This window comes from Plectrocnemia conspersa, unplaced genomic scaffold (genome assembly GCF_051122295.1).
Source record: "Plectrocnemia conspersa isolate PC_06_02 unplaced genomic scaffold, ASM5112229v1 ptg000011l, whole genome shotgun sequence".
NCBI lineage: Eukaryota > Metazoa > Arthropoda > Insecta > Trichoptera > Polycentropodidae > Plectrocnemia > Plectrocnemia conspersa.
In genome coordinates this window covers 10,192,146-10,299,164 of record NW_028277175.1, presented here as the reverse complement: position 1 = coordinate 10,299,164, position 107,019 = coordinate 10,192,146, and the positions used below count along the sequence as shown (strand labels likewise).

The window sequence follows — 107,019 nt, the reverse complement described above, 5'->3', positions numbered from 1 at the left end:
TTATCTAATTTATCCTTATTGATAAATAATCACTTTTGGTCAGAGTAATTACGCAAGTTTCAAGAATAAAATCCCCCACAAACGATAGCCATGTGTATGGTCCCCCAAATATTAAATTAAAGTTTCAGTGTACAAAGTGCGTAATATCAAATTTTTAGTGCAAAGTGAAAATTTTAGTAAATATATAAGTCTATCATAAAAAACCTAATTCTCAGTAACATTCCCTAAATAAGGCAAAAGAAGTAAAATACATATTTATTTATCAGGCGTGTATGGTGAGATACATTCCCTTTCGTTCGCTCGTGTGTTAAGTGACGAGAGTGAGTGAAAAGAAGTGGGCTTGCGGAACGCATATAATGCACGCCCTTATCTCTCACTCACTCTCGGCACTTAACATGTGAGCGAGCGAAAGGGAATATATCTCACCGTACGCGTCTGGTATATATGAATAATATTTTGTGAAATTTATTCATTGGATTTTCATTATCACCTTTTTTACCACAATTTTCTAATGACATAAGATTATTATTTTTAAAATTTAAGGAATTAATCTTTACTTTTTCAAACAGTTTTTAGTGGAGCGTATCTACCATGTAAAAAAATAATTAGGTGTACTTATAACTTTTATTTGAAAGACTAAATTTATGTAATTTATATTATTAAAAAATATACATTTTTACTGTAATTATTTTATTTTATTTTAATAAAATAAATAACGTATATTAATAGTATTTCTTATTGGAAATAAAAAATCTAGCATTCAGTATTACTATAGTCGAAATCGATCATGAGCCAAATGTGCTTACATATACAAAGGATACTAAATCGTATATAAATACTTAGTAGGTCAATCGAATAAGTAATTTATTTCTGCACTTAAAAATAACCATATAAAATATAAATTTTACGAAAAACCATCAATGAAGTTCGATATGAAATTGAAATTGCTACTGACGTAAAAAATCAAGGACCTTTAGTTAGGAAATGCAAGGGTATAATTTGAACGAATGAATTCACACAATAAACGTTTCCCCTTCTCTCATAAAAACACTTTTACTCTTGCTATATAAGCGCTCGCTCCCGTTCGGTAAATCAGAAGCAGTTTTCAGTTCAGAAAAGGCTTTGCATTAATCAACCATGAAATTCTTAGTGAGTTTTAAATAGTGATACTTTATTATAGCATTATAGTGATTTATTAACTTATGTGTGATTTATACAGGTTGCTTTCCTTTGCCTCGTTGGCTTCGTAGCTGCCCATGACGATGGTCAATGGCGCGGTGAGGGACTCCTCGAATCTCAAGATCATGGTCAATACGACGGACACTATGCTGGACACCATGGATTAGTCGCCGCTCCATTGGCTTATGCTGGACATTATGCCGCCCCATTGGCTTATGCTGGACATGGTTGGGCTGGACAAGCTGGACACTATCATGGACCAGCAGCTCCTTTAGGACACGATGGACGCGTCGTAGACACCCCTGAAGTAGCTCACGCTAAAATCGCCCACCACGCCGCTTTCAACAATGCCGCCCATGAAAATGGAGTCAACGCTTACCACGGCGCCTATGCTCAAGGAGTCCATGCTTATGCTGCCCCAGCCTACGCCGGACACTATGGTGGCCACTACGCTCATGGACATGCCGCCCCATTGGCTCATGACGGACGTGTCGTAGACACCCCTGAAGTAGCCCATGCTAAAGCTGCCCACTTCGCCGCCCATGCCGCTGCCGCCCATGGAAGCCATTACGGACATCATTATTAAACACAAATATCTCGAATTTGGAAAAAACCCTGTGATCTTTTTCTCATGAGAGATAATGAAAATTAAGCAAAATATTTATAAAAAAATGTCATCTGGATATTTTATATAATTTTATAAAAATGTCTTTGCACAATGTGCAAGGTTGTACATAATGTATTATACGAGCAATAAAAGCAATGGAAGTTAAACACCTACTTTTTTATTATTTTTGTAATATACAAATAGTTAAAAGAATGTTTTTTTCATAAAAAAATATATTTATCGTCATAGTTTAAAGTCTATAATTTACATTAAAATTTTATCAAAAGGTTTAAGACTTGACTAATTGAGAAAAATGTATTTATTGTCGCTTTTCATCACAGTAAAATTTTCAACTTAAATTGTAACGTTACTGTTGATTTTATGGAAAATACATATTTATTTATCGTATATATTTTATGTTATAAATTAGAAAAAAAAATTAATGATATAAAATGGCAAAAACCTAAAATGATTTCATTTTATCTCTAAAACTATATTTATGGTATTTTACTATTCAATTAAATGATAAAGAATGAATATATGTATATACTTTTTATATAAATATATGATTATTTTTAATACTTTATCTTGTATTATTACATATTTTTTTATTATAATAGTTATTTAAAGGTAATTCAAAAATTTAACCTTTTCCACGCAATGCCTACTATATGATAAACAGCCGAGTCAGGTGACCAGCGCGAAATCCAGCATATGATAGGTTCGCAAAACTGCATATTTTTAAACATAATTAGAAGAAGATAGTTGCCTATATATGCTTTAAAAACCAGTGTAACTACTCAGTAAACATTATTATAATTTTAGGTAAAATAAAGAAATACCAAGTATTTATTTCAATCTTCTTTTATTTTAAGTCTTCTGCAATTATTATATATAGGGCTGCTACAAGCAAATTTAGATTATGTATTTTTTTCAAATTTATTAATGTCTATAAAAAGCTAATTTATTCATGATTAATTTAAATATCAGCTAATTTTGAAAAACGACTCAATTCGCCATATTATTTTAAAGTGTTAACTTTGTTAAAAAACAAAGAGAAAAAATAATGAAGGGCAAGAATATTATATAAAATTTAACATAAAATAAAAATTGAAAAAAATATTTTGTTTTTTAAAAATAGATTTTTATGAAACTTTTTTTTAAATATTGCGTTACGAAACCAAGCGCCGAAAGGGTTAATTTTTTTTGCAATGTTTCTCTTACACTTACGAGTTTACAAGCATTAGGTGAAAAAATTACAGCTTATTACAGTTAAGTAATAAATCTCATATTATTATATAAACTACTAATTTCTTTTCAAATTTTTTTTATATATCTATTGCTTTTTATTTAATTTAAGAAACTATTTTTAAAACAACATATTGGAGATTTATGATAAAATCCTAATATTTGGTTGCACTATGATCAAATGACAACGATTTTGGTTATTTTAAATTATTATTAGTAACATTAGTCCAAAAAATAAATAAATAGGAGCAAACTCCAATAAATATTAAAATCGATTTGATTTTTAATTAAATAACAAAAAGGAAACATTTTTTGTAATGAATACTTAAATTAGTTACATAATAGTGATGATAATAATTTATTTATTAATTATTCATACTAAAACATATTTATTAAAAAAAACATTTTCACAATAAAACTATAACATTTATCGAACTTACAAGCATATTCTATTGCTTTACATTTTCACTGATTTCTGCATATTTTTTAATATATCATGTAAAGTCTGTATACATTAAGCTAGTAATTTTAATAACTATAATTAAATACAATTGTTCAATGTTATGTTTTATAAATTAAAATTTACTTAGATTAAGATAATATGCGTTTCTAGATATTGAATTAAATGGCTCCTTAAAATCAAATATAAATTATTATCTTATATATAATTGTTCTAAGCCGCTTCCGGACGCGCACAACTTTAAATGAAACATTCTCCGTTCAATCGTCTACTCTGTAAATCGTATCGCTTTGTATGAACGGTGTGTAACAATACACGTAAACAAAAGAATTATAATAATAAATCATAATAAAAATAAAAATTGAATTTGCTCCGATTGATTTTCGAGCCGCCGGTAATGCGTTCTGTTGTTTCGACCAATCAAAAATAAGCATTCAAATATTCAAATAGCTTCGACCAATGAAAAATAAGCATTCGAATTCAAATAGACAGTACCGTGACAACGCTTTTATTTAATAATAAAATTTTGCTACGCGACAATAATTTTCATTAATTCGTCATTTGACTGAATATAAATAATCGGATTGCAAATTAACTAGGTGTGTTATAACTATGTTAACTTAAATATATACATAATGTGTTGAGGATTAGAAGAATACATTGATTAAACTAATTAAACAATCTTCGTAATGAAATCTTCAAATTTTGAATTCCCGGCGACGGGCTCCGAGGCCGAAAAGTGAGTTTTTACTTTTATAAATAATCAGATTGCAACTTAACTAGGTGTGTTATGACTATGAAAATTAAATATATACATAATGTGTTGAGGATTAGAATAATACATTGATTAAATTAGATAAACAATCATAAAACAATCTTCGTAATGAAATATTCAAATTTTGAATTCCCGTCGCCGGGCTCCGGGGCCCAAAAGTGAATTTCTCCTTTTATATTACATAAACATTATCATTGCTTCCGATTTAATGCACAATTTTAAACGTGAACGTGTAATATATCTTTAGTATGTATGAGGATTGAAAGTTAATGTCGATCAAATCGGCGCTGTCGGCTATATATATCAACCAACGGACAGCTTATAAATGTGTAGTTCCTTGGATGTTATCTAATAAACGACAATTTACAATGATTATATATATGTGATCGCAAACCTGGAATAATCGATAGCCAAAATATCTAAGAGTAGGTTATTTTCAATTCCGATGTGGCAAAATATGTTCAATTTTTGTTCTGTGCCTTCATTCCTCTTTCGGAATAGCCAAATTCAAGATATTTAGTTACATCAAACTTATATAGTATGTTCTTTACAAAAAGATAATACTTGCTGACAGTGACTTCAACATGAGAAGATTCACTCTTTGTTTATATATACCAATTCTACGTTGTGGCCATATAAGTCAACAAATTGCTCCCTCATTGCTTCTGAAAAATAATTAAAAACACCTTTATCAAGAGTTAAGCATTGAACACATTATTACTACTAATATAATCCATAAATTAAATTTAAACGACAAGCGAAGAACAAAATTGACGGAAGATACTGTAGAGGATTAAACACATAGATTGACATATCTTCATCTTCTTCAAAATAGTCGCAATATGTCATATATTAATTGTTTGCCATACGTAAATGTTATTAGATCTATCATTGCTTTTGAAAATTAACTGTAAACGATACTATATAGTGGGTAAAATGTTACTTTGTTTAATTAACTTTGGTATGTATACCTTTAATTGTCCAATCAACGCTGTTTGTCTTTTAATATTAGATCCTGGAAAGTCAATGGTAATTTTGTTAGAATAACCGTGACATATTATTCATATAACCAAACACTTACTGGCACACTCATAATTTATAGTTTTAATTATGTTATACACTTTAAATCATCTTCAATTGAAACTTAGTATGAAAAATGCTTTGTTTAATTAACATATTTTACTGTTTATTGAATCGCACTAAGCTGTATCCCGGCGCGCGCTTGACTGATGACAGAACTGTCAAATGTAAGCAACTGAGGGGATATCCCGATACATGATCGGGATATCACCGCGCGCTTAAGAACGAACTACGAAATTGATTTTAACGATTTAAATTGTAAAACACTTATCAATATATGTTTAAAAATCATCAAATTCTAAAAAAAATATTTTTTTAAATATTTTTAGTTTATAAGGTATTTAAAATATAATATAAATAATGTGGATTTTTATTAGCTTCTCTCAACAAAAAAAAAATATGTACTTGAATTTTGGCGAACGTTGACAATTTAAATTAATAGTTTTTGAAGAATTTTTAAAATTTCGCTTGAAAAAACATTTTAAAAAAAAGGGGGAAAATTTCAAAATAAGTACTATTCATTACCAACCAACTACTAAACACATAGTGTTGCAAAAATCTCTCTTAATGACCCCTTTGAAAGGAAACTACACAAAATTGTAAAATATTTTATAACTAATTTAATTTTTTTAACTTATTTAAATATTTTTTAAAATATAAAGTTTTAGAATAAATTTTCAAGATTTATTCAAAATATTTTTTTCAACCTTAAAAATATTTTTTATTTTATTATGGATTTTAAATATTCTTAATTTATTATAGATTTTAAATATGTTTAGTTTATTATTAATTTTAAATAATGTGAAAATTTTTTGCACTTATTAATTATTAAAATTAATAATGCTGCGCAGATAAATCATTTACTTTAAAAAATATATAAATATAAATATTTTTTAATAAAAATTGACAAAGGTCTCAAAATTATTATTATTTTTAAAGCGCACTTTTGGTCTAAAGTAACAGATTAAGTGCTTGATATTTTCAGTTTATTATTTCTTTCAAATTGGCTTTTATATTTACACATAAAACATATAAACAACTTTTTTAAATTATAAATCAACTTATGGTGTAACTAAAAAAAGTTCTTATTACTAAGATTTAAATTTATGATAAAATTGTGTTATATGCAATTTATTCATTGGTTCCGTAAGCTTCGCTGTATTGAGATTTCACTGTACAATTTTTAATTTATTATTATCTAGCTAAGTTCTAAACCTATTTATAAATGATATGCAATATTTAGATTTATCATTAAATATCTAAGTTTCAAATATAACGATAAAATTTAACGTTTCAAATCTAATAAATAATATAAAATGTTTTCTTCTGGAAATATTTAGTCAAGTTGTAAACCTATTTTCAAATGAATTGAAAATGTTAGTAGTTTTTTATAGATTAAACCATTTTGTCTATTATTGAAAATCCTAAATAATAATGTCCAATTTGAACCATTAATTTTTTTTTAAATATTTAAAAAAATCAGAACGAAGCAAAAAGTATATTTAAAACCCAAAAAGTTGAGGGTCCGGTATACGCACACTCGCTAGCTTTCGGTACCTCACGATAGTGAGGTACCGACAGCTAGTTATATAATAATTATATTAACCCCAAAATGTTGTTGTAATATGTGATAAAAAAAATATTTAATTTTGGTGTTTTTAGTCAAAACGTATTGAAGGCTTATGAAATAGTCATTGACTATATATTAATATTAACTAACTGTAATTGCCCCTTTTTGATGGAAATTTTTTTTTTTGGCGAAAATTTAAAAAGTCTAAAAAATATGACTTTAAATTGTCAATTTCCGCCAAAATTTAATTACACTTATTTTTGTATGTAGAAGCTAATACAAATCCACATTATTTATATTATATTATATTTAAAATCATCGTGAAAGATAGTCTCCCAAATATCAATAGATGAAAAGTACGTTTTATTGGCATTTATATGATTTGTTCGACATTAACTTTTATTCCTCATACATACTAAGTATATATAATATTACTTAGTATGTTAATTTGCAATTTCAGTAATTATATTCATTCAAATCTAACAAATATCAGAAGCAATGATAATTTTTATGTATTATAAAAGGAAAAACTCACTTTTCGGCCTCGGAGTCCGTTGACGGGAATTCAAAATTTGAAGATTGTATTACGAAGATTGTTTTATAATTGTTATCTAGTTAAATCAATGTATTCTTATAATCCTTACACACATGTATATATTTCATTTTCATAGTATAGCATACCTAGTTAATTTGCAATCCGATTATTTATATTCAGTCAAATCGAACAACGCACATGTCAAAATAATGAAAATTATTGTCGCGTAGCAAAATTATTTACAACTGTTGTCACGTTACTGTCGGCCATCTTGTTTTATATTTGAATGCTTAATTTTCATTGGACGACAACAAAAGAATTCATTAGCTAAGGCTCGAAAATCATCGTGCCAACTCTATTTTTATTTTTATTAATTATGATTTAATATATTTCTTTTGTTTACATGTATTTTTATACACCGTTCATACAAAGAGATACGATTTACAAAGTAGAAAATTAAATGAAAAATGATTCATTATTTATAATTTGTTTAATACTAGATATTATAATTATAATTTAAATTAAAGTTAAAAGTTGTGATTTGATGTAATTAATATCTTTGAATATAACGCTTATTGTATTATTTAAAAGTTTAAAAAGCATATTATATGAAATTGTGTCTTTAACACAAATTAATCGATGTTTAAAATAATTGTTATTATTTAATTATAATAAAATACATCAAAATGCAATTGTGAAAATGCAAAAAAAAAAACTTACGATACAATAGTAACAAATATCTATGACAAAATTACAATTATTATTAAAAATATTATTTACCTCTTCCCAGCTTTTAAACAATTAGTAAATATTTCAATTTATCTCTATATTATATGTATTATTATTTATTGTTGTAATTGTAATTATAAATATAATGAATTAATTACTTTTTATATTTAGTAGCACTTTTTTTAAATATTAAAAAATATCCTAGATACATGAACCTAAATTTATATTCAGATATAAATAACATATCAAGATTTTATTTATTACCATTAAACACATATTAACTTTATTAACGTGTAATGAATGATAACCCAATTTATTTATTTACTGTTGAAGGTTTTTCCGTAGAAATGTGAGAGTAAAAAATATGAGCGAAACAATATTAACACGTTACCCCTTCTCTTTAAAACTCCGTTTACTATTGGTATATAAGCCGTTGCCTTCGTCCAGCTTAACAGAAGCAGTTTTCAGTTCAGAAAAGGCTTTGCATTATTCAAACATGAAGTTCTTAGTGAGTTTTACAAAGTGATAATTATATATAAAAACCATTATAGTGATTTACTAACATATGTGTGATTTATACAGGTTGCTTTCCTTTGCCTCGCTGGTTTTGTAGCCGCCCATGATGATGGTCAATGGCGTGGAGAGGGACTCCTCGAATCCCAAGATCATGGTCAATACGACGGACACTATGCTGGACACCATGGATTAGTCGCCGCTCCCTTGGCCTATGCCGGACATTATGCCGCCCCATTGGCTTATGCTGGACACGCTTATGCTGGACACTATCATGGACCAGCAGCTCCTTTGGGACATGATGGACGCGTCGTAGACACCCCTGAAGTAGCTCACGCTAAAATCGCCCACCACGCCGCTTTCAACAACGCCGCCCATGAAAATGGAGTCAACTCTTACAACGGTGCCTACGCTCATGGAGTCCAAGCTTATGCTGCCCCAGCCTACGCCGGACACTATGGTGGCCACTACGCCCATGGACATGCCGCCCCATTGGCTTATGACGGTCGTGTCGTAGACACCCCTGAAGTAGCCCATGCCAAAGCTGCCCACTTCGCCGCCTATGCCGCTGCCGCCCATGGAAGCAGTTACGGACATCATTATTAAACATGATTATCTGGAAATTTTAACAACCCTGTGATCTTTTTTAAATCAGAGAAAAATATTTATTATAGAATGTCATTTCGATGGTTTACATAATGTTGTATATAAAGTCCTTGCACATTGTGCAAAGTTGTACATAATGTATTATACGAGAAATAAAAACAATTCAAAGAAATATTTTTTTATTATTACATGCATTTAAAATTTGCTCTATGAAGATATTTTTTATTTAAAATTTAATATTTACTGATGGATTAACTTCTGTCACTAATTAAAGATGATATACGATACAGCTGTTTGAACCGTAGAGAAGCTGCGAGAAATCTTTATATTTTAATGGTCTGCTGATTTGAAATTCTTAGAAAATACTACAACAGATTTCATTATGTTTTCAACATAAAAAAATTAAAGGCATTATTATTTAATTGCTAATTAAAAAAAATAAATTGCAAAGAATGTGCCGTATACAAAACAATAAAAAACCATAAAAAATCTTACATCTCAACAATAAATATTTCGAAATTAAATGACTTCCCATTCATCAGTAGGGTAATGTGGTATCAAATTTAATTTTTCAACAAAGCAAATTCGTTTTTGTCTATGAAATTAATAAAGAATATATAGAAAGCGTGGCAAAAATATTTTTTTCCTAAAAACTTACAGATATATTCAATAGCTTTGGATGAAAGTAATGTTCTTACAGATATGACTCAATTTCTTTCGAAAAATTGGCAATGAATTTAATATCATCAAAGAACCAACTTTTCTAGCTCATTAAAAGACACGTTTTTCACAGTTATGTATAAAGTGGTAAAAGCAATATTCGTAAAATCTCGCTTAACCTTCACATGTTTGGCATGGTCATTGATAGTCGGATAAAAGAAAGACTGGCAAAATTAGTGGATGATGCAAAAAGATCGGTAATTTCCATTTCATGAAGTATCACTGTATTCTACATAAAAAAGCGATGTTAAAAATAACTAATATGGCAAGAATCGCCATTAACAAGATATATGTATTTAATAAAAATCGAAAGGATTAAATTACCGTAAATCGTATGTATCTGAATACTTAAAAAACTACCTATCGATACATTATGAACCTACTGTAGTAAGATGGTTAAGTCATAACATCAAAAGGAAAATCCACAGTTGAATTTAAAAATAACTTATTTAATACTTCTAGTGGATATTACCAATGAAATAATCATACATATTAAGCATTGATCATACATAAAGCAAAATTGTGATATATCTAAGAATAAGAACAGTAACATAATTCACTTAAAAATAGTGTGTGAAATAACCCACGTGAACAGCAACAAATATGCGGCATTAATTGCTGTTTTATCAAACGACTTTAAGAGTAGATTTTAAAATTTCAGAAGCAAAAACTGCATTTCAGTATATTTATTATTCACAGTTAGCCTCAATATGTTGTCTGAAAACTTCGAGATATATTGTATAGATTTGAAATTTATTATCTAATTATATTAATTATTTATTTTAGTGTCTTTATTGTACTTTTAAATGTTTATTACTGTATAATGTACTCGAATATCAATTATTAAGCAGCACGATAGACGAATGATATAAGTCTCCGAATATTAACCTGAAAGACCTGGGTTCGATCCGATATGGACTTTAGTGTTTTTAAATTTCTATCGTCTCTGGGTGATCGGAATTAGTGATTATTATATAATTTAAATATCTACCGATCATCACAGAAGAGGTATACATAATCTATGATAATATCGTGATAATTAATTATAATTGAGCTAGTATTAAAAATTCTTTTATATAGAACTATTTTTAGCTCTTGGAGAATATCTTAATGTTTTAAAATAATAAAAAATAAAGGCAAATTACTGTAGGTACTGTAAACTTTTAAGATGTAACTAGTATACATTAGATTTAAGCTTTATTTTTTACAACGTTCCATTTGTTGATAATTAAATCAATATTATTTTATATTTAATTATATGAGTTATTTTTATGAAAAAATACTATGCTAGATCACTTTTTAATTGTACTTATTAGAATTTTAGTACAATTTAGTATCATATAGCAAAAAAATATTTCATCATTAATAATTAAAATATATAGTATGTATATCATTTGTAAGTTATATTTATTAATATTATATTATATATTCACTGTACAATTTAGATACAAAATTACAACAATGTATTCATTCAACGTTGAAGGATTTTCCGTAGAAATGAGAGAGTAAAAAATATAAACACGTTACCCCTACTCTTGAAATAACTATTTACTTTTAGTATATAAGCCGTTGCCTTAGACCAGTTTATCAGAAGCAGTTTTCAGTTCAGAAAAGGCTTTGCATTATTCAAAAATGAATTTCTTAGTGAGTTTTACAAAGTGATAATTTTATATAAAAACCATTACAGTGATTTATTAACATATGTGTGATTTATACAGGTTTCTTTCATTTGCCTCGCTGGTTTCGTAGCCGCCCATGATGATGGACAATGGCGCGGTGAGGGACTCCTCGAATCCCAAGATCATGGTCAATACGACGGACACTATGCTGGACACCATGGATTAGTCGCCGCTCCCTTGGCCTATGCCGGACATTATGCCGCCCCATTGGCTTATGCTGGACACGCTTATGCTGGACACTATCATGGACCAGCAGCTCCTCTGGGACATGATGGACGCGTCGTAGACACCCCTGAAGTAGCTCACGCTAAAATCGCCCACCACGCCGCTTTCAACAACGCCGCCCATGAAAATGGAGTCAACTCTTACAACGGTGCCTACGCTCATGGAGTCCAAGCTTATGCTGCCCCAGCCTACGCCGGACACTATGGTAGCCACTACGCCCATGGACATGCCGCTCCATTGGCTCATGACGGACGTGTCGTAGACACCCCTGAAGTAGCCCATGCCAAAGCTGCCCACTTCGCCGCTTATGCCGCTGCCGCCCATGGAAGCAGTTACGGACATCATTATTAAACACGATTATCTGGAGATTTTAACAACCCTGTGATCTTTTTAAATCAGAGAAAAATATTTATTATAGAATGTCATTTCGATGGTTTATATAATGTTGAATATAAAGTCCTTGCACATTGTGCAAAGTTGTACATAATTAATTATACGAAAAATAAAAACAATTCAAAGAAATATTTTTTTATTATTACATGCATTTAAAACTTGCTTTAGGAAGATACTTTTTATTAAAATTTTATTATTTCCAGATGGATTAACTTCTGTCACTAATTAAAGATGATATACGATACAGCTGTTTGAACCGTAGAGAAGCTGCGAGAAATCTTTATATTTTAATGGTCTGATGATTTGAAATTCTTAGAAAATACTACAACAGATTTCATTATGTTTCCAACATAAAAAAATTAAGGGCATTATTATTTATTTGCTAATTAAAAAAAATAAATTGCAAAGAATGTGCCGTATACAAAACAATAAAAAACCATAAAAAATCTTACGTCTCAACAATAAATATTTCGAAATTAAATGACTTCCCATTCATCAGTAGAGTAATGTGGTATCAAATTTAATTTTTCAACAAAGCAAATTCGTTTTTGTCTATGAAATTAGTAAAGAATATATACAAAGCGTGGCAAAAATATTTTTTTCCTAAAAACTTACAGATATATTCAATAGCTTTGAATAAAAGTAATGTTCTTATAGATATGACTCAACTTTTTTCGAAAAATTGACAACGAATTTAATATCATCGAAGAGCTGACTTTTCTAGCTCATTAAGGGCATATTTTTCACAGATTTGTATAAAGTAGTAAAAACAATATTCGTAAGATCTCGCTTAACCTTCACATGTTTGGCATGGTCATTGATAGTCGGATAAAAGAAAGACTGGCAAAATTAGTGGATGATGCAAAAAGATCGGTAATTTCCATTTCATGAAGTATCACTGTATTCTATATAAAAAAGCGATGTTAAAAATAACTTATATGGCAAGAATCGCCATTAACAAGATATATGTATTTAATAAAAATCAAAAGGATTAAATTACCGTAAATCGTATGTATCTGAATACTTAAAAAACTACCTATCGATACATTATGAACCTACTGTAGTAAGATGGTTAAGTCATAACATCAAAAGGAAAATCCGCAGTTGAATTTAAAAATAACTTATTTAATACTTCTAGTGGATATTACCAATGAATTGATCATACATATTTAGCATTGATCACACATAAGGTGAAATTGTGATATATCTAAGAATAAGAACAGTAACTTAATTCACTTTAAAATAATGTGTGAAATAACCCACGTAAACAGCAACAAATATGCGGCTTTAATTGCTGTTTTATCAAACTACTTTAGGAATAGATTTTAAAATTTCAGAAGCAAAAACTGCATTTCAGTATATTTATTATTCACAGTTAGCCTCAATATGTTGTCTGAAAATTTGGAGATATATTGTATAAATTTGAAATTTAATATCTAATTATATTAATTACTTATTTTAGTGTCGTTATTGTACTTTTAAATGTTTATTACTGTATAATGAACTCGAATATAAATTATTAAGCAGCACAAAAGACGAATGGTATAAGTCTCCGAATATTAACCTGAAAGACTTGGGTTCGATCCGATGACTTTGGACTTTGGACTTTGGTGTTTTTAAATTTCTATCGTCTCTGGGAGATCGGAATTAGTGATTATTATATAATTTAAATATCCACCGATCATCACAAATTAGGTATACATAATCTATGATAATATCGTGATGATTAATTATAATTGAGCTAGGTCGTACATATCTAGTATTAAAATTTCTCTTATATAGAACTATTTTTAGCTCTTGGAAAATATCTTAATGTTTTAAAATAATACAAAAATAAAGGCAAATTAGTGTAGGTACTGTAAACATTTAAGATGTAACTAGTATACATTATATTTAAGCTTTATTTTTACAACGTTCCATTTGTTGATAATTAAGTCAATTCTGTAATAATCAATATTATTTTATAATTAATTATTTAAATTATTTTTATAAAAAAGACTATGCCCGATCACTTTTTAATTGTACTTAATAGAATTTTAGTATAATTTAGTAGCATATAGTAAGAAAATTATTTCAACATCAATAATTAAAATATATAGTATGTATATCATTTGTAAATTACATTTATTAATATATTTACTGTACAATTTAAATACAAAATTACAACAATGTATTCATTCAACGTTGAAGGATTTTCCGTAGAAATGAGAGAGTAAAAAATATAAACACGTTACCCCTACTCTTGAAATAACCATTTACTTTTAGTATATAAGCCGTTGCCTTAGACCAGTTTATCAGAAGCAGTTTTCAGTTCAGAAAAGGCTTTGCATTATTCAAACATGAAGTTCTTAGTGAGTTTTACAAAGTGATAATTTTATATAAAAACCATTATAGTGATTTACTAACATATGTGTGATTTATACAGGTTGCTTTCATTTGCCTCGCTGGTTTTGTAGCCGCCCATGATGATGGTCAATGGCGTGGAGAGGGACTCCTCGAATCCCAAGATCATGGTCAATACGACGGACACTATGCTGGACACCATGGATTAGTCGCCGCTCCCTTGGCCTATGCCGGACATTATGCCGCCCCATTGGCTTATGCTGGACACGCTTATGCTGGACACTATCATGGACCAGCAGCTCCTTTGGGACATGATGGACGCGTCGTAGACACCCCTGAAGTAGCTCACGCTAAAATCGCCCACCACGCCGCTTTCAACAACGCCGCCCATGAAAATGGAGTCAACTCTTACAACGGTGCCTACGCTCATGGAGTCCAAGCTTATGCTGCCCCAGCCTACGCCGGACACTATGGTGGCCACTACGCCTATGGACATGCCGCCCCATTGGCTCATGACGGACGTGTCGTAGACACCCCTGAAGTAGCCCATGCCAAAGCTGCCCACTTCGCCGCCCATGCCGCTGCCGCCCATGGAAGCCATTACGGAAATCATTATTAAACACGATTATCTGGAAATTTTAACAACCCTGTGATCTTTTTTAAATCAGAGAAAAATATTTATTTTAGAATATTATTTCGATGGTTTAAATAATGTTGTAAATAAAGTCCTTGCACATTGTGCAAAGTTGTACATAATATATTATACGAGAAATAAAATCAATTCAAAGAATTTTTTTTTTACTACATGTATTTAAAACTCGCTATAGAAATAAAATTTTAATAATTTGCAATAAATGAACATCTGTCATTAATTGGAGTAATGTACAATATAGCTGTTGGCGTCGTGAGAATAATTTGCAACGTAGTGAAAACGTTGGGATAGGACACTTTTTCATAGGAAATCTTATTTTCTGATGAGACACATTTCCACCTCTCTGGATATATTATTTAGCAAAATTGCTGCATATGAAGCGAGGAAAATTTTCACGTCATTTACTAAAGAACATTACATACTCAAAAAGTAACTATTTGGTGCGCATTGTGGTCAGGCGGCGTCATTGGGCATTACTTTTAACTGTAACGGTCAACGGTGAGTGCTATAAGTGAATGATAACCGATTATTTTTAGTGTGGAATCGAAGATATTGATGTGGAAGACATGTGGTTCTAGCAAGACGGTGCAACTTGTCACACATCGGATGAAACGTTAAAGGTTCTGCGTCAAAAAATTATTTCAAGTTTTGCTGACGTCAACTGACCACTAAGATCATGTGTCTTAACGTCGTTGGATTATTTTGTAAGGTTACGTCAAAGTCGTGTCTACGCCAACAAATCTGAAACACTGGAGCACCTAAAAATCAATAGCCGAGATACCGCTCTAAATGAACGAAAATGGGTTGGTTACTTCTTAAGTAACAGAGACGGCCATTTAGTTGATATTATTTTTCATTATTATTTAAATACATCAAATGCTCTCATAATAAAAAAAAATCAAATATATCCTTAAATTTGTGTGTTTTTATATTAAAAAGTCTGAAAACTGAAGTTGGATCATCTTTTATATGTCCAATATAGAATATTTAAAAAATTGTCTGTATTTGAAATAAAATTAAAATTGTGATTCATTTGAGAATAAGAACAGTTACTTAATTTACTTTAAAACAGTGTCTCAACAAAGCCACGCAAACAGCAAAAAAAATGCGGCTTTAATGACTGTTTTATCAAATGACTTTGAGAGTAGTTCTTAAATTTCAAAAGAAAGCAACTGTATTTCAGTAAATTTGCTACACTGTTATCAGTTCACATCGACACGTTCCCTACAAGCTTGTAGATTAATTGTATAGATTCGAAATCAGATATGCAATTTTATTATTTATTTATTTATGTTTTTTTATTGAACTTTTATTAGTTTATAACTTTATAATTAAAAATACGAGTATGCACTGTTCATGACGTTTTTCTTTTAAACTATATTTTTTTTCTCGCGTGAAGAATAATAAATCAAATTTTATTTTCGCTACACTTTTTGTTGAACTAGCTATTGATAAACTGAAATTAAAAAAAAGCTTATTGTTTATTTAATATAAAGATTAAATCTTTTAATGTAAGCTTTTTACATAAACATTTATTACTAAGTTTACGTGTTTTCAAAATTATACAATAATAACAGAAAATTGTATTAAAATATGTTTTAACTTTAAAATGTAATTGTTATGATGTTTACAGTATAATGTGATTTTTACGATATTCTGCTAACATTTGTAAGTATGTAGGAAACATTGTATAAAAATATGAATAATAAGTACTAGCCATACATAATATATAAATTATTATTTAGGTGTATTATAATTTATTAATTATTTGTGAATATTACAAATTTAGAGAATTAAATTATTGCCATTATTAAATATTATGTTTTTTAAAGTAAATTATTATTCTAAGCAATAAAACATATTGGTTACTTTTTTATAATAAAATTTGAAATCTAAAAATAATGTATATGCAAACATTCAATAAGTCAATTAAATTGAAACGCATTTACTGATAACTAAAAGCTATTTTTAATCTAAAAATAAACTACTATACGTATTATAAACTTTTTATGCAAATCAAGTATATATTAAACTTTAGCTTTATTTTTGCTTCTTTCTATTTATTGCTAAAAATGTAAATGTTATATTCAATTTTATTTTCTAATTCTTTAAATAATTTTTATAAAAAAGGTTATGGACATTACATTATTATTGTATTTATTAGTAATTTTTTTAAATATAATACAAGCAAATTCATTTTAATATTAATAATTGAAATGTGTTACAAATTACATTTATTGATATATTAACTGTACAATTTAGATACAAAATTACAACAATGTATTCATTCAACGTTGAAGGATTTTCCGTAGAAATGTGAGAGTAAAAAATATGAACGAAACCATACACGTTACCCCTTCTCTTAAAACAACCATTTACTTTTAGTATATAAGCCGTTGCCTTTGTCCAGTTAATCAGAAGCAGTTTTCAGTTCAGAAAAGGCTTTGCATTAATCCAACATGAAGTTCTTAGTGAGTTTTGCAATGTGATACTTTACTATAGAAATACAGTGATTTATTAACTTATGTGTGATTTATACAGGTTGCTTTCCTTTGCCTCGTTGGTTTCGTAGCCGCCCATGATGATGGTCAATGGCGCGGTGAGGGACTCCTCGAATCCCAAGATCATGGTCAATACGACGGACACTATGCTGGACACCATGGATTAGTCGCCGCTCCATTGGCCTATGCTGGACATTATGCCGCCCCATTGGCTTATGCTGGACACGCTTATGCTGGACACTATCATGGACCAGCAGCTCCTTTGGGACATGATGGACGCGTTGTAGACACCCCTGAAGTAGCCCACGCTAAAATCGCCCACCACGCCGCATTCAACAACGCCGCCCATGAAAATGGAGTCAACGCTTACAACGGCGCCTACGCTCATGGAGTCCATGCTTATGCTGCCCCAGCCTACGCCGGACACTATGATGGCCAATACGCTCATGGAGTCCAGGCTTATGCTGCTCCAGCCTACGCTGGACACTATGGTGGACACTACGCCCATGGACATGCCGCCCCATTAGCTCATGATGGACGTGTCGTAGACACCCCTGAAGTAGCTCACGCTAAAGCTGCCCACTTCGCCGCCCATGCCGCTGCCGCCCATGGAAGCCATTACGGACATCATTATTAAACACGATTATCTCGAAATATGATTAAAACTAGTAATCTTACTTTCCATCGGAGATTATGCAAATTGTAAAATATTTATTATGAAATGTCAATTTGATATTTAATATACAATAGATAAAGTCTGTAAATACTGTATTATATAAGCAATAAAACTGATAAGAGTTACATATTTTTTTTATTTAAAACATATCTTTTTGATTGTAACAATTGAATCGACACAAAAAAAAATTTAATGTTTTATGTATTATTTTGTCCATTTGCGCTAAAAAAATTTTTACAAATACTTAGCTTTGGATGTGTATACTAGAAAATATAAACTAAAATAGCAAAAAACATATAAAACAGAAGCAGGTTGCAATCTACGTTCTATTGATATATTAAACTGTATTAAATTTAAATAACATTACATATCGAAAGCATCACACAACTAGTGTTTTTTTGAGAATTTTTTGAGAAAAATGCCAAATCGAGAATTCTCATTTTTTGAAAATATTTTCTTATTTCTTAAGATTTTTTTAAAGCATTTTTTATTGTATGAATTTAAATTTAGACGAATATTTTTTAAAAGGTTTATAATCACTGTCTTTTTATAACGTTAAATAAGAGCGGGTTCATGCCTAATATGCATATTCCATAACAGGTTTTAATAGGGGCCCGGGAATGACAAAAAATTGTTTACAGTTTTTTAACACTCAAACTCGCCTTATTTTTGCATAAAGTAATAAAAGAAGCAACTCAGACATGAAACCTTTCCGAAGGTGTTTGTGCCAGATGTTTGAAAATATGCACACTTTATCGGAAGATATTATTGACAGCCGAAGGGGCCAAAATATTTTTGTTAAAACAATTGGAAAATATCAATTCTAAGCTAAGCTCGAAATTTCAACGGACAATTAAAAAGTAATCGTATAATTAAAGGAACTAGACATTGATATCATTATTTAAATATTAGAAAATTCCAGAATTTTTACCAGTCAAAAAATAATGATTTCTTTATTTATTCTTCAAAGTCAGAAATATGTAAAATGGAGAAAGAAATGATTCGCAGATTATTTGATGGCTAAACGTTTTTGAAGGACCTTCGCGACTCCATTAAATTATTAGAATGTATTGAAGAAATTGAAAATTCATCATCGGTGCAACAAGAGAAAAAAAAATTTCTGCCTTACAGGTAGTAGTGTAAGAAAACCAACAACTTACGGATTAATGGAGAAAGAAAGAATTCAAAATATTTAAATTGAAAGGCAAGAGAACAAATAATTTGAAGCCTTGTTATCGATTAAACCAACATGAACACAAAATGAGAAGAATTTTTTCACGACCGAAATATTTTTACTAAAAAAACGAGGATGTTCGATTCTACTTTATATGGCATGTGTTTTTTAAAGGGTTATTTTAAAAACAATATGTAATATTGTATCTAATATTAATTCTTGAATATATTAATAATAAATTATATGTGTTTTACTAATTTTTTAGTTGTTTTATATTTCAATTATATACTGTGATAATAATATGCATATGCTTAAAAAAATATCAAAAAATGATTACAGTAAATATATTTAACACATATATATATATATATATATATATATATATATATATATATATATATATATATATATATATATATATATATATATATATATATATATATATATATATATATATATATATATATATATATATATATATGTGGTTGAATGCGTTTTCGCGGAGAAATATTTGGTTAATATTTCTAGGAGTCGGATTACTCCGCGTACTTTTTTGATTCCGTGTGGAATCATGGTCCCATGATTCCACCAGGGACCATGATTCCACACGGAATCAAAAAAGTACGCGGAGTAATCTGACTCCTAGAAATATTAACCATATATATATATATATATATATATATATATATATATATATATATATATATATATATATATATATATATATATATGTATATATATATATATATAATATAAAAATATATGCAATATTTTACTGTATTACATACATTTTTTCATTTATCAATATTTCTCGAGAAGCCGAGAATTCTCATTTATCGAGAAATCAGAATGCATACACACAACCCATAGCGGTGAAGTCAGAAATGCGTGTAGTGTAAATATATTAGCATCATGCACTGAAATCATGCACTAGTTCAGCAAACATTTTAGTGCTCTTCTTAAATATTTATTTTTATTATTTATTACGTCAAGCTACAATAGTTATAAATGTGCAAGGAATTAAAAACAAAAATAAAAAATAATATAAATTATATATTTTTTATAAAACGCTATTAATAATGCACAAAAAGTTTGTATAAAATATACCCAGTATTTTTTATGATTAAACTTTCAATAATAAAAGTATTTATTAATAATATTTATTATTATTCGAATTTGTATATTTTTACTTATAATTATACGTTTTAGATATAATAATATTAACTAATGTTATTAAATTTACTTTTAAACAGGTTTCAGTTCCATATTTAACTTTTAAATTAATATATGTTAAAATTTCTAATAAAATAAAGTAGATATTGTTATTATTAAATTGATTGTCTTTAAAGAAGTCCATTTTTGTTTTACTAAATTAAAATACATAAGAAATATAAGAAAATTAAATTAATATCTAACTAGAAAAATACTTTATTGAATTTATAATGTATAGGAAATAGTGTATTTATTTACCGTTGAAGGATTTTCTGTGGAAATATGATTGTAAAAAATATATGAAAGAAATCATAGCAATACAGAGCCCCTTCTCTTGAAAAGCTATTTACTTTTAGTATATAAGCGTTCGCCCGCGTTCAGTTCATCAGAAGCAGTTTTCAGTTCAGAAAAGGCTTTGCATTAAACAAACATGAAGTTCTTAGTGAGTTTTAAAAAGTGATACTTTACTATTTAAATACAGTGATTAACTAACTTATGTGTGATTTATATAGGTTGCTTTCCTTTGCCTCGCTGGTGTCGTAGCCGCCCATGATGATGGTCAATGGCGCGGAGAGGGACTCCTCGAATCCCAAGATCATGGTCAATACGACGGACACTATGCTGGACACCATGGATTAGTCGCCGCTCCCTTGGCCTATGCCGGACATTATGCCGCCCCATTGGCTTATGCTGGACACGCTTATGCTGAACAATATCATGGACCAGCAGCTCCTTTGGGACATGATGGACGCGTTGTAGACACCCCTGAAGTAGCCCACGCAAAAATCGCCCACCACGCCGCATTCAACAACGCCGCCCATGAAAATGGAGTCAACGCTTACAACGGCGCCTACGCTCATGGAGTCCATGCTTATGCTGCCCCAGCTTACGCCGGACACTATGATGGCCAATACGCTCATGGAGTCCAGGCTTATGCTGTTCCAGCCTACACCGGACACTATGGTGGCCATTACACTCAAGGACATGCCGCCCCATTAGCTCATGACGGACGTGTTGTAGACACCCCTGAAGTAGCCCATGCCAAAGCTGCCCACTTCGCCGCCCATGCTGCTGCCGCCCATGGAAGCCATTACGGACATCATTATTAATCATTGCCATCCGGAAATAAATATAAAACCAGTCATTTTAATTCATCATAAAATATGTAAATATGTAAGAAGAAAAATATTTAATGTAAATTATCTTTTCTATGATTAATGTACTGTAGAAAGAGTCAGTAAAAATTGTAAATAATTTATTATTTGACTAATAAAACCAAAGAAAGTTAAATTCTTATTTTTTTATTTATAATCCTATTTTTTCACAATTGCATTTTTTAATTTAAGAAAAGAATATGCATATTTATTTCGATACTATTTTTTTTTATACACAACACAAAAATTAATTACGTAGTTATTTTGCATTATTATATTTATGCAATATTATAGTGCAAGTTTTAGTTTTATTTAGTTGACCATAGTGTAATTTGATCATAGTTATATTTATCGGGTTTTAGCGTAATCCATACCGATATGTATAATTACAATTTTATAAAAAGGTAAAAAAAAATATTTTTGACTTATAGGAACAAGAAAATGTAAACTTCTAAATAATAAGCTAATATTATTTTATTTTCCAATTAACATAACAAAAAATAAGGTTTCTGATTTAGAAATATTTAAATTTACTATATAATTAAAAAAATGTCATATGAGTTTGATAGGAAAATAATTACATATTTACATAATTCTCTGCTATACCATATTTGAATTAGCACAGTCAGTTCAAGAGCTATCCATTTCATTATTATTTATAATTCAGAAAGAGACTTGGTTTTACACCCCTACTATTAGCTCTAAAGCACACGACACGGATATACAATACGTGCGATACATTTATCATTACTCTGATTGATTGATAAATATAAAAAATACAGTAATGATTTTAATTTCTATAAATTTCTTCAAATTATAAACCGGAATAACATAAACAGAGATAATATATTTAATTATAATAATAAAAATAAAAATTGAATTTACTCGATTGATTTCCGAGCCACCGGTAATACGTTCTGTTGTTTCGACCAATGAAAAATAAGCATTCAAATATAAAACAAGATGGCCGACATCAACGTAACAACCGTTTTAATTGTTTTGTTACGCGACAATAATATTCATTAATTTTTCATGTGTGTTGTTCGATTTGATTGAATATAAATAATCGGATTGCAAATTAACTAGGTATGTTATTACTATGAAAATGAAATCTATACATAATGTGTATAATGATTATAAGAATACATTGATTAAACTAGATAAACCGTCAAAAAACGATCTTCGTAATTAAATCTTCAAATTTTGAATTCCCGTCGACGGGCTCCGAGGCCAAAAAGTGAGTTTTTCCTTGTATAATACATAAAAATTATCATTGCTTCTGATTTAATGCACATATTCGTTAGATTTGACTGAATATTTTTACTCGAATTGCAAATAAAACAGTTTTGATCGTGAACATGTAATATATACTTAGTATGTATGAGGATTGAAAGTTATTGTCAATCAAACCATATAAATTCTAATAAAAAGTAGTTTTTTATCTATTGATATTTGGGAGATTGAACCATTTTGACTATCATTGAAAATCTTAAATATAAATGTCTAATTTCAACCATTATATTTAAAAATTAGTAGTTTTTTAATAATTGTACAGACCGCTTTCTATTGAAATAAAAAATTCACTTTTCGTCGCGTTTTATCTAAAATGGATCGTTTCAATTGGAAGTTACTAACTGTTTAACTATTTTTAAGTATACTAGTGCTCTCAATCGAATATTTGAATTATTTCTCCGATTTTAAACTATATAAATATTTGAATAATTGATCGAATATTCGTAAAATATTCGTTTTCACACTCTTGAATGAAATTTAAGAAAAAACCTTAGTACAATTGAGCAACACAGGTAATCGTTTTTTCATAATCCATGCACCTTTATTTTGTTTCGAAATGCTAGACCGTGAGACGCTTCTTCTCAAAAAATAATGTTTTCACGTCCTTAAAAAACATTTGTGAATATAATATTTATCGGCGTGTCTATTATGACCGAAATTTTTAGAATTCGTTTGTTAACAAAACAAAATAGTAATGTAAAGACCTACCCTTTATTATCGTTTTACGCTTATCTAAAACAGACGTGCGTCGCAAATTTGCGCGAAGTTCATGTTAGGTTTTTGTATTTTTGTAATTCATTTTTTTTTCGTTAAATGGTTAAATAAATTAATATCCATAAAAACCGAAAAAAAATTGTATATTTCGTCCATTTTCTATTCAAAATTCCAATAGTTAAAAACTACGAATAATTAAGAACATGTACTGACTGTTTATTTAGGCTACTGACTAAAATCAACCGAAAGTATATTATAATATAGGTTTTAACTTTATATAAAATTGTAACTTTATATAATATGACTTCATTAATTTTTTTTGATAAATTTACGAATGACTACTTACTGTTAAATATTTACAAGTTTGATGATTATTTAAAATTATATTTAAATTTACTACAGCTTTCAGCGTCACATACTTTTTTAAATAAATATGTATATACACACTGGTAAATATATACATGTATTTAAATACAATAATATTAGAGAAATTTGTTCAAATATGAGTTATATTTTTTTAAGTCAAAATCTCAAAAAGTCATTGAATTATTTTCATAAGTTTTTCAAAAATAATTTTAAAAATTGTGAATTTTATGTGTTTTAAATATGAATTAAATTAAAAAATTTTTTTTTTAATAAAATACTGTTTCTTTTAATAAAAACTAAAGTTATTATTGTCCCATTATTAATATGGATTACACTTTAGTCAAATAATAATATTATAGTCTATTTGAGTCTCTAACAATTTTAGACCAAGCGATCTTTACGGAAGATCCAAATTATTAGAATCACGAATTATTTATACAGTGAATGCCTCAAATGATAAATGATGAACAAAGTATAATTGTGATCAGAATTTCATAAACTTTGTGTCGTAGTATATTGGCAAAGTATAGGATTTCTTTACGTCGATATCGAATTAATTAAAAATATTATAATAATATTTATACTAAATTATGTATCCTATATTTAAATTGCATTTATTGCTATATTCACTGTACAATTTAGATACAAAATTTCAACAATGTATTCATTCAACGTTGAAGGATTTTTCGTAGAAATGTGAGAGTAAAAAATACGAAAGAAATCATATAAACAAGTTACCCCTTCTCTTAAAAAATCATATACTTTTAGTATATAAGCATTCGCCCGCGTTTAGTTCATCAGAAGCAGTTTTCAGTTCAGAAAAGGCTTTGCATTAATCAAACATGAAGTTCTTAGTAAGTTTTAACATAGTAATACTATACTATATAAATACAATTATTTAATAACTTATATTTGATATAAATAGGTTGCCTTCCTTTGCCTCGCTGGTTTCGTAGCCGCCCATGATGATGGGCAATGGCGCGGAGAAGGTCTCCTGGAATCTCAAGATCATGGTCAATACGATGGACACTATGCTGGATACAATGAATTAGTAGTCGCTCCATTGGCATACTCTGGACATTATGCCGCCCCATTGAATTATGCTGGAAACGCTTATGCTGAGCACTATCATGGACCAGCAGCTCCTTTGGGAAATGATGGTCGCGTTGTAGACACCCCTGAAGTAGCTCACGCAAAAATCGCCCACCACGCCGCTTTTAACAACGCCGCCCATGAAAATGGAGTCAATGCTTACAACGGCGCCTACGCTCAAGTAGTTCAAGCTTATGCTGCACCAGTCTATGCCGGACACTACGGTGGTCAATATGCTCAAGGAGTCCAAGCTTATGCTGGCCCAGTTTACGCCGGACAATATGGTGGTCACTATGCTCATGGATATGCCGCCCCATTGGCTCATGACGGACGTGTCGTAGATACTCCTGAAGTAGCCCATGCTAAAGCTGCCCACTTTGCCGCCCATGCCGCCGCCGCTCATGGCAGCTATTACTAAACTCAATTATCTCAAAATATATTTGAACTACAGATTATGAAAATGTTGCATAGATGTATATAATGTATTTTATTTTATTAACAATAAAACCAACGAAATAAATATATTTATTTTATTCTTTGACATTTTTATAGATCCGATTATTATTTTGTTGTTAAAAAACATACATTTTTTAAATTCAATCATGATTATAAAAGCTTACAAATTAATCATATAGTACTTTTTTTTATATTGTAATTGAAATTTTAATGACAACTAAGAACTAAATTAAAACATTGTAGTTTGATTAAATATTTTAATATACCAGCTTATTACCCATCATGTATATTTGATAATTACAAAAATACTATTATAATTATTCATTAACATGAATATATTATTTTTTAATATTTAACATGTTTAGGAAAAGCTCAATTATTTGTATGCTGTACCAGTAAAATTCAGATGCCTGCCTCTTAGTTGCTGAATTATATGTATCCCTGTCTAGTTTTTCAATTTATTTTACTATAAGATGATTTTTTAGATTTTTTAAGCGTCCCTTGTTTCCGATCAGTAATATTAAATAGGATTTTATAATTCAGCGGAGTGGTTAAAATAATTGTTGAGTCTATCTTTTATATTACAGAAAAAATACATGCATTTAAATTAAGTGAATATTGTTGGTTTAGTACCATTTTTCAGTTTACAAAATAAAATTAAAAAGATCAAGTATGACTAATAGTAATAAAAATATACATAGTACACATAATAGGCATCGTAATTATATTTCATGAAGGATAGTTTGGTTGATGAAATTTGATAGACCCTGAGTAGAATCAATGAATTTAAATATGTTTTTAATTAGAATAAGTGATAATTCTATTTTATTTTTTATAGTTTTACATTGTTTTTACACAGAGAGTTCATAATAATATATAGAATATAGTAAATACTAACCAAATTCACATCTGTGTTAATTTTTGTAATTTATACTAATATAGCAAATTCAATTTCTTAGTTGATTTTATAATATTAATTATTATAATATATTTATTGATTTTAACGCAGTATAAACCATTATGTCTAAAATCAATCGCTTAGCTATATTATATTCGAAGGTTAGCTAATTTAGGTGATTCAGAATATTTTTCATTTAAAGACAAAGAAAAAACGGAATTTATAAATAAACGCTTCCTAACCATTGTAATAGTTTTAAAAGTATTAAATAACAAATACAGATTTAATTATATTAAATAAGGTAAAATTTATTGACAATACGAGTTACTGTATTAAATATATAATTATTTAATCGCATAAAATCATGTTGAAATTTTAAATTGACTGCACCTGAATTGCCTTTGGACTGCAAAAAATATTTTTAGTGCTTCATTTATCAAAGCTGGTTATCAGATTTTTTTAATTCTGGTAACCAGAATGTATCTCGGCAATTGATTAGTAGTGATTATGTTTATATGTATGGATAAAATAATTTTGCAAGAAATTTACTTAAAAAATATTTACATGCATTCTCAATTATATTTAAAGATGTTTTCAGGAATATGTCCACCATCTTTAACTTTTAGTATCTCTAAACATCAGATGATATTATTTGTATGTCAGCATTAGTATAATGAATGCCTAATCTAATCTTTTACATGTTAGTTCAGGTTCGAGAAAGAGGCAAATCATTTTCTCATCCATGTTTAACTATAATTGTTATTATATATATATTTTTCAATTTAATCAGTATGGCAATAAACTAAAATTTAGATCGCCAAGTAGGTATATGTAACATATATGTAATACGCAAATATCGATTGCTTTCAATTCAAATGACAAGAGGAAGCAATTTGTAGTAATGAATTCTTAAATTGACCTTACAACGGCGAAAGTATTCAATCAAAAATTTAACATAGAATATTAAAAATACCTTATTTTTGTTAGTAAAATATTTATTGATGACTATTAAATAATTTTTATTATTATTCTTTTTCTTAAATTTACCGTAAAAGTATTTAAACATAAGTTTAACATGTAATATTAAAAATATATATTTTTTATATTAGTAAAATATTTATTTATGATTATTAAATATTTTTTTCTTCAACTTACAATTTTTAGTACATATTGATAATTTTTACAATAGTCTTTAATCATAAAACATATTATTATGAATCAACTTTTCTCTGATTTTTCATCCGAAATTTATTAAGCACATTTATTAATATATAGAGTTGTTATTAATTTAAATTAAAGTGATATTTATTATCAATATAAATTGACAGAACAACATTAAAAAAGTAAACTTGACAAGTTTTTATTTAATTCCATTAGACAAATTTACCATTAAAACAAGATTTAACGTAAAAGGATGTGCTGTAAAAATGCGTGATTAAAAAACGAATTAACGAAATCATAGTAACACGTTACCCCTTCTCTTTTAAAAGCCATTTACTTTTGTATATAAGCGTTCGCCCTCGTTCAGTTCATCAGAAGCAGTTTTCAGTTCAGAAAAGGCTTTACATTATTCAAACATGAAGTTCTTAGTGAGTTTTATATAGCGATACTATATTATGAAACCAGTAATTTATTAAAATATATGTGATTTATATACATAGGTTGCTTTCCTTTGCCTCGTTGGTTTCGTAGCCGCCCATCATGATGGTCAATGGCACGGAGAAGGACTCCTCGAATCTCAAGATCATGGTCAGTACGATGGACACTATACTGGACATCATGGATTAGTCACCGCTCCATTGGCTTACGCCGGACATTATGCCACCCCACTGGCTTATGCTGGACACTATCATGGACCAGCAGCTCCTTTGGGACATGACGGTCGCGTTGTAGATACCCCTGAAGTAGCTCACGCTAAAATCGCTCACCATGCCGCTTTCAACAACGCCGCCCATGAAAATGGAGTCAACGCTTACCACGGCGCCTACGTTAATGGAGTCAATGCTTATTCTGCTCCAGCATATGCCGGACATTATGGTGGCCAATACGCTCATGGTGTTCATGCTTATGCTGCTCCAATTTACGCAGGACACTATGGTGGACATTATTCTCATGGACATTCCGCCCCATTGGCTCATGACGGTCGTGTCGTAGACACCCCAGAAGTAGCCCATGCTAAAGCTGCCCATTTCGCAGCCCACGCTGCTGCCGCCCATTATGGACATCATTATTGAACACAATTATCTTAAAATTAACAAAAAACCTGTGATCTTCGTTTGAAATATAATAATAATTGTACATAATGTATTATATGAGTAATAAAACTATTAAAAAATATATATTATTTTTATTTATAAGAAGATTATTCAAAATATTTATGGACACTTGAGATTTTATGAAAATTATTGGCGACTATTCTATTCTTAATTATTTTTATAAAATATCCTTAATTGAGAACCTAATTTATTTCCTATATTTTTTTATTTTTAAATAGTTGTTAATATCGTACTTATTTAATATTTTTATACGATTTAGATTTCAATCAAAGTTAAAATTGGAAAACATAATATTATTTTGTAATGCTTTAAATTACTAGATGCCACAATGCACAATACGGTCTGTTTTTATTTATTATTAATGATATTTGACGTTTGTTGGGCCAGTATATTACCATTACAAATATTTTATAGTTTATATATTTTTGATATGGTCTAATTTTCATGATTGGTATTAAGTAGTCAGAGATTTGAAAAATGCTTAAAAAAAGTACTTTATGCACTGTATAAATGACTAAGAAGCTCTTATTTCATAACAATAAAAATTTTAAAATACATAAAGTACTGTGTAAAGCCAACTTTTAAAAAGCAGACTGATTTATATATTATGCAGAAAATTGGAATCTAAATATCAATCTAAAATACACTTTTGGGTGAAAATTACATAACAATGTCATCTTGTACCCTTAATTGAAATACACATAAAAAAATTGATACTCTAAAATTTTCAATTAAACTACAAAAAGTATTATTTTAATTTCTTGTTTTCAAGTTATCTATTTAGTTTTTTGTTTCTTCTGTAAAAATATTAAATATGGAGTTAGCAATTTTATATTATATAACCTTTGCACACTTTAATGAGAGTTTTTGAAATTTTATATTATTTCTTCAAACTTGAGAATAAAATACTATTATGTATATTAGATAGATCCAACGAAATATTCATTAATCATTTAATTAATAAAAAATGTGTGTTATTTTGAAAATATTTTATCGATGTCTATTATGCGTAGAATGACTTAAATCTAAATATACAAGAAAACTCTTGTGACATTTTTGTAACCGATTTTTTGTTGCTTTACTCTGTAGAAGCAGATGTATAACATTATACAGTAGACCCCTCTCCAATAATACGGTAAATTCAGGACGTGCTATTTGGGTGCCCGTTACTTTGGGGAGGATATCTCACCACATGCGCCAGATTTGTGCGTATGTATTGCAAAAAAATATATTTTCTAGTCCCCCAACTACACGCATCCAAATAACACGTCCTCAATTTACCGTGTTATTGGGGGGCCTACTGTAGTATGATATTTTTCATATCTGTATGATTTTATCGATGGGGCAAAACTCAAAGAGATTACAAACATTTTTCTACTATGTCTTAATTATATTATATAAAATAGTTCGATTGGATACCTAATCATTTTGAAACTGATATCATAAGATTATATTAAAAGTATTTTATTAAAAATAATTTTTGATTCTTGAAAATAATTCTACTTAAAGAAATACATTTTAAGGAGAGATCATTACCGGATTTATTTGTACCTACTTGTGTAAATTAACAAAACATGTAACGTCTAATATTTTTGGATTTGAATCAGAATTAATTGTTACAAAATCTTTAGTTATTTAATGTTGAGAAACGAAAGTGTTTTCTACATAAAATAGGAAGACAAAGTTTGCAACCTCTAAACAATAACTTAATATCCAATATCATTTCATTTAAATTACAAGAGGAAGAATTTTTTTATCAACCTTACAAAAGTGATAGTTTACGTTCATAAATTTACCATATAATATATTATTTTATATAGTACCGCTTACTAATGATTTAACACTTCTATATTTTAATTATATATCACAAAATTTAAGCTTCTATATTATTGTAGTTTTTTTTTTATTAAAAATAAGATAAAATTAATTTTATTCAATAATATTTGCAATTTAACATTTAATTGAAATTATTATTTACATATTATTATTTTTTATTTATTATGAAAAAAATTAGAATAATATTTTTTCTAATAAAATATTTATTTAAACTACATTTAAAGCAATTAAATAATCTATTAAACACATATCATAATTAAAAATGTCATTTTTTTGTTTCGCGTTGAAGGATCTTCCGTAGAAACGTGAATGAAATAATATCAACACATTACCCCTTCCATAAAAAAATCCTTTTACTTTTAGTATATAAGCGTTCGCTTTTGTTCAGTTCATCAGAAGCAGTTTTCAGTTCAGAAAAGGCTTTGCAATAATCAAACATGAAGTTCTTAGTGAGTTTTACATAGTGATACTTTACTATTATATATAAATACAGTGATTTATTAACTTATGTGTGATTTATATAGGTTGCTTTCCTTTGCCTCGCTGGTTTCGTAGCCGCACATGATGATGGTCAATGGCGCGGAGAGGGACTTCTCGAATCGCAAGATCATGGTCAATACGACGGACACTATGCTGGACACCATGGATTAGTCGCCGCTCCCTTGGCCTACTCCGGACATTATGCCGCCCCATTGGCTTATGCTGGACACGCTTATGCCGGACACTATCATGGACCAGCTGCTCCTTTGGGACATGACGGACGCGTTGTAGACACTCCTGAAGTAGCTCACGCTAAAATCGCCCACCACGCCGCATTCAACAACGCCGCCCATGAAAATGGAGTCAACGCTTACAACGGCGCCTATGCCCATGGAATACATGCTTATGCTGCCCCAGCATACGCCGGACACTATGGTGGCCAATACGCTCATGGAGTCCATACTTATGCTGCTCCAGCTTACGCCGGACACTATGGTGGCCACTACGCTCATGGACATGCCGCTCCATTGGCTCATGACGGAAGTGTCGTAGATACCCCTGAAGTAGCCCATGCCAAAGCTGCCCACTTCGCTGCCCACGCCGCTGCCGCCCATGGAAGCCATTACGGACATCATTATTAAACACGACTTATCAAAATTGTAATATAAGATATATGCAAATTAAAAACTATTTATTACAAAATATCATTTCGATCTTTTATATATAAATATATAGACATAGTTGTATGTAATGTAATATAAAATCAATAAAAGTAATGCAAAAAATGTATATATATTTTTTTATTGTTAATAAGAAGATTATTTACAATTTGTATTTTTTGTTATGAAGTTATTAGTGGGGATTTACTGTTAATTATCGATTAGAAGGAGTGATAAAAAATATTTTTTTAAGGATTGACCACAATATAAACACACAAGGGGCATTAAATTCGTGCGGCACTCATTTTTATAGCTTTATAGCTTTACCGGTTACTTTTAAATTTATAAATATAATATTCATTAATGTCTTAGCTCATCTATTTTACTCATTTTCAAGATTATAATTAATGGAATATTCGAATAGTAAGAACCCTAGTAAATAACGATAGTAATAATGATATGCAATCTACATCCATTACTCGGAATAAATCTTGATTTCATATAGTTCTTGAATGTGTTGAAAAAAATTAAGATGCACTTTAAAAAATTAAGAAACGATTGTATTAATTGATCAATTTTCGGGAGTTTGAGTTCCATCATGTAGATAAATAAAATTTCTAGTTTTCTTAAAGTTTTTTTTTGGAAAAGTAAAATAATTGACTGAGTGTGCTTTTATAATAAATCGACGATATGATTAAAAAATGTTACTAAGCAATTTTTGTTTCATCTCCATTTTGGCTTGTGTCCTTTATTGATATTTTAAAGAGCTGGTAATCTAAGCATATCAGTAGTTTATTATCATGATCAAGGTGTTTTTCGGGCAACTTGTTTGGTTGGACTCGTAACATTGTCAAATGTCAACACAACAAGCCGAGCGTGCTCTCCACCGCCGCTCTGTCGTTATTCTTGCTTCGTTCATTTCTTTGAATACCTTCGCGTCCTACATACAATTAAATAAATCTGTTGAGAGTTATTCATGAGGTGCTCACTGTTCTGATCATCGCTCGCTCACACCTAACCTATCCAATATTTAAGGTGCAAGAGAGATATTTTATAAGATATTTTTAAGCTAAATATTTTTTTAACATTTATATTTATAAGGTATGATTTTTTTAATTTACATGATCATCATATATTTTAATTATGATCGTCCTATATTTTTATTCTAACTATATATTTATTCTAACTATTTAATATTCATTATGACCAGGCTGGTAATACAATTCTGACTAAGATATGATTTTTATTCTGACCCAAAGTTGATTTAAGTTCTTACTATTTAATTTGCTGCTTTAAAGAAATCAGATAATTTATATTTAATAACCAAATAAAATTACTCAATGCATATATCATATAAAGGTTAACACAATTCATAATTATTTAGCTAATCAGCATATTAACCTTTTCACCTCGGCTGATATTTTTGCGCGCTATTTCGAATTTTACAAATATGTGGAAGAGCACCTATTTATGCCATAACTTATTTAAATATTATTTTAATAAATTAAAGTGTTTTTTAACCTTAAATTATACAAAAAAAAACATATTACAAGACTCAATGGTTCATGCCACTTTTAAGTGCCCAATGCATACTGGCGTTTTTCTTGATGACTTCAATAGGTGTCATCCGCATTTAAAGGGTTAATATATTTAAAAAATAAAATACTATCAAATAGAGCTTATTTATTTTATTACCATTTGATTTTTGACTTAATTTTTATTTATGATTTTTAATTATTTTATATAAATTAAATAAATATATTTTACTTAAATGTCTATTATATGCAGTTGTAGATATTGTACTATATAAAAATTTAGCTATAAAAATTATGAAATATTTTATTTATAAAGGACGCATTGTAATATGTAAAATTTAATTCAATATTTATTATATAAAAATGTACTTTGTACTAATAATGTTTTATATTAATTTTACTTTTAAAAACTGTACCTTTACATATAATACATAAATATTAATGAATGCTAATATTATACAGCTTATTTAGTAGCATACAATTATACTATATATTAAACTTGGCATAGTTCCTACTAGAATGTCCAGAGCCAATATGTTTGTGTTGAATTTGTCAATGAATTTAGTTATTTCTTTGAAGTAGAAAAAAAGTTTTAACCTCTAAACAATAAAGAAATATCGATAACTTTCAATTTAAACGACAAGAGGAAGCAATTTGTAGCAATGAATTTTTAAACTGACCTTAAAAATGGTGAAAGTATTTAAACATACGTTTAACATATATGTAAAATATTTATTTTGGAACTGCATGATTTGTTATATTTTTATAATTTTGTTATATATATTTTTAATTTACACAAATCAAAAATATTTTTTTATATTTAATATTTGTATGCTTCGTTTAATATGAAATTTAAAATTTAAAAAAATACAACAAATAATGAAAATTAATAAAGTAGTATTTTATAATAAAAACTACTAAATATTTTTATTAAAGTGATTCAAGTTTAATTATTTTTAAAATATCAATAAATCATTTAATTCAATGAGGCACATTTTTAATTTTAAAAATAGTTAAAAATATTTGTTTACGGTAATGTATTTTATAGAAAATGAAGAGTATAATATAAATTAACGAAATCATATCAACACGTTTCCCCTTCCATAAAAAAATCCTTTTACTTTTAGTATATAAGCGTTCTCTCGCGTTCAGTTTATCAGAAGCAGTTTTCAGTTCAGAAAAGGCTTTGCATTAATCAAACATGAAGTTCTTAGTGAGTTTTACATAGTGATACTTTACTATATAAATACAGTGATTTATTAACTTATGTGTGTTTTATATAGGTTGCTTTCCTTTGCTTTGCTGGTTTCGTAGCCGCTCATGATGATGGTCAATGGCGCGGAGAGGGACTCCTTGAATCTCAAGATCATGGTCAATACGACGGACACTATGCAGGAGACCATGGATTAATCGCCGCTCCCTTGGCCTACTCTGGACATTATGCCGCCCCATTGGCTTATGCTGAACACTATCATGGACCAGCTGCTCCTTTGGGACATGACGGACGCGTCGTAGACACCCCTGAAGTAGCTCACGCTAAAATCGCCCACCACGCCGCATTCAACAACGCCGCCCATGAAAATGGAGTAAACGCTTACAACGGCGCCTATGCTAATGGAATCCATGCTTATGCTGCTCCAGCATACGCCGGACACTATGATGGCCAATACGCTCATGGAGTCAATACTTATGCTGCTCCAGTTTACGCAGGACACTATGGTGGCGATTACGCTCATGGACATGCCGCTCCATTAGCTCATGACGGACGTGTTGTAGACACCCCTGAAGTAGCTCATGCCAAAGCTGCTCACTTCGCCGCCCATTCTGCTGCCGCCCATGGAAGCCAATACGGACATCATTATTAAGCACAAATATCTCGATATTTAAATTAGCCTGTGATCCTTTCCAAATCAGATATATTTTTTTGTAATTTAAAATGATATTTTTATGGTTTATAAAATGTTTTAAAAATATTTTTTGCACAGTGTGTAAAATTGTACATATTATATTTTACGAAAAATAAAAGTTATTTAAAAAAATATATTTTTTATTTATGTATGAATTTTTAATACATTTCTAACAGTTTCTACTGAAAACCCTATTTTTAGTTAAAAGTGTTTTTGACTTTGGTATTAATTATTGAAAGTAATTTTCTTCTTCGTAAGCAATAGTGAATTAACTATGGTTATATTCTCTAAAACGAAATTCAGAGGCATGAGATATAACATTTTTTGTGTAATGCTTTCCAACGTGTATTAAATTATATCATTGTTTAATGAAATATATTACGCTTAAGTTTTTATTTTAAATACGTTAATTTCAATAACAGAATAATTTGACAGATATACTAATTATATATAATATGCACGGTACTGGTTTATAACCATTATCATGTTTACAATTATTTATTAACTACAATTTGATAAAAAAAATAAAAACATAAAACAAAACTTTTGTGGTTATATGTTAAGGTAAAAAATTAAAAAACTTTTACAATTTAAGTGAAAGAAAAATATAAATAAAAGAAAAAAACAATTAATAAAATGGTAATTTGAGTACATTTTATTAACAAATTTAAATTATTGATATCTTGTCTTTAGCCTTTAAAGTAATATGTGCTTTGGTATTTTGTGTTTTTATCATAGTCATCGATACACGAGATTAGCGGGTTAGTTTGGTTTCGCAAAATATTCTTATAATCATTTCTGGGATGAAAATGACATTGTTCTTTAATTGTTAGTATTTGTAGGCTATTATTAAATTTTTTAAGACTGATATAAAAATGTGTATTATATGTTATTTTTATAGTTTTGTTTTGAATAACTTGTAATTTAATACAATTAGTATTATTGATGTTACACCATACCAGACAGGCATATGTTAAAATGGATCTAATTAATCGTTTATAGATTGAAATTTTATTGTTTTTAATTAACGCGCTTTTTCTATTAAATATATGTCTAAGGTCCGCAATGTCGGCAACCCTTTAGAGCAAAGTTCCAAAAAATGTTTATTAAATTTAAGTATGGAGTTCAGGTGTAAGCTCATGTATTTAACCCTTGTTTTTCATTTTACGTTATATATGTAAAAAAAATATTGCTTCTTTTTTTATTTGATTGATTTTAATTTTCCACCTCGCAAAATATTTCTTTAAGATTTTTGTAATTAATTCGCGATTGGTTTAAGACCATAAGCACTAGTTAAAATACCTGTATCGTAAACGTGCATATATAAAAGCGTATTTTTATTTTTCCTATATCGTTCGTATACAAGGTAAAGAGGAACGGCCCGAGCATACTTGCCTGTCGAACTCCAGCTGTAATCTTAGGCGGAACGAGTGTTCATTCTTTAGTGAAACAACATAGCTTCTACTTTTTATGTATAAGCGTATTAAACGTAGTTGGTAGTCAGTGGTTTTATTTTTGTATAGTTTATGAATCAAAAGTCATGCCATACTGTGTCGAAAGCGTTTTCAATATCTACCATTAAAAGACCCATACATTATTAATATGGAAACTAGCGCATATGTGTTCCGTTAATCTATTAAGTTGATGTTCATAGTGATTTTCGCGGAAATTAAATTGTACGATAATAATTGTATTCCCCAAGGATTCTTTTTTCAAATATTTATTTGTAATAAACTGATGGGGTGATAATTGATCAAATTTGAAGGATCATTATTAGGTTTTTGGAATTTTAAGTAATTCTACATAAATATCCAATCATATGATATAAAGCAGTAGTCCATATTTTTTAATTTAACTTTTGTATTTTACTGAAAGCTTTTACATTTCTTATTTTGTTTGATAATATTGTTTTAAATTTGTATTATTGTATTTTACGACACGAATCCTTATCGAAGTTGCATAAGCAAAGGGAAGATCTAGTTTTTTTCTAAAGATTATCTTCTATTTGTGTTGCTTTTGAATCAGTGAATTAAAGAGAACCATAGTAATAATAATCTGTTTTACTTTCAAGAAAAAAAAAGATACGATTAAACAGTAAAATAAAAATAAGATATTTATAACAATTCAAAATAATAGAAAACGCTATTTTAATTTAACATTTTTAATATATTCTTATAATAAAAACACGTACTTATAAATTAATAAAAAATTGCTATTTTAGAATATATTAACTTTACTAACTAAAATATGTATAAGGTGAACATTACTACAGGTAGTTTATATCTATATTCAAAGCAAAGTAACTTAAGTTTTTAATTGTATTCATAAGTTAAAGTTTTTATTGAATAAAAAAAATAATTAAAAATATCTTGTAAGCAAATTACACGGTTAGCTTTATTAACATTCCATTAGCCATATTAAATTCAAATACAAAAATGATAACAATGTATTCATTAAGCTCCGAAGGATTTTCCGTAGAAATGTGAGAGTAAAAAATATTAACGAAATCATATTAACACGTAACCCCTTCCCTTGAAAACTCGATTTACTTTTAGTATATAAGCGTTCGCCCACGTTCATTTCATTAGAAGCAGTTTTCAGTTCAGAAAAGGCTTTGCATTACTCAAACATGAAGTTCTTAGTGAGTTTTACAAAGTGATACTTTACTATATAAATACAGTGATTTACTAACTTATGCGTGATTTATATAGGTTGCTTTCCTTTGCCTCGCTGGTGTCGTAGCCGCCCATGATGATGGACAATGGCGCGGAGAAGGTCTCCTGGAATCTCAAGATCATGGTCAATACGACGGACACTATGCTGGATACACTGAATTAGTAGTCGCTCCATTGGCATACTCTGGACATTATGCCGCCCCATCGAATTATGCTGGCCACGCTTATGCTGAGCACTATCATGGACCAGCAGCTCCTTTGGGACATGATGGTCGTGTTGTAGACACCCCTGAAGTAGCTCACGCAAAAATCGCCCACCACGCCGCTTTTAACAACGCCGCCCATGAAAATGGAGTCAATGCTTACAACGGCGCCTACGCTCAAGGAGTTCAAGCTTATGCTGCCCCAGTCTATGCCGGACACTATGGTGGTCAATATGCTCAAGGAGTCCAAGCTTATGCTGCCCCAGTTTACGCCGGACAATATGGTGGTCACTATGCTCATGGATATGCCGCCCCATTGGCTCATGACGGACGTGTTGTAGATACTCCTGAAGTAGCCCATGCTAAAGCTGCCCACTTTGCCGCCCATGCCGCCGCCTCTCATGGCAGCTATTACTAAACTCAATTATCTCAAAATATATTTGAACTGAAGATTATGAAAATGTTGCATAGATGTATATAATGTATTTTATTTTATTGACAATAAAACCAACGAAATGAATATATTTATTTTTATTATATTTATGAAATGTTATAGTGCAAGTTATAGTTTTTTTTAGTTGACCATAGTGTAATTTGATCATAGTTATATTTATCGGGCTTTAGCGTAATCCATACCAATATGTGTAATTAACATAACAAAAAATGAGTTTTTTGCTTTAGAAATATTTAAATTTAGTATGCAAATAATAAAATATCATATGAGTTTGATAGGAAAATAATTACATATTTACATAATTCTCTGCTTGCATTAGCACAGTCAGCTCAGAGCTATCCATTTCATCATTATTTATAATTGAGAAAGAGATGACATTTTTTGGTTTACACCCTTACTATTAGCTCTAAAGTACACGATACGGATATATAATACGTTCGATACTTTATCATTACTCTGATTGATTGATAAATAAAAAAAATAATAAATATAAATAAATAGTAATGATTTTAATTTCTATAAATTTGTTCAAAACATAAACAGGGGTTGTGAAACAGAGGAAATATATTTAATTACAATAATAAAAATAAAAATTTAATTTGCTCGATTGATTTCTGAGCCACCGGAAATGCGTTCTGTTGTTTCGACCAATAAAATATAAATTCAAATATAAAACAAGATGGCCGACATACACGTAACAACAGTTGTAATTGTTTTGTTACGCGACAATAATTTTCATTAATTTTTCATGTGTGTTGCTCGATTTGACTGAATTCAAATAATCGGATTGCAAACTATCTAGGTATGTTATAACTATGAAAATGAAATATATACATAATGTGTATAATGATTATAAGAATACATTGATTAAACTAGATAAACCATCATAAAACAATCTACGTAATGAAATCTTCAAATTTTGAATTTCCGTCGACGGGCTCCGAGGCCGAAAATTGAGTTTTTCTTTTTACAATACATAAAAATTATCATTGATTCTGATTTAATGCACATATTCGTTAGATTTGACTTACTATGATTACTCGAATTGCAAATAAATCAGGTACATTTTAATCATGAACATGTAATATATACTTAGTACGTATAAGGATTGAAAGTTAATGTCTATCAAACCATATAAATGCTAATAAAAAGTATTGTTTCATATATTAATATTTGGAAAACTCAGTATATTTTTTTATAGATTGAAACATTTTGACTATCATTGAAAATCCTTCATATTATTGTCTAATTTCAACTATTTAATTTAAAAATTAGCTATCGGTCATATTAACTTTTCGTCGCGTTTTATCTAAAATGGACCGTTTCAATTGCAAGCTACTAACTGTTTACCTATTTTTAAGTCTACTAGTGCTCTCAATCGAATATTTTAATTATTCCTCCGATTTTTAACTATATAAGTATTTGAATAATTGATCGAATATACGTAAAATATTCGTTTTCAGACTTTCGAATGAAATTTAAGAAAAAATCTTAATCAATGGTCCTTTATGCACATTCATTTTGTTTCGAAATGCTAGACCGTGAGACGCTTCTTCTTAGCAAAAGAATGTTTTCACGTCTTCAAAAAACATTTGTGACTAGAATATTTAACGGCTGTAGCTATTATGACCGAAATTTTCAGAATTCGTTTGTTAAACGAAACAAAATAGTGATATAAAGACCTACCCTTTACTATAGTTCTACTCTTATCTAAAACAGATGTGCGTCGCAAATTTGCGTGAAGTTCATGATACGTTTTTGTATTTTATGTTAATATTATTATTCTCAATAATTGGTTAAGTAAATGAATATCGATAAAAAGAGAAAAAATTACAATTATGTTCGTATATTTATATACTTCGTCCATTTTCTATTCAATATTCCAATGGTTAAGAACTACGAATAATTAAAAACACGTACTGACAGTTTATGTAGGCTACTGACTAAAATCAATCGAAAGCATATTATATTATAGGTCTTAACTTTATATAATATATACGTCTTAACTTTAATGACTACATTCAATTTTTTTTGATAAATTTACGAATGCCTGTTAAATACTGCTACTGTTAAATATTCACAAATTTGATGATTATTTAAAATTCTATTTAAATTTACCACAGCTTTCAGATTCACATATTTAATTAAATAAATATGCATATACACACTAATAAATATATAAATGTATTAAAATACAATAATATTAGAGAAATTTGTTCAAATATGTGCGATATTTTTTTAAGTCAAAATCTCAAAGTCATTGAATTATTTTTATAAGCTTTTCAAAAATAATTTTGAAAATTTTAGATTTCATGTGTTTTAAATATGAATTAAATTGAAAAAAAATTAAATTTTAATAAAATATTTTTTTTTAAATAAAAACCAAAGTTGTTATTGTCCCATTAATAATATGGATTACACTTTAGTCAAATATTAATATTAAAGTCTATTTGAGGCCCTAACAATTTTAGACCAAGCGATCTTTACGGAAGATCCAAATTATTAGAATCACGAATTATTTATACAGTGAATGCTCTAAATGATAAATGATGAACAAGATTAATTGTGATCAGAATTTCATTAATTTTGTGTCGTAGTATATTGGCAAAGTATAGGATTACTTTACGTCTTTTATTTTAAATTTATCTAATTGAGTTATTTATATATAAAAAATATGCTTCATTACTTTTTTATTGTATCATATTTGTTGGTAAAAAATAAATTTTTAATCTAATAATATTGAATTAATTTCAAATATTATATTATTATTTGAATTAAATTGTGTATCATATATTTAAATTGCATTTATTGATATATTCACTGTACAATTTAGATACAAAATTTCAACAATGTATACATTCAACGTTGAAGGATTTTTCGTAGAAATGTGAGAGTAAAAATACGAAAGAAATCATATAAACAAGTTACCCCTTCTCTTAAAAAATCATATACTTTTAGTATATAAGCGTTCGCCCGCGTTTAGTTCATCAGAAGCAGTTTTCAGTACAGAAAAGGCTTTGCATTAATCAAACATGAAGTTCTTAGTAAGTTTTATCATAGTAATACTATACTATATAAATACAATTATTTATTAACTTATGTGTGATTTATATAGGTTGCCTTCCTTTGCCTCGCTGGATTCGTAGCCGCCCATGATGATGGTCAATGGCGCGGAGAGGGACTCCTCGAATCTCAAGATCATGGTCAATACGACGGAAATTATGCTGGATACAATGAATTAGTGGTCGCTCCATTGGCATACTCTGGACACTATGCCGCCCCATTGAATTATGCTGGACACTATCATGGACCAGCAGCTCCTTTGGGACATGATGGACGCGTCATAGACACCCCTGAAGTAGCTCACGCAAAAATCGCCCACCGCGCCGCTTTTAACAACGCCGCCCATGAAAATGGAGTAAATGCTTACAACGGCGCCTACGCTCAAGGAGTTCAAGCTTATGCTGCCCCAGTCTATGCCGGACACTATGGTGGTCAATATGCTCAAGGAGTCCAAGCTTATGCTGCCCCAGTTTACGCCGGACAATATGGTGGTCACTATGCTCATGGATATGCCGCCCCATTGGCTCATGACGGACGTGTCGTAGATACTCCTGAAGTAGCCCATGCTAAAGCTGCCCACTTTGCCGCCCATGCCGCCGCCGCTCATGGCAGCTATTACTAAACTCAATTGTCTTAAAATATATTTGAACTGAAGATTATGAAAATGTTGCACAGATGTAAATAATGTATTTTATTTTATTAACAATAAAACCAACGAAATGAATATATTTATTTTTATTCTTTGACATTTTTATAGATCCGAGTTAATATTTTGTTGTTTAAAAACATACATTTCTTAAATTCAATAATGATTATAAAAGCTTACAAATTAATCATATGGTACTTACTTTTTTTGTTTTATATTGCAATTGAGATTTTAATGACAACTAAAAACTAAAATTAAACATTATAGTTTGATTAATTATTTTAATATACCAGCTTATTACCCATCATGTATATTTAATAATTACAAAAATACTATTATAATTGTTAATTATTAAGAATTTATTATTTTTTAACATAAAGTATATTATAGAAATTCTCAATTATTTCAATTTTATCAGTGAATTTCAAACGTCTGCTCCTTAGTTGCTGAACTATATATATCCCTGTCTAGTTTCGCAATTTCGTTCACTATGTTTGGTTCGATTTTTTAGACGTCCCTTGTTTCCATTTAGTAATATTAAATAAGATTTTATAAGTCAGCAAAAATCATTTTTTCAGACATTTTTGTAAAAAATATTCATACGAATTCAATTCTATTTAAAGATATTTTATAAAAATATGACCACCAACTTTGACTTTTATTATCTCTTAACATCTGATAATATTTTTGTATGTCAGCATCAGTATAATGAATGCCTAATTTAATCTTTTACGTGTTGATTAAAGTTAGAGGAAGAAACAAATCCATGTTTAACTCATAGATTTGAAGCTAATTGAAGTTTTAAACTGTTATTAATTTAAAACAAATTTTACTTTATATATTAACATACAGCACATAATAAAACACACAAAGACTTAATCTAAATACAAAAAAATTTACTCTGTTATAATATGTATGTTATTAGAAAGATGCTAGAAAATAATGCAAACTACATGATTGTACAAAGCATAGAGTTTTCTTGTACTCCTCAATTAACATGCGTATCGCAAGTCAAACGTTAACACTTTAGAGGCTTTATTGCATATTTTTCTATAAGCTGAACGAATCTGTAGTCCTTTTGAAGACCCTTAAATCGATTAACACTTTTTGCAGCAAAGCAGAATATTATCCATTTCATTGACAATATTATTCAGTGTTCTTGCTGTAAAAAAGCTTATGGAATAATATTTTTTGACGTTAAATAGTACTTTATTAGCCTTTTATACTACGTACATTAATTGTTAACATAAAATTAAAGTTTTTTACAATCCTTAATAAAATTTATTTTAATGAATACTTTAAGGTCGTCAGAGAAAAGTAAGAATTTGTAATTGAAAATAAGTTTATTAAAAGCATTATTAAACACAATAAAATAATAATTAACTGAGAATAGAACCTTGAGACATTCCTGACATGCAATGAATTCAGACGATTGTTAAAATGATATGCAATGAAATCCACCTTTCTGCCTATATTGAGATGTTTCGTCACAAAATTGTAAAAAACGAGCAGTTTCGTTGTTAGTGATCTCGGATAAACGAAAATCATGCTGTTTATCAATCAAGTATCCTTTGATGCGATTTATTGCATACTGACGAATTATAATTTCGAATACTCTTGCTGATAAAATCGACACTGGCTTATATATTCCAATCGGAAATTTCGTAAAGGGCGCATCTCAGATTGTTTTCAAAGTATACTTGTTCGCTGTTTTTTATGTACACATACAGTCGTCTGCCTAGTAGTATTTTAAAAAGGTATTGTTTCAGTAAAAGGTTAAAAACAAGTAACAGTGGATATGCAATAAGGTCCTGCATTTCTTTAAGTATACCATCTAGAACAGTGAACATCACGCCTTCCACTTTTTATCCAAAACACACAGTCGTTTTACTTACACAATCGTATTGTATGAGTTGTTAACCAGTTACTGTGTTATTACATATGTTTTATTTTGTGCGAAATAGCCCGACATATTTATTTTTATGGCCGGATGTGACACAGATGAAAATCCTTGTCGCTTTTCTTTTGCATATATATGTATACGTAGATAATGCATTCACAAAATTATTGCAGTACAAATTTTTGACATATCAGTTAACAGCTAACTGTCTTTGGATTCGGTGCTTCTACAATTTTTCATTGTGACTTTTTAAAAATTAAAAATGAACTGCCAATCTTCTTCTTCTAAATCATAAGAAAGTGAACGAAACCAAAGAAAACTACCCAAATTTTTAATTATAAATTATTAAAATTGTTATCGACTTCTGCATACACTCGTCGAAGTATGCTCGATAATAACCATTATTGCAGCGCAGGTAGAAACAAAAATAACACACAATCGTATTTTCGTGCGACGTATATGAATTTATTTTGTGACTCTAGCACGCGCGAATGTACGTGTGTAAAAATTGGAAGGCATGTGGTTCACTGATCTAGAATTATATCAGGGTCTGCCGATTTTTTCAAAACCATGCCAAAGGTCAGAAATTGTGAAACTATCGTACGATAAACATACTAGTATATATATTTTCGAGTACTTGTCGTCTCATTTTAAACTGGTCGGATTTGCATCAAAGAAGCTTAAAATGCATTCACTATTTCCAGTCACTTTCATAAATAAATGCATACATTCAGATTCATTTAGATGCATAAATCTGTTTTTCTGATTTGACGAAGCTCCAATAGTATGCAAATCATAGTTATATTAAATGTATATAGATATATTATACATATATATATTTTCAATATTATAATAATGTTAAAAAAATAATGGTTAAGTAATTATAAATAAATAAATCTAAAACTATTTATTGCAATTTTGATATTAATGTGGATTTTTATATTATTGGTTAAGATAAATATTTTTTTTAATAAAGTGGTATTTAAATAGCTTAATTATTACCTTTGATTTTACAAAGAATTGAACCACAGATATTGACCTTCATATTTTCTAACTAGTCAGGCCAATGACTTCTCAATTTTTATTCACGCGTCATTATCTTTGTATGACGTGCAAAAAAATACTAGGCCATTTTAAAGGACAAATATTAAGCCTATTTTAACTAGGGTTAAAAATATCAATAATAGGACTTGTCATATTTAAATATATGCAAATGAATATTCATCACTGCACAATTTGCGGAAAATATCTATTAATACTATAACTAATCGCAAATATATACTAATAAATAATAAAATCACATTTAATAGTAAAAAATAATATTTAAAATAACAGCATAATAAATAATTAATAATGTAATAGGTATATTAATAATCAATATTTATAACAAATATTAAAATACGAATTAATTTATTCTGATACTCATATGTAATAATCTAAAGGTATGTTATAAATATTAATTATGTACTATTCAACGGATTTTTTATTTGAGTAATATTTCTTGTTATAATAAAAAATCAAATATTATTAATGTGAAGCATGTGTCACTTAGCATATTAGTATATAGTATAAATTATGTATATCAAGTTCGTTTAATAGCTTTATAGTTTTTATTAGAAAAAAAAACATTCAAGGATATTTTGGTTTAAAACACATACGTTGTTATAAAAAAGCCGCACATATATTTAGAGTTAACACACTTCCCCTCCCTTCCAATAACTTTTACTCGTTACTATAAAAGCGTTAACACCTGTTTAGATCGTCAGTTCAATTCCATTCACAAGCAGTTTTCTGTTTAGAAAAGGCTTTGTAATAATCAAACATGAAATTCTTGGTAAGATAAAAATAAATATTTTTTTTTAAGTTATCAAATTTAATTATTAATCAATTCATTATTTTATTAGGTTGCTTTCCTTTGCCTCGTTGGCTTCGTAGCCGCTCATGACGATGGACAATGGCGCGGAGAAGGTCTCTTGGAATCTCAGGATCATGGACAATATAACGGATATTATGCAGCCCCATTAGCTTACTCAGGGCATTATGCTGGACAGTATGCCGCCCCATTGGCCTACGCCGGACAATATTCTGGATATTACGGTGGAAACTATGCTCATGGAGCTGCTCCTTTAGGACATGATGGACGCGTCGTAGACACCCCCGAAGTAGCTCACGCTAAAGCCGCCCACTTCGCCGCTCACAATAACGCCGCCCACGCCGTAGCTGTTGTCCCAGCTTACAATGGAGCATATTATCATGGAGCTGCTCCTTTGGCTCATGATGGTCGCGTTGTCGATACCCCTGAAGTAGCCCACGCCAAAGCTGCTCACTTCGCCGCCCATGCCGCCGCTTCTCATGGTGCCCATGCCGTCCAAGCTTATGCCGCTCCAATCTACGCTTCCAACTATGCCGCTCCAGTCTATGCTTCCCAATATGCTGGACACTACGCTCATGGACCCGCTCCTTTGGGTCATGATGGACGCGTCGTCGATACCCCCGAAGTAGCTCACGCTAAAGCCGCTCACCACGCCGCTTTCAACAACGCCGCCCATGAAAATGGAGTTAATGCTTACAACGGCGTTCATGGTTATTCCGCCCCAGTCTACTCTGGATACTATGGTAGCCAATACGCTTATGGACATGCCGCCCCATTGGCTCATGATGGACGTGTTGTAGACACCCCTGAAGTAGCCCACGCTAAAGCCGCTCACTTTGCAGCCCATGCCGCCGCCGCCCATGGAAGCTATTACGGAAACCACTATTAATTTATAAATATTAAAATGTACATAAATAGCCAATGATTGTAAATATATATACACTTATTTAATAAATATCAAATACCAATAATACATTTCGTTTTATATTGCACTATTGTGTTTAAATAAAAATACATTATTTGTCATTATCATATTAATTAATATCAGAATTATAATAGTCTGATAAGGTATCAAATTTAATAAAAGGCTATTTAATTAAGAATAGCAAAATATTAAATATAAGTAATTTTTGTATGAGTACACGATAAAGAATTAGTTAGATTATGAAATATTGACTCATTGGCAGCCAATTATTAATTGTTCAAGCATTTGAAAACATCTTATAGGTTTGGGTTTGAACAATACTAAAAGAGTTTACAACTTTAGATCTCTAGAATTTTACAAAACTGAAATAAATAAAAAGCAAAATATTTCAAATTTTATTTAATAGTGATTGTTTTAATTACTTTATATTATAAATAGGTCAGAAATCCTGGCAACTCAAAATTTTTAGAAAGATTATGAAAAAATACTTAAAAATTTAAAATACATGTATTTTAATAAAATGATGTATTTTCGCATAATTTGTCTTAAAAAAATCAATTATTATTTATTCGTATTAGAGCAATATTTTTAAACATATATGTAATAATAAAACAAATGAATTATATTTATTTACAGCAAAAAAAGGAATAAGATCAATATCATTGAAATAAAAACAGCGATAAAACGCCTTTTTATTACTTAATTATAAAAAAATATATTTATTATTCAATAAAATTTCTTTTCTATTTACTAATAAAACATATATATTTTTTTATGTCAATACATAAGTGACATTCTCTATGATTTAAATTAGCTCAGTATTATAAAAAATTTATTCCATAAATGCACGATATAGATTTTAATTAACCATTACGATATCTATCCATGAGATTAGAAAAGATGGATCGGAATTATATTTTTATAAAAATCATTAATTCTGATATTTCAGATAAAAAAATTTAGAAACATGGAGAAAAAATATTTTTTAATAATTGAAATATAAATATTTTTTATGTCAATACGTAAGTGATATTCTCTATGATTTAAATTAGCTCATTATTATAGAATTTTTGATACCATAAATGCACATCATAATTTGATTTTAATTAATCATCACGATATCTATCCGTGAGATTAGAATAGATGGATCGGAATTATATTTATATAAAAATCATTAAGCCTGATCTTTCAGATAGGATTTGAACCTGGGACTTTAATTTATTAGTCATCAACTTTAACCAGTGATTTATCGTGCTAATTTAGTCCATTTTTTCTATTTTTACAAAAATATTCAACTCAAAAAAAGAACGAGCCTTCTTGATCAATACTCGCTTTTTTAAATATTGACGAAAAAATAAACCTGGAGCCTTGATATGTATGGAAATGAAAATATCCAGAATTTATGCTTGGAAAATTTGTCTTATCAGTTGTATGGCAGTTTTCACATATTTTTTATACCACAGTCCAAGTGTATGCTCTCTTTTAAGAAGCACAATTTTTTAACCTACACTGCTACACTGTCATGTTCGATTTTGGAAAACCGGAAGTCGAACCTAGAACTATAATTAGTGTCCACTGTGCTGTGTGACCCTGAAATATATTATTTTTTATATAATCTATATTAATTATATTTTTTTTAAATAAAATTGGATATTATAAAACCTACAATGTTTCTAAACAATCTTTATATGATGGGCCCTTAATAATTCAGAATATAACAAATTATTGAGACATTGCTTTTTGTCATTGCAATGATTATATGACCTTGAAACTATTGTTGAATAAGACTTGATATATATGTACTACAAATATGATTTACGATATAGCATGTTTAAAAACATTAAATGATTCATACATATATTTATATTAATAATGCTTTTTGTTTATAATAGTTGCTTTAATTAAGATTCCATTAAAAGTCTATTTATACACATAAATATTTCCTTTATATTTGGGCTACATTTTATATAAAATGTAGATTCTATATTATCGATGAAAATCTAATTCATGAACAAGCAAAAAACGTTATATAAAAATGCACGTTACGCCAGTTGTAAAAAATGCTTAAAAATTTCAAGGATCTTGTACATAAAAACACAAGAGAAAAATAATTGTGGTTAAATCATAGCACACGCCTAACCCCTTCTCTTTTAAAACACTTTTACTCTTTAGTATATAAGCGGCCGCCCCCGATCAGTTTGTTAGAAGCAGTTTTCAGTTCCGAAAAGGCTTTGCATTAATCAAACATGAAGTTCCTAGTGAGTCTAATTAATTATTTATATATTATATAATATACATAAATAATTACAGTGGTTTAATAAATACTTGTGATTTATAGGTTGCTTTCCTTTGCCTCGCTGGTTTCGTAGCCGCCCATGACGATGGTCAATATCGCGGAGAGGGACTCCTGGAATCTCAAGATCATGGTCAATACGACGGACACTATGCTGGAAACCATGGATTAGTGGTCGCTCCATTGGCCTACTCTGGACATTATGCCGCCCCATTGGCTTATGCTGGACACGCTTATGCCGGACACTATGCTCATGGACCAGCTGCTCCTTTGGGACATGACGGACGCGTCGTAGACACCCCTGAAGTAGCTCACGCTAAAATCGCCCACCACGCCGCTTTCAACAACGCCGCCCATGAAAATGGAGTCAACGCTTACAACGGCGCCTACGCTCATGGAGTCCATGCTTATGCTGCCCCAGCCTACGCCGGACACTATGGTGGCCAATACGCTCATGGAGTCCATGCTTATGCTGCCCCAGTATACGCCGGACACTATGGAGGCCATTACGCTCATGGACACGCCGCCCCATTGGCTCATGATGGATCTGTCGTAGACACCCCTGAAGTAGCTCATGCCAAGGCTGCTCACTTTGCCGCCCATGCCGCCGCTGCCCATGGAAGTCATTATGGTCATCATTATTAATTACTCGCATACTATTGAAAAGAACAACTAAACAACCAAATATTCTCCAACTGCTGAAAATTAATTTTAATCTAAAGCATTGTGTAAATATATGTATATAATTAATAAAATTATAAATCAAATTTATAAAACTGATTTTTTACTTTTAATACACTTGTAGAAGATTCAAGAAACATTTTATTACATAAATGGTAACGTAGCCAGACTTTTTGTGTTTAGAATACTGACTACGTTACATTTTTTATTGTTATATTGGAGTTCTTGCTTGAAAAATTTGTGTCATCAGTTGCAGTTGTCACATATTTTTGCCACCTCAATCCACAGGTGTATAATATATTTCAAGAAGAACATTCTTTTTCAATTCTTTTGCTCGAATTAATGCTTATTTTAAAAAAGAGCATATTTTATGAATATTACGCATGAATACTTTCTTAGTAAAAACACTATAGCGCTATTAAAAGTTAATTCAATATATTTTAGGAAAAATATCTCTGTTATGGATTATATCATACATTTACTTTTATAAAATTTGAAAGCTAAATATAATTAATTAAAAATAAATAAACGGAAAACGACTTAGGGTCTACACTGTTAATATATTATATTCGATTTTAGAAAACCGGAAGTCGAACCTAGAACTATAATTAGAGTACGCTGCGCTGTTAATGACCCTGAGATATATTCAACGTTATATAATTTATATCAGTGCTTCACAAATATTTGCATTTGGTGGACCGGCATCAAATTAATTTTTATTTATATTATATTTTATGATCAATAAATATGTCATGATTTTATTAAATCATAACATATTTATTGTTTGTTTAAGCGCGTGATTAAATAATACGAAATGGCCATACTATTATCATTTAATAATAGCCTGTATTGGTTTAATTTGTGTTAAAATACTAATAAAAATAATATGGGACTGTGAGGGTTCTTCTTAAAACTCGTCCACTTAATCATCGTAACCACGGTAATAATAACAAAAGCTTGTAACTGAACGAACCACCACAATATACCTCGCTAAGTACACCCAAAAGAAGTGTAATAAACAACACGCTGTAATTATTCTCCGATGCATAAAATGAATATTTATTTAAAAACAAAACCACCGGATGAAAAAAATTACAGCTAACCAGCCGTTGCATAATTCGACCTTCAAAGATGTCCATCAAGCAGATTTCCCTCTATAGAGGCTTGGATATTTTAGGAAAGACGGTCATGTTTTCTTGTGACCTGACAGGCATAAGCCCAATGCGTTACTCGGTTTTTATATAGTAGCGTATTTTTTATTAATACAAATTTGAGTGCTGCTGCTAAGGCTCGAACCCGCAACTTCAGAGCTACTAGTCTGAGACGTTACGGACTACGCTATTCCGTCTTTGAGAGATGAAATGAGATGAGAGACGGGATAATGTCAGATACGACAGACGACCATATAAGCAAGAGAGGAATCGACATCGATGGACATCTTCAGGGGACCATCTATTGGACGTCATTCTTCCGCCAGCTTCTCCACCAGCGCTCGGAGAAAAGCGATACTTGCCCACCATAGTTTGTTGCAATATATGTAATATTATACAATAAATTATCACCAATTTTCACCGTTGTTTTTTTGGTTAGGAAGTAAGGGTTTGAAACCCGAGAAATATATATAGTATTTACATTTAGAATACAGAAAACTTTTATAAATAACAAAGTTAAACTACTAAAAACAGATTTAACATTAAAATAAATTTTAAGATAACTTTAAAGTTATTTTTCACCGAACATTACCGAATTAAATGAAAACAAAATACAATAACTATTTAATGCAAAAGGTGTGCCTATTTATTATTTAGAAGTTTATCAAATCGTGACTGAATTGTGGACAGTGTTACACGCAAAGAAGAATGAATAACTATATAGTTCCGGTACTTTGTTTTGATAATTTTCATGAATGAAAAACCGGTTTCGCAGAAGTAAGTTGAAGGAAACAGTATAAGAGTTTTCAAAGCAAAGATGAAGCAATTTCAGCAGGTTCAGAATATTCTGTTTCAACAATAATCCAAAAATTAGCTAATTATATCATGGTTTTGAAAATCATCTTTAATCAGCAGACAAATCCAATAATTCATCTTACAAAGAGATATTTAAATCTGCTTTAGATGCAATAAATGGATTTCGGATCCATTCGGAAAATAAAATTCGAAACGATCGATCAAGTTTGTTAAGTGTCCTCTTTCTTCTTTTTTTCAATCTGGAACCTAAATGTTCTGCAAATTTCTTAGTAAGAGCTTAGTTTCTGCCTAAATTATTTGACTTGGACTGAGAGAAAAGGTTTAGATCATTGCTGCCAGAATTAACATCATCATTGTATGTTTGGAGCAGTGTTTCTATATCATCTAAAATATTTTCTAGTGTATCTAAAGTCCTCACTATAATTTTTTTGTTCCCTCTAAACCATTGCTATACCAAAGCGAAAATATTGATTTTTACCATAGCACCACTGCTTCAGTTCTTCCACGCAAATGGAGGGAGGGGGGCAGGCTTGTCCTGATTCCTCAACTTAATGCCAAAATAAGCATTTTCACGAAACTAATTTGGGGACAAATGCTTTTGATTCTGATTTGTACTCTATTTTTAAGCGTTACCATTAATAAAAAAATGATCATAAATATGTATGTATTGTTCATCAAAAATGTACTTTTCATTTTACTTAATGTCATAATAAGAAGTATGATTTATGAAGAAACCGTACGTAATCGATTTTTTTTAAATATTTTGCTTAGTAATCAACACCTGAAAATATATATAAATCACAATTTACATTCCAGATAACTTTTATATCGTAAGCCTGAATTATTTATTTAAAAAATATTTATAAACTATTTCGCTCGCACTGTTGGACAGGTTAGGTGCGAGCGAACACCCCATGAATAACTCTTAACGAATCTGCAACGAATCTATTTATTAAAATTGTATGTATGACGCGTATGTATCTGGAGCGACGAACGAAGCAAGAATAACGACAGAGCGTCAGTGGCTAGCACACTTGTTTTGTTGTATTGACATCTGATAATGCCCATGTTAAGCATCTGTCAACATAAAATTGAACTTGATGTTAAAATACAAATTATATAATATATATACTGACTGAAAAAAATTATTTTGACCGTCTGTCCAAATAATACTTTTATTCAATATAAATTTTGACCGGCCCAATTTAAATTCTAACCATTTAATATAAATTCCGACTAATTAATATAAATTATGACCATCTAATATTTATTTTTACTGCTTATATTCTGACTTTTTAATATAAATTCTGACCCATGTTATATAAATTCCGAACACAACCGTATTAAAATTCTGACACGAAAAGTACGTATCATTAATACATGAGCGTCTCATCGATTGTACATAGATGTCGCATGTAAATTATTATATCTTTCCGATTTAATTATTACGTCATGCTTTAATTCAAAAAATTCTTTCAGCTTCAAACTTATATATTTATGTCTTGAATTAAAATGTCTATGGAGTTTCGAGGGCTTCGTTGCATTGCTAGATAGAACTTCACCGCAAATAGTGTACTGAGGTTTTGGCATATCATTATCATCAGTAGTTACAAAACTGAACTGAATATAAGATAAAACGAACCGAATATGAGATTAGTATAAATCTATCTTTTCGATGATCAAGCTTCGCTTTCACCGTTTTCTGATTGTAATAAATTTAAATTTATTTGTCGTTTAATAGTATTATTTTTTATGTTTAGAAACACATCCATAGAATTTTTAATATGAGAAAACTTTAATTTTTATTTCTGTTTTTTTATTATTATTTATTAATAAGCAACGAGTGTCTATTTTATATTTAAAAATAAATTGAGATATTAAAAAAATGTACTTGTATCTATACAACTAATCTATATATCTTGAGCCATTAATAATTCAGTATAAAACAAATTTACGATGTATAAATTTTTACCATTTCAATTATGTATGACCTTGAAACTATTGTTGAACGGAACTTGATATATGCTACAATAATGCTTTATAGTATAGCATGTTTAAAATTATTGAATGATTCTTAAGATATATTTATATTATTAATACTTTTTATTTTGAATAGTTGCTTTTAATAAAAGTTTCATCAAAAGTCCATCTATATAAATGTTTTCTTCATATTTGCGCTACATAATATATAAAATGTAGACTGTATATTATAGATAAAAATTAATTGAATAAACAAGCAAAGAATGTTACATAAAAATGCACGTTACCCCAGTTGCAAAAAATGATTTAACATTTCAAGGATCTTTTACATAAAAACACAAGAGAAAAATAATTGTGGTTAAATCATAGCACACGCCTTACCCCTTCTCTTTAAAATACTTTTACTCTTTAGTATATAAGCGGCCGCCCCCGATCAGTTCGTTACAAGCAGTTTTCAGTTCCGAAAAGGCTTTGCATTAATCAAACATGAAGTTCCTAGTAAGTCTAATTAACTATTTATATATAATATACATTAATAATTACAGTGGCTAATTAACTTATGTCTGATTTATAGGTTGCTTTCCTTTGCCTCGCTGGTTTCGTAGCCGCCCATGATGATGGTCAATGGCGCGGAGAGGGACTCCTGGAATCTCAAGATCATGGTCAATACGACGGACACTATGCTGGAAACCATGGATTAGTGGTCGCTCCATTGGCCTACTCTGGACATTATGCCGCCCCATTGGCTTATGCTGGACACGCTTATGCCGGACACTATGCTCATGGACCAGCTGCTCCTTTGGGACATGACGGACGCGTCGTAGACACCCCTGAAGTAGCTCACGCTAAAATCGCCCACCACGCCGCTTTCAACAACGCCGCCCATGAAAATGGAGTCAACGCTTACAACGGCGCCTACGCTCATGGAGTCCATGCTTATGCTGCCCCAGCCTACGCCGGACACTATGGTGGCCAATACGCTCATGGAGTCCATGCTTATGCTGCCCCAGTATACGCCGGACACTATGGTGGCCATTACGCTCATGGACACGCCGCTCCATTGGCTCATGATGGATCTGTCGTAGACACCCCTGAAGTAGCTCATGCCAAGGCTGCTCACTTTGCCGCCCATGCCGCCGCTGCCCATGGAAGTCATTATGGTCATCATTATTAATTACTCGCATACTATTGAAAAGAATAACTAAACAACCAAATATTCTCCAACTGCTGAAAATTAATTTTAATTTAAAGCATTGTGTAAATATATGTATATAATTAATAAAATTATAAATCAAATTTATTAAACTGATTTTTTACTTTAAATACACTCGTGGAAGATTCAAGGAACATTGTCAATACATATAAAATAACGCAGAAAGACATATTGTAATTTTGAATACGGAATATGTTACATTTTTAATTAATTATATTGCTATCCTCTTGGTAATAAGAAGTAAAAAATAACAACAGGGTAAATTGAATTATATATTAGCAGTATAAAAAGCAATACATCTGTAGGAAATGATTTTAAAATAATAAATGTATTATTATTGGTTTTAAAAACTTCTAAACTTATTTCCTAATATTTAAATATTACTTTAGATCACAAATGTCTACATATTTGATGATTTTTCTTGTTGTTGTTTTATTTTATAAAATATAACAATAATTTAGCAGTACATACTTATTTAGGACGAGATTACTACTTTTTATATTTAATTATTTCTTGTGAATATATTATATTTTTTTTTATTGTAAAAAAAACTTACACCTAATTATTAATCCTTTAATATACTTTCAGTATATTTTACAATGGAATACATACTAGAATTAAATGCACGTATACCTTTGTACATATATTGAAAATATGTTATGGTGATTATATGCATATAGAGTAATGATATACATAAAGAACTATTTGTTTAATTATTATGAATTATCACTTTTAATTTTTTTTTATTACTTTCACCTACAGATAAGATCGTTAAAAATAAAATTACACTTTCATTTTAAATATTATTATTTTTTAATGATATAGTAGCTATTTATAAAGATACTTATATGTTACTATAAACGGATTAAGATTTAAGATTTGTCAAGTTATCGTAACGTAGATGATTGTTTATGTCATCAAAAACTCTAAATAAACTTAATAATCTGCTGCTAATATAAGAAAGACTTTTTTAAATCAAAATAAAATAAGATACAAATTTATATATATAAAGATAAAGGGATCTATGATTTAGCTAGCGTAATCTAGGATTTATGTTTATATAAACTACATAAACCTAATTTTGTTACCTGTTGCAAATATATAATGAAAACTGTTTTGAAAATTTGCGGTTTTTATTTTGAGAAGTTGTAAACCATTATATAATATATATGCACTTTATAATTCTGTCTTATATTCAAAAGTTTTTTATAAAAATTATTTATAAATCCGTTCTTCTACTTTTAATTATAATATCAATGAACTCTAAAAATGTAATATAAATTCTTGCTAAATGCAGGGGCGCCGAGAGCGAACACGTGCCTTAGAAAAACAATGATTCCGGGCCTCATGTGCAAAATGGCATTTTATATATTTTTTAACATCGTAATATATTTTCTTGAATAAATAATAATGGGTACAAGTTAACCCTTTCTATGCTACAAATAAATATAAAAAATAGTTACCGTTGCGACATATTTTCTGAAATCATTTTTAATGCGAATTTTTTAATTAGGCATTAAAAATTATTAAAAATATCAATTCATAATATTTATCTGATAATTAGTGGTGTTTTATTTGCTGTTGAGTGTTGCCATATAGTGAACTTCCGGTCCAGGTCAAAAGCAATAAAATCGTGCCATCACTAATACTCATTGATTATTGATATTTATTAAAACTTATTCAAGTTAATGTACACTCCAATTAGAATCATTTTAATATTGCTTTAAACTTTTATTTATAGAATTTAACTATCACGATAAGATAAACGTATTTTCTGATATTATTATTAATTTTCAATTATATAAATATAAATTGTCTGCCTCTTAGTTGTTTTTTACAAGTTTTTGACATTCGAATTATTTTTATTGTGTACATGTTAAGCGTAATTTATTTATTTTATTATTTTTTATCTATTGATGTAGTTACTGAAAGTATATGAATCAAACAAAATTGAAACTAATATAAAATCCCTTTCAAAATGAATAGTAAAATAGCAACAAATTAAATCTAAGGCTAATTGATTTGATTATATTTGATAATTTATGAAAGTATTGAATATTTATATATATACTAAGTTTACTACTAACAGAACAAAACGCTTAAAAAATACACAATAGTATTATATGAGTGTCTTGTTATATATTATGTAGTTGAGTAACAGTAAATATAATATTAATAATATATAGTTTTAATAATATGAAAAAATTATATGTTAAATATTTAGTAAAATGACATTTTCGTATATTTTATATTTTAAATTGAATTTGCTTGTAAGAAATTCAAGGATTTTCAAGAACAATAATTGTTTTCGATCGAAATCACAACAGCCGTGATTCCCCTTCTCTAAATAAAACTTTTACTTTTGAGTATATAAGCAACAACTCCCGTGCAGTTCATCAGAAGCAGTTTTCAGTTCAGAAAAGGCTTTGCATTACACAACCATGAAATTCTTAGTGAGTTTATTATAATAAGCGATAAATATTTTATATAGTATTTTAATAAATATGTGTTATTTATACAGGTTGCTTTCCTTTGCCTCGTTGGCTTCGTAGCTGCCCATGACGATGGTCAATGGCGCGGTGAGGGACTCCTCGAATCTCAAGATCATGGTCAATATGACGGACACTATGCTGGACACCATGGATTAGTCGCCGCTCCATTGGCTTATGCCGGACATTACGCCGCTGCTCCAGTAGCTTATGCTGGACATTATGCTGCCCCATTGGCTTATGCTGGACACGCTTATGCCGGACACTATGCTCATGGACCAGCTGCTCCTTTGGGACACGATGGACGTGTCGTAGACACCCCTGAAGTAGCTCACGCTAAAATCGCCCACCACGCCGCTTTCAACAACGCCGCCCATGAAAATGGAGTCAACGCTTACAACGGCGCCTACGCTCATGGAGTCCATGCTTATGCTGCCCCAGCTTACGCCGGACACTATGGTGGCCATTACGCTCATGGACACGCCGCCCCATTGGCTCATGATGGATCTGTCGTAGATACTCCTGAAGTAGCCCACGCCAAGGCTGCCCACTTCGCCGCCCATGCCGCTGCCGCCCATGGAAGCCATTACGGACATCATTATTAATAAATTAAACTTGGTTGTGATTCTCATTTTTATAAAAACATAATTTTATTCATGCTCATAGTAATTATGTGCATGGATAAAATCAACTCATTGTAACTATATGTAGATATGCAAAAAATAAATTATTGATTCATTTAAATTATTTTTTTTATTATTATTCAAAAGTTTATTTTTAATATGTAAAATATATAAACATATCTTTTAAGAGTGTCAGATTTTGGTCCAATGATAAATTTTCTTTTATGAAACAGTGTCAGTTGTAAGAGAAGGATCTGTTACAATTCTTCAAATTTATTATAAACTATTTATAATTTTAAACATTTAATTAGTTCAAGTCCAAAATACAAACTAAGCCAACTCATATTTCCACCTTATTTGAATACCACTTATTTCGGTCGATGCAGACGATGTGAAAAAAGGGCTAGTGTAATATTTTGAATCAAAGTCTGTAGCATGTTATGCTAATGGAATCTTAAATAATAACTAAGAGGTGGGATAAGGTTTTATCCTTAGAACAAAGTTATATTTAAATCATTATAATAAAAATAAATATTTAAAAGTGATTTTTTCGTTTCACTAAAAAACGACATTTCCAGATTACCTAATACGTGGTCCTTTTAGTAGAACTTTAATATGATTCTTGTTCTTTTTCATGGTTCAGATTTTTGTAGAAATAGTATTAAAAAAAGCAACAACGGTCACAATGTTTCTTCTCGAGAATTTCTCAAAAATGTCAGATCAAGAATTCTCATATCCCCAGAATTTTTATAAAGCAATTTTATTATGTAAAATTAAATTTGTACCAATATTTTTAAAAGGTTTACGACCTCTGCTCTTTTTATAACGCTGTATAAGTTAGGTCGGGTTCATGCCTAATATGCACACTTCTTGAAAATAGGGGTCTGGAAATGAAAAAAAATTGTTTACACATTTTTAATACTCGAGCTCGCCTTATTTTGGCTTAATTATAAAAAGAAGCCACTCATATAAGAAACCTCGTGCCAGATATTTGAAAATATGCATACTTTCTTGGAAGAGCAAAAGTATTTTAATGACTAACATTTTTTTGCGATTTTTTATTATTATAACCGGCCGGCGGATTTATCTTTGCTTTGGTGATCTAAGAACCCCTTTTTATTAACCCCTTGTTTTTGTAAAGTAGCAACAGCTGTAATTGAAAATTTTCTCACAATTATTATTGACAGCCATAGCGGGATTAAATTGTATTTTAATAGATTATCAAATTGTCTAAAAAGTTATTTTATTTTAGTACTATTTAATAGATGTCTCTTTTAAACAGTACTCAGATCAAACTACACATACATATATGGTCTAAGTGTTTCTTCTCGATACATAGAGAATTTTAATTTCTCGAGAATATTTCTGATTTCTCAAGAATTTTCTTAAAGCATTTCTTATTATATAAAATTAAATTTGTACTAATATTTTCAAAATGTTTATAACCACTGACATTTTTATAACGCTTTATAAGTAAGAGTGAGTTTATATCTAATATGCATTTTAATAGAGGTCTGGAAATGACAAAAAAATTGTTTACAAGTTTTCAACACTCGAACTCGTCTTATTTTTGCTTAAGTAGTAAAAAAAGACACTTAGATATTTTTATCAGATGCTTAAAAATATGCATACTTTCCCGGAAGATCGAAAGTAATTAAACGATTCACATTTTTTTGCGATTTTCTAATACTCTAACCGGCCGGCGGCTTTATCTTTGTTTTGGTGATCTAAGAACCCGGTCTGATAAGAAAAATTACGTATGGGAATCGATTTAGAGCTATTTTCATTTTTCGATGATAGAAAAAGATTATTTTTTATATTGTTTTTGTAAAGTAACTACAGCTGTTATTGACTATTGTCTCATAATATGGGTTTAAATTTGAGAGCCCAAAATTCATTCATTCTAAGTTTGACAAATAATTATTTCCACATAATGATCATCTAGATCTCCTCTTCCATATTAATAATATTTAAGTTTATTAGAAATATATAATATTTTATAGTTATTTTTATTTCTCTTATATACTACGATGATAATATTTATATGCTCAAATCAAAGTCGAGAATAAACATTTCTCGAGAAATTAAAATCATTGAGAAATCAGATTGCCTACGTCACACTATTATTTTTGGCACTCAATAAGCCTTAAAGAATATATTTTAAAAACGACTTTATACTACTGTTACTCTTAGGTGTTGCAATAATAATATTTTTAAATAAAAAAAAGAAAACTATTTGTTACTGGAATGTAATTGATAAATATTAAACAAATTCATAATAATATATTTTTTATATATTCCATCTATATTTTACATAAAAATATATCAATAAGGGGAACAAAATAAATATATTATAATACAAATCCATGTCTGTTTTATTGTCATGTTTCTATAATTGCTGTATTTTTCAATAATTATATTAAAATTATAATGTTAGTTAATTGTTAATCTGAATAATAGTAATATTTGTTTATTATAAAATAATATTTATATATGATACATTTAAACCATCGCTTTCATTATTATTAATAATAATACGAATTATCATTGAAACATGTCTGGTCTCACATCAAGTTTGACAAGTAGATTTTTGTATTAATCTAAAACTATTTACATCATAGATACGGTCAACAAATCAAACATGTACCTTGTGTTATAAGCCCGTCATCTTACTGATTGTGTTATTCCGGCTGCCTATAATATGGTTATAAAAAATTACAACATATAATGACCTTCAAAATCTGTCTTTTAAGGTCGGTCAATGATTCCAACTCATTATATAAATCTAAATCCTGGTCTGGTTTAAATTTAATCTGTTTAATATTTTGCATAGTATTAAACATATTCTATGGTTAAATATAGTTTTTAATATGAAAACATTTTTTTTAATTAAACGTACGATATGATAGATATGTAAATTACATTCGTAACTAATATGTATTTTGCATTAATTTATTTAAATATTTCAGTGGACATAAAAACTTATATCGTTAATCATGTATTATAATATGTGTAGCAAGTTCGTTTAACAGCACCATTTTCACGCAAAAAATGTTCAAGGATATTTTACACATGTGTAATGAAATTCCATATGCATATGTTCAATCAACACAAATATTTTCCTTCCCCGCCACTTATTATTACTCGTTACTATAAAAGCATATGCTCCTCATTCAGTTCATCAGTTCGATTCACAAGCAGTTTTCAGTCCAGAAAAGGCTTTGCAAATCATATCAAACATGAAATTCCTGGTGAGTAATAGAGCGTTAAACTGCAATTAAATATTTTGATTGTGAAAATATTAATAACAGAAAAATTATTTCAATAGATTGCATTCTTTTGCCTTGTTGGCTTCGTAATTGCTCATGATGATGGACAATGGCGCGGAGAAGGTCTCTTGGAATCTCAGGATCATGGACAATATAACGGATACGCCGCTCCATATGCTTACGCTGGACATTACGGTGGACACTATGCCCATGGAGCTGCTCCTTTGGGACATGACGGACGCGTCGTAGACACCCCAGAAGTAGCCCACGCTAAAGCCGCCCATTTTGCTGCTCACAATAACGCTCACCACGGAGCTTACTACAATGGAGCCGCTCCTTTGGCTCATGATGGCCGTGTTGTCGACACCGTTGAAGTAGCCCACGCCAAAGCTGCTCACTTCGCCGCTCATGCTGCCGCTTCTCATGGTGTCCAAACTTATGCCGCCCCAATCTACGCTTCCCACTATGCTGGACACTACGCTTATGGAGCCGCTCCTTTGGCTCATGATGGCCGCGTTGTCGATACCCCTGAAGTAGCCCATGCCAAAGCTGCTCACTTCGCCGCTCATGCCGCCGCTTCTCATGGTGTTCAAACTTATGCCGCTCCAATCTACGCTTCCCACTACGCTGGACACTATGCTCATGGAGCCGCTCCTTTGGGTCATAACGGACGCGTCGTAGACACCCCCGAAGTAGCCCATGCTAAAGCCGCCCACTATGCCGCCCATTCCGCTGCTTCCCACGGAAGCTACTACGGAAACCACTATTAAATTATAAAATGTTCATGACTAGTTAAAAATTTGTAAATATGTACCATATAATATACTTTGCATATATTGAATAAATACTATATAATAAATTTATATATATTTTTTAATCCAAATCATTGGAATTATATAAAACTGGTAACAAACATCAGTCAATTTTAATAATTTTCACGCTAGTGGTTAATAAAGATGTTTGATTCTAAAACATTACTTGTTTTATATAATATAAAAATGTATACAATTATTCTTGAACATCAGATATTTAAGACATTTCTTTGAATCCGTTAATCACCCGTGGTATGCATTTTTCCGTATAGTATATAGCACACTTATTTATGGTGGCAGAAACCACGTATTAGTTGTGAAGTGCGTTATCGTGATGCAAAATCCAAGAATTGATTGCCTGCAATTATGGCCGTTTTCCACAAATTGTAACATAACATTACTTATTGACCGAACGATTCATTTAGAATTCGTAATGAAATATATTGTTAGAATAGAAGAAAACAGTAAGAAGAATCTTAATATTTATTTGATTTTTTTGACCTTTGCTCTTCATATAATTTTAATTTAATAGCGATATCAATGTCATTTTGTTGAAAATTCAACAGTTTTACAACAAATTTGGCTGCTACTCATTTTACGCTCAGTTTCAATCAAAATTGCTTCACTTTAACTGTATGGAATTACAACTTCTGCAGTAATCTCCGATAAAGTGCTTTGGCTTCATATATTGTAAATCTTTCGTTAACCCAATGCATTATAACGGGATGAACATAATCCAATAAGTAGCGAGAGACCAGACTAAAATTAGTCTGTAAATTAGTGACATTTATTTTTTTATTAAATCTTGGCGTATGCCCAATGCGTTACAACGTACAAATCTGTACCAACTGAGTAAGTCAATTAAACATAATGAATACCTACAAGTAAGTACCGCCAGACTAAAAGTCTGAGAATCGGTGACACTTTAGTATATTAATAATAATAAATTATTATGTGCTATACAATTTTTAATCAATATATGTACTGCTACTGGGTCCGATTATTTTTAATAATAGCGCATTTTTATAAATAAAAATTCGTGTGCCGCTGCTGGGGCTCTAACTCGCAACCATAGAGTTACTAGTCTGAGACGTTACGGACTACGCTATTCCGTCATTTTTTAATAATTAAATTTGAATAGCTAAAAACTATTAGTATAGCTTACAGTCAATATATGTTACAATGCACTACCTAGAACGGTTTATTTTAATTATTAATTGCGATATTTATCCGTGAGATTAGGAAAATCTAAGAAAACATAATCTGTTATAATAAATATTAATTGCACTCTTTCAGATACGATAAACATTGAAGAACACTAATGTTAATATAGGATTCTAACCCAGATATTTAAAATTTATTACATTTGTACCATTTATTTAACCCCATTTCCAAAATGTATAACACTTCACTGAACTTTATTAAATTTTTAACGCAAAATTTACAACGATTTTTTTAAACGTATAAAAAAATAGAATTTGAAAAAAAGCGTGACAAAATGTGTCGTCAATATATGGCTGTCACGACACAAACTAAGAGTTCAATATTACTGAAATTTGACAGTGTAACAAATGAAATTAAAAAATATTATTATAAAAACGCGAAAAAAAATTAAATTTTTTAATCACACTTTCTTCAGGTATTTATAAATATAGGTAAAATATTATATTTAAATAGAGTGGTAGCTAATTTATAAAAATATTAGTACCGTAAGAAATTACATATAATTTTAGATAATTAAGAATGTTTTCATATTTACAAACAGTCAAGAAAAATTAAGATTTGTAACTAATGTTTTTGCTACATTTTTTAAATCTAATTTGCTTTTTTTGAAAATGCTACTTGTACTTTATTTTAATATTAAAAATGTTTACATTAAAATAGTATAGTGCATCTCTAAAAATAAGATAATTCATCACATAAAGAATATCACAATGGAATTAGGAAACGGCACGGGCATTTTAAACATACACTTTAAGCTAATTGTGGGTTGCTAAGCATTTTTATCTGTCTTGTATTATATATGGAATTTCCAAAGAACGAGAAATTTTGGAATTAAGGCAATACGCTACAGACATATCAAACAAATTCGTAAAAAATTCGATCAATATATTGTATATACAATAGATTCAAATTTATATAAACTATGACGAACAAAATATAATGTTTTATGACCTAAAAACTCTAATGATATAACTACAAGTATATTATTATACCGTAAAATAAAGGTTAAGCAAAGTCTTATCTGAGCTATTAATAAATGATATAATGAAATGGATACAAGCCGCAGTCACAAACAGGCGCGGCCATGGGCGTAGACTTACGCCTATATAGGTATACAACTCCTGTCTTCATAGCTGAGAGACTTTAGTAGTGCAATTTAATCGAAAATTGTGTATATTTAATATTTAAAATACATAATTGAATTTAAATTGCATCTGATTCTGAATATTTGCGAGCTGCTCGAATATTGTTGTATTTTATATAAACAGACGTCTGTGAACAAATAATTTTAATAAATAAATTTATATAACCTCAAAAGCATTTATAATTATTTATTATATCAATCGTGATTTGGGTGTTACTAATATGTATTAATAAATAAAATATAAGGTTTAATTATTTTTTTTCAATTTTATTGATTGCATTATATACATATTTACACGTTTACATGTGTATTCGATGGGAGTATATACAGGGCGATATGAGACGCGCGTATATGAATTTAATAATATATTAAGTAACAATGGTATTTTCTTTTTTTTCCTTTTCAAGAAAAAAAAACAGATCACAACAATAACCTAACAAGTGAGAATCCGGGTGTGCAGCGATTAATAATGATGTCCGTGATGTCCATGGGCGGCGGCGGAGAAAGCGGCGAAATGGGCAGCCTTTGCGTGGGCTACTTCAGGGGTGTCTACTACGCGTCCGTCATGGGCCAGAGGGGCGGCACCATGAGCGTAGTGTCCAGCGTAGTGTCCAGCATAAGCGTGAGGAGCGGCGTAGTGTCCATGGACTCCATGGGCGGCGTGGGCACCATGGGCGCCATGAGAAGCAGCTGAGACGGCGGCGAAGTGGGCGGCTTTAGCGTGGGCGACTTCAGGGGTGTCTACTACACGTCCATCGTGTCCGATTGGGGCTCCGTGTCCGTGGTGAGCATAGTGTCCAGCATAGTGTCCGTCATAATTATGTCCATCGTAATGGTGTCCGTCATTGTGGTGGGCATCGTACTGTCCATGATCTTGGGATTCCAAGAGTCCCTCTCCGTGCCATTGGCCATCTTCTTCATGGGCGGCTACCAAGCCAGCCAAGCATACGAAAACGACCTGTGGAATGTTGACATAGCAATTAAAATATTCGCAATAGTTATAGCGTCGATCGATTCAGGCGTAACTTACCAAGAATTTCATGTTTGGTTTTGTAGTAAAGCCTTTTCTGAACGGAAAACTGCTTCTGAAGAACTGGACGAGGACTAGTGCGTTTTATAGTGATCAGTAAAAGTACAACAAAGAGTAGGGGAAACGCCACCGCCTTTGATTTTATTGGCATGCAAGTTCATTAACTGCGCGTTTGTCGTAGGTATGATCCTTGAAGATTTTTTATTTATTGGTGACTTGAAATGCGGTGCACAAAAATGCGATAGAAAGTAACTTGCTGTACGACATAATAATAACAATAAAAATAAAAGGTAATATAATATTATCTGAATAAAAAAATACAAGGAAAAACTAATATTTGAGATGCAAAAAATATATTAATTTAATAAATTGAACAATTTTAATTAATCGAAACTTTAAATTAATCGAAACAATTTTAATTCAGGGTTTTTGTAACTCACTTTATGAATTTCAATAATATATACTGCAATTCATATATGTATATATGAAACATGTTTAAACATACCTATCTGCATTCTCAGCATTTTACGATAAAATATTAAATAGATTTCGACTTTAAAACATTAATGCATAAATTTTAAATGGGAATCAATATTCAAAAATTGGAAAAAATAGATACTCAAAATAAGTCTACATAACTATAAACCATTTTCAATTTAAAAAAACATTCAGATTCGTGTATAACACACGAAGTTAGTTGCGAGTGCATTCATCAATGTGGCAAAAATGGTTTTAAACTTCACTAAATTTTTACATACGAAATAATTTCAATAATACATAATTATTTAATAAAAAAAAATATTTACGATTTAATGAATATTTAAAAAATATTATATAATTATAAAAAAGTTTCGGATGATTTTATGTATTATAGAAAAAATATATAATATTTAATTTTACTAAGTAATATATACTATTAAGTTTATATAATGAATTTTGCATCTGAAAATATTTTTACCTAGGTATCTAAAATATGTTTTTGTATACATACTGAAAGATATGTTTAATTTAAATTTTTTATGATGAAGTAAACGATTTTTTTATGAAATAATTATTTTTAGGAATTATAATTACAATTGGTTTATGATTTTTTATAAATAAATTAAATATGTTTCTATTGTCTTGCTCATATGTGAAAACAAAGCTTTATGTAAAAATAATATATTTTATTTAGATATAATATATTAATAATAAAAACTACAACAAAACCTAATCGTATATTGCCCTTCACAAAATTGTCCCGCTGCTCTACATGGTTATCGTTATTAATAATTCAGTATTTATATAAATATTTATTATTAATTATTAATTTAATACTTTTACCATTTTTTAAATATATTAACGACGACATCTAGCGGAGAATTTTGTAATAATATTTATAATAAAAATACTGTGGTTTAAGTTTCCGCTAGTCAATATTATATAAATAAAAATTCTGAGCATTTTATTTCATTTAAAATAGTATTTATTAGTTAGGTATAACAAATACTATTTTTAATATACAAAATATATAATAGTATTACAGTTATTGAGAAAATCGTGAGTAATAAATCCGAACAAAATTCTTACATGATATAAGACTCACATTTATTAATGGTGATTGCATACTTATTTAGGTATTTGGTACTAAATATGAGGAAGTATATAAAAATCTATTTATACACAAAAAAATTCTAGCACGTTTATAGAATTCAGATTGTAATCAAATATTTAACTAATCGTGACTTGAACTAAATAATTATTTTTATGTCAAATCATGCCCTGACCATTGACTTCCATGTGTTGATTATCTTGACAATACATTTATAAAAAATATATAAGAATCATTCTTAGAATATAGTGACAATCAAGGACAAGGTCAATAAAACGAAACCACTCTTACTTGTTCTTTGGATTAGATTTTAAGTATATTATATGGAAATTGATCAGAAGTGCCCCACCTAGATGACCTCACCGAAGGCGTGAACTTTCAAATGTCACTTGCATTGAAACATTGTAATAATGTGGAAATATTTATTATCTAATGACATAAATACATGATAAGTATTTCATTGACTTAATGCTCATAATAGGGATAAGCAGATCCGTATCCGGAGAATCCTTTGACGGCTTCTGTTGCTTTGGCGTGGATTGCTAAATGCCTGTATCTAGCATTAGCAACTGCTGGAGTGTCTTCTAAATATTGTCCATCTTGATAATAACCAGCTGGAGCCCAATGCCCATAGACATCCGGTACCCATTGACTATAAACTCCATATTTATGGATTGCTAGATGAGCAGCCCTGGCACGAGCCACTGCTGGAGTGTCTTTTAAATAAATTCCACCTTTAGTCAATTTTGGAGCTACTGAATTCATCTTTGCAATTGCTTTGAACGCAGCAATGTGAGCTGCTTTGGCATGAGCGACCTCAGGCGTATCTTGAGGTGGAACAGAAATATGATGCTTGTGCTCTTGAGCTATTGCATGAAAGTTGGCAAAGTGTTCAGCTTTAGCTTGATCGACTTCTTCTGTATCTATGACTCTTCCATCGGGACCCAAAGGCGCTGGCGGGTATTCTTTGGTGAACAATGCTGGCTCGTAGTATTCTAGCTCTTCTTCTTCCGGCAAAACATTCCTGCCTAGTACCACAACACTCGCCAAAACTAAATATAAAATCTGAAATAAATACAATTCATTCTTAATTTTCGTTTTAGGTTAAAATCGTGCATTTTTGTAGTATTGTGTAACGACTCACTGTGAATCGCATATTGAGTGCGGCGCCTGTTCTTGAGCGAAAACCGCTTGTGCGACTTTCTAAAAATGACGATAAGCTTTATAGACTCTTGGGGAGAGGGGATAAGCGAAACATACGCATTTGATTGAAATGAAGAGTTAAGAAGACCTGTTAATTCGATATTCATAATATTATGATGTCAATATGGGTACAGGGCCGTTTCTATTTATATTTTCTATGTTAATGAAGGTCATGAAAATTCATAATTTTATAATAAAAAAATGTATTTACCAAAAAACTATGTCAAATACCATATTTTGTTGTGATAAACTAATGTAAAAATTGATTTTAATTTTATTGTTAATAATACCACAAATGATTTGTATTGACTTAAAAAATCTTTTAATACATAAAGCTTAGAGTTTTTAACATGATTTGTCCTGGATGTTTGTGATGTCTGACATTTTAAAAATAAACCTTATTAAGAGTCATGTAATTTGGAATCGTAAATTAATTTAAAGAACATTTTTAATGGATTCCTCTCAGCTTTAATATATTTGGTCAAAAATTCAATGGTATCACAAAACACTTTAGTTGAAAAATAATTGCGTATTTCGCACAAAATTTTATTTAACATTTCACTTGAGTCAAAATAACATTTTCCCTGAGTGGCGCAAAAATTTGTTAAAATAATGATTTAGTGAAAAATATATCTTACGGAATATTTCGCGGCCTCCAAAATTGCAACTTCACTGTTCCTGACTTTTATATATGAGGACATTGTAAGTAAAATGTGTACATATAAATATAAATCACGCAATCTGTATAAATGTCTGTTATTTTAACAATCATATTCATATTTATTAAGAATAAATTTACAGTTTTAATTTTTTACTAATTTAAATATTTATTTATTATTAAAAATTTGACTTGAAAAGTTTCCCAACATGACTGGCACTAAACAAACATTCAATTAAACTTAAAAAAACAAATATGGTACACACCTAACATAAATGAGCACCTTCCCACGTAAATTTTCCAGCTCTTTAAACAAGGTGGACTGTTTTGCGCTTTTTAAAATTCTATGTTTATTTCACTGAAAAAACACAATTGCGAAAATCATGTCTTAAAAATAATGTTGTCTAAATGTCCACTATCTTGTCACTGGCATTCTTCGAATCTGTCACCTAGGTTTTGAAACACTATGACACAAAGCGCGTGGGATGTTGGCTATCTCTTAATGAATATTCACCTTAAGTTAGGTTATTGCGGCTAATTTATTCAAGTAAAAAAGACTTTTGAGATAAGAGGTGTCAAATCTGGGCTGTGGGAAGACCATGGGATGTCATCTATACGCAATATCAGTTTGATGGGAAACATTTTCTTTACCACTTGTATAGTCACATTGGATGTATGACAAGTATCCTCGGAATTGCGGCTGGAAAAATCCCTCTGAATCTTGGCTTATTTTCCAAAATCAACAGTAACAGAATTTCTACATGCGTTTTCAAAGAAAGAAGGACTGATAATGCCCCTTGCTGACATAGCCACCCAAATTGTCAGTTTGAGAGAATGAAGAGGCTTTTGATACTTTGTTGTGTACCATATTTATTTAATTAAAAAATTAAAGATAAATCAAGTTTGATATAAAAAATTCACCCATCAACATATACTAAGTTGGTGACAAAAATATAACATTGCGTTATTTTACAATGAAAAGATTTATTTAAAAAAACATACATTTCACGCAAATTTTTCAAATGCATTTTTTATATTAATTTAATTGTTGAGATTTATTTAACTAATACTAATATTGAACACCTACATTTAGTGAAGCATATTATGTGGACTATTAAGTTAAAAATATTTTAATGGAGACAAAAATATACAAATAGTAGAAAGAACATTATGTATTCAATACCTGTTTTAATTTTCACTTCGCCAGCCATCCCTATCATAAAAAAGACCGGTGGCGCGGTTATTTCTCTGTTACATAACAAATTACTGGGAACTGCTAGGTACCGCTAGACATGCCTGAGATTAAGCAAATGTATTATTTTAAAGTAGAAGCGTCAAGCATATCGTACAAAAATATCTAACATGTTAAATTCATTTTTTTAAATTTGCGCCGAAATATCGACCGGTGGTATTTTTTGCATAGTTTGGTTAGGCCAATATTTCAGTCCTCTGGGACCAAAAGAAATAATATTACACCGATAAAACTATCGGTATTTCATTTTGTAATTCCGGTTACTACAATTCGCCCCAATTAGCAGTATTGTAATCCCTAGCTTTTATAATATAATATAAACTGTTTGACAACGATCAATTTTCGATGATTTTTTTGCCTTTCGCTCAGTCTCTTTTTATTCTTCTGCTTGGTCTTCAATATGAACTATCTAGAAAGCTGAATGGTTTGATTTTAAATATGGTTTTGAAAAGTTAAAGACGGGATAATCTTCTAAGACTAATTTGATTCCAGATTTGTGTTTGTATAATGGCCATCATGACGCATTGTCAGATTTGTAATGAAAAATATTAAAATAAAAATATATAGTTTTAATGCAAATATACCTTCTCTTTCACTCGATTATAAATCACGATCGTTGAAAAGAATCTTTCTCTTTTTAATTAAAAAATGTGTGGTTAGAGTATTTATAAAAATTATAATTCATTTTTATTTTTAGGAGCTATTTTACGATTTATAAAAATATTTTTATTGCGCCCAACCTGCACAAATCCATTAATAGGTTAATGTGATAACTAGTTATGATAAAACATAATTAATTGCGTAAAATGTCAGTTGAATTATTCCACTGTCTTATTGCGGTAATTACTGACTACAAAATCGATTACGCGATTACTTGAGGGTGTGGTTTTTATTATTTTTTAATAAAAAAAAAAAAGTTTTTATTCAATATCACGTGAGAATGTTTTGATATGTGTAGATTTTTTAAATAAAAGCTTCCTGTTTCCTGATAACGACAATACGTAAAGCTATCAATCAATTGGGCGTAACGCGACCTTACTGACTAAACGGACTCCAAACGACTCGTTGACCTTCTTACACAGAATGCTTTCCTTTTCAATACACTTGTTAAAGTTGCATATTTTTTTTCTCTAATCGAAAACGAAACATGTCATTATGCATTTAGATTAAAATTATTTTTAAATAGTTATATATTAGGTCTGTAATTTAAAAAAAAAAAATACTGTTCCTAACTGTCTGTGATTTAGGTTGTTTCAACAATATTATATATATACAGTGAAATAGAAGCATATTTATATATAGTATATAAATAAAGCAAGTTCTTAAGTAATGCTCTGAACTATTAAGACAAGATATTGTTAATGTTGGAAAATCCAAATATAATTATCTATATGCATTGTGACGTTTATGTAGATTCCATTAATAATAACCAAATTAAGTGATGGAATAGTAAACCTTTTAAGTATTGCAAATTTATATTCAGTATTGTGATACAATGCTCTTTTTTTTATTAAAAATAAAAAAAATATATGAAATAATAATATAAAGTAAGAACTTATTGTAAAATGTAAATATAACATGTTTAGGCAATGTGTTGAAAATCATAATTAATATTAATTATATATGTATATAGTGTATAACATATTGATAATATAATAATAATGTATCACACATTTATCAACAGATGTCATTAAATAAAATTATTTTTTATTATTTAATGTGTTCTATATTATTCGTAAATATTTATATTTTAAGTTCATAAGAGTTTGTTACAACTGCAGTAATAATATGTTCAATTATCTCAGAAGATAATATTTTCGTATATATACACGTAAATGGAATAACAAATGTATTATCACCGAGGTACAATTCTAGTGAATTGTTACTCAGAAAAATCAAGAAAAATGAAGGTAAGTTATTATTCATTATAAATATAAATAAGGAGTGTAATGCTATTTTTGTTCTACAATTAATGAACTATTCTATTTTTTAGGTTCTCATCTTTGTTTTGGCTATTTTGGCACTCTCACTCGCATTTGAGCACAAAGAATGGTCGCACCATGAAATTGTGCATCATCACGAAGACGCTCCATTAGACCATAAGGGTCAGGTGATGGACACTGCTGATGTAGCCTTCGCCAAAATCAAGCATTTTGAAGCAATTGCGGCAGCAATCAAGCAAAACATTAAATTTCACTATAGAACAGCCGATAGAACAAGCGATTTAATTTAATAAAATTAATTTATTATGAAAATATATGTATTATGAACGGATTTATTGTATATTTACTGTTGGATAATACAAAATATAAATACAATTTTAACTGATTATCTAAAAGTGATTTATTTTAGTTTAGACTGATAAGACGTTCTATAAATTTCGTTTACAATTTAATGTAAATGTACATTTAAAAGAGCACTTCGTGTGCTTTATTATGTTCATAGCATTCATATATTACAAGGTAAAACGAAACAAGACATTCTTGCTCATTGAAGCATAAAGGTTTTGAATTGAGTTATTTCCAGTAATTACAGCTTAAAATGTATTTCTATAATTATATTTAATATGAAACATATAAAAAAAGTGTTTGCTCAATTATTATATTGTTTTGAGTGAATAAGAAGATGCATTATTTTAATATGATAAAAATATTATTTATAAATTCCAACTAGAATCAGATGATTTCAGTAGCACAAAGGTTTTTTCTATGTGGAAAAATGTATTATCTTACAGCTGCTAAATATTAATAATACGTTTAATTTGTACAGTTATTACTTAAATATTATACTAAGAATTATAATAAAAATATTTTTCTGCAATTTTTGATACAGATTCTGTACAAAAAATAGTGCAACTCAGATCAAAAACACTACGGTTATGTTAAAAATAATTAAAATAAGTGAAATTCTTAATTAATTTTAAGAAATATAAATATTAACAATCTATTGGCGTTATGGAGCAAAACCCCCAATCTAGACTACCTTCTTTTGATCTCACAAATGCAAATATAATATACAGCAATCCAATTAAAATGGAAGATTAGTTTGTGAAAATAAATATTTATGCTTTGTCTATGTAAATTGAACATTCAAGATCATTATCAAATTTATCAGCGAAACAATGACATTAGTTATATGGACAATAATTTAGATGTAGATTTATTATTTTAATTTGATTTATTTATCAAATTATTGTTAAAGAACAAAGGGTGACATTCGAACATTTATTTATTTTAGTGTATTTTTAACAAATTAAACAATTTTAATTTACTGTTAAAAATCTGTTTTCAAGACATTTTAGGATTGACTAAATAAATAAAATATCACACATATATGTAAATATTCATTATAAATTATGATTTAGGCTCTAAGTTTCGGATTTAGATTTTTAAAGTAGAGAAAATAAAATTTTCTTAAAGAAATCGTCTCAAACAAAATTCTCTAAAATCATAACATTTTAAATTTTACTATCTAAGAAAAGTATATAATATATCTATTTATTTATTTTTGCTAGCACATAGTGTTTTTGTTATGATCAACTTAAACTTCTACTTATATCTAAAGATGCGCATTAATTGGGACATATTGGACTAAAAATACTTTAACCCAAATAACCGAAATTGAGGCTAAATTTCAAAATAAATGCTTTTCTTATACTTAATTCCATTCTTAAACACAGATGGTATTTAAAAAATATAAATTTTTAATCAAAATAATAATATAAATTCTTTACTCCAAAACAATAAATTTATAAATAACTATAAAATCGGTGTAATCGTTTTTGTTAGATTGAAATTATATGAAAATTCCTAATTATAATAAACAAGAACCATTAAGATTTCATCATCTTCGCCGAATGCTTGATGCTTTGTTTAATTACTCCAATAATTGCATCTATTAACATAGTCTCCATATTAATCATAACATTGTTATCGCTTGTCGAAAATTCTTGATATAAAACAAATGGTAATTGTATTTATTGTCTTAAACGGAATAGTGTCGCAAATAAACAAAATAAATTACCGTTCGTTGCATTATTTGAATTCTGTTTTTTTTTTAAATTTGGCACAAATAATCGAATGTCCAATTAAGTTGATCAATGATTTTAAATCTGATTATTAATTCATTTATTTTTTTAATGAAATTAAATTAAGATCACTGTGGCCAAAAGAATAAAATATATTACAATTTTAAAATACATATAAATATATACATATGCATACATACAAATTCACATATTAGTAAAAACACGAAAACAAGATAAAATAACAGACACAAATCACCTCAACAGGTGTGCATTGTTCCACAGGAATTGAAGCAAAACACGAGAAAATGTCAATATATTTATGCATAGTATTGAGCAGACGAACGGCTTTTGCCAGAGAAGAGTTGGCAAGTACTCCAGTTCTAGACTTTACAGGCAAGAACAGTGGACGCGACGGAGAACTTATGAAGTTATGACTATATAATATTATTTTATTAACAAGTCTTTGTTTTATGTTGATATATCTGAACTTATCTTGATAAAACTAAAATATAAAATAGTTGATAACAATAAAACTCTATCTACTTATTAACGATTATATAATAAGACGCTATTTAAACTAAAGTTCATTAATGTTTAAATAAACGTATTATCTACGATAAATTATCATTTTTAATACTTTTCTAAACCTAACCAACCCAACATGTTTGTAAATCCTTTTTTGCATTCCCACAACGTTTCGCTGGAGCTCACTCACGCCTCCGCTTTTCCCAATACCTTTTTCCATCACGTCCGACTGGCTGTCTATGACAAAAATTCAATATTGTAATAACACCACGTTGTTATAGAGTATAATATCATAGCAATGACTTAATAACCCGCCGCTGCCGTTGCTGCGAAACGCAAAGTCGCCCAACTAACCGTGATTTGCCAACGATTTGCCTCACGCCCGATCGGCATTCGGCATGTAACACTTGACGGTCTATTAAGCTTGGGGTCGACGCGGAAATAAAATAATAAAATAACACAAAACGGTGGTGAAACATTATCGGGAACACCACTAGCCGTTATCACGCCAACAAGAGTGGGGTATTATAAAAGTATCCGCGATTCTGGTAAATTCATCAGAAAAGTTTCAGCCTTTGCTTCATTCAAAGTAGCGAAGACACCAATAGCAAAAATGCAGTTTTTGGTATAACTATATTAAAAATCTTTTGTGTATATATTATGTTATAATTATTAACATATTTTAATTTTTTCAGATCGTTTTGGCAGTTTTGGGAGCGGTTTCGGCTCAACAATGGGGAGGACAAGGACAGGGACAGGGACAGGGACATGGAGGATATAGACAACCGATAGTTCCAGCACCTTTAGCTCATGACGGAAGAGTGATTGACACGCCTGAGATTGTTCAAGCTAAATCGGCTCATTTCGCTGCTCATCAACAAGCCATCAACAGAATACCTCAAAGACAAAACTACGCTCCTCAATCCGATTACGTCCAAAACGGTCAGAATGGACAGTACAACGATAACGGCAGATACAACGAGCAACAAAACTATAACGAAAACAGATACAACGATAACAACGATCGCTACAATGACAACAACGATCGTTTTGAAGACAAATATGACGATTCTCAAAATCAAGTGGAGAAAAGATGGAGAGGACCTTTCGCCAAGATCGAGTTCACACAAGACGGAAAGTTCATCAGAGAGACACCCGAAGTGCGCCACGCTAGAGAACAACATTTGGCTGCTATATCTGCAGCTCAAAAGAACAGCAACCGTGTAGGATATGAAGGCGAAGTTAACCAAGGACAATACCAGAATGAAGGACAATACAACCAAAATGCTCAATACAACAACCAAAATAGAAACTATCAAGGAAATCAAGGAAGCCAAGGAAACCAGGGCGGTAGAAACTTCCAAGAAGACGACGGACAATACAAAGGAGAGAACGCATACCAACAAAACAACCAGAACTATGGTCGCCAGCAAAACTATTATTAAAGCTAGTTACTAGTCATTTCTAATTCGATAAGTTTACAAACGTCGATTTAATAACATAGCGCAGAACAATTTTGCAAACTGGTTCGCATAATAATGCGTACGCAATCTTATTCGTTTAATGAATGATAATTGACAAATCGCTTTTTCCTACTAAAAATAAATCTATCCAAAGATGCAGATGATGTTATGGTTGTGACGAATATCGTACACGTAATTTGTGATTTTTACACTGCATGTTATAATTATATTTGTTATGTATTGTATGATATTATAGCTTTATATAATATATGAAAAATATACATTATATTGCTTATTATTTACTAGTGTTATTTTTAAATCATAATAATAAATAAGAAGATTAAAAACAAATATACTATCAGTTCTTAAAAGGATATTGAATTTCACCTAAATTAAATTAATTCTTAATTCAATGTATCTGAGTAAATTTAACATTGCCTAAAACTCAGAGAGTATTATATTTTAAATATTCAACCTTCAACTTAATATTTACTATAGTATTTAATTGCTTAGGTTTCCTTTTATATGTTCATAAACTCAATATTTTATGATGTATGCATGTCTAAATCAATTTTGTTGCCCTTTGTTTTAAGAAATGTTTACAAAATTATTATTAATATTAGTCGAGAAATTCTTAAGCTACACCTAAACCATTGAAGATATGCTTTGTATAAATATGCTATGTGTTGCTTTCAATAGATAAATAACAACCTCAATATGCTTTATCTGAAGATAAAGTGAATCTTAATGATAAAACATTACACACGCGATCCTTAAAATAATAATTCTTATGATTAATTAATATTTAACGAGAATTACCTATTTTCGATAAAAATATCTCGCCATAGAAAATTTGTGTAAATTTACATTATATTATTAACTCATGAAAGTGTGAAAATTAATTAATAGATTTACTTTATTTTTCATATACAAATATGTTTTTAATAATGTATACATTTTGTGCATTGAACGTGTATTTAAAAATATTTTTCATTGATTATTATCAGTATTTTATGCATGAATTATTATAAATAGGCACTGAAACCTTTACATCATATAAATGTAAAACAAAAATGTATGTATACATAGTAGTAGCTTAACTTTCTCCTCGAGGAGAAATCATGCATTTTTTCTTCTTACGTGTGACCATTACCCACGTAAGAAAACCGTCTTATTAAGGATCGAAGGACCAGCAACTTTTGTCTTTCTACATAAACTAATACGTAGGTTTACTCGTGCGTCTGTTCATTACAGAAGCTAGCGGTGTAAGACTGAGGGAGAGTTTTCTGCTCGGTCTTAACATTTTTTAATATCCCAAATAAATAAAAACAGTAGCTAAAAAATTGCAATAATTAAAAATATTTTTGCAGCTATTTTTATATTAAAAATTAAATAGTACTATAAAAATTTATAAGCCCAATTGACACCAAATTACTGTTTTAATTATATAATATAATCAACAAATAAAAATGTATTACTTTAATCTTATTTTAATTTTAAATTGAAACATTTTTACTTTTATATATCTATATATTATTTTAACAAAGATCCATTTTTTATTTTTTTCATAGACGCTATTTAAAAAAATGGCGATAACGAGCTCAGTTGAGATATTTACATTCTAAAGAAAAAGTTTTATGTTGATATGGTTCAAGCTTTATAAATATGATAACTTTTAAATTAAAAATAATGGTAAACACTTGCAAGTTTGACTTGTGATACATTTTTTAAATTTTATCTATCTATTTGGACAATAATTTCTTATAATATGCGTATATTTAAACATTTAACATATGTATTGATACATTTGCTAAATGTTTTCTTAATTATTTATTTCGGTCATATAAAATAAAAATTAAAGCATTATTAATTTTCATCTAAAATGAGTTTATTTTTATTTAAAAAATATTTATAAAATAAAATTTAATGGGTTAGAACATTTAATCTGGGAAAAAAAATTAAATTACAATTTATGACTTTGTTAACGGTATTAGTTTACTATTCATTATCTCTATTTAAGAGGAAAATATAGTCGTAATATATTTTTTTCATATGCTACAAACATTTATTCCATAGATGGCAACACAGTAAGCTTTAGTTTATGCGTGTAGATATAACAATTTGTCGTTAAACGTCAAAAGTCAAAAAAGGTTGACACTATTCATTCCACGGATTACCACCAGCAAACATGACGTGTACGTACTACCTGACCTATCGGTTAAGTATTTTTCGTTTTTATAGATGATTATACAAATAATATTGTAATAAAATCAAACTTTAAATTATTAAAATGTAATATCTAGTACTTGTAATTTATATAATAACCTTTATAATTTAAGCAATAAATAGCTCGCGTGCAGTCGATACTGTTATTAAAAAATGCATTCACTGTCTACCTTCCAACTTGAAAATATATTCAGTGCTATAATACTGATGTATGCTTATTGCGTGTGATTGCCATTTTCGTTATACAATTGACTAACGAGCCGCGAAATGCATTGTGATATCGATTACAATTTTCACCTGTTACAAAAATCGTTATAACCACAATGTAGGCGCAGGCTATAAAGTGTGTCAGAAGGAAGTGCGTTAAGAAACGATTTTATATAATAAAACATATATTAATTTATCGTATATATTTAATTAATCACAATGTTAGTAAGCTTTAAAATTAGTTGTTAGTACAATTTTAATACTACGGTGGTCTGTTCAACATGATCTGCCAGTTCAGTTATCAATAGCGTCTGATTCCTTCGCCGATATATCTTCCACCTTCTTCGCCTTCTCCCCTGTATTGTCCTTCTATTTCTCCTTCTCCTCTGTATTCTCCGGATTGATTCTCTTGCCATTGGCCTCCTTGTTGTTCACCATACCACTGCCCCTGTTGTCCATAGCCGGCGCCAGAGTGAGCAGCTGCCAAAGCGGCCAAGTGCTTCTGCTTAGCGTGTGCTACTTCAGGGGTGTCTTTGATGAACTTACCATCGTGGGTCAATTCGATATGAGCGGCTGGTCCGTGCCATTTAGGTCCCGAGAATTCTTGAGCATAATTACCTTGGTTTTGTCCCCAAGCTCCAATTCCAATACCACCAGCTCCTCCTCCGATTCCTCCAAATCCGTCTTTGGAAGCAGCAGCGGTAAAGAGTCTGAAGTGTTCGGCCTTAGCATGTGCTACTTCAGGTGTATCAACTACACGCCCATCGTGACCAATGGGTGCTGGAGCATATTTATGGATTCCTCCCCAAGCACCTCCTTGTCCACCCCATCCACCTTGGATACCAATGCCTTGTCCGCCCCATCCACCTTGCATACCGATGCCTTGTCCACCCCATGCTCCTTGTCCAATACCACCTTGTCCACCCCATCCGCCACCGATTCCACCAAACCCACCTTGTGCCGCAGCAGCGCCAAACAAGAACAATATACTGAACATCTAAAACCAATGAAATATTATTTTAATATCTAATATATTATATTAATACATATATATTTTATTGTAATTAGCACATTACCTTCATGATGAAGTTTTACTTTAAAGGAGCTTGTTCTTCGTTGGAAGGATGAGTTGTTCTATACTCATAATAGAATACACATGTGCTTTATATACAGAAAATTTCTATCTGGATGGTACGCGATAAATGGACTGGAAAAGTTTTCATGACACGATATCAAAATACCTGTAAGTTTTATCGTAACAAATCGGATGCAATTGACCGGTTTAATGTGTAATATTGAAGGAAAAACATTCACGGATTTACACAACATTGTGTATATTGGAATTCGCATTTTTTTGTCAGAAAAGTGACAGTTGCCCAGTTATGAACAAAACAATACAATAGTTCCAATTACTGATTATATTTGTATTTATTATTTTGGTTTAATGACGCACTTCTACTATTGTTTAAAATAGTTACAATAATTTGTAGCATTTATGAGAATACTATATATTATATCACATATATGTATATCCATGTAGACATTCTGATTTCTCGTAGATATTCTTTTCTCGAGAAATAAGAGTTATCGTAAAATTTTGATGCATGAAAAAATATATATAATATAGTAAAATATTGTAGATATATTATTACATAGTATTATTAAAATAAACCTTTAAAAAGCACATGCCATTTAAAGTTGAATCCTAATTATTTTTTTGTTAAAAAAATCCTCTCGTTTTGTGTTGATGTTGATTTAATCAACAACAAGACTTTAAAAAAACAATATAAAAAAACCTTTTTGGGTTATCGAAAAAGAAAGGAAAAATTAGAGTAATATATCGCAAAAAAATTGTTATCATTCAAATACTTTTGCTCTTCCGAGAAAGTATGTATATTTTCAAACATCTGGCACGAACACTTTTAGCAAGGTTTTTATCTGAGTGTCTTCTTTTATTACATTAGCAATAATAATGCGAGTTCGAGTGCTAAAAATTTTTGAACAATTTTTTGGCATTCACAAACCCTTATTAAAACCTTCCAAGAAGTGTGCATATTAGGCATGAACCCGCCTTTACTTATGCAGCGTTATATAAAGGCAGTCAAAACTTTAAACAAATTTAATTTAACTCTTAAAACAAATTTAATTATATATAATAAAAAATGCTTTATAAAATTTCCCAAGAAAAGAGAATTCTCTATTTGACATTTTTTCGAGTATGTATGTGTTGTTTGATCTCAGTACTGCTTAAAAGAGACATCTATTAAATAGTACCAAAATAAAATATATTTTTTAGATAATTTGACAAAAATCACTTTCCTGTGTATCTATTAAATATATAGTGTATAAGAAAGTTGATTTTCTCATGTCTGTATGTCCACAATTATTTTAGGAACGGCTTGTTAAAAACATTATATTTTAAATATAATTCCTCCTGGAAGATTCAGGAGGTTACAGTTACAGAATATCACTGTAAAACATTAAGATACTATTACACTGGCTGCCTCATTACGAGGTTGTAGCACAAGATTATAGACGCATACGTTTTTAAGGCTTAAAATGGTAAACTCTAAATAAAGATAAAACATGGATCGCTTCTCGAATATATATTTTCTGTATTTTAGCAATAATAAAGATAAAAGAGGATACAACAAAATATAACTATATTACATAATTACTGTTCAATGGTAAAATACGATATAAAAATATGTTTTCATCACATGATGTTTTAACATTTAATTATTTGTGAATTCCAATGTTTTTATTTTATTTTTAATGTCGAATATTTTAATGAATTTATTGAATTTATTTTTACATGTGTACAAAATATAATGATTTCGAATGTGATGCATTATTTTGGTTCGCTAATGTATGTTAAGATTTTGATACATCTTAATTAACTTTAATGAATATTAGATAATATAAGTTTTCAGATTTTATTAAATAGAACAATATAATTACAACGCGTCATCATCGTTCAACGTGAGTTTGAATAATCTATTGTATTTTTTATAAGCTACTCGAGTAATTGCTCAATGTTTAAAATTAAATTGTGATTTGGCAGAAGAGTGTCAATTATATATAAAATGATCGGCTGGCGAGGTGCTGCCGGTCGTCTTCCCGTCGAGGTCAACCAAAAAATGTGTTGCCATAGCAAATAAATCGGCTACCCACAGTAAATTTTAATTTTCATAGTTATATAATATGGAAAGTTTCTTTTTAATCACGATAATAGTATATTTATATTTAATTATACACAATACAATGTTTAATTTAAATTAAATCAATAAATTAAACACGACTTCCATCTATATATTTATATTCAAATTAAAAATAAAATATGCTTTCGAATATTTTAATATATATTTTATAAACATATTTTTCTATTGAACCATAGATGTCTATATAATATAAAATAAAGCAATATCAAAACCATTAAAGTTATAATTTATAAAAAATATGTTATATAAAAATATAATATATTTCGAAAATAACGGAATTTTAATATTATCTTATTTGTATGCAAAATTATAGAATTAGATTTATTATATTAATTTATTAATTTATTATATTAATTTATTCAACATTTCTTAAAGATTAGATATTTTATAACTGAAAATATAAAATAAACGATTAGTGATCAATTTATATATAGAGCTATATAAAATGTTAAGACTCATTTTATTTGCAGTAAAACATTAATCGATTCATATAATTTCATTTATGTGAGTTGCACAGTTTAATTTATATAACTAAACTGAAACTAATTTTAATGCACTCAATACACCTTATAATCATTCAAATTTATATATTAAACTAAATAAAATATTATTTTACTGTCAAAGTCCAGTTATACTCTGTTCTGTATAAATTTAAACTCTCATGTTATCAATAAAAAATACATAATTCACTATATTCTTATATTGTAAATGCAAAGTTTTTATACAAAAGTATAAATCAATTACTACGTGACAAACAGTAAAAAACGTGTTTAAACATATCAAGGTTTAATTCACTTTCAGGTGTACAACCCCTTTAAGATATATTACGAAGAATGTGAATTTATAAAAAAAAAGTATATATACACTCTCATGTTGAAGACATCACAGTTGACATTCTCTCGGATAATGTTTTATATGATTAAATATTAATAATATAGGAGTAAAAAATGTAACTGGAATATTTCCAGTCGACCGTGATACGTCAGCTGTAATCAATTGTAATTTGCTCTCCGAATTATTATCTTTCAAGAGACAAATTTATATGTACATTGTCACTTTCATGACACTTTTTAAATAAATCATTTTATAACATATAAGTCAGGTTAAGAATTTTCTTTATCATCTTACTTGCCCATTAAATATAATATATCAGACCGAATTATATCACGTATTGTTAGAGACCGTAGATAAAATCGAAGATAAATTCCTACGATTGTCCAAGGTCAAATCGAAATTAAAAATCGAGACCCCTATTGTTGTGCTGGACATGCATAGAGACATGATTTATTGCGACACGTTTTTCTATAGTTATACTAATCGACCGACGAATTACGCTTTGAAAAATCTTTGAAAGCTCACCTACCAGTCAGCTACCGCGCCAAATAAATTAATGATCTAGAATCAACAATATAATCTAAACGCCCATGATGTAACACCGTACGCAACTAAAACTAAGTATACAGTTGGATACCCACAATGTATAATTTAGTTTTAAGGTTTATTGCCATAGATCTTGTCGATATCGGAGCAATTCGACACGATTATGCGAAATAAACGACCACGCTTACTTCGGTCTCTACACGCCTTTGAGTTACACATTTTGTGGTAAAAAAAATCAAAAATTCCCGCGTAACAATATAATGAGTATAGCTTTGGAGAATGTGTCTTTGTGAGATTGAGTTATTGGATTGAAATTATGACGAATTAGTGGACAGATACAATACAATAATGAGCCAATTTAAATATACGACTTATAACCCTAAAGTCATTCGTTCAGATCTAAATAAGAACTTATAATGCTTTAAATTAAACCAAGAGCTTCGAATTAGGATCTCATTTTTCCTTGTAATTTACGAGGAGTAACGAGATAATGAATCAACGGTACCGAATAGTAAATATAATTTTAATAATATTTAATTAGGTTCTTTCCTATGTTAGTTTACCTACTTAACCATGCGTGTATCTATCGTGCTATAATAAAACTTACAAATATTGACTGGAATAAATAACTATAATGCGGATTTTAATTGTTCCCATTTTTATTCCTTATTTTTATAAAATAAACGATTATCAGATATTTTTCCTATTTATGCAGAAAATACGTTGAAAGTTTACGAAGGTTTATAAATGTACCTATAACATTATGTTTTATTAATATTTATTAAAAATATACACTAGATTTGTAAACATAATTCTCATTAAAAGCTATATACCTTTCTTAAAAAAAATTAAATAAAGCATGACTCAATAAATGGAAAAAACTGTCACAATTTAAACCTAAATATAAAATTTATATTATAGGGAACTCATTTAAAATAATGTGTTTTGTTTAATTTATCTACACTTTAAACTTACTTTACCAACTTTACTTCTTATATCAGACAAATAAGAAGTCAAGCAAGAAATTCGAAAATGAGCTATGATAATATTTTTTCAAATAAAAAAAATATATGTTTATATACATATATTACCAAACGCTTTTTTTAATATGTGAATGAATAAGTATGTAATATTAAAATAATAACCACTAAGTAAGTTGTTAAGACTAAGCCGTGCGTATGACGTTAAATGCCAAGAAATGAGGTTAACGGCCAACGAGCACGCGGTCGGAATCATCGCCTCTTTTTCCGATCACCTATTAACTGCTTAATCGACGCTCTTTGACGCTCTTCCTGCGCTTGGAGGCCGACTTAGTAAATAATGCATATATAATCAGTTTTATTCAACTTTGCTTTTGATAAGGCACTACAATAGTAGTTTATAGTTAGTACTGATATGCAAAAAAGTTGCTTCTGAAAAAAACATTACAATAGTAATTTATAGTAAATGTATATATACTAAAAAAACAATAGTTATATTATTTTAAATTATTATAGTTCTAATAACATTTTTAGGTGTAAAAATCCGAGCATATAGGGACGTGATTTAGGAGTAGGGAACAGGTGGGGGCCAGAAAAATGCATGTCATTAAATAAATACCATAAATCCTAAAATAATTGAAATAATAAAAAAAAAATAGAAAAATCTGAAGTGACGTTTTTAGCTAACCGAGCGTTTACACCTCGATGGCGCGATTTTATTGCTTTTGCCGTGGATTTTAATCAAGGATCCACTTGAATTTAGCCAGAAAAATTCATATCATTGAAATAAATACTATAAATCTTAATGAAAAGAAAATATTAATAAAACGGTCAACTTTTGTTCCCCCTGAAAAAAGCTAGAGTGACGTCCCTACGAGCATTAACGTTGTAATAATATATCAAAAATCGTCGTATTTAGGCCAAAAAAACAATCGCAGTATTTATGACAGTTGAGGCGACACGTGAAATGCGGAAAAGCGAATCGTCGTAATTCAATTCGATCATAACACAGTAATAATCGAGCATGGCCTTGCGCGAATAAAAAAATACAAATATTTTATCATTGCATGTTCATTTTCAATTGAATTTCTAAAAAACGGAATATTATTTTTCCTTACGACCTTGAATTGCGTGAAACGACATGAAAAGCATTGTCGTCGCATAAACCGCTCCCTTTACTGCATCATTAAAAAATAGCATCAATCACATCGCTGCATAAACGAGTCAAATGACATTTGAGCGGCGCTGTTTACGCACAATGAACAATAATTTTAACCGCAGAAAATTACGAAACCAAAGAAAATATAGGTATCTAGATGAATGAACGATTTTACATAATGGTTCGAAGAAAATCAGTCCAATAAATAAAACGTGGCCTTGAAACGATGGCTTGGCCTTGAAATTCACTCTCTGATAAATAAAACATGCGTTTTTTCGATATCGTGCGACGCAATTTTTTTTTACCTGGCAACATCGAGAGTGAATTCGGTAGCGCCGTTCAATTTGACATTTCGAACAACATGCAATTAACATATCAAATTGCGTGATATATCAATTTTATGACCGCGGTCAATCAATTGGAGATCTTAGTATATTTTTATTTTTTTATTTTGAGTAGCTTAAAAGGAAACGGATTGGGGATAATTGAGGCTTTCCGCCATCGCCTCGGATATGAATGGGTGACGGTTTTAAAGCAGATCGGATCAGAGCAGGTCCAGTCCATGACGTAACCGCAGTCAGGGTCACCAGTCAAACTACCATCGAGGGGAAAAGTTGTTTGGTCCAATTTTAATGACATGGAACTGGATTCCGGTGCACAACGCGCCGTTGCCGCCCGATGCATAAATTATTAATTACCCGCAATAATTGCTACCGTCGTTTCGCATGACTTGACAGGAAGCCCTCTTTAGCTTACCAATCATTTTTACGCCTAAATCTGATAATTAAATCAAGTAAATTCGCCTTATTTGTACAACTGCTCATTTAAATTATTGTTATGGCCAAATATGTCAAAATTATATAAAAAGAGATGAGAAGTGAAGTTAGATATGTTTAATATGGAGACCATATTTCCAACGCTTAATTCTGGATCACACAATATTCATAATGTATTTTGTAATAAATAAACATTAACTTCATATATTGCAAAACCACATGAGCATTTTCCCTATATACAAATGCAATTATAATGTTCTTTACATATAGGTTCTACATCTTTTACCAAGTTATCAAATAATTCGAGTGAACATTATCGACATAAATATCAGTTAACACGTTTTTACTTTAGACTCTATTTATGAAAATAGTGTTCATAATTTAATGTATAAGCATTTACTTCTGATTTATTTTATTTGCGCATATTCATAAATTTACGTCCAATTGTTTACGATACAAATATGATATATATTCAATAATCTAAAACCATAATTTTAATTATAATTATGAATAGACATTACTCGAACAGGCTCGTTTTAAAATGACATATTGTTCCGCGTCGAAAGAACTAACTTATGGGCGATCACGACTAACAATAATTAATAAAGTTAATTATCTGAAACCAATCGCGGATTTCCTACAATTTTACCATTAAAACGAGCAAAGTATTTACTTTATTGTAATAATTCTATTATAAAAGAATTCGGAAAATTAGCACAAGCGCCTCTGACGGCGGAAATGCAAATTAACTTATTGTAATTTTAATAGTAAATAACAAAATATGTAGAATAATATATTATTATGTACTGTTTCCAAAGTTTTGTTATTAAATACGTATATTATGTATTTTTCACATATGATTTACTGTTAAATTATATTATAAGTTAATTAAAATTAAAAAGGAGAACAATTTATTGAAATAAAAATTTTCAAAGTTAATTAGTACAATTTTGGAATGATCCTAATGAGCATAGTTTGACCTTGTGCTCTAATAATAGCCCACCTGCCTCTGATAAATAAACTACGATTACATCAACTTTCCAAAAAAATTATTAATACAAAAATTTTATAAGATTGATAAAATAAGAAAGTCATATTGTCAGTTAAAAAGTCAAATGTGCTTGCGTTTTGGGCTAAGTAAATTCGCCTACAATGGAATTTTGGAAGTTTCGCTAACTAATAATTAATTTAAATTAATTTTGGCAAAAAATGAGATACATCGCTGTTGTTTCATTATCCGATATTCCTTTTAGGTAAGCTGCTAATATACTGTTTCTTTGAACGTACCAGGAATAAGTCTTTATACTAAATTTATTTTAATTTATTTATTATAAGTTTTTTATGAAAGATCCTTAAGTGTGTTTTTACCACGCCACGTTCCAGACTTATATATTATTTAAAAGCTAGGGAAATTTACTCATCCTATTCTCGATCGTTTGGCTAGTATGATGAATTGGGGCGGAAATAGGCTAATTGCTATTTTCTAATAAATATATAATTCGAATATTTTATATCGTTTTACTTTTTGGAAACACTTTCATTAATGTTAGAAAATAAATCGGATCTATGCATACAAAGTAAAAAAAATATAGATTCCGCCTCTATCCCGTTTAAATTGCTACATTCACCGAGTTATGTATCTTGGTAAGTTTTAAAAGACGCATTGGGAACACTGATAAAGACATGGCATAGTGGAAAATGGAAATAGTTATAAAATAAAAATAACAATCAACAAAACCTTTTTCTTACAAGATTACACTCATTATTTAACAACGCAAAAGATAGTTTATGCTTTCGTAAGTGATTTAAATTAATTTCTGAATGCTTTAAAACATTTTTATTACCTCTTTTGTTTAAACAATCAAAATATTCAACCAAATAGTATACTAAAATATTCCTATGGATTCCTTATTATATAATAACCTAGTCACAACCATTTTTTTCCCCTCTCAAGGAAAAAAAAAAAAAAAATTGTTCTTTATTGCTCAAAATTTATAGCGGAAAATATTTTTTTTAATTAAACCATAATTAATATACAAAAAATAAAAACAAGTATTAAATAAGTATTCTATTGTATTTTCAAAGATGATTCAATATATTCTAGTTCCGTAGGGCGGTGTCTTGCTTATTTGACCTTTCTCTCGAGATGCGAGCGAAATGTCAGACGAGTAGATTACCCACTGGGTTGACAGTGGCCCAGATCTGATTGTGGTAATTGCACATGTAACATAGCCGCTAGGCATCTACAACATCAACTTGAAATCATTGAACTGAGAGTCTGCAAGGGCGAGGCGGTCAACAGACAATAAACGTACGACACTTCCAAACATTATCTGCGTAATCAGGGCTTCTGACTGCTTAAACTTGATTTTATGTATACTAATCTTAGATTAGTGATATTTAAATCGTATTAAAAAATAGTGTTTTTGGATTCACGGGCGAATTGACTATAGGGGCAATCAGGAAGGAACCGAAAGCTCTAGGCCAAATACCGATTTGAACCGAATTGCATTCCTCAGAATTGAAACTATTAAAACACATTTTGCTTTGAGTTACAGCAGCAGATTAAAGTTTAAAAACGTTAGAAACTCAGGAGTTTTTAATGTAAAAAAAAACACTTCCTATCATTTGCTTCGCATTTAATTGGCTATTGATGTTACTCACAATGTGCTCTACCCTTCAAATATTTGTTTTCGCCAAAAGACATAAATTTAAATAAACCGATTTTACTGGAACATTTCTTCGACTTTAACAACCAAATATGACTTAATTACATTACCATCGGTAAATAGCTTCTCTTTAATACTTAATAAATAAGCTATATATATTTTTTTATTTTCGCGAAAAAAATTGTTGTAATAAAAAAATCGTCTTAAACTTTCTAACTTGATTGTTAATTTTTTGAAGTTATTAATAAAGTTTCGAGTGCTTAGTTTGTAATGAATATATTGTTTTAATTTAGACATAAGGGCAACGCAAAATAATTATTTGTCACCTAATTAAATAACAAAATATTTCACACTTCGCTCTGCTTTAAAATCACTAGTTTTTTTCTGGCTTTAACAGTGACATGATAAATATTCACGGGTTATAAAATGAGAACGAAATATCGCAAACAGTGTTACACTGAAAACACTGTCGAATTATAGCTGCGTAAGTTCACAGTGGAATACAAAGCAATGAGACCACCACATATGGTCATATCTCGCAGCTTCTTAACTCGAGAGTTGGTCGATACGTTATAGCGCATACTTTAAAATTTTAAGGAGTTTGTAAATGTAAAATCTGATATTAGATTGCGGGCCGTATAGAAAGTAGCGATAGCATCCCTTATTCTTCCCATTGCGGCCAGGACAACAGCGCTTGAAAACGTTTTTCTCACACAAGCCATGCAGTTTTCGACAATAGCTATGATAGATTGGAACAACTTATGTGAAATCGTTTTGGTTAAATTTAACATTTCATGTGAATTTTTCATAATAATATGTCCGTTAAATTGTTTATATACGTATTTTTATGGGCGTGTGTTAATGTAGTTTAATGTACATATATGAAATGTTAGATAAAACATTTTTCAAGTCAGATCTGTTAAACAAAATAAATAATTAATAATATAAGGATAATATAAGGATTCTCAACTATTTATTATACTAATTAAAATATGTTGAAACAAGGAGATGTAATTTTGTCTTAAAATAACTATACAGTGCTTTAATCGTTACTGAGAGAGTAACCTATGAAGAAGACTATAAATAGCAATTTGACTAAAATGACAGTGTATACGAAAGATATACAAAAATTCCACATAATTGATTTTGAAAAGGCTTTTGAACAAGTCGATAACTAATTGTTTATTATTTGTATTACTACAAATATTTTTAAACATACAATCGCAATGATCAATTCTTGACCAACTGGTGTTTTTTTATTTATTAATAAATGATATAACACAGGAGTTGTTGACTCGAACTTTTTTAAATGCTATCATTGTTGCTACAGCGTTTTTCTCGAATAAAGAATAATTCCAAAAAATATTTTGCTACTCTTGAAATTTATCATTCACTGTTTTTTATAATACATTACTGCTCATTATCACAGTTAAAATATGTTTTAAAGTCCGGCAACCCTAACGTTAAAACTATATATTATAAGTAATACATGTGTAATTTTAGCCAAAGGTATAATTAAATTTAAATTACTACACAGTCACTATTATTATAGATTCAATAATTGAATACATGCATAAGTTTTTATTGCCTTTTATTATATGTCGTAACATTTTGGCAATGACATAAAACAAAAATAAAAACAGCCTTCACTCCAAAGAAAAGCGTCTCCAATACGATTAATCATCAGACCGAAGAAAGTAAAGCTATTTTACGGCCTTGGAAGTGCTTGGACAAAACCTGTTCGAAAATTACAGACATTGTTTTAAAAAATCTATCCTATACGGATTTCAAGGCCTTAAACTCAAAACCACTTTTCATTTAGTGCAAAAAAACTATATTGTTCCTCGTGGTGTCATAAAAGCGGTTTCATTTTTTTTAGCAGTCATATAAGCATTTTATTAGACATTTATATCTATATTATTGCCGTAAAACGTCTCGATTGAGCTTGGGGGTTAATTTATTATTATTACATCCAATAAAATTTAAAAAAAAACATTAACACACGCGTAAATGCCACATTTACATCGGCAATTAAGTTAATGTTTTTGTATATGACACTTAGTAAAGATTGCATAAATATGATAATTTATTCATGACCTCTCGATACGTATTTATAGTCTGACTTATAACACCTACAATATTTATTTTTTGATAGAGAAAAGTGGGTTAAAAATCCATGACTTTCCTCCTCTGATTTATTGTTCACAAATATTTAATTTAGAAATAAATTTAAATTAATTTATAATAATAAATCATAACTGATGTATGTTGAGCAATTAATCAGATTATTAAATTTAAGTTTTATTAAATTTTAAATTATAATCAGACATGCTTCATGCTGAGATAAAAAAAAACAGAACTAAATAAAAATTATAATTGCAATTAATTAAAAATTATATATATACAGTACAATTAATTATAATGATTGCTACATTTAATCAATTACTATAATTTATAAAAAATAAGCTAGTATTACATAATATAATAAAAATATAATTTATTTTACTGAAATATTCGAAACTTTTTGAATACCCCTAATAAAAATTCACACATCAAGGGACAGCAATATTACCTATTTCATAATAGCAACTAAGTGGTAATATTTTATGCATAGGCGGAAATCTATTACCAGAGTAATGTGATCAGTTGATCTCATTACATTTTTCTCTACGGTCAGATTTGCCCTTTCGCGACATTTGCCATTTTGCCAAGAGGTAATGTAACGCACGACCTCGAACTGAACCGCTTTTCCTATGCAAATACTATTGTGATATTTAACCCTTGGACGCACATACCAGCGTTCCTCAAAGTTGCAAGGGTTAGCAAAATAAAATAATATTATTTTTACGCAGTTCTACAGTGACATCAAAGCTTATTATTATATTAAAAATGTCTTTGTAACGGATCTATGCAGAAATCTTTTTTAATTACATTTTAAGGTCCGGATTTTGCCTGCACTTTTCATTTTATTATCTCTTTAAAGTCTGGGATATCAGAATTGTGAGTATTATATAATTATTAATTCCGATCGATCATCATAAACTTGGTTTTCCTAGATTTTCCTAATTTTACAGATGAATATCGTGATAAATATTATTAATAAAACCGAGCTAGATCGTGCATAGGGATTGCAATAATAAATTTATTTTTAATACCAGTATTACCGAAGGAGAAACAGGCAATACCGATATTTATCGGTATTGGCATTATTATAATTTTATTTAATTGGTAACAAAAAAAATATTCCAATTACCGCTCGCATACTTCAACAAGTTAGCAAAACAAAATCATTCGAATTAGGGATTGCAATAATACCGGTATTACCAAGAAAAATATTTAATACTGGTATTATCGGTAATGACATTTTTATTATTTTATTTATAAATTAGTAGTAAAAAATTGCCGAAAAAAGAATGTGTAATTATTTGAAATGAATACTTTATTGCTTAAGTTTATGCTGTAAAATATTGTTAAATGTTTGCGAAGTTTGCAAATTTTGCGAAAATATCCAATGATGAAGATGTAGTAACTACTGCTGTCTTTATATATATATTTGGGAAATTTAATAAACCAGATAGTTAAATATATCGCGTTTCAAACAATAAGAAGCTTTTAAATAATCTTCCTTACATTCGGGCACTTCTAAAAATACTTTATATGCTGTTCCTTTATTGTGTTGTCTACGAGTATTAATAAAAATCAATAAGACTACTGTGTATAAAAACCTTTTTTTGCCATTTATTTATTTACTTTCATTCATTTACTATATTGTCGGAAAAAATATCTTAGAAAATAAGGGCACCAAATCTTTTGGAACAAGTCTAGAAAATCATCACCTTTGATCGACTGCTTCTATTTTTTTTATCAATCGCAAATTAATTACAATTATTTTAATAAACTTTTTTGCTTTAGCTAAGGGTGTCAAAAAAATATTTTCAAATTCAGAATAACTTTGTGAATACGAAACTCGTTATTAAGATGTTTCTGCTACAAAACAAAAATGCTGATATTTTTTGTGATTAAGATACTTTAAAACTTCACGCTCTGAAAACAAGAATAAGTACATAAAACATGTAAGTTTACTATAAAAATAATATTAAAGTCATGTAGAACCAGGCAGTCAGATTTATGTATGGCATTTGGTGGGCAGCTCTCATTCAGTGCATATGGTTCAGGAATTACAACCAGTCGGGCTTCGCTTTAGTACACTGCGCGGACCGACGCTAAACCCGACCTCCTACCTAGGCTGTCGCGATTGTCAGCCGCGTTCTGGTAAACCGGCGCAAGCTATCGATGCTCTCCACTATCATAATCAATTTAAGACAACGAAAAGGGATCAGAGATATAATAATGTAATTTAAAAAAATGTGAAAAATATTCTAAAATAGAAATTAAATTTATATTCAAATCTAAAATTGTTTTTTTTTTGTCGATATCAAAAATTTAAAAATTCGTAGCTGTTTATTAAAAAAAGTACTAATTTCTTAGAAGGGCGAATCATTCCATAGGCCTAAGTCTAATTGGAGGCTAAGAATAACATTTTGACAGCGTGTAAAGGTCTACATTTGCCTTAAACTAGGTCTCTCTCCTACTATCTACAGATAGCAGCAAAAGAATATCGTTAGCATACGCTATAAGTTCACAATGCTTCAAGTGTATCTACAACTTTACGCTCTAATGATTATAAAAATGTACCAAAAATTAACAAACTGAAAACTACTAACTACAACAATTTAATATTTTAGATTATGGTAAATCGTCATTAAAAATAAAAAAATAATCACAATATTTCTTGATAAGTTTGTAAAGTAATAAGTTGAAAAATAAGTGATGCAAACTTTACATTAATTTAAAAAAAAATAGAATTTAATTGAATTTCAATAGCTTAAAACGGTTGAAGTTAGTGAGCCAGTTTTCATATAAATGCCCCACCTCAATCCGCCCGCGTTTGGAAGTCAAGATGGTGAAAAAGAGTGAAAAATATCAATCTGCAAGTATGCTTTGTGAGAGCCACTGATCTAATATGTAAGATAATCACCTGCATCACTCTCGTATTAATAACAAATAAAAAAACGTCAAACTAGGAAGTTCCGATTGCAGTCATCGAAGCGTCCAAGGACATCTTCTCGAAGACAAAACAAGAATTCGATATCTAATCTTGATGACTTGAGTTATTACATCCGAGGGCAAGTTTCGTAAACCGGTACGACCAATTTTGATCAAAGGACCTTCTCTCGGATAAAAAATCAATTTATATATTAGAAGAGGTGATCTGATTTCATTTAAATCGTAATCAACAGAACACGTTGACAATGAACGGCATACGCTAGAATTTTGATTATATTATAAGATAGGTAATTGCGAAGAGTCGACGGCCTTAAAAAATAGATCGTTAACACTGATTGATTTTTAAAATATAAATTTAATGAACTATAATCACTCATCGAATTAAAATCAATCACATTTTCATTGGTAATAAATATAGAATATATAAAAGTTGTACTTTAATGTACTTTATATTGATTTATAAATGGGCAAGACTATTAAAATACAAATAGTTTAATCTAACTTTATTTATTTTATGTTTTATCATTTCGACTATTAATTTGGTCTCATAAAATTAGTAACACGAATCTAAATGTAAATAATTTTTTTAATGTTTTAGGTGTGGTATTTTATAAGTTGTTACTAATACTTTATTGAACCAGAACCCGTTTTAAAAAAGTATGCAAAATAAAAAAAAATGTTGATATCCGATGAACTTTTGTTGATATTTATAAAAAAATATTAGAAGCTAGCGTATTTTAACCATGTTTCTTAATTACACTGTATCAAATACATACATATATTTAATATCTCGTTAATTCGTTTACAAAATGCCTTATTTTAATTTATTTTACAATTTTTTTTATAGATTGTATATTACTTGCACACCTTTTTAGAAACTGTCGATCGCGCTAGCTTTGATGTTAATATTTTTAATTTCGTTTATTGAAATTAATGAAGGTATGCGATTTTTACAAATATATTATACTTCAAGTATTTTTTCCGAGGAAAATGCCAAATTGAAAATTCTCATTTTTCGAGCTTAATTTTGTTATACATTTTACATATTTTACAACTAGTGCTTTTTTATACCACTGCATAAGAAAGAGTTGGTCCGTAACCGATGTTTGAAAATATGCATGATTCCTGAATGGCAAAAAATTATTTACAATTTTCTCAACTACTCTAATCGGTTTTATCTCTGCTTTGGTAATCTAATAACATCAATAATAATCAGCTAAAAAGAAACCGCTTCGCGTGGGAATGAGTAAATTGTAAAAATGTATGGGGGCTTTCCACAGAATTACGTCAGAAAATTTAAATTTCGTTTCTTCGATAATCAAAAGAGATTTTTTATTTTTATCTTGTCGAATTATGAAAAATATATATGTTTATTACATATATATTTTTATTTATTAAAATTTATGAAATGAAAAACATAATTATATATAATCATGCAGACTTTTATAGATATTAAAATCATTTTTGAAGCGGTAATAGTTCATGGGATATTGATCAAAACAGTATTATTCCAATCGTCAATTATCAAGATGACTCGAGATTGAAAATATCAGATAAGGAAGTAAACATTTAATTAAAAAAAAACAAGAACATATAATTAGTAATAAAATAAAATAACATGGCTTACAATTTAACCGTAATTTTATCGATTAATTAAAGACCTGACAAATCAAATGATAAAAGATTCAACATAAATACTTTTCGCAATAATTGATTATATATAATAATCTACCCACTGGCATCGCGTTGTTCTCAGTCATCATTCACAGTAGCTATGTGCAACAACCCTTAAATAAATCATACAAAATTGACCAGCACTCCTAAGCAATGGTCCAACCACGTTAAACAAACACTGGTCACGATCGGCCACTAAATCATCCATTCGCGAGACTGTCAAAAATTTCCACGTGCCGTAATAGCGGCTATTGTTGTTGCAGGGGTCGCCACCGAATATGACAAAACCATAAATAAGTAGGTATTTATCAGAGATATTCGCAGACAAAGGTTACGGTATATTGGCGTGGGCGCCGCCCACCCAACTCGTAGGTCTTTGGTGAGGAATTCTACAAAGGTAATCAACTGTAAAGCGGAACTGATAGATATAAATTGTCAATTAAGCTGGGTCTTCGAAGGCTTCGATGTAAAGCGGAAGAAGTCTACTGATGGTTATATACGAAAATATTGCATCAGCGATAGTAAATATTATATCTCTAATCAATGTCAGAGACGTCCGTGATATATTGACTAGATTATACATATACGGAGATGTAAATGTATCTATTTTTTTACATTTTCTCTCAGTCGTAATAATTTTTAAGTTGTGCATTACTTCATATTTATCAAACAACGAGTAAAAAAAACAGTCGAAGGCCATCGTTCAGATTATTGGAATTTTGTTTGTTTACGTTTTATGTTATTAGTCCAGCAAAGTAATCTTAATTCTCAAACATCTAAAACCACTAATATCATTTTAGAATACTATGGTTTTAATTTAATACAATACATATAAAATAAATTTTGCATTCATAACTGATTTCAGAATCTACAATTGCTTATTAAAAGTAACAATGAAGGGCACAATAAAATCTTAATGCATACAAACTACTTATTTCATCGAGTGCCATAAATATGCCCCGATTTTACACAATCCATTTAAAATTGCATAAATTTAATTATGATTATTGATTTTTATTTGTTAAAAGCCGATACTTATTTAATAAGCTTTCAGGAATATCTACTTGAATTATCCGTTATTGTCTTAAACACGTTCAAAAGAACGTTTACATCGCGGACACTGCAATTTCTGAATATTTCTCCCTCTTTGTAAGAGATAGTGAGTGATTTCTTTAGCGAGCGAGCGAAAGCATCTCACCATACGCGCTTGGCTAACATTATATGTATATTCGGCACTGCGTCCGCGCAGTACGGCAGCTAGCAGTTTAAGACTGGGCGGGAGCTTCCCACTCGGCTTAGGCCAAACATATCTTATTAATAATGACATTTGTAACGGGCATATCTCAAATAAATCAGAACGTAAGTAATAACATGCAAAGATTGCCATATTTCAATCCGTGAATTTATTTTGAGATTTAGTGGAAAAATTACAGACTTCTATATTGAAGCAAAAACGAAGAAAACAAATATTTACACATTTTATGTTTTATTGATATTTGTTGGCGATCAGGAAAGTGTAAGTTGAACAGATGGGTGCCGCATCAATAAACGTATCCAAATATGTAATATGTGTGTTGTGAAATTTAATTTTAGATTACTCTCAAATAACGAATTCACAACTTCAGATGATTGTTGCCATAATTTTAGAGATTGTACAACTCGATCAAAATCGTTAAGGCCGTCATTAAAAATAGTGACTTTAAATGGGATTTTTCGTTCTATAGATTTTATTAAATGCGAAAATATTAACTTTTTTATAATATTACAATTCAAGAGGTAGGTAAGAGATTCATATAGAAATTATAAAATTATTTTTTTAATATCTGCTCTTAATAAACCAATTAATAAACGACAGGTATTTATAGTACTACTAATAATATTATACTTGTAAAAAAAACCAAGAGAGAGTACATAAAAGTTGTATAAATTAACCGAAAATTACTAATTAAAAATGTAATTTATTAACCATACATAATTAACTACTTAAAAAAGTAAAGAATTCTAATCTTTTTGTATATATATTAACATTAAAAAATATTAAATATAACTGGAAAATAAAAATTAAATCATTTATTATTTTATTCTAGACTAACTTTATCAGTGTTTTATGCAGATCAATGTGTTTCTAACATAAAAATTATTTTTTATAATTTATTACAAAAACAGAAGCCTAACCGGTAACTTAATGGTAATTAATGATCATAGTAGATTGAAAATTCCACCAATAATTTTTACACATATAAATTAAAGAATACATTTAATGAATACATATTTATTGAATTTCATTAACAATTATGCTTAAAAACATTTGGCATTTATGTTTCATTGTATGCAACTACTATTATTCCATAATTTTTATATCATTCTGTAAATGTAAAATATATCGTTAATAATTATAAACAAATACTGTTTTCAATGTTACTTTTTTACAGGAAGGCCTTACTTTGTAATAATGGCGCAGAATTCATTAAAAATATCTTCAAAAATATGATCTTTAATCTTAAAAAAAAATTAAAAAAATGATCTATTGAAAACGCATTTCTAAAGTTTTGACCGTGGGGTTTAACTCATTTTCACTAAAAAGAGACTGAAGGATAACTTCAATGATAAAAGATCTTACGCAAAATTATCATTATGGGACAGTAAGAAAAGTATATACAATTAAAATTAATATTATTTACATCCGCCAATGAAATAAATTTCATTTAATGTTAGAACTGACACAAATAAGCTTCGATTGTGCTGCTAAATAACTTATGCAGTTAACTCTGACGGGTCAATTAATAAATGCCAATAATTACAATCAACTCAACATATACATACAATATATTAAATTATATCACAATACATTTATTTAATTATAATCGTAAAGTTAATGAAAGAACGGTCGCTTGCAAAACAAATTATTATCCGGGATATTATTACACATAATAACAGAACCGTCGCCCTTGATATTCGCAAGAATAAAGAATCAAATTCTTAATGTTTGGTCCAAATCAAATCATACAATGCAGATCACAAAATAGCAAACAATTCGGCCGGTAATTTTAAACTCGATCACGATCTGTCGTGACCAAGTCATTCGTCGTTGTCCTATCGTTGTTTTACGCTTATAATAATAATTGACAATGTGGACGTGTAGATAATGTAGTGTAATATAATACGTAATATATTGTTTATACGAAACGTTTATAGGCATATAAAATTTGCATAATATATGGGTATTATACATTAAATATAAAGATTTTATACTCCATAGAGCATAGTGTAGTAGTTTCAAACGAAGTTGTGTTTATGCAATATACTAAGGATTATAGAACACAATGTATTAAAAATACAAAGAAAAGTATATGAAAAAAACTACATTTTTTTACTTCTTAGTGGAATCAAAGTTTATACTACTAATCCTCGTATTTCTAGAACACAATAAATATACAAGACAAGTATTTTTCTTACTTATATCTTTAACGATATTTTATATAATAAAAAATATTAAATGGCTAAATAATAATTATTGTTCAAAGGTCCATCTTAACATCTTAACGCCCGAGGACTCGTATACGAGTCTTGAAAGAACATCTTTAGTGGCCGTGAACTCAAGCATAAGTACTGCGTCATGCATTTTCTTTTATTAAAAAAATACTGGGATACCATCGAGTTTGCCTTTATATGATAATCAGAGATGGTAGAATACTATTTCTACGTACTATCAAATAAAAAATAAATTATATTTTACCGCAAATTTTTGTATAAAGAGTCGTCTTATTCCATTGCGACGTCGCCTTTTTGGGGCACGTGATTTTTATTATAAAATGTATGAACCAAAATTATTTATTTAATATAAAAAAAAATGTTATGTTACACTTCTTGAACAGAAATAAATTTTAGGGTCAAACTGTCTGGCTAAGTAAACATAAAACCAATCCAATCAATCCCGGTCGATAGTACTTTAATTAACAACATTTTTCAACCTAAAATTATGTATATTATTGCCAAATTAAAAACTAAAATCGTTACGGTATATGTAGATAAATTAGATAACACAGTAATAAAAGAACTTTCAAAAAAATCATCCATTAACTTACGAACATTTTTATCGGGTGTTTGTTATTTTTAAATTACCTCACCATTTGGAAAAACGCAATGATTCACAGATTAAGAAACCATGGGAGAAAAGCTACAATTCAGATTAATTATCAACATATTAGTTTATTGTAAAATAATTGAAAAAAAAGTAATATTATTGTACTTGAAAGAATCGCAAATAAAATCACGAACGAAAAAATATGTATTTTTCATTCAAAATATTTTGTGTAAATTGTAAATCGTTGCAATGGTAACGAACCAGTTATTTATAATTAATTAATATGTATGTTTAAATGCCGTTAAAAAATATCCGTTTATAATATAATATAATTTGCACTCACCAAATTTTTCGGCGTCCTTTTTCTGCTTACAACTGTCACTGACACATTTATTTTTATCATTACACTTATAAACCACACTATATCACTATTTATATTTATTTTTATTATTTACACTATTCACATTTTTTAATTCGTATAAAAACATTTATCAATATTAAGATGAATTTTACAACTTCTGCACATGTATGCTGTATATTTACTTATTTAATGTGCAGAACAAACACGACATTTTCTTCTTACGTTTTTATCACCACTTTTTATTTTTATTGGCCGATGGTTTTTCACTTATCCGAAAGCGTTTCTGGTGGATTGACAGCACAGGTACGGCTCCTTCAGAATCGATAGATTCCACTGAACTCTGCATCCATCCTTTAGCCTTACTCAAACGAAAATCTTTGAATTTAATTTTGCTGTTACGATTCAAATTTTGATAGACACTAAACGAATAAAATAATGTGCATTGAAATAAATGAATAACATTTTTTATTTATTCCATTGTTTTTCGAAATATTAAGTAAGGCCGGTCGTTTTTTTTTATCGTGTTTATCATCTGGATATTATAAAAAGTAGATTCTGAAATATCTTTTCTTATTTGATTTCCAAAGTTTGTAATAACCGTTTTACCTTTTCTGCCATGTTTTATCTGCAGGGGCCTTAATTGTATATTTTAGATATTCTGGCCAACCCCTATTTTTCGGGATTGATCCAGAAGATTCTGTTTTCCGTAAAAATAAATATTTTGCGAGTAAAACGCTATTTTAAAAATTGTCAGCATAAACACGGTGCCACTTGTCCAGATATGGGTTTAGTATTTTCATCGCTGTGTTTACTAATCTTCCTGCATTTCCGTTGCATAATTTGAAATACAAATATAATCCATTCTATTTGAGGACTGAATACCCGAAAAATAAATCTACATAACCATGGATTTTTTTACAAAAAGGTTTCATTTTTTCGTCAATTTTCGCGATACGTTTCGGTCGATAGTTCATAAGAAACAAAATATACTGCATTCCTTCGATTATAAAATGCATTTTTCATCAGTGTGGAATTCCAGAATTCGGGGTGCGTCATATACTCTAATGGATGAATTTTCAAAAGGTACGTTTCAATATATTTATGCGAAAATCATAAGAAAGCTACATATTAAATTTAAAGAAAATATCTTAATCAGTTTACAAGTTATAGGGAATTTACTAAAAAATATTATTGTTTGATATTATTCTGCGAAATCGCCCAGCCACCAAGCAAAATTCGGCAAAAAAACCCCCGGGCGGTAAGCTGTTAAGCAATTTTCACTCATCATACACAAAAGAATAAGATATATTAAAAAATCAAAATCATTAGGAGTCTGTATAATATTAGGCGGAATTCCAGTTTTAATATATTTTATTTATTTATTTAAGAAAAACTCTGCTATACTTAAAAGCAAGATCCACATATGATTTTTGATATTCACTTCCATATACTAAAGTCATAAAAAAATATCAAAAATACTGAAAATTAATATTTTAAATTATATTTTGCTGCTCTGAAAAAGTCTTAAATTAACAGTATTTTTTATGGCGTGTATTTCTATTTATATAATAAATATTTATATTTTATAACACATATTTAATTTAATTAAAGCTCGGTGTTAATCGACGCGTAAGCTTAATTCAGAACACTAAACCGATAAAATTTAATTACCTTCCACAGCAAAAGCGCACTGCGCCTAATCGATAACAGTTATTCAGATTCGGTTTAATGATTTATGACCGTCGAAATCCGTTTTATTGGGGCACGTGATTAATGGCGATAGATTGAAACCAGATTTATTCGCAAACCATGACCGCCGAGCAATATAAATAATTGTCGTTACTAAAAAAAAAAGGTATATGTTTACATAGTGTTTGTGACCCAATTTGATATTAATGACCAATTTTATTATTGTATATATTATTCATAGTTAATTTGTATGCATATTTAAATGCAGTCAAATAAAAAAATATCAATATATAAAATTGTGAAATAATTATTGTACAACCTGTCAATTGTCCATGTTGAAAGCTCTGATGCTGTCTATTCATTTTATTCATGTATAAATTCATTATAACTGTATGAAAGGAAAGACAGCTGCTAATCCTTTGTTATTAATGGCTCTTAATTTAAATTCTATTAAATTTACTAAATGTGTTACATTTGAACGTGTTTTTAATATTAATTAAAATAAATCATATTAGTCATAAAAAAATTCCAAATATTACTGCTTTTAATTTTCGTTTAAGACACGTCCTTATTTGATATTTAAATATATGTATAATATATACATGAGAAAAACAATCGAGATTACAATTAGTGGCGCCTTCAAAGCAACCAAAATTATACAGTTATTTCAATTACGTGATCAATTGGTGAGCTAGTATTCGTTGTTTTTTTTAAATAAATTTTATCTGTGGTGATCGATCGGGAATATAATTATATAGTAATCACTAATTTCGATCTTCCAGATACGATTGAAAATGAAAAATATAATAACCAAAGTTTTTCAATTTAACAGTCAGGACTTAAAATAACAAATACACAAAGTTTATTATAACTTTTCTTGCAATACATCTGCATTTAAATTATATATTATTATTATTTAAATAAAAGGTAATCGTTCTTTGATTTTAAAAAAAAAATCTTTTAAATGCTAATTTGCTTATATAAATAAATCAGGTAAAAGTTTTTGCTGCTCTTTCATTAAACAACATCTAGGTACATTTTTATGCTAGAGAGAAGCAAAATTTGCATTAAATTTTATATTAAACTCTGTATTTTATTTCTAAATGATAGTTCTTTTAATAATTTATCATAAAAACACATTTGATCGTGAAAAAAGACTTGTCGCACAAACGTAAAAAATAAATATTTAGTAAAATTTAAATCTGTCAAAAATTTAACAATCAATTAAAACATGTTTGATGTTACTGAAAAAAAATTTCGTCATTGGTGCATTTTTTTTAACTAGCAAGGTTAAGAATATAATACATAAGCAGTAAAAAACATGGACGATTCTTAACATGAAGAGGGGTTGTAATTTTATATTTAAATTTACAACCCCCTTTTGCTCCACCCTGAAAAAATCTGAAATGACGTCCCTGAATAAAAAGTCATTTTTCTTTTGATGCACTTGCAATTTGCACAACATTGTGTTATACATATTTAAAAAATAACGATTTTGAAGGTCATTAATGATTAATTAAAATAATTATCTTTTAATTAAATATTATTTTAAGGGCAATTGATTGGTTAAGTAAATTAACTCCTTTTCACCCAGAACAATATTTCTTTGATTGTTCGTCGTGTGCAATTCGTTTTAAGTAGGTAATATGAAGTAAGCAAAAGTTTTTATGCACTTAATCAAGTACCGGTCGGCGTGGTCACACATAGACACATACAATGGCACGGCACTAATCCTAAAAATATTATTATAATTATTTTTTGTTCTTTCTTCTTTGTAGTTATTCACATAAAAATAGATAAATAAAATAATTAAAAATAAATTTAATGTTTTAAGATTATCTTATCGAAATTTTTAAATTCGGGGTCCGAAAAATTTTTCAACTACCCCACAGTGCTGGTGTATACTCTCTGGTTCTATTTCTTTTAATTAATCAAGCATGTTCATATATAATTATGCAATCGTTATTTTATTAAATATAATAGTATTTTAATGGTAAGGGATATAAGCGCAATTGTTCTATAATTTATGCACTTTTTGGTGGATCTTTTTTGGGCAAAGGAATAAATACAGATTTCATCCAGTCTTCAGTCCATTGGTTGGAGTTTGAACGGAAATAAATTAATTATAATAATCAATTATTACATATTGAGTTTTAAAATAAATAAATTTTTACTGACTATTGAAAAACTAAAACACAAATAGTATAAGTTGTGGCATCATAAGAATATTTTATTTTTTGGATACCATTAATAAATTTAATATTTATAACATACAATATAATAAATCGATGGCTTAAAGCCTTAAAGTATAAATTTGCTAACTCCAGTTTTGGCTGAAAATGACAATGTCATCTTGTACCTTTATTCGAAATACACATGCTCAAAAAAATTTACACACTACAAACCAGAGATTTTGTTTTATTTTCCTATTTTTTTCCTGTAAAGTTGTAAAATATGGAGTTAGCAATTTTACACTTTAAGATATATGGTTATCGTTGTTGTGTTCTTTAACTAATTCACGGTAGAATGATTGTATGAAAATGTAATTCGAGGTCGGTATTTTAAATTATATTAATATGTACATGTATATGAATAATTTATTCAATGATTTATATAATTTCTTAGAAATACCGACAGCATATTTCAATCGGTAATATGTCAATATCTGCTCCGAAGCTTACATGAATATTATTCAACTAAATTCACAACATAAACTTTAGCTAAGTACAATATGTATTGTGTATTATATTAAATTATAATAAATTATAAAAATAATATATCTAGTATTTAATAAAAAAAACTATAATTGATACAATTAATTTATAATTATGTTTATTACCCTATACTATTTCTCAACATTCTCTCAAAGTTTAACGATCCAACTGACTTTACTGTCCCGTTAACGATTATTCGATTTGGCCCAATCGTTTTTAAACACACGGTTAGCGGTTTAATTGAGTCGTAAAGCACTGTGATTGATAAACATCGTGTATGCACTTAATTTGATTAGGGCAAATTGCGATAAGTTACAGAAAGCCTTTGTGGCCGATTAAACTTGACTTTCGCGACGGGCTAGCCTAAGGCGTCAAGGTAGTAGCATACCTGTCACATCATCGTGGAAAAGGTCTTTTCAATCACGATCATGGAACACACAATAGGTGTAAAATTAAATGCTGTCACGTTGTTCTAAATATTGACTGACAATGACGCTGACACGTTGTGCTAAACACCACCTAAATATTAAGTTATAGATCAGAATAATAAATGATTTTGGTTTAAGAGATATTATTTTTAAAATGCTATAAAAAATCGTTTTATTATACACCAATACATCATCATGGTCATTAAAATCATAAAATATTAAAATAAAAAACAGCTCCTCATAGCTGATAACTTTCTGCGTGAACTCAATTAATCACAATTAACTTTAAATGTAATTCTAACAACCATTTGAAACGAATAAAAATAAATACTACTTTGCCTCGAAAGTAAGATCTAATAATGGAATAGAGAGCTTGGTGCTAAACAAAAGCGTTGGAAATTGTTAAGATTTCAAGGATCATATTAGCCCATCCATCTTGAGACGTTAATCGAACCGAAAAACTACCTCTTTATGTGAATAGAATTCGATCTACCCTGCGCAAAAAGGACTATTGTCATATACCCCTTTTGTTAACTATCGCCGAAAATGACCAGCTGTAAGTTTAAGTAAAGTTCTTTATTTATTTGTGGGGCAATTTCATCGCTTCTTAACCATTTCAACGCCAGAGACTCACTGGTGCTTCCTGTGATGATTATTTTTTTAAACAAATTAATTTTTAAAACAACTTTACGAACTATTTAAAAATTATTTTTTATTACTTATTATTCAGCAAGCCAAGTATTTTATATTCCTTTAAATAAAAAGATACTGACGCGCGAAGAGATACTCACTAAAAAGTCGCTGGCGTTTAAAGGGTTAAGGCGATGAAATTGCCCCACCAACATCCTCATCTGTAATTCGCCACATGGTCACCGAGAGGAGATGAGCCAAACAGACAAACGGAGAAAGACGCTTCCAGGATTTAACCCTAGAGTCACACATTAGCGGACCACCCAGCATCGACACTTCAGCGAAGACTCGAAACCTTAGCGACACTTCAGCGAAGCTATTTTGGTCCATGAGTCCATGCCAGAGGTTTGAAAATATGCGTGCTTTCTTGGTAGATTATTATAGAGGTTGAAAGTATTTGAATTTAAAGAAAATGTACTTTAATCGGCCATATCTTTGGTTTGGAATCATATAATAACTACATTAAGAAACCGTTCTTATATAAAATAAAATATCTACTAAACAAAGGGATATAAAATATTTAATTAAAATGTACTGCTTATTTATTTAATAGATAAAAAAACTGACTTTTAAACGATAGTAATAAAAAAATCTAAAACATTCGATATTGCACAATTGACTTAAATTACTAATGTCAATTATTATTACAATCTAAAGTTGTAGCCTCGAGTAGAACATGTATGTATAATATATGGAACATATTTATTTTTTCTGAGCTTTTTAATTGGATCTATTCTCATTGTTGTCAAACTAGTATATCCAAGATTTAGAAATTGTGACATTATTTATTTGCCATTGATATTGCAATCACAAATATGATTATTATTTCCAATATCAGACCGAGTGAAAAAAAACATAAATAAAATATTTTGTACGAATCGTATATCATAGCCATGTCACACCATAACCTTGACGTATATGCCTAAACCCATGAACCTACACATTGTTTTTATTTTTTGTTGACAATC

The 107,019-nt window shown here is 29.4% G+C and overlaps 15 protein-coding genes and 2 long non-coding RNA genes across 17 annotated transcripts; 14 read left to right on the top strand and 3 right to left on the bottom strand.

The window, feature by feature from the left end:
* Positions 1-1,094: 1,094 nt before the first annotated feature.
* LOC148229442 (uncharacterized) lies at positions 1,095-1,953 on the top strand. Its single transcript, XM_088197687.1, has 2 exons — positions 1,095-1,149; positions 1,220-1,953. Exons 1-2 carry the CDS (start codon positions 1,138-1,140, stop codon positions 1,763-1,765), a joined length of 558 nt encoding a protein of 185 aa, XP_088053813.1. The 5' UTR covers positions 1,095-1,137; the 3' UTR covers positions 1,766-1,953.
* A 2,847-nt stretch (positions 1,954-4,800) lies between these two features.
* Positions 4,801-5,484, bottom strand: LOC148229441 (uncharacterized). Its single transcript, XR_015811393.1, has 3 exons — positions 5,351-5,484; positions 5,241-5,284; positions 4,801-4,934 (listed from the first exon to the last, which is right to left on the bottom strand). It is a non-coding gene; the product is annotated as an uncharacterized LOC148229441 (long non-coding RNA).
* Positions 5,485-8,568: 3,084 nt separating this feature from the next.
* LOC148229440 (uncharacterized) lies at positions 8,569-9,474 on the top strand. Its single transcript, XM_088197688.1, has 2 exons — positions 8,569-8,691; positions 8,766-9,474. The coding sequence occupies exons 1-2, from the start codon at positions 8,680-8,682 to the stop codon at positions 9,300-9,302; spliced, it is 549 nt and encodes a 182-aa protein (XP_088053814.1). The 5' UTR covers positions 8,569-8,679; the 3' UTR covers positions 9,303-9,474.
* Positions 9,475-11,621: 2,147 nt separating this feature from the next.
* LOC148229438 (uncharacterized) lies at positions 11,622-26,007 on the top strand. Its single transcript, XM_088196843.1, has 7 exons — positions 11,622-11,666; positions 11,741-12,268; positions 14,605-14,670; positions 14,745-15,273; positions 17,766-17,785; positions 17,856-18,449; positions 25,330-26,007. Exons 1-7 carry the CDS (start codon positions 11,655-11,657, stop codon positions 25,912-25,914), a joined length of 2,334 nt encoding a protein of 777 aa, XP_088052969.1. The 5' UTR covers positions 11,622-11,654; the 3' UTR covers positions 25,915-26,007.
* LOC148229439 (uncharacterized) lies at positions 21,265-22,167 on the top strand. The gene is made up of 2 exons (XM_088197683.1): positions 21,265-21,319; positions 21,390-22,167. The coding sequence occupies exons 1-2, from the start codon at positions 21,308-21,310 to the stop codon at positions 21,984-21,986; spliced, it is 609 nt and encodes a 202-aa protein (XP_088053809.1). The 5' UTR covers positions 21,265-21,307; the 3' UTR covers positions 21,987-22,167.
* A 2,420-nt stretch (positions 26,008-28,427) lies between the features above and the next one.
* LOC148229437 (uncharacterized) lies at positions 28,428-29,084 on the top strand. Its single transcript, XM_088197686.1, has 2 exons — positions 28,428-28,439; positions 28,512-29,084. The coding sequence occupies exons 1-2, from the start codon at positions 28,428-28,430 to the stop codon at positions 29,082-29,084; spliced, it is 585 nt and encodes a 194-aa protein (XP_088053812.1).
* A 2,286-nt stretch (positions 29,085-31,370) lies between these two features.
* On the top strand, positions 31,371-32,144 carry LOC148229436 (uncharacterized). The gene is made up of 2 exons (XM_088197681.1): positions 31,371-31,411; positions 31,487-32,144. Exons 1-2 carry the CDS (start codon positions 31,400-31,402, stop codon positions 32,081-32,083), a joined length of 609 nt encoding a protein of 202 aa, XP_088053807.1. The 5' UTR covers positions 31,371-31,399; the 3' UTR covers positions 32,084-32,144.
* Positions 32,145-34,794: 2,650 nt separating this feature from the next.
* Positions 34,795-35,675, top strand: LOC148229435 (uncharacterized). The gene is made up of 2 exons (XM_088197685.1): positions 34,795-34,849; positions 34,920-35,675. The coding sequence occupies exons 1-2, from the start codon at positions 34,838-34,840 to the stop codon at positions 35,499-35,501; spliced, it is 594 nt and encodes a 197-aa protein (XP_088053811.1). The 5' UTR covers positions 34,795-34,837; the 3' UTR covers positions 35,502-35,675.
* A 2,475-nt stretch (positions 35,676-38,150) lies between these two features.
* Positions 38,151-38,923, top strand: LOC148229434 (uncharacterized). The gene is made up of 2 exons (XM_088197684.1): positions 38,151-38,184; positions 38,255-38,923. The coding sequence occupies exons 1-2, from the start codon at positions 38,173-38,175 to the stop codon at positions 38,837-38,839; spliced, it is 597 nt and encodes a 198-aa protein (XP_088053810.1). The 5' UTR covers positions 38,151-38,172; the 3' UTR covers positions 38,840-38,923.
* A 2,984-nt stretch (positions 38,924-41,907) lies between these two features.
* On the top strand, positions 41,908-42,644 carry LOC148229433 (uncharacterized). Its single transcript, XM_088196841.1, has 2 exons — positions 41,908-41,919; positions 41,991-42,644. Exons 1-2 carry the CDS (start codon positions 41,908-41,910, stop codon positions 42,558-42,560), a joined length of 582 nt encoding a protein of 193 aa, XP_088052967.1. The 3' UTR covers positions 42,561-42,644.
* A 3,577-nt stretch (positions 42,645-46,221) lies between these two features.
* On the top strand, positions 46,222-58,643 carry LOC148229430 (uncharacterized). Its single transcript, XM_088196837.1, has 4 exons — positions 46,222-46,318; positions 46,389-47,242; positions 57,809-57,869; positions 57,938-58,643. The coding sequence occupies exons 1-4, from the start codon at positions 46,307-46,309 to the stop codon at positions 58,508-58,510; spliced, it is 1,500 nt and encodes a 499-aa protein (XP_088052963.1). The 5' UTR covers positions 46,222-46,306; the 3' UTR covers positions 58,511-58,643.
* Positions 49,488-50,351, top strand: LOC148229432 (uncharacterized). Its single transcript, XM_088197680.1, has 2 exons — positions 49,488-49,540; positions 49,621-50,351. Exons 1-2 carry the CDS (start codon positions 49,529-49,531, stop codon positions 50,218-50,220), a joined length of 612 nt encoding a protein of 203 aa, XP_088053806.1. The 5' UTR covers positions 49,488-49,528; the 3' UTR covers positions 50,221-50,351.
* On the top strand, positions 54,647-55,502 carry LOC148229431 (uncharacterized). Its single transcript, XM_088197679.1, has 2 exons — positions 54,647-54,701; positions 54,778-55,502. The coding sequence occupies exons 1-2, from the start codon at positions 54,690-54,692 to the stop codon at positions 55,375-55,377; spliced, it is 612 nt and encodes a 203-aa protein (XP_088053805.1). The 5' UTR covers positions 54,647-54,689; the 3' UTR covers positions 55,378-55,502.
* A 3,088-nt stretch (positions 58,644-61,731) lies between the features above and the next one.
* Positions 61,732-62,650, top strand: LOC148229429 (uncharacterized). Its single transcript, XM_088197677.1, has 2 exons — positions 61,732-61,779; positions 61,857-62,650. Exons 1-2 carry the CDS (start codon positions 61,768-61,770, stop codon positions 62,565-62,567), a joined length of 723 nt encoding a protein of 240 aa, XP_088053803.1. The 5' UTR covers positions 61,732-61,767; the 3' UTR covers positions 62,568-62,650.
* Positions 62,651-65,361: 2,711 nt separating this feature from the next.
* On the bottom strand, positions 65,362-66,064 carry LOC148229428 (uncharacterized). Its single transcript, XM_088197692.1, has 2 exons — positions 66,008-66,064; positions 65,362-65,935 (listed from the first exon to the last, which is right to left on the bottom strand). The coding sequence occupies exons 1-2, from the start codon at positions 66,017-66,019 to the stop codon at positions 65,441-65,443; spliced, it is 507 nt and encodes a 168-aa protein (XP_088053818.1). The 5' UTR covers positions 66,020-66,064; the 3' UTR covers positions 65,362-65,440.
* Positions 66,065-68,006: 1,942 nt separating this feature from the next.
* Positions 68,007-68,795, bottom strand: LOC148229427 (uncharacterized). Its single transcript, XM_088197678.1, has 2 exons — positions 68,743-68,795; positions 68,007-68,663 (listed from the first exon to the last, which is right to left on the bottom strand). The coding sequence occupies exons 1-2, from the start codon at positions 68,752-68,754 to the stop codon at positions 68,064-68,066; spliced, it is 612 nt and encodes a 203-aa protein (XP_088053804.1). The 5' UTR covers positions 68,755-68,795; the 3' UTR covers positions 68,007-68,063.
* A 3,780-nt stretch (positions 68,796-72,575) lies between these two features.
* Positions 72,576-73,036, top strand: LOC148229426 (uncharacterized). Its single transcript, XR_015811391.1, has 2 exons — positions 72,576-72,621; positions 72,705-73,036. It is a non-coding gene; the product is annotated as an uncharacterized LOC148229426 (long non-coding RNA).
* The last annotated feature ends 33,983 nt before the right edge of the window (positions 73,037-107,019 follow it).

Bases quoted from the DNA above. Each gene is read 5' to 3' on its own strand.
- LOC148229438 (XM_088196843.1), top strand. The intron at 15,274-17,765 runs ATTATTAAACAC...AGGCTTTGCATT, and splicing joins TGGAAGCCATTACGGAAATC to AATCCAACATGAAGTTCTTA. The intron at 18,450-25,329 runs TAAACACGATTA...TGATATAAATAG, and splicing joins GCCATTACGGACATCATTAT to GTTGCCTTCCTTTGCCTCGC.
- LOC148229430 (XM_088196837.1), top strand. The intron at 47,243-57,808 runs TTAATTTATAAA...ACTCCCGTGCAG, and splicing joins AGCTATTACGGAAACCACTA to TTCATCAGAAGCAGTTTTCA. The intron at 57,870-57,937 runs GTGAGTTTATTA...TTATTTATACAG, and splicing joins ACACAACCATGAAATTCTTA to GTTGCTTTCCTTTGCCTCGT.